Below are 144,179 nucleotides of genomic sequence, written 5' to 3' on the forward strand. Positions count from 1 at the left end.
ATCTCTCTTCTTGCGGTCTGTCACCCTGCACTGGTGCTCTCTTGTCTGGGTGAAGGCACCCCCCATCGGCTCTGAAGTCAACTCCACCACAATTTGTTCTGATGGGGTGAGACATTTGTTCAGTTATGGAAAAAAGGAAAAAAATCTCTTCACATGGATGTGTAACAGTCTGTAATGGCTAGCTCTCTCTTCTTTGTGATTGCATGCTCGGGGGGGGGGGGGGGGGGGGGTTACATTAATGCTGGGGACACAAGAAGCCTGAACAGGCTGGTCAGGAAAGCTGGCTCCATTGTGGGGACTACCCTGGAGGAGGTAATGAAGGTGCGTGCAGCGAGGAAGCTGGATGCTATTATGGACAATCACTTGGAGATTGTGGGAAGGCTCAGCACCACGGGGAATGTTAGGCCTATTCATTCTCCCCCCGGGGACTGAGACTGTCCTTAGTGACGTTAGCTATTAGCTATGAATATGTACTGTAGGTACTGTACGCTCAGGACTAATTGCTCGCTAACAAGCAGTCAATTTCAATAACTTGAATATGATGTCTCTGCATCAAGCTGTATCTATTGTACTTTTGTTTCTCCTTGTCCTGTAACCTGTTCTTAACTGCTGTACTGTCTTTGGCACCTGAATTTCCCCCGCGGGATCTATAAAGGTCTTTGTCTTTCTCTCTTATCAACAGAAATGGGACATGTCTGTGGTATCATGAAGATCCTACCAGATAAAATTACTAGACAGTTATCTGGCCCGACTTCCGGTGACACAAGCATGCCTCATTTCTGTGGTCTGTGTTTCTCCTAAAGTGTTGCTACACTTTAAGGACCACATAAAACTATAAGCGCGATTTGTCCTGATGGTGAACCCAGATACGGTCTCCCTGTACACAGACAAGCCCTTAATGAGGTTACTTGAATCACTGTTCAATACATTTGTCACACTGAAAATGATTAGTATTATAGAGCAAACTGAGTCAGGGGCAAGGCTTTACAACTTTCTGAAATTAGATGTTATTAAAACGCTTAAAGAATACACCTTTGGAGCCACAATCAATCTCACTCCCACCGCAGGAAACCAAAGGATTAGGAAGCTAATATGTGACATCATTCCAGTGTAAAACCTGAAACTATTTCAATGACATGGGACAGCGACAGAGTAAACATTTCACACTTGACAACCCAGAACAGGGTCCTAATAACCAGAAAATTATACAAGGCGCGTTCCCCATCATCTTTTCTGTAAAACTGCATATCAGTGTGACATAACAGATTTGGGTCAGGACAAAATCCTCATGTCTGCCTATATATGACACAGTCTATAATGTTTGACATTATTACCCAAGGATTTAAAAAAGTAGAAGCTGAAATTCAATGCTTTTCTCCCTTTCAGGAAATACAAAACTTGCGCTAAATCCTTAAAGGTCATGATGAAAGTTGACATGAAGAGACCACATCCTTGTGGCTTTGTGTGTGTGTGTGTGTGTGTGTGTGTGTGTGTGTGTGTGTGTGTGTGTGTGTGTGTGTGTGTGTGTGTGTGTGTGTGTGTGTGTGTGTGTGTGTGTGTGTGTGTGTGTGTGTGTGTGTGTGTGTGTGTGTGTGTGTGTATGTGTGTGTGTGTGTGTGTGTGTGTGTGTGTGTGTGTGTGTGTGTGTGTGTGTGTGTGTGTGTGCCCATGCCTGCCTACCTTCTATGACACTCTCCACTATCATGTTGAGCAGGTCCTCATCTCTGAACTCAGTGCTGCAGGAGAACTCTGACTTGCTGGCCTTTAGCCTCTCCATGGCGACAACAAGGTTGACAACGCGCCTCATGGTCAGAGGATGCTGGGATATTTCCAAGTCCAGGCCCTGGGGCATCTTGGCACTCCACTGAGATTCAAATTCCATGTCTTCTGAGTGGGGAGATCTGTGAACAATAAAATAAGACAGTGATTCTCAACCTTTGTCATTTGAAGGACCCCCAGTTTGATATAGGCTACAGTAGTTTTTTTTTGTGACTCAATATACACTAAATCCTCAGAGTTAATTTAACTCTGAGAGTGAACAAATGAAACCAAATTGGACTGTAAGGGTTCATTTGGTTCCATTTGTCTGACTGAGACCGTTCACCCTCAATTTATGACTACTGCAGTTCTACACAGTTCTACTTCTACACTCAAGATTAGAGTGTAGAATACTACAAGTAAGTTTCAAAATGTAACCAGCACTGCATGAGAGAAAGACTATTTTTACCTGAGTTGTTAGATAGTAGTATGAAGACACTGATGTGCTGCTAGTAGTCCTTGTAACAATGTGTTTCTGGCTGCATGCTGTGACCTGTGGTGTTTATATACTGTTATGGGGAATTCCCGTACAGGAAGTGGGAGGGTGAAGTATACGATGCTTATTCTGATGACGAAATGCTGTGCCACAATTAAGACTATTTGAGTTTCGGGGGAAGAAGACAGGGTTAAGCAATTAAAAATGGGATCGGTTTTTAAGATGGTCAAAGGGGCATTGCCCTCAATGCCGTCAATACCCTCATATACCTGACTAACTACTTCTCCAAAGTGAGTGACACGCACAAAACTAAAGGGAGGGAAAACGATCTGGTACCACCCATCTATAGAACAAACATGGGAAAATTCTCATTCTACTACTTTGCCACCAAAATATGGAATGCCCTGACACCATCCCTTAAAAAATGTGGATCACTGGATTCTTTCAAAACAGACCTGAAAATCAGGAGACCTCAAGGGGAGGTTAAACTATTCTTTTCCCATAGAAAGGAGGTGACATTCACTGCCGAAATTCTTTCCCCTTTTCTCCTTTGTGCATAGAGTTATGTATTTGTTGATCATATGTATTTTTGTGTTATTTTATGCTATGTTGATGAACTGAATACATAGGACCACAATGGAAACGTCCACAGGACTTTTTTGTGTTATCCTTTTAGCGGCATTATGCCGACACATTTCAGAAAGCCATGCCATGGTGCCCTTGTCCTCCTGAGGTACCCCAACCTTACAGCATGGGATGGGGATCCCCCAAATGAATGCTGCTCACCCGTTTTAAACCCTGTGCCAATAAACCCACATAATTAAAACAAGGAGCACCTGGCTGTTAGGTCCACTTGGTTACATTTATCAGTATCTTATTTAGCCATATCATGGAGGTTACAGTTTAAGTATTATATTAATTAAAAAGTATTGTGTCCTCCCAGATGATGCTCCCTAAAGCCCACCCATGTTCTGAATATACTTTTAGTTATACATTCATCCTTACACTGTGAGATAATCTAGGTCTAAAAACAATTATAAAATTTGATGCAAATACAGGTCCTACAGGTCATGTAGAAAAAAGAAGCTAGAAGCAAATAGATGAGGAAACCACAGAAAATGAATTACTAACACATCATGGTGAAAAAAACTATATAATATTAATATTAATAATAATAATAATAATAATAATAATAATAATAATAATAATAATAATAATAATAATAATAATAATAATAATAATAATAATATATGAATATGAATAAAATTATCAGTAATAGAAACAAAATAAGTTAAAAAAAAAAAACAATTTCTGTTGGTGTGTAGGCCTACATATTACATAAAAACATACAAGCATCGTCATGAGACAAGATGTATGTCCTAATCTTGACATGTCTGTAATGTCTGACCCTATATTAGTTAACTTCTCAAAATTCCATCAGTTCAAGAAGCCAGTCTTAACTAACAATGGCTGAATCTTCTTTTCTTCACTTCCTGTTTAGTGGTGTGGAAGTTACAACATTCACTTGCTCACAAGATCACCCCCCACTCCGGCATATCCTACGGAAGGGGAATATGTGCTGTGATGTATGAACCCCCCCTCCCCCCACTTATATCTTTATGGGTGTTTTTTGGATGGTACACTGAACAGTAATTTCTCAAATAGTTTTCTGTTTACATAAATAAATAAAAAAATTGTAAACATATACACAGAATGGCATATAAACAACACCATATAGAGGCAGGCCTATAGCAGAAAGTTACAGACAGGACAAAAATACAAAAAATACAAAAAAAACATAACCCCCAAATGATTTTACATTGGATTAAACCATAGTGCAGGGGTCTTCAGGCCAAGGACCCCTTGACCCACTACATATTATATAAAATTGTGTTGCAGATTAAACTTTTTCATAGACTTCATAGATATAGCTTCATAGACTTGTTTGACAGCACCATCAGTGTAAATTAATGTTTGTTTATTTGTTTACGCATTATCTTTTCTATTAATATGTTTGATTCATGTTAATGTGTGTTTTCAGACATTTAACCACTTAAACCCGCAATAGTCAACTTTTGGCTCTGTACTTGGTCTGTTCTTTTTTCCTGTTACACCAAACCTCTTCTCCGCTGTGAGGCGTTGTGAGCTTGTAGATCTGCTATTTTCGGCTAATGTTCCCCATCACACAAGAGTTGGCGGACCTCTAATAGTTACTTTGGGGAGTTGGTGTCCTGGACAAAACTACAAACTATAGGCTACTAAGGTATACACAATTAGACCAGATGCAATCTGGCAACCTATTCTGTAAAGAAATATGTTTTTGCTGCTGTTTAGCAGAATCAATAGGCCTAATCATCATAACTATGAAATACCAAAACCATTAGTAAAACGTATGTTGTCTCATACATTGCAACTATTGCATTGCTCTCCCATACCCCTCCTCAAAAAACAAAAAAAAACAACTGCAACATATAAAAAAAGCACCTACCCGCATTCGCCAACCCACATGTGGGTTGGGGAGAATGCCCACCTTCCATGGTCTGTGAAAGCATCAGAACAAAGCACCTGTGCTTCCTACTTTGAGTCACAGTTGTCCAAATTGCATCAGAGGTATGTATCACTATGAGCATAAGGTGTAACACATGTGGTATTTATTTGCAGTACCGTACACCTGAACACTAATGACATGGATTTAGGTCACACTATGTGTGTCAGGTAGTGGCACGAGAACTCAAGAGCATGACGCACAAGCAGCAAACAGACATGCAGGTTGGGGAAAGGCCATGAGTAGGCTACATACAGGAAACACTGAGTAGATCTGGCAGACATGACTGGCACTGCCATCTTAGAGCTCCATGCTCTAGTGGGGCAAAAAAAAACTAAAGGACATTTCAGGATTATTATTAGTGCAACAACTGTGTGTGTCTGTGTGTTAGGGGTATCTTTTGTATTATTACTGATTAATACACATTGCAAACAATAGCAAAAGCTTTAAAGTAAAATAAAGTACATAATAATAATTTAAGAAAATACGTTATATCCTGTTTGGGAGTAAAAGGTGTGCACATGGTGGCACTAGACTAGAGGAAAGGCCATCCTCTGGGGTTCAAGAAGGTGCAGAACATTCTAGGCAATCCAGCTAGCAAGTGTTTTTTGAAATATGTTGCTTAGGACCAAAGTGGTAGATGGATAGACCGACTGACATCGCCGACTTAGCCCTGCTGCTAGCGGGGCTAAATAGTAAAGGTTATAGATGTGAAGGGTCAAACATATAAACAAGATCTCAGTGATCACATTGCAGCAACTCTGCTGGCCGAATCTGTGTAACCATGTGATTATTAGTTAGCATCATAACAGAATGCCAATATAATGGTATTTTTATTCCCCCCCCCCCTTTTTTAAATGCAATAAAAATTATTACATTTTGGCATATTTGTGTAAGGTGTCAAAAAAACTTTTTGGAGACGGTTGAGATTCCAAAACTATGCTATTCATATATTTTTTTTATTTTGAAAGTAATCAAGAAACCAATTAAAATGAATCATAGCATATTATCACACCATTTGATATTCAGTTTGAGGACAACTTGATAAATGATATTGGACATATACAGGAACCCAACAAACTTAGACGAACCCCTAGTCTCTGCTGTGGTGGGCAGGAGGAACCCCTGTGCCAGCCGGATGCACAGAACTCCATTCTAACAAAAGATATCCCCTCTATTGGTGTTTGATGATAGTGGTGGGGATCGTTGTTCACATCGGTCCAACATTTCCCATAGGTGGGTTGAGATCTGCTGACTGCAAAAGCCAAAGCAAATGATTCACATCATTCATACTGCCCTGTGGATGGGGACATTGGAAGAGACCGCTGATAAGGGGAAAAAATTTTCTATAATGATGTCATAATGATGTTATGAAATAAGTGGCACAAACTGACCTGTGGTTTTCGTGAAATATGAGGTAATGTTTTGCGAGAACGGACTTATCGCAGGCCTGCTTTTGTTCTCCCTGTCATCGTGCACCCAGTGCCCCCCAGAGAGACGGGCCCTAACACTCCCTTCCTCTCCTGACCTTGTTTATGCATTTTTTAGATAACTGGTGTCTACTAAATCCTGTGTTCACCTTAGAGTTCCATGAGAATTAGATAAACGTGGACCCCACTTTGAGAACCACTGTGCTAGATCACTCCACTGAGTGTGTGAATCTTTGTATATATATATAGGGTCTATTTCTTTGTTTCTTCTCTTTTATAATAAATATCCTTTTACTATATACTCTCTATCATCTGTGTTATAAGAGTTTGTTTCTAGCAAGGATATTTAAGATTTCTACCACACCGCTTCCATCAGGATAGAAATGTTTCATTATAGGATAAACATGATCACTCCCAAGGGAGTGAGGCCATGTCTGTTTGGAGGTGGTCCAATTTTGTTGAACAAAAACACGTTGAACAAAATCATAACTTGCTTTCATCCTCTATGATATCAGTCCAACTTCTCATACAGAAAAATAAGGTGCACGAGTTGTGATTCAACTTGTTGTGAACTTATAGATCGGCTAGTTTCACTATTCATTGTATGAGAAGTGGTTAGCATAGAAACACAAGTAAGGAAGAGTTGCGCTTCTGTTTTTCCTAAAATTTCCTAAAAATGCCCAAGAATCACGGCAATGGCATGTGTGCTTTCACCCACTCTTTCCAAAGTTTGAAATACAGAAGTTACTTTAGTCACTGTTCCTGCTATGAGCTTGTAACAGAAGCTCCTGCAATCTGTGACAACTAATTGACTCTTTCATAGTCGTTTCTTTTCTCTTGTATCTTCATCCAAAATCTACATCAACTGGGCCTCCAACACATTTTTCATGCATGCCACAGAGGATTACACGTACAACAAAGTATATACCAGGCTTCACTTTTAAATTACTAACATTAATTACAGAACATGACCAACTTATGACTAACATGCATTAGCAATGTTTCTGTAAATTTGAAGCAATACAATTGGTCACTGGTAGTCATGCAATCACCTATTAGCTGATGAGAAAACTGATGACAAAATTTTCATGCATGCCACAGAGCACGAACATGTGTTAATTGCTTAATTCTGTCATGCACTACATCTCTAGTGAAGCTTCTGCATTCCATAGTTTCTTCACTAATCTTTCCTTTAATTTGTCACCCGTCTAATAGTACTGTCCTTTTTGGGATAAGAGTTTTTCCCCCCCCCCACATTTTAGAGACATACACATTGGACAGCGCTTTGTTGAAAGGTTTAGGGTATTCTGGAATCTCTAATATATTGTAATAGTTCATGATTAAAGAAACTTTAGTTTTTAAACAATAACCATCTACATCAAAATGCTGTGGCAAATTGAATGTCAATACTTCTTTGTAAATGTTCTTTCTTTAAAAAAAAAATGTTATTGCTTTTTTTGATAGCTGTTGTGTACTTCTAGTTTTATTACCTGCAAAGGCCCTGCTGACAAGATATTACTATATTAATTGTCTCCGCCAGGCCGAAGGCGTGGTCGAGACTATGTCTTTGCCCCTATCCGTACTTCCGTGTGTGTGTGTGTGTGTGTGTGTGTGTGTGTGTGTGTGTGTGTGTGTGTGTGTGTGTGTGTGTGTGTCTCCGCGCGGCCGTGCGTGCGTGTGTGTCCGTCTTTCCGTCTGCCTGTGAGCAGCTAATCTCCGGCACCATTGGACCGATCGCCGTGAAACTTTGCACGCACACTCCCTGCAGTCCAACTGTTATAGCGCCACCAGGAGGCCGATTTGTGCAAAACACATTCTTTTATATTACTCACGCCAATCGTTACACATCTATAGTCATATGATCAAGATGGATCTGTCCGATTTTTCATATTCCATCTTGATTGGCTAAGAATGGCTTCCAAAGTTTGCAGGAGTGGCCCTTTGAACAGAATTTGAGTGTACAGTAAATCATTTAGATAAGACAAACTGGGTTGGTGATTAATGTTGAGACTGGAGACAAAAGAAGGGCTGACTCAGGGGGAGCATACTTCGGTCTGGAGGCATCATTAAGATATACTGACTAATTTCCTATGAAGTTCATTTATAGGCTACCATGACTGAGTTGCTTGCTGAAAACAACTGATTGTCAAGCTAACACCATCGTATTGTGGCATATAAATTCGGCTGAACCACTTTCATCTTTGTGTCCCAAAAAGTTTAATTTGCTTCTCTACATTGTTCAGAAATAGCAGATCTCTGAGCTCACAACGTGTCACAACACATTGCGTTGTGAGCTTCTATTGGCTGTTTTTCAAATATCCCAAGTGTTTACATTGGCCCTTGCTATAGTGAAACACCACAATAGATAGTTAAATCAGATCTTGAGCAGAGGTTTATCTGTCTACTCAGTGTACTCTATGTGGAATGCTCCCGGGGCTCCCGGGGCCACCGTGGATGTCAGAAGGTGGGAAACCCATCTGCAGAGAACATATCGTTGCTGTACTTGAACATACAACAGCGTCACAAGTCAAAAGACATCAAAAGTAGCAGATCTACAAGCTCGAAACACGGTGTGAAGTGACACGTTTTGAGCTTGTCGATCTGCTACTTTCGCCGTTTTTGAATTTGAATCCTGAAAAGTAACAGGTTTTTTGGACATATGAGGTTTCCATCCGACTGAGACGATATGACATTTCTACAAAATTCTTTCAGTGACCTTTCTTTCCAGACCTTTGGCCTAGATCTAGATTCTCTATGAGTGTTTTATGCTTAACTTACACGTACAACAAAGTATATACCAGGCTTCACTTTTAAATTACTAACATTAATTACATAGAACATGACAAACTTATGACTAACATGCATTAGCAATGTTTCTGTAAATTTGAAGCAATACAATTGGTCACTGGTAGTCATGCAATCACCTATTAGCTGATGAGAAAACTGATGACAAAATTTTCATGCATGCCACAGAGCACGAACATGTGTTAATTGCTTAATTCTGTCATGCACTACATCTCTAGTGAAGCTTCTGCATTCCATAGTTTCTTCACTAATCTTTCCTTTAATTTGTCACCCGTCTAATAGTACTGTCCTTTTTGGGATAAGAGTTTTTCCCCCCCCCCACATTTTAGAGACATACACATTGGACAGCGCTTTGTTGAAAGGTTTAGGGTATGCTGGAATCTCTAATATATTGTAATAGTTCATGATTACAGAAACTTTAGTTTTTAAACAATAACCATCTACATCAAAATGCTGTGGCAAATTGAATGTCAATACTTCTTTGTAAATGTTCTTTCTTTAAAAAAAAAATGTTATTGCTTTTTTTGATAGCTGTTGTGTACTTCTAGTTTTATTACCTGCAAAGGCCCTGCTGACAAGATATTACTATATTAATTGTCTCCGCCAGGCCGAAGGCGTGGTCGAGACTATGTCTTTGCCCCTATCCGTACTTCCGTGTGTGTGTGTGTGTGTGTGTGTGTGTGTGTGTCTCCGCGCGGCCGTGCGTGTGTGTCCGTCTTTCCGTCTGCCTGTGAGCAGCTAATCTCCGGCACCATTGGACCGATCGCCGTGAAACTTTGCACGCACACTCCCTGCAGTCCAACTGTTATAGCGCCACCAGGAGGCCGATTTGTGCAAAACACATTCTTTTATATTACTCACGCCAATCGTTACACATCTATAGTCATATGATCAAGATGGATCTGTCCGATTTTTCATATTCCATCTTGATTGGCTAAGAATGGCTTCCAAAGTTTGCAGGAGTGGCCCTTTGAACAGAATTTGAGTGTACAGTAAATCATTTAGATAAGACAAACTGGGTTGGTGATTAATGTTGAGACTGGAGACAAAAGAAGGGCTGACTCAGGGGGAGCATACTTCGGTCTGGAGGCATCATTAAGATATACTGACTAATTTCCTATGAAGTTCATTTATAGGCTACCATGACTGAGTTGCTTGCTGAAAACAACTGATTGTCAAGCTAACACCATCGTATTGTGGCATATAAATTCGGCTGAACCACTTTCATCTTTGTGTCCCAAAAAGTTTAATTTGCTTCTCTACATTGTTCAGAAATAGCAGATCTCTGAGCTCACAACGTGTCACAACACATTGCGTTGTGAGCTTCTATTGGCTGTTTTTCAAATATCCCAAGTGTTTACATTGGCCCTTGCTATAGTGAAACACCACAATAGATAGTTAAATCAGATCTTGAGCAGAGGTTTATCTGTCTACTCAGTGTACTCTATGTGGAATGCTCCCGGGGCTCCCGGGGCCACCATGGATGTCAGAAGGTGGGAAACCCATCTGCAGAGAACATATCGTTGCTGTACTTGAACATACAACAGCGTCACAAGTCAAAAGACATCAAAAGTAGCAGATCTACAAGCTCGAAACACGGTGTGAAGTGACACGTTTTGAGCTTGTCGATCTGCTACTTTCGCCGTTTTTGAATTTGAATCCTGAAAAGTAACAGGTTTTTTGGACATATGAGGTTTCCATCCGACTGAGACGATATGACATTTCTACAAAATTCTTTCAGTGACCTTTCTTTCCAGACCTTTGGCCTAGATCTAGATTCTCTATGAGTGTTTTATGCTTAACTTACACGTACAACAAAGTATATACCAGGCTTCACTTTTAAATTACTAACATTAATTACATAGAACATGACAAACTTATGACTAACATGCATTAGCAATGTTTCTGTAATTTTGAAGCAATACAATTGGTCACTGGTAGTCATGCAATCACCTATTAGCTGATGAGAATTGGTTGTGCAAATGTGGCTATTATGTCTGCTACTGTATGTATGCAGTTTCAATGTCAGAAATCAGGACCACTGCACATTTCTTTAGAGAAATATATCTCAGGTTTATTAACAACTTTCTTCATCTTTAAAACAAGTAATTATAAAACAGTATTTACACCTTGGTTCTCTTTTAAGTTAAAGCATGCCAGACAAAACGGAGGACTATCAATTATTTTCACCCCGGTTAAAAGTCACCCCATTCGCCCTGCACTCAAAATAAAGTTAATAACAATTAAAAAAACCTAAACAAAACAAAAGATTGTTTACCACGATTACTGACACAGTGTTCTGAGGTACAAAAATAACCAGGGACTTGACATGTCACGCCCATACATATACATCGTACACAGTACACACACACGCACACACGCGCGCACACACCTCAAGTCCAGTACATCTTTGGGGGTTATGCTCAACTTTAGAACCCAACAAACGTCACACGCAACACACACTTTAACGGCAACCTCTTCCAGACCTGATAAAACATATAGTCTACAAAACCAAATTTCTCCTTTATGAAGAGAAATACAGTAAGTATGTGTGAGTCTGTGCTGTGTGTGTGTGTGTGTGTGTGTGTGTGTGTGTGTGTGTGTGTGTGTGTGTGTGTGTGTGTGTGTGTGTGTGTGTGTGTGTGTGTGTGTGTGTGTGTGTGTGTGTCATGACATGACTCATGCCTAATTTATGCTCCATCGTTTGACAAAGTATAAATCGGGCTTCAGGAATGAACGCAAAATCCAGCAACGTCACCAAATAGACTGAAGGCAACAGAACGGAGAGGTGCTGATGGGAGAGGGAAATGTTGTGGAAAAGTACAGTGCCACTTAAGCACAGGATATGAAACCCTGTGGTGAAGAACCATTATTGCGACAGAAAGTGTGAGCTGGCGACTTTGGCATATTTGTGACTTACTAAATCCTAACCGTCTCATATAACAGATTTTCAGTGAAACATGTGTTATTTTCCTCGAGTGCCGTGGTCATTCCATTAAGTATTAATAGCCTTAAAATAAAGCAGTCCATGCTAAAGTGCGTGTTTGTATCATAATGAGTCCCAAGTCTTTGGCTACTTTACAACAGAACATTTTGGACCCTTGGAATTGATTATATATATAAGGAAAAGATAATAGGAAATAAATCTACAGAGTTTTAAGTGAGTGGGACAACTCACTCAAACAGAAGTTGTGTTTTTTTAAGGCAGTGCGAGGCACACTGTGCTACAACAAAACCATAGCCTCAAGAATGGCCTTTGTGATGGACTACCCTGACCATGACAAGTAATACCAAAGAAAATGACTGTTTGGAGATAAATTATGGACACATTTCCTTTATGCTTCCTCATTGGTGATATACATGTTTTAAAGCTTTTCCAAGCATGGAATAACAGTGTTTGCATCCCATATCAAGTTTGATTTTAATTCCCCCATGAGGACAGCATAAATCTGGTTTTGGTATCATATGCAGCTGTTGAGGTGGATCGGAGGGGAGAGCCGGCAATCTCAGCAGTGAGACGAGCTAGGTCGGTAGTTTTACCACGATCGAAATAGCTTCAGTAGTTTAGTTTCACACAATCCCTCAGACCACGATCGGATTAAATAATGTATCAGCGCTGCTGATAGTACGCGTGATTCTTCAGATCAAACAAAAAGATACTTAGATCTGATAAGTGCACGCAATGTGCTGGAGTGTGTACAGGCTACAGGGGTCTGAAAGACAGGCATTATCATAATCACACAAAACACCATGGTTTCGCATGAAACTTAAAATGTGGCGCAGTTTAGAGCGCCAGTGTTAGCGTTTTACTGCACTAATGCTAAAATTATTTTTTTACCCACTAAGGTAGCCACTCACAGTAAGCCGCCCTCTCCCAATCCGCACTACAACACGACCCTCTCATCTGAACATGGATAACAAAACACAGCAGAATTTACAGAGATGCAAAAACACCATACCTCCAATGTGTTAAAAAAATAAAAATGAAATCACATTGCTATATTCAAAATAAATAATGTTTTGTACTGTGTACGTGAAAGCACGTAATCAGGAGTTGATTAACGCTTCCCTCCTTTGGTTACACACGCACGGATGTGTGCGCACTTCTCACACACACACACACACACACACACACACACACCTGGGACCCTAAAGTACCTCCCAACATTGACTTTTGTCCTCGTCTTCTGCTTCCTGCGACTTACCGGCGTAGCTTTCAACCATATTTACACAGTTCTCTACATTCTGATCAGTGTACTCGCAGTGGTTCTCAAACGTTCTCATTTCTAGGCGCCCCCCAAATGGACCCGTAAAATAAAACAAACAGCGCCCATGCTGGAGGAATCGGAATCAAAAGAAACTATCCAAGGCAACGATAGGAGACTATCAGAGAGTATCGGGGCAGGGCTACGGTAACGTACCCTACACGTTTAACACATTCATATTAGCAATGATTGTCTTAAGCCCAATTCATACTTCATCATGCCACTGCGGCATGCTTGATTCATTCAAAACTCTCTTATTTTAGGTGATTGCCAGCCAGGGTTGTATGACCAAGTACACATGGTTTAGACACAAAGTGAGCTGGCTGCCTGTCTGTGCTAATGAAGGCTTGGGGGACTGAAAAAAAGAAAGAACGAAAGAAAAACCTGAAAAACCACAAAGAATATACTGCACATGCCGACATGAATGAACTGATAGGACCCGTTCAAAATTCACTTAGTGTGTGTGTGTGTGTGAGAGAGAGATAGAGAGAGCATACATGCAGTTGGCAATGGCATTTTAGCATACACATGGAATAAATAGTAGTGTGGGGTGGTGGGTGATGGCCTGAGTCAAACTAACAAGTAGTTTCTGTCTGGCAACATATAGATGATTTCTTTTTGTACAGAACATAGTACTACTGTGGTCATGCAGGGATGGTGTTTTGTCTTCTAGCTGTATGGGTGAGGTTGATGTGAACGTGCATACAGAGCGCTACACGTGCACTTGGGTTGGTCAGGCTTTTTGTTGTGCATGATTATGTGTACGGGGGGGGGGGGGTCTCCCTGAGTCTCTTAACCGAGGACTTTACAGTGAGATGGAAAAGTGACATACAAATGCGCACATACACACCAAGGATGCACGCACACACACACACACACACACACACACACACACACACACACACACACACACGTGCACACCAAGCGATGAACTCTGTACTGCATTGGGAAAATGTAAAGGCTGTTTAAATGACACTAGCAGCTCCACCTGAGGAGAGGAAAACTTGCCGATTCATCCACGTGCGTCTTTAGTGTTCTTATTCACACAGAGGCTTCCTCAGTTTGCCAGTCTGTTGTGTTAGTAGTGAGACATACTGTATTAGGGAACTATTAAATGATGCAAACACTACCAACCGCAGATGTGTCTGGGTTGCAAGGGGGAAACAGAACATACAAGTTCCCTTAACACAGTTTGGCATATGGAAGGGTATGTGTACGCATGTCGGTGAGTGCACGTTTGTTTTGTTGCCGTTTTGTTTTGAATAAATCCTTGCATATGTACACAATATGCCTGAATGTGGACAGCCTCTTTGGGGCCTTGCCGTCCGCGTGAGGCCGTGTGTCAATGTCTGCATTCCTCAGTCCCTGTTGGTTTCCCTGTGCGAGGCGCAGTCCGCGCCCAGGCGGTGTGTCAGATGCTATTCTCCGATTGGCTGTGGTGATTGGCTGTGGCACGTGGCGGAGCGGCCAGGCAGTTCTGCTCGTTGAGGAGGAGAGTGGTCTCGTCCGACCCGTTCTCTGTGCCGGGGATGGGGATGGGGATGGAGTCAACACCAGGGCCCTCGGTCGTGGTCGTGGCGGTGGCGGGTGGAGTCTGGTCCACGTGGGCCATGTTGTGGCCGCTCTCAGGGGACTGGGGCATGCTGTCCAAACGAGATGCCACCAGGCCGTTCTGGTACTGGGCCCTTGTGATCTGCGAGCCAGGGAGAAGGATCGCCGTCATTGTTATGATAGTCACGGGTTATAAACGGATATAATAACAAGAGTGGCAGTTGGTTTACTATACTAAAAGATGACTAGTGGCGTTAATTTATTAGTCCTTTAATTTGGTATAGGATTACTTTCTACATTGAAATGAGAAAAAGGGATTTTTATGAAGAGCCTATTGATATAAATACAGTAAAATCAATACTTGACCGTTTCAATAATATACTGTACTGTTGGCCTCTAATATTTCCTATGCGAGACCATTTCCATCATACATCTAATGATCTATCGATAAATTCCACAAATCTCTGTGTGTATGTCTGTTCTTTGCGTATCCTGAGAACCGTCCAAGCAATCGCATTCATATCCGGCGTGTTTATTGATTAAGCCAGTGCGGAGTGCAGTGCATATCGTGTGAAGTCAGTCGGACCGGCGGTTCTTCAAAAACGGCGCGCACCACGATTACATGCAAAGTCAATGGAGGATGACTGATGAAGCAGTCACACTTGGACTCAGTTTCCGGACATGTGTTTACATGGGTGTACACAATGTAGCAGCCACGGCTAATCACTTGCCAGCCTATTGCTTAATTATAGTGGCAGTTATTACAATTCTAAAAGTAATATAGCATTATGGTTGTTTTTATGATCAAATCTGCACTGTCAGACATTTTCCTACCTTGACGAACTGCACGTCGGTGAGGGCTCGAACATAGAAGTCGGGGGTATACTGTGGTGAGGGGCCGCTGTTGTTGAGCTGGCTGTTGCTGCCGCTCACCGACAGCGACTCGCTCCGGTCGGCTCCGCTCAACGAAGCCGTGCGGTTCAGTCCACTAATGTTGGATGGCGAGCGGAACTCTGAAGAACACACACACACACAAATACATAGTGTCATGAATGGTTGAACAGACAGGAGTACACACGCAAACACACACACGCGCGCGCACACACACACGCTCACTTACAAACACACACCCAAATTAAGAGAAACAATATTCCTCATATTCGTTGGACTTACAATGATGTATAGATGCACGTACAAACTCAAATGTAACCACTCATAAGCACATGTCTATGGTAGGCACAAGATGCAGAGATACAGAGGGATAACAAACATCTAAACAAATGTTAAGCAGGCCTATGAGAGAGGGGGCAATGAGGGGTTTATGGTGAGTGATACATCGCAATCTTCCCATTCACACATGCACACGAAGACCACTCCATTCGTTTCACTTTCCCAACACCAGGTGGTGCCAATGCTCAAATGTCAAGGCACTGACAATCAACTTCAGTGTCAAAGTCACTTGTACTGATGAACTGCTACCTGTACATACATTTAAGCTTCCTCTTCACTTGTCAGGATAAAACCAAAACAGCCTGCTGGTAATAACCAAGTTTGTTTCACTTTTTTTCTTTCATCATGGAAAGAGCTAAGCTTCAGGCACTCATATACAGAATCTTTGTTAAAAAGCCTTTATTCTAATATGGCTGATTATGTGATTATGGTTTCAACCTTTTTAAGTCTTCATCGGGGTGATACAATTTGCCTGAAGTTTGTCTCCTTCCATGGGATGATCTCACCTGCCTTTTCCTTGAGTCTTACATGATAAAGATCAGTCCTCGAGCACAGCACTAGCATTTTTTCACAGACAAGTTATCATAGACATACAGTAATACCCCTTGTTTATTTGTAAGTAGCCACATATCACACAATGTTGAATTAAGATCTCGTGTTATTTGTGGACAGCACGCTCACATTTCTGCTTCTGTTACAATAAGTGGCTTATTAACAGAGGTGGAAATAGGTTTTAGTTTTTTAGTTTCCTACTTTTGTTCTTTTCTCCCCAAGTAGTAGACCTTGTATTGTGAATTTGTACTTCCATGTACTGTTGTTCTCATGTCTTACTAAATAAAGTACATCAATCAATCAGTTAGTCATTGCCACTTCTCCCTATCGCTGCCAACCCCCAATCCCTGTTGCCCTGGGGAGGCTGTAGACAACCACATGCCTCCTCTGATAGACATGGAGTCACAAGCTGCTTCTATTCCATCTACAGGAGGTTATATTGTTTTTTACAAGGAAGGCTGGAGAAGAGGAGCGTTTGTTTTTGTTAACTCATTCGACAGCGAGGTCTTGAGGCTTGTGAGGCGCGCCTAAGCGAGCTTTTAGGGCAAGCTTTTAGGGCGAGCGAGTGCCTTCTCCGAGCAGCTGATGGCCTCGTACGACGGCAAGCGACAGGCGGTTATTTTCCACCTCTGTTCATATAGTCATTATTATACAATGTAAACAAACAAAAGTAGAGTTTTTGTTGTCATGCATGTGTTCATTTACACCCAAGGCAAAGCCAAAGCATTGACTGCATCATATCAAAGTGTCACAGCACGCTCCATTACACAGGCATATATTACCAACCACAGTTGTATTACCAGGAGTGGGTGTGAATCTTCCAGCAGGGGGCCTCAGTGAGTGTAAGGAAACTGTTTTACCTGGACATGTTGACTTGGTTAGCTTTGAGGAGTTAGCATAGAGTTATATATAAGGGGAGTTAGGCTAGCTAAATGATTGGATTAGGTAGTCTAATATGGCAGTCAGCAGTTAGATTGGGACTGCTTCCTTCAGGTGTGAGACAATCTTCAACGTATCTTATGCAAGACAGGAAATCTAGAGATCCAGCAGAGGATTTCTGGAAGATTTATTCTTGTGGTCAGATTAAATCATCATTAATCACTAATTAATCACAGCTGGTGAAAGCTTTGTTGTTTAGGCAATGGCAACCTTAGTCATGTTGAAAGACAATTCCCAGTTTTAAAGTCCCATCCTTCAAACAAGATGACTGATGCATTTGTTGTAGTGCGCAATTTTCAGGGACCCATTGTTCACTCCAGGCTGCTGAGTGTCCACCTTGTGGTGACATTTGCAGGAAAATCCTCCACTGGATGTTAAAAGATAATGTCAATGATAAGGATAAAAGTTTGGTTGAAAAGCATGTGAATGTTTTTTTATAAGAGGAACTAACTTTCTGTGGCAACAGTGTTAAACAATGTTAAACTTGGTAGAACCTTGGGTTGTATTAGCTATCAAGGCATGAAATAAGTAATGTTGATCTTTATCCATTACTTCTGTGCTCTGTGATTGAGGACCCAGAAGTAGTGATTCTTTCACTCACATTGTATGGTGAAGCAGCTCTCGAAGTAACTCTTTTAGATTATAAACAAACGCGAACTAAGCAAATTCTGCCAATACATTCAAACATTTGTCCTGATACTTTTACTTCTGGGAAAGTGAAATGGCTGTATTCATGTTATATTACCCCTGAGATCAGTTCTCTAGCCCCATATACATTGAAAAGTCATCAATATTAGTGTAAACTAACCGAAATAGGCCCCATCTGCCCCATTTTTGTTTTTTAAAGATATTGACTTAATCCCCTTTTGTTCACGTTAATTTATGTGCTGAAAGTGAGATTTTGAGAACGGTTTCACCATACAATGACGGTGAATAGAATCACAAATTTCGGTTCCTCGATCACAGAAGCAGCAGATTAAGATGATAAACAATATTTTGACTTATTTCATACCCCAGGTAGCTATACGACCCAAGGTTCTACCGAAGCTCAACGTCACTCTAATGTCATTGAAGTGAGTAACATTTCTGAGCTTATGATGGATGGGTGACGGGACCAATTCCAAACAGAATGCTCCGTTCTATGGCTATCCCACGTGTACAAAGTCTCCAGTATTGTAAAAGATGAATATGTTGTGCAGAATGCCTAACCGCCCACGTTTTCCCTTCCCGGTCATGGTAAATGGGAATAGAGGTAGGTTTGAGTATTAAACTTGGAATTGGTCACTGGTGAAGTTAAGTAGAAATATAGATTGCAGGAGTTTAGTGCTCCTTTGAGCTCTGGCAGACTACAAACTATGTTGCTAGTTGTAGTACCCTCTGTCTTGAGAATCTACTGACCAACAAGGATCCAGAAAGAGAAGGACAGGACAACAATGATCCAACAAACTCTGTACACTCAGAAAACCCCAGGAAGGATCTCACTAGTTCAGTCTCCTTTCCTTGTCTCCTCTTTTTCATGCACGGTCAACAATGACAGACAACAGAATATACCGTAGTTAAATAAAAATACTACCAAGTTATGGGTAATAAGGAGGAACATAGGAAACTACAGAGAAGCTGCATAAGCATAAGCTTGGTTGAAGCTGCATAAGAGTGAAGGGGGCTTTTTAGGCTCTATGGTGTTGTCAAAGCCTTCTCCGTCTTCTTCTGTAGATGTTGTGTTAAATGCTTTTTTCTTTGTGTGCACTGACATTTTGGCAAATGAGCTCATTGATTTGCCAATCTGTTGTGCAAGGAGCGGATCTGCTCCTATGTTACCACTGTGCCTCTGTGCCTCTCCTTTATACTGCGACCAGTTACCCGACCAATGACAGAGTTTAGGTCCGATACCTATCCCAATTTTGTCCTAGAGCACCGATGATCTACATATTTTGTAAATAAATAACATTTATAATGAAAACTTCTTATTAAGTTAAACTTAAAAAAATTAAAAGAATATTTAACTGAAATTATACAATTAACAAGAAATCGTAAATATAAAACAAACAATTACAATGTTTTGAAAAAAGCAGATCGGCTACATGAAAATGTAAAAAATGTGTTTAAATACAGTCGGCTGCATAATTGCCAATTATTCAAAAAAGGCAAGGTCGGGCTCTAGTAACTAGGGGTAACAAACCCCCCACATTAAAAAAAATGCTGGAAGCACAGAGGAGATATTGGTACCAATCTTCTCCAGCACAAAAGGACTGTTCAAAGAACGAACCTGCCAAAAATGCCAGCTTATCCCTTCAGCTCTGAACCTTGCAATCCTCGCTACCAGTCCCAGCCCCACCTGCTCTAAAGAGTAAGCCCACCCTTCCACCCCATCCTCTGTGTTAAAAAGGACCCAGACATGCCGGAGGTTACCTGGCAACCGAGCGAACAGAGAAAACCTCTTTAGAGAGAGATGACGAGGACGGGATGTAGCCACTGAGAGGACAGGAAAAGGGTCTTGGGGGAGAACCGTGGGGAAGGACAGAGGAGCGACCGCCAGGACAGACAGAGGAGCGACCGCCAGGACAGACAGAGGAGAGGAGCGAAGGAAGAGGGAGGGAGAGTCAGTGACGGAATGACAGACAGGCAAAACTGAAAGAGGGCGAAGGGCATGCATGGGAAAAATTTTGGCTCAAAGCGCTTCTTGTAGACATTTCCCCTTGAGATGGGTGCAACATTAACACATTAACCGCCAAGAACGTAGTCCTACGGTCCGTTAAATCCAACTGTTAAGCGCCGAGACCGTAGCCCTACGGTCCACGGTCTTTTCGCGCTAAACATTTCCGGGTTCACTTTCGAATTTTTTTTGATCCACTTCCGTTTCCGGTTTGATGACCGGAAACGGAATTATTTGGGATCCGGTTTTGACGATCACGTCCGCTCCCATTCTACAGACGAAACTGAAACTCAATTCTCTTCCTGTAGTTTTTTCTCCTCGCATTTCACTGTTTAACGTAATCCGCTCTAACTACAACATGGATGCCCCGTTTGACACGTGATTTTCACTGGGAGATACGTTGAGATGTCGCGGATGTAAACAGACCGTCTACGGCTCAATCTTAAGGATTTTAACAAGATCTATGGCGACATGAAAAAAACAAAAAAACAACAAAAACACCTTGGCACTGGTGAGTACATTATGAGATTAACCTCTGGCGGTCGATGTGTTAACAGGACGGGACTGGCTTTCTCAGATGCCGGGAACCGTTGAAGTAACACTTACGTTACTGCGAGTATTGTAACCCGGGGGGGGCTGAGGTCCCCCAGGGCTCTATACTTGGTCCACTCCCTTTTCCCCGCCATCTACAAGCTCACAAAGCCTATTTTCACTCATTTTTAAAAAATCTTTAAAATTATAATTCTTTGACATTTTTGGAAATTTCACAAATGTCTCCTGCCCAACTACCTAAAATGTGGACGGCAGGTTCAAAGTGGTTAAAATGTGTCTCTCCCAACCCCTGCAGGAGTGATCTGCTCTTCTGAGAGTTGTATGGAGACAGTCAACAGATGGGGAGAGGGAGGGAGAGAGAGAGAGAGAAAATTGGCACAAGTAGGAAACAGAAGGGCAAGGTGACACCTGGAGGCGAACAAATAGAAGCACACATCACATATCACAGCAGAACTGGCTGGGGGGAGGAGGGAGGGGGGGGCAGGGTCAAAGGTCATCAAGCAAAGGAGGTTTCAGAGACCACCCCCCACCCCAGCCCACACACGGAGGCCTTTAGCGTCCCAGTGCCATCGCTGAACTAGCCTCCCACACTACACACACATTTCGCAACGCTTAATGCGTACATGAAACATCAGATGTCGTGTTTTGAATTTGACAAAGTTAATTTACAATGTAAAATGATCCCCTCCTCTACAGTGCACAGGAGGTAAGGTATGAGTGAGGGTTCTTTGGGTGAGTGTGTGAGAGAGCGCTCTCGTGCGTGCGAGAGAGAGAGAGCGTGTGTGCGTGCGTGCGTGCGAGAGAGAGACAGAGAGAGAGAGAGAGGGGGGGGAGGCAGGGAGGGAGGGCAGAGACAGACTCCAAGTGTGTATTTTCAAATAGCCAACCAGTGTCAACATAATACTAATAATTAACTATTAATCGGAACTTTCCGCCACCCATTTCATTGTCCCGACACTGATAATGTGTGTGTATGTGTTAAACGTCACAGGACTTCACCGGAAGCAATGACACTAAGGAGTCTGTGCTTTATTTATTTACAATACAGTGGCCATCATTGGAATGCATGCTGTAATGCATGCAGTACGGTGTCATATATCCTGGAAGGGAATACTCCTGAAATAGAAACTCTAAGTCATATCGTCTCTGTCGGGTGGAAACCTCATAGGTCTAAAACTGTTACTTTTCAGGATTCAAATAAAAAAGTAGCAAAAGTAGCAGATCGACAAGCTCAAAGCGCGGTGCTTTGTGCCGCGTTTCGAGCTTGTGGATCTGTTACTTTTGGTGTTTTTGTGTGACGCTATAGTATGATCAAGTAGGGCATTAATTTATGAAAAAACACAAAAAGTTTGAACATGAAGATAAGAGGTTTCTGCCCGACAGCAACGATATCATCACAGCTTACTGTAACCATAGGCCACTGACATCTCTTTGGCAGTAGGGGGCAGCAGAAGCACTGTGACTGTAGACAAGAATGGAGTGAGGAGAGGAGAGGAGAGGAGAGGAGAGGAGAGGACTTACCCAACGTGGGGGCGCTGAGTGCCATGACGCCGTAGAAAGAAAAGGGTCCCGTCTCAAACTTCATGTTCTCGTTGCCGGCCTCCACTTCCACTCGGCCCTGACAGACGAACAGAGCAAAGATGGAGCCCACGTTACAACAATGGCCAAACGCCAACCAACCTACTCAACAGAGTTGCCAATACCACTCATTAAGCACTCATTATTCACATGAATAATGAATAATCACATGGTGAGCAGTGGATACAGTATGCTCCTGAATCATGGTGGGCAAACAGTTCAAGCTGTGCCTGCAGAGTTGCAGTGGAGGGACGGACGGACGGACGGACGGACGGACGGAGAGAGCAAAATTTCATCTACCAAGCACATAAAGACGCATTGTAGATCTGCTATTTGAAAACGTTTCGCCTATAATGACAACAAGCCCAAAATACGGATGTCGGGTTGAAAGCTGAATGTGACATAATAATGGAAGCGTGGAAGAGAGCGCGATGGATGTTGGGATAGATAGGTGGACAGAGAGGGGACAAGGATGGGGGGTAAGGAGGCCTCTGTGTGTTGGTACAGAGAGTTGGCTGGCCCCGGGGCCACTGGAATGTGTGAACTGCAGCAACAACACGGAGGGCACAGTTAATCCACGCTATCCCCCCCCGCATCTGTCCATCCCTCCATTTGACCCATCCCCCACTCCGCGCCACACAGGAGACAGCGAGGAAACAATGATTCTGAGAATACGTAAAGAAAGGGATGAGTGAAGTTATCGAGCTTGAGGCATCAACCTGTGACCACCTGTAAAGTTCTGCGGATGGCATCAGACGCGGCCAAAATTAGTTTTGCAGGATGGAAGACCAAGGGCGTAGAATAGATCATGTATGGCGAAACTGAAGCCTGATTTCCCGTATACTTTGTCGTACTCACTGAAAATAGCCGATCATCTACAAGCTCACAGTGTGTTGCAATGTGAGGCATTGTGAGCTGGCATATACTGTATGCTTTTTTTCAGTGAGCAACATTCAGTATTAAGCATAACCCAGGGGGGCCATTGTTCTTATAAAAGTGTCAAAGGTTATTAAAACATTATAATCCATTAATGCAGGCAATAATGGAAGATGATCTTTGGCGAGCACATATACGTACATAGAAGATGCATAAAAGATGAACATGAAAGTAAAAAGAAAAAAAGGGTAAACAGCTTATTGTGTGTCAAAGCAAATTTACAAATTTTCAGTCTGAACTGAGCTGTGAGGCAAAGACCACGTCACACTTCACCGCTGTGGGGCGGAAACTTTGTATGTTAGAAATCATTACTTTTCAGGAAATGGATAAAAGGATACAAAACAAAGTCTTCCGCACACCTCATCGGCTCAGTGACGGGTGAGTAGGCGGGGATCAACGTATGAGAATAAAATAAAATGACCCGCACACCGTATTTGTGTTTATTTATCTAAGCAACGTTTCAGTCACATAGACCTTCTTCAGGCATCTGAAGAAGACCTTCTTTATCTGAAGATAGACCTTCTTCATCTGAAGATATACCTTCTTCACCTGAAGAAGCCTGAGTGTTAATTTTACTTTTTGGACATTCAGGATTTTACGGCGTACATAGAACTGGTAATAGACTATGGATGAGAATGTTCTGCTATCTTACGATTCGATTCCGATTATTGGGGTCACGATAAAAAATCTATTTTTCCGATTCAAAACGAAAAAATTATTCCCAATCAGTTTTATCTATTTAATTCACTACAGTCATATTGTTGTCATCTGGACTTTAACAACCAAGTGTAGCCTAGTTATTTCCAACAGCTCAAACTAAACATTATATAATACCAGAGAGGGTGGCTTGTCAAAATTCTTGGCTTTGATGGTATCTTAGATTAGGTGTAGTTCTATTTGATGCAGACACACAACATAATTGCCTTGAATCAAGTAATAAATCGATTTTTGGAAATTGTGAATCGATTCTGAATTAGTGATGATAAGAATCAAGATTTTTACGTTAATCGATTTTTTTTCCAACATCCCTACAATAGATGCAAGATACCTGAAGCTTTAGAATCTGTCCTCAACTTTAACTTATATTGTCACATCACAGGTTTAAAAGTATAAAAGAGGTGGGTGAAATGCCTCCATAAATTCCTCCATAATTATCACAGAGAACTTTGTACAGTACATGACACTATCACCATCAGCTGCTCACTGACCTCCTGGGGTCAGTGTTGCTCTTCTCTATCTCTCTTACAAGGTCTGGTCTGGAGGGATGCAATGTTTATGTTGTTTATTTTATAAAAGGCAGCAGGGACTCACCAAACTGACTCCCTGTCAGCACCTAAAGGCTGTGAGTACTTTGAGTGGACACTAGTGTACAAGGCTCGCGTTGATGACACAGTCAACAATCATCACCAATCTTGGTGAAGGTCAGGTTGCTGGCTTCATACACCACATGGCCCAGTGTTTAACCCTTTAAGACCCGAGGTCTTCTTTAAAATGTTTTCCAAATCCTAAGTTTTTTGGAAAGATTTTTTTTTCTTTTTTTTTTAAAGATTTTTCAAAAATAGCAGATCTACAAGCTCATTTATTTGGCACTCTGTGCCAAAGAAATCTAAAGTGACACAGATGCGTTCCAGGTATTTTTTTTTTTTTAAACGTTTTGTTTATTCGTTGTTGTTTTTTTGTTGCATACTCACAAGTAATACAGTAATTACTGAAGCAAATAAACAGAGTATCTCCAAAGGGTCAAAATAATTAAGTTACAGGATAGAATGCGTTCCAGGTCTTAATGGGTTAAAGTTAAACGGAAGGGAGGCTCAGGTGGGTGAGAGGTGAAGAGGAGTGAAACCTGCAGCGTTGTGTGTGCCGGAAATAGCCGATCTACAAGTCTGAGCTTGTAGATCGGCTATTTTTGGTGCGCCACACCGGAGCGCAATGAAGCATATAATTCAAGTTAGCGAGGAGGGTGTCTGGCCAGACCTGTTCTACCTGCCCTGCTCAGCCATCAGCTTTGCCAATACAGCCAGCCCACAGCACTGAGGTGGAAGGCCCATGTCATGTACCTACACAGTCATTACATAATGTACAGTACAGGCCTGCCCACTTACACACAAGTTTGTGTCACTAGCTTTGTGGGGACATTACAAATGTGATCTCTTTGTTTTAACCTGCTCAGCCAGCCTAACCCGAACCTTAAACCCAAAAACAAAGAAACACTATCTCTTACCCTAAGCAGTAGCTCCTAAATGTCTAATCCTAAACGTTGCATAATTGTAACCGTAACTCTAAAAACATTTCTTTAAGCATGAAAATGACTTTTCTTCCTCACTATCCCCACAAGGTCATTTTAGTACTGGTTTTACCATCATCCTCACGGCACATCAAGATCCTATTCACGACCGTGTGATAGATTAGAGTACCGGAACGGTCACCCCCCAATGGCCGTGACCACGACAATGGAGAACGGAAAACAGGCCAGACTCTCCTCCTCAACGAGGAGAACTGCCGGGCCACTCCGCCACGCGCCACAGCCAATAACAACAGCCAATCGGAAAACAGTATCTGAAACGTCAGACACGGGTGCAGGCCACGCCTCACACGGGGGAACCAACAGGGACAGAGAAATACAGACACTGACACATGGCCTCAGAAGGTTGGCAAGGCCCCAAAGAGGCTGTCCACATACAGGCATATTGTGTACATACGCAAGGATTTACTCAAAACAAACAAAACGGCAACAAAACAAACATGCACTCACCAACATGCTTCCATACGCCAAACTGTGTTAAGGGAACTTGTATTTTTTGTTTCCCCCTGTGCAAGCCAGACACATCTATGGTTGGTAGTGTTTGCATCATTTAATAGTTCCCTAATAGGTCTTATTACACCACAGACTGTGACAAAATAAGGAAGTCTTTGTCTCTGTGAGTGTGTGAATAAGAACACTAAAGACCCACGTGGATGAATCAGCAAGTTTTCCTCTCCTCCAGGTGGAGCTGCTATTGTCATATAAACAGCATTTCCCTAACCCTCCCTGTAGAAAGTTCATTGCTCAGTGTGTGTGTGTGTGTGTGTGTGTGTGTGTGTGTGTGTGTGTGTGTGTGTGTGTTTTTTCTGTTGCTAAGACATGTAATATTGTGCCTGGGTGGGTCTTGGCCAAAGTTCAACTGCGCATGAATCACCAACAATGCCGGGTTCACTGGTATTTAGTTGGGGAATGGGTGTCCCAAAGTCTCAATCCAGAACATCAGCCAGGGCATGTCACAGAGGTGTTGCAGTGCGATACAAGATACAAGAACTTTTATTGTCATACTGTACAGTATGTACAGTAAAACCAAGAATGTTTTCACTACACAATGACATTCTTACTTTGTATTCCACTATGCACAGCTACAAATCAGTTGATATCAACAAAAGCTAATTAACCAATACTGCCACTGACGTAAAAAACGTAATTGTATTTTAATTTTTAAATTTTTTTTTTATTTGACCCAAAGACCAAGGAGATATGATTTTTCGAAGATCTAGACTCTGATGAAGAGTCTAGATTTCAAAGATCTAGACTCCCATCCACTTCCTTGTTAAATTAAAACTTAAATATTCTGTATCTCGGCTCCTGAGTACTTTTTTTTTTTCAATGAAAAATCTCTGGCAGTGGGCAAACGCGGCCAGCAATAATTCTGGCAGTGAATGAGTTAAGCAGCCATTCTTAAGCACAGTCGGTAATAAAAGGTTCCCATGTATCTATGCGATGCGTTGTGAGCTTGTAGGTAAAGTATTTTCAAAATGATACATTTATTGTCGTTAATTATGGGACGACCAATGGTAAAGGTATTGAAACAGGGCCTTACGCTTTTCAAAGAAACAAGGACAGGTTGTGGAAGTCTTGGAGCAGGGTCATTAGGATTGAAAGGAACAAGGTTCCAGGTTGTGGAAGTATTGGAATGGGGCCGATTGAAAAGCACAATGGAAACCTGCTGCTTCTGAAACAAGGACCTTCCAGCACTGAGCTCTGGCTACAGGTAAAATCTAAGCTAAGGGCAACACTGAATTCTTTCCAGCCGATAGGAAAGATGAGCATAGCCTTGGGATAAGTTTGTGTGTGTGTCCTGGTGTGTGTCTGTGCATGCATGCATGCGTGCGTGCGTGCGCACGCGCATGCATGCACGCACGCACGCACGTGCATGCGTGTGTGTGAAGTCATGTGGAGCCATTGCAGGGGTTAATGTCAGGTTTTTAATAACTTATAAGCCAACTGCTGGGGGCCCGGCCTCATACCACACACTCTCCTGCAAGGACCAGGCATGTGTGTGACTGTGTGTGTGTGTGTGTGTGTGTGTGTGTGTGTGTGTGTGTGTGTGTGTGTGTTTGAGGGTCTTTCCACTTCTTCCAACCATCTTAGTTATGCATTAGTTATCCTGGTTATCCTCCACAAAGACCTGACTATGTGCACGACACGTGACCACAATGGAAATAAGTCACACAACTTTATTGTGTTTATATGTCCTTGACGTTTCCCTGAGAAGCATGCAACATCGTTTAACCAAGATGTTGAATAAATCAAATCATATCAAAATCATAAAATGAAAAGGATAAACTGGCTGATAAACAGCAGTTTCCTATGACATGCTTGTCAGTTTTCACTGTGACACTTTTGTGCATGTGCGCACACACATACAAATAGTTTCTGAGTCAGTGTGTGAGGTGTCAGTATCAACATCCGCCTGCCACGTTTTGGGGCTTAAACAGAGAGAGAGTGTGTGAGTGTGTGTGAGAGTGTGTGAGAGTGTGTGAGAGTGTGTGTGAGTGAGTGAGTGAGTGAGTGAGTGAGTGAGTGAGTGAGTGAGTGAGTGTGTGTGTGTGTGTGAAGAGTCACGTAAGGGCAGGCCTGACTCTCACATGCTACTGCAGCTATGACGTCACATTACTCACTATCTCTCCCTCTCTCTCTCTCTCTCCCCCCAAGCAGAAACATCATGCTACAGTAAAAACATGATTAGGCCATTAAGACCTGAGGTCGATTCTACAAATACCTTCTCAGTAGTTCTCACACTTTCAAGATTTTTCCAAAATGTAAAAAAATAGCAGATGTACAAGCTTGCAGTGCGGCACAAAGTGACATGCTGTGAGCTAGTAGATCTGCTATTTTTGAATAGCCCGACGCTAAAATCTAAAATGACATGCTTTCTTCATTTTAACGGGCTAAGCAAACCTAGTTAAGCCAGACACGGATATGTATGCCAGTGGGGATATGTGTTCTGTTTTCATTTGAAATTATGGATACAGGATAGTGTGAGTGGTGGCCACGATTGTCGAATGTGACAGGGTAGCACTAGCAACTATGTAGAAATCCTTTCCTTGAAAGAAACTCCCAAATAAACTTTGAAACTAGCCATTTTAAATGTGAAGTTATGTCAAATCATTTAAATGTATACATTGTAGACTGTTTCCAAACAAGCCGACATTGTTCTCACACGCTTTTTAGATCCCATGGCCTAGAGGGGGCTAGTTTGTAGGCCAACCGAGGAGAGAATACATCCCATACCATGGAGGGACGATTGCTCTGCGATGGGCTAGTATAACAGTTGGTAGGCCAACCAGCCAACCAACCAATGCTGTAACTTCATCACTCAGTCAGTCTATATTTTCATAGTGCACTACGCTTATAGGGACGAGATAACTGAGTCACACACTCAATAATGGGGACTCATTCAGTCAGTCAGTCAGTCAGTCAGTCGGGGACATGGACTCGTATTGGATGGCCCCCGGGTCCGGCAACAAGCTGGTATGGTGCTCAAATTATCTGTTAAGGCCATTGTGTTGCACACATGGTAGAGTGAACTGTGAACTGTGGTTATCTAGGGCCTTTGGCTCCACAGTGTGTGTATGTGTGTGTGTGTGTGTGTGTGTGTGTGTGTGTGTGTGTGTGTGTGTGTGTGTGTGTGTGTGTGTGTGTGTGTGTGTGTGTGTGTGTGTGTGTCTCTCTGCTCTGGGAGAATAACACAGCATCTTTATAGGCCAATGAATCACACCGCTCGTAAACAAACACACTCTGTCTGCCCGACTGTGGGGGTCACTGCCAGGAAACGCGCACGCACACACAAACATGTGCACACACATGCACACATTCAGAGCTATAATAGGAGTGGAATAAAGTTTAGGATGGACAGTGAATTATCTGTAATGAAGTTCCTGGTTCTCATGAGTCTCTCGTCTCTTGCAGCCTCCCACGCAATCATCTGATGCGCACATTTGTATGCAAGTACACACGCATGATGAAGAGCAGTAGAAATATACCCAATAGGCCCAAATCTTATTACGTTCAAAATAGGCTCTAGAAATGACATTAAGTTCAAAATAGGCCCTAGAAATGACCACACACAAACTGGACCTTCTATCAAAAGACTGTCTCTAGCCAGGGGTTTAGTAAACCAGAAAAATTCTCTCTTCCATCTAAATACATCTTCCGCTCTACCCTTAGCCCCCCCACCCCACCACCCTTTCCTTTGTTTTCCAAAAAACAATCCTGCAGTACTGGGTAAGCATAACAGTGTTTACAGGACAAATTGAAGAAAATAAAATATGAAAAAAATAATACCCTGATGAGTCAAACTGTACCTGTACTGTTAAAAACGCTCTTACAAGCTGAGTCCCATCCAGGGAGAGCATCATCATGTTATGGTACAGATATTGTATGTGAAAATGGAAGATGTGTAATCCTCCCTCATTCCATATGGCATTTGTTTACACTAAATGCACCCTCACTCTCCCACTCAATGGATTATTTGTAATGTACAATATCCTGCCTCCCATGGGGAAGATTCCACAAAGATGGGGGGGTGTCTGAAGCTCTGGATTAGCTAATGACTATTTAGGGACAATGACATCACTGCTTCGTGGGAAAACAAGAATGTGTGTGTGTGTGTGCGCGCGCATGTACGTGTGTGTGTTAATAAGCAGGGTAGGATAAAAGCATATTTCTTTCTGTTTATATGTCCACAACAGGTATATGGATTCATTCAGGCTATCAATGGTTTGCTCAATGGTGCGTATGAAGTGTCTGTGTGTGCGCGTGCACGTGTGGCATTAGTGTATTGACAGCTGACTGATAATGCCCCTCCGCTTCTCCCGGCCCTCTTACATAATGGAGATCAATTAACAAAGAGCAGGGGGCCTTTTGGGCCCCGGTAACCCGCGCCACACCAAGGTCACAGCTGTCTTAAACCCCCACCCCCCCCCCCATCCCCTCACTTCCACTGTTCAACCATTTTTACTCTTCCCAGGGGAGGCTGGCTGAGCTGTCTTTTTTGACTGATTGAATACTTTATTAGACAGAAATGTAAGCACGTGGTGCAGTCTGACATTAAGACTAAAAGGATAACACAAAAAAGTCCTGAGGACTTGTTTCCATCGTGGTCCTATGTATCCAATTCATCAACATAGCATAACAAATTAACACAATAATACATGTCATCAACAAATATAAAACCCTATATGTACCAAAAAAAAAATCAGTTAATGGTGTGAATGTGTTATGATGTGAGCATGCTCAGTCAGTACCAGTACAAAAGAGGAGCAAGGGTCTTAACTTCGCACAGAGACCAAATCTGTCTCTCTAAGACCGTTAATCTCCTTGTGGAGCTGATTGGCTTTGCTGCAGACTTGACTTACCAACCTGGTGATGTTGTGTGACGTATATGCTCAGGTGAGTGCACCACACACAACACACACAGGCACACCCGCATGCAGGTGCCATGCAAGTATGAGTCGACCGAGAAGTTGTAAGACAACTCTGTAGGTCTGGCTATTGCAGAGGCGGGACAAGCCTGTTGCCGCTTCTGCTGCTTCTTTCCTGAAACTATCAAAAAAGTGTCCCACTGTACAGTAACTGAAATGCTGTGCCCCAAATGGACCGTTTTGCAATAATACACTGCAATTTAGAACTTCCTGGCTGTGTGTCAGTCCTGCCTGCATGCCCTGCACATACACTGTAGGTTTTCCACATTGTTGTTTGCATTGTAAACTGTATAATTTGTCCAATGTTTCACAAGACGCACCTTGACTAAACCCAATTCCTTTATGTTCCACATACTGGCAATAAAGTGTTCTCTGAGTTCTGATGCAAAGCAGTGACATCTGTTTAAGGCGAGTGCTTGGAGTTGCATTCAACACTGACGCAAACAAAAAGGGAGGGGGGATTCTACAGTATATGTGTGTAGCTTAGACCTACTAATAGCCGAGTGGGTAGAGAGGCCGTCTGGGAAATTTAGAGGCACCGGGGACTCCTAACACTCAATCCTCCTGCTCATTAATGTCAGTAGCCCTGTATAGATGTATCAGCTAAATTAGTACATGGGTAGCGTAAGCCGTAGCCCCCCAGCCCCCTCCCCACACCCAAACATGCTGTACCTGCAGGATGAGGACAAAGTAGTCCACGGCCTTGCCCCGCTGGTAGACGTAGTGCTGCGGTGAGCGCTTGTCGCTGTCATTGAACTTGATCTCCTGGATCACATCAGGGTGGCGAAGAATCCGCAGTAGCACCTTGTCTGAAACCTGAGATGGGCTGAACAAGGTCACCTCTGGGAGAGGAAGAGAGAGAGAGCAAGAGTCAAGGTCAAAGAAGACGGCAAGAAATCTATTCCAAACCTAAGTTTCAACAGGGAGTTGTTCTGGCAATTCAAAGTGCTGTGATTGGGGCTTGAGTGAGGGCTTGTATGGCCCATTGCCCCACCTGTATCGGGGACAAAGACACGTTCCGCCCCACACGGGGGTTCACAGTATACTGAGTCAGAGTGTAGAGTGAAAGGTGGGGCAATCTACGGAGCAAACATCGTTCTGCTTTCATTCTGTCAAGTCATGCTTTGTCTTTACGAAGGCACAGTGACTGGGTGTGCAGGGGTTCAAAAAGTTCAAAGTTCAAGTTGATGGTTAAAAGAACTAAAAGAACATAGGTGTTTAGGGTGAGGTCAACAGGAACAGGAAAAAAAGGCAGCACAAAAAGAGATGGAAAGAAGAGAAAGAGAAAAGAACAGAGAGAGAGAAAGAGAGAGCGTACAGTATACTTTAAACTCGCTGAAGACACACATGCTCATGCGTGCTCATGTGCTCCTGTTTTGTTTTGAGAAGCGCTACGTCATGCTAGCTGCGGCTAGTGCTAACTTCCACTGGGAGGCCTCCTGTCAGCCGCCGCTTTCTGACCCGACAGATGGCAACAGTCCACACGCTCAATTGATTTGTAGTGCAGGGAAGACTTTACATCCCGTTGGCCTGATGCCAATGTCGCATTTTGCTAGTAAGCACGTACAGGCATACTTGGTGCTTAGACCTTAAATATGGCTCCTGAGGAAACACGCAAGGAGAAATCTGAGCTTAGAATGGCAAGTAGGGACGTGTGACTGTTTTTGCCGGATGTGCAGCTTGCGTCAATCACTTTCTGGCACACCGAGCTTCAGTGTTGATGTAATTAAATGCGTAGAAGATGGGTAGTCAAAAACTACAATGAAATACTGGTTGGAGCACTTTAAATGTGGTACAGGCCCGGTGAGTCAGTAACATTATGATTGTGTGTGACATGTTGTATCAGTTTGTGTATGACTTTTACTCACCTGTGGCTAAGAAACGATGAGCGGCCAACAGTAGCTGAGGAGAGATCTTAACTTTGGATTCGGTCTCATGCTGCTTGAAGACCGAGAAATCTCTCTTATTCTTGTTGGCCGGCACCTTTTTCCTGTGGCGGGTGTTATCAGCTGGACACACGCACACAAACAATTTATCATTTGACAAGAGTCTAAATTCAACATGTTACCAGAATAACATAACTATCTGTTATTCCTAATCAAAAGATAAAGCAGTGGTCCTTTTTGTTATAGTGACATTAAGGGGGAAATACTGTTATACAGAGTCTCCACTGAGAGCTGAGCAATCAAGCAGCCTATCACATTTTCTCACCACACTGGCTGTAATCTCTCAAGAACAGATTCTGCTCTGCGTTGGAATCTGTCGTGAAGGTTCGTCATAACGTGTACACACTGGGCTACAAGTGGGCGTGCCTTCAGATCAGGAAGCAGGCCGCGCTTTACCCAATCAAATGTAGTGGGTGGGATTTACGTGTCCGCCGATCATTCCCCACTCGAAACCAACCGAAACTAATTTAACAATAGCGTCCGCGGAGCAGACAAAACCACGAAAAGATATTCACATTTTAACTTGCTCTTTTATCATAGAAACAAGTGGGCTTATAACCAAAACGATCCATGTTCTCTGGGAGAAGTGGTGTTAGTGTTCCGTGTAGACATATTGTTAGTGGGAATGAAAACATAGTCGCACCACCGGAAGTGAAACGCTGAAGGCAGACCAAAACCCCGGTTTCCTTGCGCACGGGTGCCACGTCGTCATTGTCCCAGAGCCAAGTGAGATAGTACAAACAGCAGAGGGCGCTGTTTTTCCTTCTCATTTGGTTCTGGGTTCCCATATTGCACTGGCTGTGACAAACGCGTAATAATAATAATAATAATAATACCTCTAATTTATATAGCGCTTTTCTAAGTACGCAAAGGCGCTTTACATGGTTGGCATGAGAAAACAACAAAGAAAAAAACACTTAATAAAAGGCTAATACTAAGGAATAAACTCAATAAATACAGTGGAATGAAGATGATGATAAGCCAAAGCCACTCACTGTAAAGATCAGATTCATCCAGAATCTCTGATTTGATTATCTCCTCGATGACATCTTCTAGCGTGACCAATCCCAGCACCTCGTAGAACGGATCTCCCTCCCCCTCGTTGTTCACCTTCTGCACAATGGCCAGATGGGATTTTCCTAAATGGGAGCAAGATAGAGAGAGGCATTAGTTGGATTATCAGTCAATCAATCAATCAATCCACCAAGCAAAGGCCTGGATCAATGTCAACTCAATCGGCTAAATAGCAAGCTTGTCTAAAAACAGTGAGTGTAGGAGCGCATCTCAAAGCCTATCATAGTATACATTGGGAGTGCAACGGTTAATAGAACTAATTGATTATTAAAATAATTAATTATAATAAAACAGTCAATTTTCAAAAACGTGAGCTTGAGGATCAGCAATTTTTGCAAATTTTTAATGCAAGCCCATCGGGTTCAATGATCCTAAGAAAGAGTAGTGTATAATTTCCAAAGTGAAGTTAGAATGCATGATTTGGCTCCCTGGTAATCGCTGAAAAAGTCAAGTCAGGGCAAGCCAGATCCGATCAAAGTTTATTTGTCAAATAGCTGGCACTGACGGACATGCTTGGTTTATGATTCAAGATTCCAGATTTTATTGTTATATATCTCATAATGATACGAGAAGCAACAAGACACAAAGAAAAAAAATAATAAAAAGGAAAAAGGATAACTATTGCACACTGTGAGGTGTCTTTAACCGACCTCTAAATATTATGTCATGTGCCTGTGATTGTGGGATATGTTGAAATAATATAATAATTAGGGGTGTGCCGATATATCGCGATACGTTTTCGTGAAGATATGTATCGTTTTGAAATATCGTTATGAAAAAAAAACTAAAAACAGAACATAAGCTTTTTTTCACCCCATATATTTTCATAATAAAAAAGTGCCATATATATCGTATCGTATCGATGTCGTGAGCCAAATATCGTATCGAATCATGAAATTAGTGTATCGGCACACCCCTAATAATAATGTGTGGTGTGTGTAAGGTGCTGCCTTATGCTTAATAAATGTGCATGCTATGTATATGTGGTTGTCCGCCTGGGTGTGTGTGTGTATGCACAGCTGGCCTCTGAGTTTGTATGTGTGTGTAACAGGCAGACAGGCAACAGGGCTGTTAGTGTCCATTGTTCATAAGGCTGGTTGCCCGGAGGAAAAAGCACTGTATCTACCCAGTACCGCAGCCTCAACCCAGTATGTGATCATAATGACTAAAACATGTGATTTGGACCAAGCCTGCGGATTGCAGTATGTCAACTCCCTCACGGCTAACATTTATATGTTTATGACTATATCTGATAACGGCTATTTCCCAACTCTCGCCTGCTTCCCCCCCACCCCCCAATTTGCTCTGCTTGCACCGCAAACAGCACGTTAATGGTTACAGGTCATTATAGGTAGGGCTGGGTGTGGACTTTGGCCATGTCTTTTACTGTACTACGTGCAAACAAAAGCACTCTCACACACAAACACACACACACACACACACTTGTATGTGCTCATACACACAATCCACATAAACAAACACACTTATTACACACAAAAATGAACTTTTCACCTGGCACTTTATCACTGATATCAATAGTGTATCAACAGTGCAAATGTTGATGCGAGACTTTCTGGCAGAATGGTTGTGTCCACATCAAGTGCAGCACTGGCAAACAGGCTGCCATGGCGCGCTGCGGATGCAGGCTGAATTATTAATGCCAGTGCCAGAACGGAACACTAGTCACAGCTGTCTTGGGGGTAGAGGCACCGTGTGGAGAAGGATAATGCCCTCACCCCCGCCCTGACTCACACATGCCATGCCAAGTACCTGTAGTGACTGTGCACTGCACGTATGTCCACACACAAAAGGTAATCAATGGAATAATCGATACCTAAATAATTGATAGTTGCAGGCAGCCCTAATTAGGACCTGCCTTCACTGCACGTCATAATGTTATACTACAGTACACACATTCACACGCACACACTCCTTGGCTTATTTTTGTTTCCATTCTGCTGAAGGCCCGTCATGATCAAGGATGAAATGACAGGGGTGACAGAAACAAAACAAAGTATTCCTGCCATCAATCAGCTATCCTTTTCCTCGCTTCCAAGAAGAGGCCTGTCAGATCGGGAACGGGACGTGTAGAGAGAGGGCTTACTGAACTTAACAGGATCTGAAGTGTTTTAGGAGTGCGTCCTTGATGCCAGCCTGCATAGCCGGGGGGGGGGGGGGGGGGTTTGAGTAGACGGCATTGGCAGAGTGCCACAGGGACATTCTAAACATTCCGTGCCCTGACCTTGGCTTGACCACAGGAATAGAGCATAGAGTAAACCTATTTGTCTCCCGAGTCCCGGCTTACTGGAGGAGTCCATGATGTCATGTTCGCAAGAGAGAGACAGACTGGTGGAGGGAGGGGGTTGTATATTTTAGTCTGGACTCTCTGAAGTCTCCAGAGAAGGCGGTCATGATTAATTTGTCGTACGGCGGAATGAGTCGCACGCCAAAAATAGCCCGTCTACAAGTTCACAACGTGTCAGGGATGATGCGACGCATTGTGAGTAGATCGGTGGTACACTCACCACCGTGTTCTGGCAAGCTGAGGCCGGTGGTCCTCAGCTTGTCCCCCCCTCCCCCCACGGCTTGATACATTTTGGATGGTCTGAAATCAAGACACTTCTCAATAAAATACTGTTGCCCAATTGAAACGGGGGGTCCATGACGGCATGGCCATGGCACTTGCCTGGAACGCCTTGTACGGGATGAGGAGAGTATGTAAATCTGAGGTGGGAGATGACGTCCAAGAGACGGCTGTACACCAGAATCAGCACTGCTGTATAGGGCAAGAGACATGGGACACTCACAACACAGCAGGAAACCCCGGATGGTGTCCACACAAGAATGCTACGAATAGCACTCGATGTCACATGGGTGGACCTCTACGGGGGGGGGGGGGCCTCCCGTGGGTCACGGACAAGGTTCAGGGAGAGAAGGATGACTGTGTCAGGCACCCGGAACTGATGGTGAGGGTACTGACTCTGTGGGAGCCAACCCAAGGCACAGCTAGGAGGGTGACGGAGGTGCACCACCTAAGTAGACACAGTGCGCGGCCTGACAGCGGAGCCAGAGACACTGCAGTGCTCTGGGACCTGATGCTGGATAGGAGGGTGACGGAGGGCGGCGATCCAGGGGTCCCGAGTTGGCGTCAGCTAGCGCGCACCGTCGCATCGCATGCAATTAAAAGAGTGGGTGTGTGGGGGTTGTGTCCTGTGTTGGCTTATGCTTATTTAATAAAGTGACTGTGAATATAGTGAGAAGATGCTATGCGTGTTTCTTTGGGGTGCATCTTAACACATACAGTGCCAAGATCCCGTCTACACGTTCTTTCAAATCCATCGCTTGAGTGCCAGGATTCATAAGAGCCTGTTTACACGTTCTTTTGAATTTTCATTGTTTAATCTGTGATCGCACGGCTGTGTTTATTTCTCATCAACACTTTCGTTTTCCACTTACGTCACACTCACCCGGAGCCGGATGTAAAAAAAAAAAATCATTTCCGGGTCACGTTGTTTTTTTCCGGTGATTTTCGGCCAGAATAAGGAAAAACACGGTTTTTCACACGGTAGAAAAGACAAACGGACAGCTCAACTTCTATTTTCTTTGGTCCGGGTGACTAACAGCCATCGTCGTAGTGTATCACGTCGTTTTCAGGCCGATCAGCGGGCCGGGAATTGTCGAAAACGTCACATCCTTTGAATGACCGGATATGACGTGGGCCTGTTTGGGAGGGGGTGAGCGAGGTGATCAATGTTTGGATGTGCTGCTCTCTACTGGTGGAACAATCGTAGGTGCTTGACAACACAATCAGAGAATGTATTTGAATGAAAAATTACAAAACAAAAAAATTAAAAAACACGCAAATTGCTGGCACAGGGGTGAGTACATTATGAATAAACTCTGGCAGTCAATGTGTTAACAATATGATTTATCTTGGGTCTTTGCGACAATGTCCCATATGTTATTTCAACCCAGTACTATAATCTATCTACAATGCTCAACAATTCATTAGTTAACATTCTTGTGCACTGCATGCCAAGTAATTAATGTGGCAATACAAGGAATGGAAAAATAATGCAATGGAAAAGTCTGTGTGTGTGTGTGTGTGTGTGTGTGTGTGTGTGTGTGTGTGTGTGTGTGTGTGTGTGTGTGTGTGTGTGTGTGTGTGTGTGTGTGTGTGTGTGTGTGTGTGTGTGTGTGTGTGTGTGAGACTGTGTGTGTGAGACTGTGTGTGTGTGTGTGACCTCTCTCTGAGCTCCCTACAGAGCTGAGTCAATATTTCAGAGGAAGCGGGGACCACAGGGGACATACTTACTGCTAGTCACAGGAGAGTCACTTTTAGAATCTATCGACTCCTTTGTACACACGAGCGCACGCACGAACACACACACACACACACACACGAACGCCCACACATGCACGCGCGAGCCTGACCGATGCAAGATTTTTTTTATCCCAATTTCGGAGAGTCCTAGACCACCAATTACCAACGTTTCAAATCAGTTTGAATTCTTTTTTTACATTTAACATTTAACTTCCAAAATAACCGATCTACAAGCTGCTGTGAACTAAATCGGCTATTATTGAAAATGTTCGGCTAAAACGATTTAGACACATCAGCAGCATAATTGCCGATACCGTCAAATAGTGGCCGATATATCGGCCAAACATATATTTATCAGTCAGGCTTGCACACACACACACACACACACACATATGAACTGCTCCATGCCAGCAGGATCTGACCTGTGTCAGCTGGGGTCTCCAGAGTTCAAACACTACCGAGTCAGCCCACTATGTGGTGCTGGGCTGTTGCTAGACCTTTTTCACAAACTGCGACAGACATACTTCCACTTTTTCTTAGCAGTGCACAGATCTTTTCTCACCATTTACCGCAATGGTAAGAAAACAACATTTGGGGATGCCTGGTGGCTCAGACTGTTAGTTTTTGAAAAACCTCTTTTGGACTCCAGGGTTGATGTGGTTAAGCTTAGAATAGAAAAGGTAAAAGGAAATAAAAGGTCACAGTCACGGGGGCAAGGTCACAATGACATAATTAGTTGTATGTCATATGGAAATGGCATATCATGACAAATGCATGGTGTTGGCAGAGTTATGCACTGTACTGAGTGCAATCCTTCATGTTCTGTTGCTGCTGGCAATGGAAAGTACAGATCTATACAATCTGCAACAAAGAGGAAGTTTGTCTGGAATGAGTGTTTTTGTCATGCAACATACATGACTCAAGGTGGATAAATCAACAAGTGTCAGTTTTCTCCCAGTGGAGGCCACGTGATGTTAAAGTGACCCATGGGAAAGGGGAAGAAACGAAATGAGAAACAGGAACGAAGACAAAACGTGAGCATTATCCAATCTGCTGTACACCTCTCAGCTATGTGCAATAAAACGTTAATAAATGAAATGTATTCATTGTGGTAACTGTGATGTTTCTTTTTAGGGCTGAAGTGCTTTTAAGGTGATCTACAAAAACAGAATACAACTGGACTGAGCTTACCACTAATTGATGTTAACAAGTCAAGGCAGACTCCAGCTAGGAAATCAGCTTATCAGCTAATGTTGTCTGCTGTCAACACAGCATGGCCCACACACTAAATACTGTAACTTTGCCTGACTGAACAGGGGCTCAGAAGGTGGTCGTCTGGGAACTGGAAGGACCCTGGTACGATCCCCAGCTCCTCCTGACTGCCTGTGTCAAATTGCCCTTGAGCAAGACACTGAACCCTTAACTGCTGACGACAAGCACGTTGGTGCCTTGCATGGTTGTCTCCACTGTTGGTGTGTGAATGGGTGATGTAATGCAGTGGTTCTCAAACCTTTAACACATTGACTGCCAGAATTATTTCAGATTTTTTGCAATTTCATGCCAGGGTTTTTACATTGAAAAAAAAAAGTACTCAGGAGCTGAGATACAGAATGTTTAAGTTTTAAGTTAACAAGGAAGTGGATAGGAGTCTAGATCTTCGAAAAACCATATCTCCTTGGTCTTTGGGTCAAATTTAAAATAAATAAATAAAAATGTTTTTTTTTTTTTTTTCTTCCTTAAAGGGATACTTCACTTTAGGGCCGGGGACACATTTAAAAAAAATATTAAAAATAAATGAAAAAAGTTATGGAAAATTCATGGCCCCCTCACGCATTAGAGTGTCCTACTAATGTGTGAGGGGGCCATGAATTTTCCATAACTTTTTTCATTTATTTTTAATATTTTTTTTAAATGTGTCCCCGGCCCGAAAGTGAAGTATCCCTTTAAAATGAGTTAACTCGATCTTGGCAATCAATGTGTTTGGCAAGGTCTACCCTTAACTCTGACAGTATACAAATGGAACCAAATGGACCGTTCCATTTGTATACTGTCAGAACCCCTTTGAGAACCACTGATGTAATGCACATTGAAAAGCACTTTTTAATAACCAGGCATTATGCTGTAGAAAAGCAGAGTGCATTTCCTTTTTACAATTAGGGCCTTTTCTCAGCCTCTCCCTCGGTTGCTACATCTGAAGTGGTTAGGCTTAGGCCATTACGCTTAGGTGCAGTATTTCACATCTGCTCCCATAGAGAAAAATTGCCTCATAACCAACAGTAATGGGAATATGTTTTTAACTGTACTTAACCAGGGGAGGTTTGCAGACCATTCAGACCAAAGTAAACCACCCTAATTCATGTTATTCATACAGTAGGTAGATATATTCACACCTGGGAGCTGCTCAGCGATACCACACTCTTCTACTGTTGGACACCGAGCAGACTAGAGCGTCTTTCTGGGGACTGACTGATTTGCTTATGGGCAGCCCAACATTATAGCAGCTGTTGTTGTGGGAAGATATGAGTAAAATAGATCACCTTATTAGTTTACCTGCCCTGATTCTCCCAGCCTGTATTGCAGATGCAATTGTGCTTCTCTGACCTTGTGGCATTCTGTCACCAGCATACCATTCAACTGGCTCTGCGTTTGTTGACATGAAACATCACAAAGACGAGGGGGGGAGAGCTATTAGTTTGTATGGGAAAGGAATGCCACGCGCATACCACCCACGCACACAAACAGATCGACGGCACTGACCACCGACACAAACTGACAAACATATGCACTCCTGGCGACGGAAAATGCACAAACATTGCACCCAAACATGCACACACAGGTATATTGTGTGGGTCAGGCCTGTTATTCCAGTGATACGGGCAAAAGCTGGAAGGAAGGAGGAAGAGCTACAATTTCAACAACAGTACAACTTCCTTGTTTTGGCAAATCTCTGTGTCACTCTCAAAGTCCATTGGAACAGAGCATCAGAATGAAATCCCTATACTCCGTTTTGAGTGAAGTGAGATAACGAGCGTAACAATGCACACAGGGCTGGGCAATGTATCAATTTTATAGCTATATCTTCTTGATATGAGATTAGTCTGGGAATATCTTAATGACGTGATATGGCATAACCGTCGTTTCCTGGTTTTAATTACTTATTTTATGCCTTCAAAATGCGTCACCCATTTCTGTTTTTACCTTTATATTATCATCACAATGTTGATATTGAGGTTTTGGTAAAAAACAAAAAAAATAATAATATTTTTGTCCGTATCACCCAACCCAAGATGCACATACCCAGGTTAAAATGAGGTCCAAACTCTACATCATAAACTTTGAAAATGGGAGCATATGCGCACACGCATGCATGTTTTACCGCACACATGTGACTTTAGGTCATTGTGCTGAGTGTGGAGCTTTCTTCTTGCTGACTGATATCATTAGGGGACCCGTAAACCCAAGTGTTGATGTGACACACTCGCACACACAAAGTTGAGTGGATTGCGACAGCATGGTCAGCACTCCCACAGTAGTTCCAGCGACAAGACAGGAAGAGGAATAGAGGAGCAGCAGGCCGCTGATAAGAGCCCTCAGAGAGCGAGAGACAGCGAGAGAGGTGGACAGAGATGCCGTGGTCCTGCTTTGACGTCATTTAATGTCGCAACGTGCCAAACATCCAAACACTGACATCCACCCTTGCCAGTTAGGAAGTGGTCCAAAATGCAGGGAAACGTTGGGCAGAACAAATAGCAACCATGCATTGGTCAGGTGTGGTCACACACACTTGGAAGTGCTGGCGCTAGCATTATTAGTAACGCAAATCTCAATCCCATCTACCACCAATGCTAAAGGTGTATGCGTGTTGGGAGTTGTCAATAAATTAAATTATTCATATGGTGTCAATATGCCCTGGTCTGCTGCTTCCCGATCCCTTGAACAAAATATTTAAAATAATAATTCAAATATGCTTGACAGAATGACTGGGATATATGCACTTGACTGGCATTATACTGGCAGACAGCAGTGATAATGATCTGTACGGTCTTGTATGGACTCGACCGGATATGAAACAGTGCTTTTTGAAAGATTTCAGGAGGGTAACTAAACATGACACATCACGCTAGTTTACGCCACTGACAGAAAGGTCAGTTGACGTGTGTGTGTGTATATCTACTCGCTGTTTCTTAGAGAAACACTTCCGGGTTTGTCTCAGAAAATTTGTATATAAAATATGCCCATACTCCACACACACACACACACACACACACACACACACACACACACACACACACACACACACACACACACACACACACACACACACACACACACACACACACACACACACACACACACACACACACACACACACACGAGAGAGATAGAGAGAGTGAGACAGAGATACAGAGCCATATGCACTCATTAGACAGACCGGGGTGGTACAGAGAGAGACGGGTTGTTGAGAGAAAGACGGACAAATTAGAGGCACGCCCATCACACAAAAGGAGACTCAGGTTGGATCTGTGACGGGCCTTATCAACCTCGATTGGGAAACCTTCAACACACATTGATCAAAGGGTGTGTGTGTGCTAGTACGTGTATGCATGCGTGCGCAGCGTGAGTGTGTGTCTAAAAGGGAGTGTCAGGAAAGTGAGCATACTAAACCCCAGTAAAGAGTGGGAGTGGAAGTGGGTAAATGAGTGTTTGGTACAAAGGTCAGGGAGGGCACACTGTAATGAATAGTAAAAGAATGCTGAAAGACAAGAGAGGGAGATATACTGTATGATGGCAAGATTGAGAGTGAGAAAACAAAGTGACTCAATGTGTAGGAGTGCATAGCAGGAACGGTACACTGACGGAGGGACAGTAAATCATTTTCCTTTTCTTTAAAGCAGAGAAAGTAGAAGGTGGCAGATATTGAACAGTTAAGTATCCATTATTGAACTGTAGCCCTCATAGCCAGGTCCTTAACAGCATATCAAAGGTAGGGTGGAGTGTCCAGTTGAGTGCCTAAGCACTGATAAAACACAGACGGGGGGCAATCTAGATACAAGCCTGGCAACACAAACCAAACAGAAGTTGGTCTATTTCCTGTATGTACAGTCAGAGTTCTCAACAAAAGAATCCCTATCTCAAAAGCTAATTAGTACATGCAGTCATAAGTTTCAGGGGAAGCATTTAATTTGACGTCACGTGTGCTGTACAGACAGACATGTCTTCCATTTGTAATGACATAAAAAAAATATTGGATGGGTTTTACAGGCCAGGTGCATGCATTTGAATTATTCATGGTGATTGGCTCTGAGAAACACATATGACACCTATGTGCTGTGCTGTGCTTCCGGTTCAAACCTGCTCCAGAGCCACTTTAACAAAGCTAAGGGGAAATGAAATGGAACAGGAAATGTTCCATGGCTTTGGGACTTTTCTGGTTTCTAATATCTTAATGCTGAATCATTTTACTTGAAACTAGCCTCATACATCTCATACATAATATGCTCAAACTAGGGTTACATGGACAGTTGACGAGACAACTGAATATTTTGCAAGAACAGACACACACAACACAATACTATGGGGTTTTCTGTGGTATGATATGAGAACAAAACGAGTCGAGGCACAAAATGCGGAATATTGCCGTGTTTCTCTTAAATCATATTTGGAGACCTCACCCTGTCAGGGTATGATGTAAGAACAAAATGACCACCAAGTGAATATGGTCCGTGTATCCTATGCAACGAGCAGGCCTAACACCAACTCTCCAAAATGTGATTAGATGCAACAGGTGGTGGTGAATCCTGACACCTGCCATTGCATCCAACACAACAAAAACTACACTACAAAAGGCTGAAATGGGGACGAGTGGTGACAGGTAGATTGCAAGAGAGAGCAAGACAATGTGACCTGTGGCACAGTTGGATACCATCGCCATGACGACCGATGCCAAGGTGCTAGAGAATGGAACTCTCAGAGTCTGTGGGGGGGTGGGGTCAGCGGAGAGGTGGAGGAACTGTGGGCCGGTCAATCATCGTACAGTATGTTCCCATGTAGTATGTTATTTGCAATTATGAGTCTGCAGACTGGACTGGAAGCTTCGAGCCTGAGTCAGTCAGTAAACTGTCAGTGTGTTGTGTGTGTGTGTGTGTGTGTGTGTCTGTGTGTGTAGGGCCACCTAGCTAAACATAATGCGATGTACTTAGGGCTCTCTCCAACAGGAGAGCACTCAACTCAAGTGTACAGTATGACCGACAGAGTGCACTCCTAGCTCAACCAACATCTTACCCCGCCATGCTCTCACTCATCTAACGCTCTCTCTCTGTATGCAGGTGTATGTGTATGTGTATGTGTGTGTGTGTGCGCTATTTTGCTCTGTGACTTGTTGCCAACGTCTTGCACCTCCTTGGCCAAGGTAACTAAGATGAACTGCAGAGCATTTCCACAGCCAAATCTCACACTGCACTGGTGCCACTGCAGTCAAATGTCAGTTTCCATTGAGCTAAAGCCAATATAAGCTGCAAGTATGATAGCTATGTTAATACACTTCAGGAGTGTGTGTGTGTGTGTGTGTGTGTGTGTGTGTGTGTGTGTGTGTGTGTGTGTGTGTGTGTGTGTGTGTGTGTGTGTAATATAATATGTACAGAGTAAATACAGTAGTACACACACACACACACACACACACACACACACACACACACACACACACACACACACACACACACACACACACACACACACACACACACACACACACACACACACACACACACACACACACACACACACACACACACACACGTATCCTAAATGAAGCAAATGGCTAATTTCATGTAGGCTTATTTATTGAATTGGGAACAGGCTCAATTAAATTGAGCCCAGGCTGTAATATTGCACAGTCAACTGATCTCACAGTACCGGTTACTGACAATGTTATGGAGGCAGAAAGGCAATAACTCAATACTCAGTGTGCTCTGTGTGTGGTGTGTGTGGTGTGTGTGTGTGTGTGTGTGTGTGTGTTTTGTCTACATGTCTGTGACCTTCAGACAAAATAACCAGAGGAAAAATACACCCCAGCGGGAGATGGTGTTGGTGTGCACGTGAATGTGTGTGTGTTTGTGGGTGTGTGTGTGTGTGTATGCATGTGGAGCTTTCTTCTGGATGACTGATATCATTAGGGTGAGGGTTGGGACTTGGGAATTGGATTTGATCAATTGAATCTGCATTGTAGATTTTTGGGCGAAGAGATTTGATGTAGGGGGGGGGGGGGGAAGAGGCCAAAATAGACCCCTGAGGGACCCGGGACAACACATTATATAGGGTTCAAGTGGATAAGTGCTATGAGTTATGAGGGATATCAGGAGGAAATAGGCTTTGATGACAGCCCGCTAGCAAAGGTGATATGCTCTAGGAGGTTGTGCTGCTAGGAGGTTGTGCTACAGCAAAGTAACTTCACCTCAGTTTCAGTTGGCATGAGGGTGAATAGATAATGAAATGATTTTCATTTCTGTGCAAACTATTCCTTTAAAGTCATCGTTTCATCACTTGCAATGTAACAGATGCAGACCCATGCAGTCGTTTATACTTCCACAGTATGCACTCAGGAACACACACACACACACACACACACACACACACACAAATCATCCTGCTACAGGCTCCACTGCTTATTCCAAGTACAAAAAAAATCATCACATGCTGTCTGACTCTGAATGAAAGGGCAAATTAACCCCATAACAAGCTCTGCTGAACTGCACTGTCTCAGCTCACTCAGTAAGCCCCCCCAAAAACAAACAAACCTTTCTTGAACTCCTCAAGCATGGAGTCCAGCTTAGTGTCGTGAAACACGAAGTGCACAGGGTGGTTGTAGAACTTGGTGATGGTCTTCAGGGTCGTGCAGTCGTCCGGGTCGACGAAAGCCAAGTCTTTCACGTACAGGATATCCACGATGTTGGAGCGCTCGTCCTCGAACACCGGGATCCTCGTGTAGCCGCTCTCCATGATCTCTGACATGGCGTTGAAGTCCAACACGCCGTCGCTGTGGATCATGAAGCAGTTGGCGATAGGCGTCATCACATCCTCCACCGTCTTGGTCCTGAGCTCCAGGGCTCCCTGGATCATGTTGATTTCCTCTTTCACCATGTCGTTGTAGGGCTCCGTGACTCGGAGCATCTCCACCAGCTTCTCCCGGTTGTACACCGTTCCGATCTCCTGTCCCAGGACGCAGTCGAGCAGCTTGCTGATGGGCCACGACAGGGGGAAAGTCAGGAGCATGAACAACTTGGTCACCGTGATGGTGTTGGCTCCCACCGCCAGGCCGTGGCGTGAACACAGCGCCTGGGGAACGATCTCGCCGAATATGACGATGCCGACGGTGGAGGCGACCACGGCGCCGATGCCGGAGCCGATCAGGTCGTCCAGGAGGATGGTGAGGGTGGTGTTCACCAGCACGTTGCCGAGGAGCAGGGAACACAGCAGGTAGTTGCCTTTCCTCCGGATGGGCTCGATCTTGCGGGCGTACTTCTTCTCCTTGTCCGTGCCACAACTCTGCACTATGCGGAGCTCCATGGGGTCCAGAGCCATGAGTCCCAGGTTGAGTCCACTGAACATGCCCGAGAGGACCAAGAGGCAACAGATGATGATGATCTGGAGCCACAGGGGCAACATGGACTTCTTCTCCTCCGCCACCAGCAGCCACCCATCGTCCTCCCCCAGCAGGTACCACTGGCCCTGGCCGTCTTTGATGCACAGGCTGTACAACTTCTCCACCTCGCTCTTGCGGAGCGCCTTGATCTTCAGACTCAGCACCCCCGAGGTGCCCTGGTTGCTGACGTTCATGCCGCCCCGGACCAGTATACCCTTGGTGTCCTCCACGGAGCAGGTCCTGTTGAAAGAAGGGACACTGTTGCCGCCCCCCGCGTGGCCCTCGTCCTCATCATCGTCGCTCGCGTCCTGCTCCGTGAACTTGATGAGAGTCGAGGTGTTGGGGAAGATCTGCAGCCCGTAGAACCTGAGGAGGATGTTGCTGTCCTCCGTCACCTGGATCACCCCGTCGTTGGTGGTCGTCGCCGCCTTGTCGCTTTTCTCCAGCCGCATGCCGAATATCCGGCTGCCGCCACACAGGTCCGTGGCGCCGGCGTTGAAGTGTCCTCTCGCGAAAAAACAGGAAAAAAGCAATAAAGTTAGCGTGAACCCCTGGCCACTCCAGCCTGTCGCCATGTTTGTTTCACTACTCTCTGGGACTTGGGAGCTGACGTCACGTACTCACTTGAAAGAGCCCCGCCCATTATTAGTATAATTCTAAAACTGACCCAACCAGCAGTCAGAACGTCACTGAAGAATACTGAACGAGCCCCTTTATTTTATTTTTTATTCAATTTCATTTTTTTTAACAATGACTGATATTATTTTCCAGTAGTACATTTGCAGAGCCAACACCATGGCATTCGTTTTGTTTTAACACATTGCATTCTCTTAAGCAATAAGCATTTGGTTTTGTACATTCAACTTTCCACTTTCCAGTGTTAAAATAAGACTGAATGGTATTGTGTACATCCGTGCCATTAAGTCAATTAAGGAAGCAGACGAAAAGACAAATTGAATGGCGACCTCTCCAGTGGTGTAAAGTAACTAAGTACATTTACTCAAGTACTGCACTTGAGTTTTTTTTTTTTTTTTTTTTTTTTACTTTACTGGAGTATTTCCAATTTTCAGTACTTTTACTTCTACTCCACTATCTCAGAAGCAAATATTGTACTTTTTACTCCACTACAATTATTTGAAAACTTTAGTAACTAGTTACTTTGTAGATTTTGATTATTATTACAAAACATACATTAACCACTTCAGCCCACTACATTTCGGCCATTTGAAAATAGCCGATCTACAAGCTCACAGTGTGCATTAATTTATGAGCTTGTAGATCTGCTATTTTGAAAACTTGTGAAATGGGACATTCTGCAGAATGAGTACTTTATACTTTTGGTACTGTAAGTATATTTTGATACCAATACTTTTGTAATTTTACTCAAGTAAATTTTGAATTGCAGTATTGATACTTTTACTTAAGTAAAATACTTGAATACTTTTTCCACCACTGCCTCTATCAACCATAGAGTTATAAATAAGCTATCAACGCATGGTGCCCACTGCCCAGCCTTCCGTGTCTACACATCACTCGTGGTGGGTTGTTGTTGCTCTTTTAAGATTTTTGGAAAGTGGTCTCTATGCCTGCCTAGTACATAGAGTTATAATATATCAGGCTATTTTATCTCATGTGGAACCGAGTCAAATATGATTATTTTTTGGGCGGTCGCGGTCTGAAAAGGTTTAGAAGTTAGAACCACTGTCATAGACATTGTGCAACGTGCATGTGATGTTCTCTAGACGACATGACAGACTCCTCGACATGTGGCACATTTGAGGAAATCATGACAATCGCGCTCGCAACACAGGAACGACTCAGTGAGTTGCAGTGATTTTCTTTTCTTTCTTTTTTTAAAATGCCGCTCCTATGCTCCTCCAAAGCAGAAGAGCCTTTTTTGATTGCAGTGCTCCCTCTTGTGGCCAAACTTGAAGCGCACTGTGGCTGTGGAGGTTCTGACCAGATGTGCCATTTATACAATTTGAAAACAATAATGCAAACAATATAGCCAATCTTGCCCACAGCTTAAAACAGTCACATGCCAGACGAAGTAGCTTGTTTTACAGATATATTACAGATAATTGATTACTCGTGCTTAATTGAAATAAAAAAGACATGATAACAGTTTTTATATGGAAATAAGTCTACTGTAGCTATTAGACATTTATATTTTATTTTAGATTAGTAAGGTTCAATGTTCAAGATTTCTTTATTGTTAGGCTACATCTTGTGTACATAAGGGTACAATTATTTAAAAATAAACACACACACACACACACACACACACACACACACACACACACACACACACACACACACACACACACACACACACACACACACACACACACACACACACACACACACACACAAGGAATAGTCAAAGATAGCAGTAAAGACTGTTTGTCTGTTGAAGTTATAAACATCTGTACCATTGTTGTTAAATATTCGTGAAACCTTTTGGATTTGTTGAAATAGACAGAAGTTCCATATAAGCTACACTACAGATAACATTGTTGTTTTTGTTTTCAAACTGTTTATATGATGTTTTTGCATAGTAGTGTTTTGTCTGTCATTAAATGTTTCGATGAATTGAGTAAGGACCCCAATGGAAACAAGCCATAGGCTTTCTTGGGTCCTCTTTGCAGACCGTGTATTGAACTGTACTTTCCTGTTCTTTTTTTTTGGCAAACTGTTCATAAAGTATTCAATGAATCAATCAATCACATCACACCACACTGGATCTGGAACTGGAAGGATAAATAAAACACGACTAGAGTATTTAGACGATATAGATAATTATTATGTATGTAGGCCTATGTGTTTCAAATTTAAGATTAATTTTAATAATAATCTCTCAAGACAGATTCAGCCAACAGCAACAAAACAAAGGAGAACAGTATACCGAATTATTTTTTAATGGGTTCCCCCAGATTGAAGACTGGTCAAACCCTGGACTAGAATAACATTTAAGATTACTTAAAGCCATGTTTCAGATTGGAAACATAGTTATGTTTTATGTATGTACTATTTATGAAAACTTAAATAGGGTATTTAACACCTAGCCTACTATTTAAAACCATGTTTCATATTTTGTGAAGCCTTTGCTTTCGTCAGCAGAGGTGGATTACGCCTAAGTGTTTTTATATTTCTGAAAAATACATTTTTTTTTGCCCCAACAAGACCAGGGCGCGGCTGTCATAACAGCTGTCATAGCCTACATCATGCACATCATGCACATACCAATCTGGGAACCCAAAGCCAACTGAAAATGAAAAACAGCGACCTCTGCTGTTTGTAACGCAGTGCAGAATCTGTTCTTGAGAGATTATGCACATACAAGAGGAACTTAAAGGAAGCAAGCAAAGCGAAATTGAAAGTAAGAAGTTATGTTTATTGAGCACAGCTGGACGCCATCACAGGGCGATAGAGCCTAGAATAATAATACGTGAGTTGAAGTTGAATGTGATTTAGTGAATCTTGTGTCAAATAATACTTTTCTCTAAGGGAAATCATGTCAGATATATCGTCTAGTATCATCTTCAACCGGTGTGGAGGAGGACCGGGGAACACAGCGCGTAAATGCCCAGCTCCGTTGCCGTTAAACTACCGGAGGACGGCACAGTGAGGGAACTGCCGTCCCAACTCCCCTTCCCTCTTCCGAATCCAGAAGAACATCGACTCGAGCAGATAGACCAGGACGAAGGAGGACTATATCTGGACTGTGAAATCAACGACATTCGCTGCCAAGCTCTCATTGACACGGGAGCCTCCCTGTCCTGCGTCCGCCTAGACACCTCGCCAGACGCATGGACAGTTTATTTTTTAGCTGAACCATACAATAAAAGCCTGGAGATCGAGGCTACACGGACAGTGACCACAGTGACCGGGGAGAGAGCGCAGATACAAGGACCACCTGGACAACTTGGGTCGCTCTGCTACATCACGGTAGGGAACAAAAGACTGTGCCATGACTTCTGTCTGGCAGAGATCCAGGAAGAGTGCATCATCGGGCTGGATCTGCTCGAGCGATGGGGAGCCAAGGTGGACATTCCGAGGGCCTGCCTGTACATGGACTCACAGACGATCGCCCTTCAACGTCGCAGTGTCAAGAAGAGAAAGAGTAATGATGGCAACATTCTTCCTCCTCTAGAACCGCCCGCTCCTTCACCTACGGCAGCCGTCAGACAAGGCAACGCGACGCAAGCTCAACCTGCTGCTGCTGCCCCCCCACCTGTCGCCCCCCAGCCCCCGGTACTGACCTCGGTACCTCCATCGGAGGATATCATTGAAGCCGTGGTGGCGCTTCATCAGAGGAGCAAGGAAGGCCTCTCTTCCAAACAGAGCCACCAGTTACAGGACATGCTCTTTTCGCTACAGATTCGCTACATCTTTGCGGATTGTACCCAGACCAAACTGGTCCAGCATGAGATGGACAGTGACACTGCAGATGCTCACCCCATCATCCCAGTGACAGACTGGGGCGAGGAAGTCCCCTTTTGCCATTCAGTGTCAGGAGGACTGCTATGACAGCTTTCAATATTGAAATCCAACAAATAGCCTATATATATTAGAAATGTCTTGGCCTATATCAGAAACTAAAATAGCCTATATCAGAAACTGTTTTATTGTAGCATTTTGGAGATTTTCACTCACTGAAAACATTCTCAACTTTGGCCGTTCATAAAGACTGGAGCAGTGGAGAATTTTGGAGATTTTCACTCACAATATTGCCTTGGATCAAGACTATCGTAGATGTATTTTATGGAGTATGACTTTTGCTTTCGTATCTATCTGGCTACACTCACAAGGCAGTTGACAAATGAAAAAATATTCCTATTCAGGGCACCCAAAACTGTTTTGATGTGATCAAACCATTTTAGCCTACACGTTTTCAGAAATGGCAGGTTAACAGTTTAACAAGGTCAGAATGTGCCGCAGTGCTTGTAGATCTGCTATTTTTGAAAATGTTTCCCATTTTCAAAGACAGATTTATATTATTTTCACAATACAATATTATTGACAAAATATCAATATTTAGGTATTTGGTAAAAAAAGATTGTGATATTTCATTTGTATTTGCATATCACTCATGCAGCCTTAATGACGTGCGCTCACTGATGCTGCATGGGGTCCACCAAAAATGGCTTATAACTCATGTATTGAGGGAGGACTTTGTATCAGGGGCCCAGGTGTGGGTGCTTGACCCTGGAAAAGCTTAAGGTCAAACGGACTGCACCATGTACTGTGCTGGCCAAGTTGTCCGACATGGTCTATAGGGTGCAGCTGGTAGAGGGTCACCAAGACTGGCTGGCACCTTACCAGCCCCTCACCAGCACAGAAGAGGACCGGGTGGAGGCAGAGACTGAGAGCCACTCCACACCAGATGTCCCACAAGAGCTTCAGAGCCCTGGAAAGAGAAGGAGGTGTACGCCTCGGCACCTTCGGGACTTTGTGCTGGGGTAATAAGGGGTAGGCTACTGGGACATGTAGCATTCCTCTCAGGGCACATATTGTATTGTTCTATTAATTGTGTTATTGTGTCATTATTTTCTACGGGGAATGTGTTTGGGGGTTTTGTGTGTTATTTGTGAGTAATGTTGTTGATTTATGTTCATTTAATAATTCATGTCCTAACCCTGAGCCAGGGAGGTGCCCCCTAAGTTTTTGTGTGCTGCGTGCCACAAATAAAATAGTGTTCCTATTGAAAAGAGTATTGAAATACTTCATTGAACCCATAGTAGCCTATGTTCTGATAATGTCCAGTGTTCAAGTGCTCAACTGAAACATTTTTAGATAAAATGTGGATTCCAGCGGAGAAGATGTAGCCTATTGGCCAAGGAGGTTCTAACAGGGAGATACTGGTAGCAATACAAATAAGAAAAGCAGAGGCAAAAGTTGTAATATGGAAGAAAGTGATACAGAAATGGCTGGAATGTTGGGATGGAGACTATGTACCATATTCAAGGAAAGGTGATGACATCATTTCCAACTGGTTGCATCTTTGTCTGGTCAGTTAACAACACTATCTGTTGGTAGTACTACTAGGTAGTAAGAGGAACTGACAGCTTGTTCTATCCAGAAGTGAGCTAAGAGAAAATGAAAGTGAATCTGATTATTGAAATATTTTATGTTGTCTGTTTTGTTGAGAACAAACCATAACCATCACATTTGTAAAACAAATTATCAAAAATATCTAGTTGTTAAATTTACACTGAATGAACTAGCTGACTCTTAAGTTAAGAGTCAGCTAGTTCATTCAGTGTAAATTTAACAACTAGATATTTTAGCTGGGAGACAGAAAGTTTAGCCGAGTTATCTGAGAAGGAAGTCAAGGTGTGAAGTAAAAACCCAGAGAAGCCTGTTCTGTGAGGAAGAGCAGAGAGCTTTGAGTCAAACTGTATGAGTGACTTCTTTCACCACTGTGATCACAAGCTGGTTCCTATAAACAGTGGTTCTCAACTTTTTTTCCTTGGAGCCCCACTTCTTACCTCAGACAAAAGCTGAGCCAAAAAAAAGTGTACTCATATGTACCTGTACACAAGATGTAACAATAAAGAACCACCTTGAAGTACATTCAGGGGCATATTTCTTTCTCAGACAACATCTCTGCTGTAGAATAAGAGTTTTGAAAATACTTTTATGAGTTATCTGGTTTTACACCAAAATAATAAAATAGCAGTTTTTTTGACAGTAGGTGGCAGTGCAGGACCTTGTTTGGTTACTCTGGGCCTAGGGCAGGGATTGTGGTCAGCGGCAGGGTTGCCATGTACGCGTATCATAAGCGACTTTGAGCTTGTTTTTCCTGTAAAGTTGCGGGTTGAGTTTTTTGGGCTTGTTTCTAAAGTGTAGTTGCTTATTTGGGCTCGTTTCCAAATGTCGTTTAAACCAGTGGTTCTAAAACATTTGTAGAACGGTTAATTTCAAATAGCCGTAGCCTAGTTGTTTCTTTTGCGCTTGTTTTCATAGACCTGGTTGCTTATTTCTCTCGCAGAATCTGGCAACACTGGTTAGGAGCGCATGCGCCATTGTTTCCCGTCTCACAACAACTGGAGAATTCATCACAGACAAAGGTACGCATCTCTCTCTCGCAGTTCTTTCATGCATTTCGAGTTGATAATGTGTGATAATCGCCTAGAAGATAGCTGTAGTGTTGGTAATGCTGAGGCGTAATTTTACTTAAAGTGCAAGAGTAAAAGGACTCAATGGTGAAAGAGTTGTTAAGCTTTTACGAAAAGTAACCTCGCATCACATTCCTCACTTTTTTAGAGCCTGCTTCCGTGTTCCGTTTTGACCTACATATTCACTCACCGTTTCCGTATCCGCAGTAGACCAAGGATGCTAAAGCCAACATGAAAAGCTTGATTGACTTGATTCCACTAAATCCAGTGTCACCAGTGGTGGAAAAATTACTCAAATGTTTTACTTAAGTAAAAGTATCAATAATGCAATGTAGAAATAATCTGTTACTACAAGTAAAAGTACGGAATTCTAAATGTACTTGAGTAAAAGTACAAAAGTATTGTTATCAAAATGTACTTAAACCCGTTTCACAAGTTTTCAAAGGTATGAAATGTATAACAATCTATTGATTACAAGCTCGGCTAGGGTTGAAGTGGTTAATGTGTGTTTTGTAATAATGATCAAAATCTACAAAGTAACTAGGAACTGAAAGTTTTCAAATAATTGTAGTGGAGTAAAAGTACAACATTTGCCTCTGAGATGTAGTGGAGTAGAAGTCAAAGTACAGAAAATTAAAAATACTCCTGTGAAGTAAAAAATACCTCTAAATTGTACTTAAGTACAGTACTTGAGTAAATGTACTTACATACTTTACACCACTGTGAATTATTTGACATGTATACGGTGTAAAATGTTTTTGCACACATTTTGTATGTCCATTTATCATGTGCAAGTGAAAATGACACTTATCAGGGTGCCAGTGCATTTAAGATGCAATTATACCCAAGACTTATTTGGAAAGATGTATAGATACATCATGACACAGAATTATGTGTTTATTCTGTGCCAGATATTTATTTTTTTTAAGTTTATGAACATGGACTGGTCTAGATAATAACTGTGCAGTAGCCTAGTGGTTAACTGAGAGAAAGAAAAGGACAATGCAAACAGTTTACAGTGAATAAAACGTGAATACATATAACTTTGGAGAATTATGTAAATGCAAGCCACATACTCAGTGTTTCAACATTATTTTCTGTATTTCAGCATAGCTGCTTGTGGGAGCTGCAGCCTGGTACCTGTGACATAAATCCACTCGAAGCAGCACCAGAGTCCAGTGTACACACTGTCACATACACAGCAGTAGGTCTCAGGAGCGTTGGTAGTTATGTCCATGAACAAACACCTGGAAAACCTGTCCTTCAGGGTCTGTGAGAAGTTGGGGGAGAGGGTCAGATTCATTCCTGTCGTTCTGGACCCAAACACAGCCAATGGCTGGCTCCGTGTGTCTGAAGACCTGACCAGTGTGAGACACACTGCCAAAAAGCAGCAGCTTCCTGACAACCCAGAGAGGTTCAGTAAGTGTCCAGTTGTTCTGGGTTATGAGGGCTTGGGTTCGGGAAAACACAGCTGGGAGGTGGAAGTTGGAGACCATCCCGACTGGACTATAGGTTTGGTTAAAGAGACTGTTGACAGGAAGAGGGAGCCATGTGTCACACCCGAGTATGGATTCTGGTGTTTAACACAGAAAAGTGGGAAGTACACTAACGGGTGTGGAGAAACCATCACATTGCAGAGGAATCCTCAGAGGATCACAGTCAAGCTGGACTATGACGGGGGGTTGGTGTCCTTCTATGATCCTGACAAATTGATAGCACTCGAAGCCGGTCATCCTGAAGACATGACTCACATATACACTCATGAATACACTTTCACTGAGAAACTCCACGCATTCTTCTTAATCGGAAAGCCTGGTGATGCCAAAACCACTGATATCAAACTAAGCTAAATTTAAATTAAATAATTCCAACTGATTTGGCTTGTAAATGGTAAATGGTGCATTTATATAGCGCTTTTATCCAAAGTGCATTACATTCACCCATTCACACACACACATTCATTTCATACTGTACACTGATGACGGAGGAAACCATGCAAGGCACCAACCTGCTCATCGGGAGCAATTAGGCGTTCAGCGTCTTGCTCAAGGACACTTCGACACTAACTCTGGGGGAGCCCGGGATTGAACTGGGAACCTCATGGTTCCCATCCGGCCACTCTACCCCTGAGCCACTGCCGCCCTGTCCATAGGCTATACATAACAGCCTTTATTTGTTTTACTTCTTTAGAAACATTTTCTTTCATCAGGATATAATGATCATTAGACAGAGTTAGCGGTTTCGATGAATGAAGAATTATGTCCAGGATGTAATTTGTATATAGATGTGAGTGGACTTAATTTAATTGACTAAACTTAGTTTTAATATTTAATTTTAAAAGAAAAAACACACACATATGCCAGTGATCACCCTCCCCTGTGCCAATGTTGGCACCCCTGCCTAAGGTTGCCTACACCTGGTATACAGGGTTCCAAAAGGGGCTAGGGGTATTGAGAGTATTAACCCCATGAGAATCATACCCCTACACCAAAGAGCCCTATCTATGTTGTATTCTTTTGTCTGGCACGGCTTGTTTAATGCACACTATATCTGGGCATGATATTTTGCATGCTATATTGAAACCAACATTTGTCCAATCTACAAAGCTCACAGCAGGTCGCAAACCAACACATGAACTTGTAGATCACAATTTGCAGCGAAAAGATTGGGTGTAGAGGTAAAAAAAGAAGGAAAAAAAAGGATGTAACCAGGTACAGAACTCAAAGGTACCCCTATCAACAAAGTATTGGATGTTGTTTTTACTGCATGAGAGTGTCACAGCAATATGGGTTCTGTTACTGTTGTCATTTTCATGACAATACTGTACTGATAATGTATTCTTTTTTATTAATATATTTTTAAATGTACATATAGTCCATGTGTGGAAGGCCAGGCAAGTTATTTTCTTCTTCTGTTCTGTAATAACCTTGGGTCTGGTACTCCTTTCCTATAGTCCCATTATGTTTCTACATGCTGAACCATTTTTGTACCTTTTGCATCTATGTACTATTAGTATCTTGTTGCTACCCTTAACTTTCTTCTGTATTTGCCCTGTGATTCAAACTGCTGTACCACCTTTGGCACCTGAAAGTTTTGAGTCAGGCTAACTAAGTAACTGTCTATGTTTTTTTCAGTCAAAATTTGACTTGATACTGGACAACTAATGAACCTGATTTTGCTTTTATGTTTGCTTTCATATTCAAATATTTTTGGAACATTTCTTTATGGAAAACAACAAAACGGAGCTTAACGCAAAAACAAAGTTCACCCACTTTACACCTGTAAACCAGTGATGTGACAAAGTTGTTTTTGATACTTTAGCTTATGCGCTGTATGTTGGTGTACTGTATGTTGTACTGATATTATGTCTGTCATGATTAGGGGTGCAACAGTTAGTTGGTGACCTGATGAAGATGTATTAACCTCGAAACATTGTGACGTTATTTGCCTGCACCCTGTTATTAAAAATCCTTTAATTGTCAGAGTTTGCACCAGTGCCTTCCTTCTTCATACTTCCAGTTCCTGTCCTGAGATGCACCGGACCAGCCTGTATTTGGCTTGAGGTGAGTGCGGTGGAACCCCTTTATTCCTAGTTATAAAAAGTAAACAAATTCCAACTAATCAAACCAATTCGGAAATCAAACTAATTTGCGACATGCTGTGAGCTTGTAGATGGGATATTTTCACTATTTTTGAACAAAAACATTGTGCATCAAAGTATAAAATAGGCCTCAAGTGGTTAATTAATATGTTGATAAGAAATGTAAAAAAAGGCTTCTACATTATTCCAATAATCTATAGAATAATCGCTAAGAAAATTATCGATAGTTGCAGCCCTCGTCATGATCCTATATTTTTGACCAACTATTGAAAAAGTTTACCTTCAGTGTGACTTTTTTTTAAATAATGGTTTAAAATAATGCAAATTGCGATTATTTGTGTTTTATTGTACTTGTAGTATTTTGCAAGAATTTAAATCAAGCTTCCATGTACAAAGACAAGACAAAATATAATTTTGCCTTCATAATCAAGTTGGTCAGCTTTATTATATAACATCCCTAGATTGTCCTGGTGCTATATATTCCATTAGATTTTATCGCCACACTAGTATGGTGTTATATCTGTTATCGGGTTTGGATTGGATTTTGTGGGCCCTACGACTGTTGGCCATGGATACATAGTTTTTGCTTTTAAGAACACACGCACGCACACACACACGTGAAAAATGATAAGGCAGAATTATGGTATTTGTTTAATTTGGAACAATGCCTAAGAAATATAGATATTTATCTAGAACATACAAGCTATAGCTATACAGTACATTTTGCATATCCATATGTACTAATTATTTCAGTTTCAGTTATGTTCCCATACCCCAATCATTGGCCTACTGTACTTGACCTCTTATTTACCATTTGTTAAACATGGGGTCTGGGCTGTTGGAGAGATGTTGGATGTATTGGGTTGCGGCAAAGTGTACAGTAAAGTTTGAATGGCAATGCAATGCAACGGTTCAAACAGAATTTAGTAATAATCCTGTCAATTTGTATGTTGTTTACGGGTATGTAGGAGCAGGCTTTGGTGTGCCTCGAAAAACACTAGTTTGCCTGAAGGCCACTTTGCATTGCTTGTTTGCACTGAAACCAAAAGCTATGCTTTGACTCATCACTTTGACTTTTTTGAGAGTACAAATCATTACCTACATTGTACAACTGTCAGGTAAGGATTATGTAATAATTAACAAAAAATGTGTTTTAATATACTGTATAATATAATACTGGACATTCTTTTGAAGGCATTAATGTTTAACCTGAACATTAATCTTATTTCTTCCCACTACCAACCTCTGTTGGGTTAAACAAGCAGGCTGATAGGATAAGCAGAAAGAGTTGAGCAGTTGAGTGATAAGCACAAATTCCAGATAACATTAAATATTCACAACTATACTGTATTTCCTGCTCCAACTGTAGGAGGTATGTACAGTATTAGATACATCTCAAGTAATGCGAGTCCTGCATCTTGAATGCAGACTGTTCCTCCATTTCTGTATCAGTGCATGGGCGACATGGTCATTGTCCATGGCTGCAGAATGTTTTCAGATCAAGTATCTCAGGACGTGTGTACCAGTGGTGACTAATCAGTGCAGCTGCAGTTCCTCAGACTACCTTGTGTTAAAACAATTCTTGGTAACACTTCCAATGAAGCCCCTAACTAACTATAATGCATTAACCTGCTTATAAAACTGTATAAGCTGTTATAAGCGCTGATAAGTAAGTACCCATAATGCAATCATAACACATAAAGTAAAGTATCATAATACTTCATAATTACTGGTCACTCAAAGAAATTTTCATTTGACCATGACCATAGTTTATTCTAATAATAATAATTCTAATAGAAGTACATCCATTATAATCACTGTTATAATGCATCATGGTGCGGTATAAGTCACTATAAGTGATCATTTAGTGCTTTAAAAGAAAATAGCAATAAATCTTTTCTGTCTACGCCTCCTGGAATGTCATTACTTAAAGCACCAAATGAACATTTACAGTGACTTATAATCATTCACACTATAATACATTGTATTAGTGATTATAATACATTGTTAAGTTATCATAAAGTATTACAATTATGAGGATTCATATTAACACATCGGGTGCCAAACACGGTCTGAACCGTGTTTGCGCAGAGTAGCGGTCCGGTGCCGAACACGGTCCAGACCGTGAAATATGTCTTTTTGTTTTTTTCGTTTTTCTCCACACGGGCGGGGCTAGAGCAGCTCTGGGAGTACCCATTGTGATCTTGAGAAGGATAGGCCAGATAGATCACCGGAAAAACAAAAACATGGCTGCCATCCACTTCCTGTCTATTTCCTTCTTTAAAACACCTATATCTCCGAATCTGTTTCCGGTGGGGAAAACCGGTCATGCGCGATGCGCGATCCCCCCCCATTGTAACTCGCGAGTGAAATGTTATCGTTCCAGGCTGTAGCCAGGGTCATCGCGCAACATGAATGGATGTTTTTTTTTACATGGATTTGCTCCTCGTGGAGTCTAGAGCTTTAAACAGCAAAGCGCAGTCAATGGGGAGAATGCTGGCACCCAACGTAAGTTGTTATGAAAAAATGCTGGCACCTGATGTGTTAAAACAATGTTATGTGTTTTGAGGTATTATAAGGTACTTATAACTATAATCATAATCATACAGTGTTCAAAATCAGAATCAGATTTATTGTTATAGGCAGATTGTAATGCATTAAATAGACACAGGCTTGATAGGAAGTATTACCGAATTTGTCTTCAATCATGACTGGCTGGGGCTCCCCTCTTCTAATTGGCTGCTAGACCCACCGTTGGCCTTTGGGGTCTGTAAGTGGGTTGACAGTAGCACCTCTGACTGGCTGGGGCTCCCCTCTTCTAATTGGCTGCTAGAACCACCGTTGGCCTTTGGGGACTGTAAGTGGGTTGACAGTAGAACCTCTGACAGGCGGGGGCTCCCCTCTTCTGATGGGCTGCTAGACCCACCGTTGGCCTTTGGGGACTGTAAGTGGGTTGGCAGTAGGACCTCAACAGCGAAGCTGACCCTCTTGGACTGGAAGATGCTGTAAGTGTTGTCGAATCGTAGCACATCTGGAAGGACACAGAAAAACATGTCAATCAACCACAGTTTTTCAGTTGTAATCATGAAAATTGTTTAAGGCGTTCAGACTGCAGCCAAATCTGATCTGAGAGACAAATCTGATCTTCAGCGCTGACGGTCCACACTGTTTATTAGCAAGTGATCAGATCGGATTTTGAAGTATTCACACAATGTCGACCTATCTGCATTGCTTGCTGTGGTAACGACGTAATGACATAGGCGTGAGTAATGCTATGCTTAAGTTGTACGACAGTGTTGCTCGCCAAAAATAACAGATCTACAAGCTCACAACATGTCACATTGCCATGCTTTTTGGTCCTACACACCGAAAATAAATGATCTACAAGCTCACAATGTGTTGCACTGAAACGCACTGTGCGCTTGTGGATTGTGCTATTTTCAGCAAACGACACTATCGTCAAATCTAATTTCAAACCACCTATGAATGTGGTTCAAATCTGATTCACCATAATCAGTTTGCATGTGTTTTTTTGCTCTTCCAACTTGATTAAACCAATTTGATTCCAATCCGGATAGGCAAAAAATCTGATTTGGGCTGCCAGTCTGAACATAGCCTGAGCCTATGTCAGTATAGTACATGCGTATTTCTTCCAGTAAGGAATGGTAATTCAGCTCACAGACTCCAGGTTGTTCACATGTAAGTGAGCCATCCTCGGGCACCAGGTGGGAGTTGTAGCGCTGGCTGCACACCACCTCCTGCATTTGACCTTTCTTCTGCCATTCGCCCTTCTTGGACTTCAGAAACACTCCAAAGCCGATGTCTGACCCCTCACTAGCAAACTGCCACCTGAGAATGGTTACATTGGACTTACAAACGAAGATATTGCTTGAAACTACATCAGCTTACAGTCTACAGTATTGGGAGCTTGAGTTTTAAAAAGTAAAGGCAGGAATAGTAGGACTTGTGTGTGCACAGCCTAATAACAGTAGTTAAGATACAATGGAGCTGAAACAAACAGGAAGCCTTGTTCCTGAACTTCAGTAGGTTAGAATTTGTAAATAGACAGGGTCTGATATAACCATTATTCTGTTAACCTAGGCTTGAGCGCTTACATAAACCCTGGTTTAGATATTACAGACAAAGTAGAGGTGCATGAGAGCAGTTATGTCACTGGTTATCAATTGGACACCTCACATAATAAATAGATTCATTTATAGTGGTGATACTGATCACTCATACATTTTTGTCTCCGCCAGGCTGAAGGTGTCCGTCCGTGTGTCAGTGTGTCAGTGTGTGTGTGTGTGTGTGTGTGTCTGTGAGCAGCTAATCTCCGGCACAGTTGGACCGTTGGCCCCCTGGATAGTCAGATCCAAAATTCACTACGGCGTCCCCTAGCAACTTTCAAACTGATCTCCGTTTGCTAACTTTCGACTGTGGCTTGCAAGCATTTCAACACTTAGCATTCAACCCAATTATATAATACATGTGTTAACCTGAGAACGCAGCCGGGGAACAGGATCTCATATTCCATCTGCTTGGAGGAACCTCGACCGACTGTGAGACACTGGTCATAGTTCACCTTCACATGGTCCCGAACATAGTAGGAGGTGGGCACAGGACCTACATATTGGATCTGGAAAACACACACACACACACACACACACACACACACACACACACACACACACACACACACACACACACACACACACACACACACACACACACACACACACACACACACACACACACACACACACACACACACACACACACACACACACACACACAGTTAGAATATTGGTGATAAACAGTTAATGTTGAAATGTAGACAGGAGATGTAAGAGCTTGAGGGAGATGAGGGTAAATAGAAGGCGTAACTTACTGTGACACCAGGGCCTTTTAAATAACGGCCAGGAATAGCATGAATAGCATGAATATTCAGTAAAAGACAGATTCAGATCTAAAAAAAGTATAGATTTTCAGAATCTGTTTTCTGTCATACAAATTCAAGTCTTCCTAGACATACAAGAAGGAGCACAGACAGCTACTGTAAAGGAGCACATATCTATTTATTCAAGTAAAACCAAAGACATGGTGTGAAATCGTGTACAGTACTGGAACCGAGCAATAGAGGGCAGTGTGAAATCAGATGTGGGGCCATGAGCCATGAGCCCAGGAGAAATAAAGAGTTTCCTTAGTTTCACCACACCAGGCTATGGTTGAGATCCATCCCTTATATGATAGTTAAGCCAATACCAACATTCATGCACACACCACTGTGCTATCTTGTCAATTACACACTGCATCCTTACTTAAAGGGAATATTCAGAGAAGCCTAGCCTCTGCAAAGACAAAATATGAAATTAGTTTGAAAAACTCTTCTACATTTTTTTAAATGACTATTATTATATTATTGTTCTATTAATGGTATACCTTCATCTACCAGAAAATACACTGTGGCAGGAGGTAGAAAAACCCAGTATAAACTTCCTCCAATAAAGAGACATATTGGGGCACTTTCCTCATGACATTATGCATTAGCATTTCTAACAAATACTAACAGGACAGGAGGTTAGACACTTTTTGAACATACTAATGTACTAAGAATAGGCATGATTAAAACTCAGTAAAACAGGTCACCCAAAAGCATATTCCTTTCCTTTGAACGGACACATTTATCAGCTTCATCCACCTATCAGCCTCTTATCATGGTCCAACTGCACATTGATAAGAACAACCGTTCAGAACGACCCTTGGAGAATGTAAAGGCCTGATATCACACAAGTTCATTTAAAAGCTAGCAAGCTCCATGCAGTTAATACCAATGACATACAAACAGCTAACACTCTCCCTAATTGCAATAATAACTACAAAAAAAACAGGTTGTGTAAAAATAGGGATTGAGGTTGAGCCTCTGTCCATTGAATCTTGCAGGTCATTCCAATGTTCTGATATTCTTTCCTCTTCCTCATCTGCCTTGGGCCCAATTATGTATCTACAGAAACAATGATAAATCCGGGTTCAGTTTGCATATCTAGAAAAATTATCTAATGCACACTCAAGCTAGAGTTCAGTCAGCCTAACTGCTTCTATGCCAACTTTATGCTGTGAGGCAGGATTGCACTGGGAAGAAAGCACAAGCTGTCATTTAAGCAAAGGATTATGTTATTAATTGTGCATTGTCGTCCGGGAGAGTTTTCTCACCAGATAGGCCTTTTGGTTGAAAGTCTGTTGTGGTCTTGGTGATCAGTTTTAATTCCATATGCAGATCCAGTGTTGTAGATCCAGGCTTCTCTCCAAAATAAGAGCGATCCATGTGGTGAATATCCATAACACTTCTAGTGGGTTGGAGGATCCCATGTACTGATCAGCTTCTATTGGCCAAGCAGTTTAATTTGCTGGCAGTGGCATGGTCTTGTTGTGTAACCGATTTAATTGATTATAAAACAAATGCATTTTATTAAAATAATGGTTTTGGGGGGGATTTTCTTTTCTTTTTTAACGAAAATAACCAATCTTCAAGCTCACAATGCTAAAAATTGTTTTGTGCAACACTGTTATACGACGTATAGTAGTATAAAATATAAAATATAATTAATTGGTTAATCAGGCTAATCGATTTAGTTGATTGTGAAAATTGTATTTGAGTTGATTCATTGACATAAAAAATTACTTAAACGTGCTTCTCAATTATTCGATTAATCAAAAAAGTTATAGACAGTTGCAGTCAAATAGGACAGGTGATACAGCTGACAGCGAAAAGTTCCAAAATGCAGCCCGGACATTTTGAGGTGGGGTTGCTTTTGAAAACTCCAGTCCAAGCACATTGAGCCACCAGGACATCTCTCAGAAAAGCTTTGTAACTACAGGAGCAGACTGTAGAATCTCCAACGATAACTACAAACATAAACATCAATGTCAAGCCAGGATTTGCAACAGCACCATGTAATCTGGGCAGACTACACTACCAGAGCCAACATCTTGCATACATTTTCAGCAATGGGTTGCAAGTCTATGGCGCAGGTTTACTGTAACAGCACTAGAGAACAGCAGCCTAGATGTTTGCAGAGAGGGTCTGCTTCAGGCCTTGTGACAGGGATTGGACTCACCCTGGTCTTACAGCGAGGGTCTCCATCAGGATCAGTCATTTTACCTCCATAGACCACAGGCAGCTGCTCTGGGTCGATGTATTTAACTAACACCTCCTGCCAGTTGTCTGCAGATCCAGAGATGTTGAAAGGACAAAGAAATCAGACATCAGAAATAAAAAATATTGGTGACAATTATAGGCGACAAGACACCATATTCACATGGTGCCCATTTTGCTAGGGGTTCCCACATTTTTTTCATCTCGAGACCCAAAAGAGAAAGTTGGTGTCTTCCAGGGACCCAGACTTACAAAAATACCGTATGAATTCATCACTTAAGCCCTAGCTTAAGATAAACTTGTAGATAAGCCATTTCCACTATTTCTGAATGTTTCCATTTCTATAAAATCTCAGAATATTTTTTTCACCCTGAAAAAGTTCTAGATTTAGTTTTTGTAGGAAATGTTAAAAAGTGGATATTTACTTACAACCCATAAAAACGGGTCTGCGATCGACCCTCTGTTTGGGAATCACTGCTCTAACTTCGTGTTAGTCTTGGGGGATGGGGTTTCACATCCCATGAAGTTAGAACAAAATGGCCACCATGCGGTCAATTAACCAGCTTGGCAATGAAACAATGTGACATAATTGCATGAGATGCAGTTACAAAAAAAAGGGTGTCTTGTCTCACCCCCCAGCACTTGGATCTTTTGTCGCGTGCCCTCGCTCAGGAAGTGCTTGACAAGGTTGTAGGCCACAGGGAAGAGTTTAGGGGCTGTAGAGATACGAAGAGTCAAGTTAGTCAACTGATGTGAGTAGTGGTGTTTAGTAACTAAGTACATTTACTCAAGTACTGTACTCAAGTAGAGTTTTGAGGTATTTTTACTTTACTGAAGTATTTCCAATTTTCAGTACTTTTATTGTCCTTTTACTCCACTGCAATTATTTGAAAACTTTAGATACTAGTGACTTTGTAGATTCTGATTCTGATTACAAAACACACAGTAACCACTTTAGCCCTATATTTCGGCCATTTGAAAATAGCCGATCTACAAGCTCACAATGTGTCGCGATGCAAGGCATTGTGAGCTTGTAGATCTGCTATTTTCAAAGGAAATGGGACATTCTGCATAACAAGTACTTTTACTTTTGGTACTTTAAGTACATTTTGATGGCAATACATTTGTACTTTTACTCAAGTAAATTTAGAATTCCACTTAAGATGATCATAATGATATATTAACCCCTTATGAGGTCCTGAGGCAGGAACCTGCCTGTTGTTCCTGAATTGAAGATAAAGTGTGACAGTGCCTTTGCTTGTCAGGGCTCCTCGACTGGAACAACCTGCCCAAGGAGCTCAGCCTTAAGTACACTGTATCTTTGTAAGTTCTTTATAAATAAAGTGTATTATTATTATTAATACTATCATTATAACTAAAAAGGCCAGACAAAAATAACTCAGTCACTCTTTAATGTATTTGCTTTAACATGTACCGCAGGGACAGGGAAAAGACAAACGCACCTTTAATGACAAATAGTCTTTTCAACCCCTCTGGATAGTTGTCTTCAAACATCTGGAGGATCTGAACATGCAAAACAAAACACATTGAGTCAATGCTCATTTTGATTCAAGAATACTTTACTTTCAGGACACATTTGTGTATGTGTGAGTGTGTGTGTTCTGAGTGAGATATGTTTGTGTACGTGTATACTGTACCTCTCCATATGTTTCAATAGCAGGCTTCCATAAGTGCTTCAGACCCAGACCCTCAACATCATAGATCATGGTTATGGCCTCCACATGCTTCCCCAGCTAGAGGACAACAGACATACACCAAAAAAGGGAGCTATTATTAGGCGTGCCCTGTTGCCTTCACTGGGAAAACATACTTTTAACCCCGCTAGTGATGGGGCTCTAAGGATGGCGGTGTTGGTCAGTCGGGCTGTCCACCCACAACTTCAGTCCCAAACAACATATCATGAAAGCTAATACTGGCTGTGGCTAAATTGCCACTGAATTTGCAGTGCACCTTCATGATCCCTAGAGAGAATGCCTCCTACTGATGTTGGTGACCCAATGGCCTTTCCTTTAGCTCCACCATTAGGCCAAACATTCCACTTGCACACAGATTATCTCAAAATCTAATGGGCAGATTTCCATAACACTTGCTGGATTGCCTTTTTCTGAAATCTCTGAAATGATTAGATATCTGTAGTGCCAACAACAAAACAGTAAATAACATAAATATGCCATTCGCACAAAGAACCACAACTATCCCATAGCCAGACATTCACTCAAGTTCATGACAGCAATGATGCTCTCCTGAAGATCATACGCATAGAACACCAGCGGTTCTCAAACTATGAAGCTGGAATCAAACCCCCTTCTCCAGTTCAGTAGACCTGACCAGGCAGTAACGGGCTGCACCACGAAAACTCTCACATGAGGAGCGAGTCGCAAGTCTTTTTCTGCGGCACTACAATATTATTCATTCATTTCATAGATAAGATAGGCCTACAAATCAGCAAGAATCACTGCTTTAACTTCATGTTCTAATAAATATTCATAATATTCATATATAAGGCCAACAATGTATGCTTTTATTTTAAGATATTCTTTATTTCCACTCTTTAAAAGTGTGGGGTCGCCAGAAGATTTTCCCCATAAAATGGTTTTATGGCATAAAAAAAGATTGAGAACCCCTGCATTAAACCATTGCCAAGGGGAGGTGATCGCATCAGGAGATTGAACCAGAGGGAAACCTTCTGGATTAATTCTCTTGATGCTCTCACCCCTCCTGGCCATCGATATTATGTGTTTTCTTTAATTCCATTATATTTGTGTTGCTTTTCTTCTGTTATGATATGACAAGCTTTATTGTGATTTTGATGTATTCAAATTAAAGTATAGTATTATTATTCGTTGTGGTTTGGTATAAAGGGATTTCATGTTCTAAATTATGTTAATTTACCTGGGAGTCATGCACTCACATGCAGCCTCCTAGTTGTTGATTGAGTGATTATTCTTGTGTAATTATGCTCTAGTAACTGCTATGCACCCAGGTGCATATAGCAGCTCGTTAAGTTTAGTTTAATTACTAGATATGTTTTCAACACTACTTAATGAGAGTGTGTTTGTCCTGCATTCATTCCTGCAATGATGAAGACCTGATGGTCGAAACATGTTGGCAATGGCATTTAATTAATAAAGCCATTTTTTTTCATGTTTTGTATCCCACTGGATTCACGAGCACCACCGACACTTTTACATAAACCTTTTTTCTCCTTGAGCACCTGGTCATTCTGCTTATATCGTGACAAAACAGCATAATTTCAGAATATGTAAACAACTCATGTAAACCTTGAACAACGCATGTTAATGCTCAGGGAATTTTACATACATGTAAAGTGACCAAGCAGAGCACACAAACACAGTCTCCCATGCTCATTCTTGAAAACAAGACCAGGAGACCTGGTTCTGCCAGACCCAGAATGAAGTCCTAGTATGTAACACACCTACAAACCACTTTATAATACTTGTGACATAATAATGATGTCATGAATAGTTCGTGACGAAAGGGGGACAGACTTTTTTGGCTGGGGCCGGGGGACAAAGTGACCATGCCCATGTATGGACGAAACAGGTACAAAGCCTCATGTAAGCCCGACCCCTTGGGTCTGGCAAAAAGCACCCATGGTCTTTGGCCCCTTCCTACATGAAAACACCCCCATACTGCCCACACGCACCCCCATTGTCCAAGCAGTTACTCCCTGAAAGCCCCCATACCCCCCTATATCCCTCCCGCACCAGAAGTGCTGCTTTCTGCCCTGGAAACGGCATGGGAGAGAGATAACTCCCTCTTTATTGATCTCAAAATCCCAAAATGTACTGTTGAAAGGTAGTCTATCTATGTTATACATTTTGTACCTTACTGGCCTGTTTGTGACCATGCCCAAAATAAAAACATTCTTCCTGCTCATCTTACCCTCTGGCACTGCAGGTCACATTCCTTCTGCAGCAACTCACAGTCTCTGATCTTGGATTTAATAAAATCCTGCTTGGAGGCGGACATGAAGAGGCCTTTGGGATCCACTGGTCCGATGACATCATACCAGATAGGACTGCCGTCACGGTCATAGCCGCACATCCCTCCAGACAGATACTTCTCTATCACCTGAATGAAAACAACCACAGCTTATTCAGACCTGCTGAGGTTATTTGTTAATGACAGTATTCTGACACGGTTACTTTCAGGGTCGGATTTGCAAAACATGGTAAGACATGGTTTTCCCCCCTAGCAAATTGAACCCTGGGTACTTTGATCAAATCTCGCTAAGAAGAGCAACATACGATAAACTAAATCTATCCAAAATATGCTGCTATTCAATGACACATTTTATATAACACTTACTTCAGGAAGTCGCCATTCAGTGGCTATTATGTCTACTTTCATTCGGGTCCTGAACTCCAAATGCTGGAATGAAACAGAAATGTTACAGGCGTTAACCAGTTATACCCTATACTTCAAGTGGTTAATGGCTTTGGTTAGCAGATCGAGTATAATGTGTTCATATCAGACCTTTCTAAACATATTATCTACTTAAGATCTAAATATTTATATATTGTCGTATGACTGTTTCAAGTGAAAATAGCTACAGTGAAATGGATGATTTACAAGATAACAATGGATCACAATGTTAACATTTACACCTAGAACAACATGCCCAAAATTGAGATGCTAGGTTAGAAGAGGTTAACAGTGTATAATGTATATACTGTAAGTAGAGCAGCTACAGCTCCTAAAGCAGTGTGGACTGAGTTAAGTGGCTCAGGAGGTTTTAGATATGCAACTAAGACCTGCCCCCTCAGCAAGAAGCGGATTGTCGGTTGCAACAGTATACAGTATGCACGCACGCACGCACACACACACACACACACACACACACACACACACACACACACACACACACACACACACACACACACACACACACACACACACACACACACACACACACACACACACACACACACACACACACACACACACACACACACACACAAACATTCTCGCTCTCATTCTCTCACACTTTGGAATGTCCATTACATATTGTTGCTGTTGGAATGTCCATTACATATTGTTGCTGTCAGGCAGAAACCTTCTAGTTCCACATTTCAACCTCTTACGTTTAGAGGATAAATAAATTAAATAAATTATTAAATGAATGCTGTCCTTAATCGTAGAAGAGTGTCATGCAAAGTTAGCGGGTTGTGAGCTTGTAGATCGGCAAGTTTTGCAATTCTACTTTTATTTTTAACGTTTGGGAGTGAAACCGTTTTTTTCCTCACACACACACGACCCAAAGGTCAGTCAGGAGACTTTCTGACATGAACAACTTGTTGAACCACTTTCAAACTGGTGTCCATATTTTGGGCATGTCATTATAGGTGACAATCTTGTGCATACACATTTAACCAATGGAATGGATGTATTAATTGGAGCTCGTTTGACTAAATAAATACATTGGATCCATTGGAACACAGGTTTTGGACATACAGGTACAAGGATTCCCCACGACAGCGATGATATTATCTCCGGCAGGCTAATCTAGAGAATCTGTCAGCAATCTGTCAGCATCATAAACATGTAATGGTGTTGATAGGGATACAAGAAGAGAGGGCAATAAGGAAAAGTGGGCATCTTGATAAATTTGCTATTCTGTCCAAAATGTAAAAAAATAAAAGTACATCATGCACGGTACATCATTATCAGATACAATTTTACGTTTTATTTGTGTGTGTGTGTGTGTGTGTGTGTGTGTGTGTGTGTGTGTGTGTGTGTGTGTGTGTGTGTGTGTGTGTGTGTGTGTGTGTGTGTGTGTGTGTGTGTGTGTGTGTGTGTGTGTGTGCGTGTGCGTGTGTGTCCGCCCGCACCAAATATTGCAAAAACACTACACTGATTTGCACAGATTTTTCACTGTTCTGTCGTAAACTAAATGTGTTGCAAATGTCTTTAGCAAGTCTCATCTGGATAATATGGTGTTGATCGCAAAGCAACTTAGGAGGATAACTAGGGGTTAAAATGAAACAGAACACAAAAAAACACACTGCATATACAGTAGTACACAAAAACACACACAAACATGTATGTTCGCTCGCGCGCACACGCACGTGAGCACGCACGCACAGACAGTTGAGTTGACATAATAGGTACAGGATTAATTTGACTTTCGTAAGTAGCGTGTTTATGCAACAGAAGCAAGTCACCATTGTATGTCCAACCCTCATATTAAGTTAACGTGGAAGCATGCACAATTAACCATTTGCAAAGGCCTCATCGAGACCTTCAAGACCTTCACATACACTGCAGGTATACTGTAAGAGGAAAACAGCTCTAGAAATGGCCTCTCCAATTGAATAGAAGACCTGCAGGGTTACCTTTCGCAGCATGGCTTCAGACTTCGTGACATTGAAGTTTCTGGCTGTAAAAAGACAAGGAGAAAGAAGAGTTAAGTGTTGGTTGGTTAAGTGTCTTGCTCAGGGACACTGTGACTGACACATGTCGTCTACAGACTGACTATCCTGGGCAGGCTGGGGGGGGGCGAACAGGTGACCTTCTGATTACTAGGCGGCCAAATAAGTGTCCGTTTGGATACATTTGTACACTCTCAAAGTTACAAACGGACTAATGAACACTGAGGATTTGACCGTGTAATGGTATAGATTCTATATGGAAACATGACCAACACAATAATTGTTGACACAGCAGCTGAACAGGAACCCAATCAGTGTTAGTATTAAAGGGATATTTCACTTTCAAAAAAACTTTGGGTAATTTTATCATCTACTCAGGCTTTTGTGAGCCCCCCAGACCATTTTAAAGTTGCTTGATTCAGTATTTAGATATATGATATTCATTTTATCAGACATGCCCCCTTCCTATACAAACCCATTATAACTTCAAACTCCATTTTAACCATGTTAGATTTATCAAAAACACCCGTCCTTGGTTCTGGTGACTCACCCCACCCTCCTAATACGCGAGGGGGCCGTGTTTTTTTAAAAACTTTTTTCACTTAATTTATTTAAATTTTTTATTGTATTAATTTTTTTTCATTTTCCAATTTTTTTTTCGAAAAAACACGGCCCCCTCGCGTATTAGGAGGGCGGGGTGAGTCACCAAAACCAAGGACGGGTGTTTTTGATGAATCTAACATGTTAAAAATGGAGTTTGAGGTTATAGTGGGTTTGTATAGGAAGGGGGCGTGTCTGATAAAATGAATATCAAATATCTAAATACTGAATCAAGCAACTTAAAAATGGTCTGGGGGGCTCACAAAAGCCTGAGTAGATGATAAAATGACCCAAAGTTTTTTTGAAAGTGAAATATCCCTTTAATGATTGATACATGCTACTGTTCTGCTTCTGGAAATTGAAGAATATCAACCTTCAGTCACTAGGATGGGTCTTCATCGATGTGCTACAGTAGTGCAGGATTTTACAAACCTGGGTATATGAAAATAAACACGGCTCAGAAAATGTAAGTCTAATTTATAGTTTTGTCAGTTATGTTCGGCGTGTGACATTATAAATTTGACTTTAGTGTCACTGCTAACTATAAGGGCCACCTCGGCTTATTCTGTCTATACCCGCGCGGCATGTTGGCTTTTGATTGATTGATTGAATACTTTAACATTTTGTAAAAAGTACAGAGGTACAGTTATACAATAATGCTAAAAGGATAACACAAAAAGCCCTGTGTATTCAATTCATCAAGGCCATGTCAACAGCATGTCTCTAGGCTCTGAAATTAGAACTCTTTGCAAGTGATTAATAAGAACAGTAATATTAGTTTAGAATTTTTCACTAGTTTTTATTTTTATACATTTTTTACATTTTGTTTGACTTTTAATTACAATTTAAAGCAGGTTTTCTAGTTTAGTAAAACCACATCAGAAACGTGGACCTCTACGGGGGCCTCCCACGGGTCACAGACAATGTCAGGGAGAGAAGGATGAGGCTGGCTGCGCACTGTGTCAGGCACCCGGAACTGGTGGCAAGCAAACCTGACAATGTGGGAACCAGCCCAAGGGACAGCTAGAAGCTCACTGCAGAGCTCTGGGCCCATAGGGCAGCGATTCAGGAGTCCTGAGTTGGTGTTGGTTAGACTGCTAGTTTATTAAAGATTCTTAGGTTAGTTTTTTGTGTGTTTAATTTAGTGTTTTACGTATTTTTTATTATAATATGGGTTATTTGTCGGTCAAGATTTAAAAAGGTCAGAAGAATGGAAGGGTTTAAAAAATTGGAAGCTAGATTTGATATCCTCCCAAAATACTTGAATGAAATAAATTGACAAAGACAAAAGCTAAGGACATTTTCTCTATGACTTTTAAGCTAGTTTTGTAAATAATAATAATAGTAAATACACAATACAGTTTCGGTTAGTTATCTTTTGTAAAGCCTCATTACAATTTTAGACCTGTTAAATAATTATTTCCCCTTCACATCAAATTTCTAGTTCGTTTTAGTTAAGTATAATACCGGTAACCTGCTAGTCAGCGCATCGGCCAGTTGGTGGATCTAGCATGGGGCTCCATTTTGACCACATATGACTCAGGGGCCCAGAGACAGACAGGGCAGAGATACCAGGCTACAGGCCATTGCAGGTAGATATGTTGACCATATATAACAATAAACTTTATTCATAAAGCGCTTTTCGAAACATGGCTACAAAGTGCTTTACAGTGGCAATATAAAATACAGGTACACCAAGAACGATTCAGCTTAATCGTTTTTCTTTTTATGTTTACACTGAAGCAATTCAGCATAAAACAGATGGTAAGATAAACAACAAAAAAATCATTACAGCAATAAACAAAACGACAAAAACATATATATATGTGTATATATATATATATATATATATATATATATATATATGCAGGCTTGTTATAGCATCATGGGAATTGTGGGAGTAGTATTTGTCACATGCAGGGCACTGTACACTATCAGAATCCAGAAATTGTTAAAGAAAAAGAACAAAGCAAGTTCTGGCAGGACACAAAGTCATGTGTTGTCTCAGGTCATGCTCTAGTCATCTCACCTAAACGCATTTAGTTATTGAAGGCCATTCTGACTTGCATGTGTCCTGTTGTCTACTAACGCTGTTGCATGACAGCTAATTTAATTATTTCTGCTACCACCCATCATCCCAATACAAACGGTCATGAACTCTTTTGTGCTTACTAACCACTGGAAGTTGACTGCAAGTACAGTGCTATGTCTGCCAAACAGAGTCTGTAATTTACAGTGGTCAACATGTACACTCACTGCGGTAGACAGTAAAGTAAACACACATGAAAGCTGGTTCAACAGCATGGACTTGATATGCCAAGGTGTGGCAGTTAGTTACCACACCTCAGGAGGGTAGGTATGCATCATTTGATGGGCCCCTTTACAATAAAGAAATCCAAAACAAAAATTAGGAAGTGCAGATGGCAACGATCACATGGATTTTCGCCACATCAACAGCTATTAATGCTTTTCAAATAAGTACTTAAGCTTAGCACACATCCTACTTAATTATACTATGCTTGAGCACGTCTGAATGAAACTGCAGTAGCAAGCTACTGTAGTATCACTGGTGAACACATATAAAAAGTATGAAGGTGCTGTTTTTGCTGGTGATTAAACTTCCTTCAACAGTGAAAATCAGGAAGTCATCAACAAAATATAAAAAAGGAAGCTGGTCAGACCACTATGCTACAAAACAGACCCCTTGCAACATAGACCTACTGTAAAGCTCCAGCATTGACCATAGAATGTTGTCCAAAATAAGCCTTAAAGGTGCTGTAAGTGACATATTTTGGTTAAAACATAATGTTTATTGTTATAGGTTAAAGCTTTATATTCTGATAATCATTGCTATTAGAGTGTTTGTTCAGTAACCATCGTGTTTTTAGCTAAAAGAAAATAAATGTTCAGGTGGGTTACAAATTTCATTCAATCAGGAGAGAGAAGCAGCTCGTGTTCCAGCAACATCAACAACAAATCACAGAAGCTCCTATAGTGATATAGTATATCTGCTATTTCTATTTTTTCTCTCTCAAAAATAGCAGATCTACAGGCTCACAAAGCGTCACATGACAATGCAGCGTTGTGAACTTGTACAGTACTGTAGATCGGTTATTTTTCCTATTCGTCGTACGATAAAGTACATATGGCTTGTGGTTAAGTACTTAAATATATCACATAGTATCCATGTCTGTTATTGTGTCCATAGGGAATATAACATCCTTGCAATGAAAGACCAGTACTGGAAATTTCAATTCCGCCCCCCTGCAACAACCTTTTTCCTAAAGACACATGCTGCATGGATTAATTTCATGTATTGCGCTATAGCATTTTTGCAGCCAGGAAACATGAAAGAACTATTCTGACTAGTCTAGCTAAACTTGAGAATATGATGTCTGACTGAACATGAACTGAGATAATGACACTTTTATTGGAGGCAATTCCCAGGGCAGGGAGTGAGAAGGCTATCTCACTAACCTCTGGTACAGTAGAGTAGAACAAGATCAAGATACTTGTCATGACCAGCGTGCCAGATTTTGCGGGAGAAATAAGCAACCTGGTATATGAAAACAAGTCCAAAAGAAAGAAGCGACTATGGGCCACATGAGCACTTTAAACCTATTTACATCGGCTATTTGAAAATAGCCCACAGCTCACAACGTGCTTTTAGGTGACTGGCACAAAATATTTTCAGATGGGAGTCTGTGGACAAATACATATTAATTTGGGTGTCCTTGACATTAAAAAGTTTGTTTAAACAACATTAGGAAAAAAGCCCAAAGATTAGCAACAACAGATTACAAACAAGCGCAAAAAAACGCAACCCTGAACCCGCAACTACCAATATTTAGTTCAAAGTCCAAAGTTGCATATACAGTAATAAGCAGACATGGCAACACTGGTCATGACCCATCACAATTTACACACTCATGAGAATACCATTATGGATCAAATGGTTGCCATAAATCTTCTCTTTTATCTCTCACAGTGAAATTCTCCACAGATAAATATATCTTTAAGCATATGTCTAGGCTGTTTGCGTCAGTGGTTTCAATCAGTAAGGGAAGGGCAGCCTACTGACCTCTAGAACACTGGTTCTCAACGTCAGGTCCGGGGACCACCAGGTGGTCCAAATGGATGGACCCTGGTCTGTAAATGAACACTGAGAATTTTACAGTGTAAATTGGCGTTCCCAAAGAAAGGAAAAAAAGGTTCCTTTTGTACCCTCTCAGAGATACAGACCCTTATGGGTCCATTTGGACCTCTGATGGTGGGATGTTTAGAAACAGTGCTCTAGATAGAACATCATCCATACTTTCTTTCACAAGGATAGTGTCCCTATACTGTAAAAGAGAGGCATATGGGCCGTCCATCAACTGCCTGAAATTCAAACTGTATACAATTCCAGGGCATAGAACAAATCCTGTAATTAAGATACATTTTGAATAGTTGGGTAACGTGGTAATTACAAATATTTAAATGTACAATTACAATATAATATACAGCATGGGTCTTCTTCTTCAACAGGGTGTCCATGACCTCATAGAGTTACTACAAGACTAATAATACATTTAATTTGCAAAACACTGATGATAGTCCTGCCATATGAATCTGTGAAGCCATCAAAGCTGCAGCATCACTTGAAGACAACTCATAGTTACTTAAAAGAAAAACCTGCGGAATACTTCCAAGGTAGTATCAAATCTCTCCAAAAACAATAAAGTCTGCACACTGGGTCATGCTCCAAAGCCTTAAAAGAAATCAGACGTCTGATGAAGAGCCGGTAAGCTCGAAACGTCACGTCCAATGGTGTAAAATGTAACCAAAATATTTTTTAAAGCTTTGGAGCATGAACCAGTGTGCGGACTTTATTCTTTTTGGATTCTGACCTCAGCCCAGCATCTGGTTTTTAGTGAGTGGATGTGCATGCTTTATTGTTTGTTTCAGTATCAAATCTCTCAACAGTCAACAGACATGATGAAACAATCAGCTAAATATGGTGAGGTAGTTTTGAAAGCCTCTTATCAACTTGCATGGATGGCTTTCTCAAAAAAGTTGAATATGCAACGTGAGTGACACAATGTTAGTGAGGGTCCCTGCTTCGTCTGACTCCCAGCTATGGGGTCCATGGCCTGAAAAACGAAGACCCCTGATTTATATAATTTCATATTGTTTGTTATCTCGCATGCCCTCTGCCATTGGAACAGATCAATGCCTTCATTTGCATGAGATGCAAATCTCTTTTCTCTCCGTTTCACTGACTCTGTTTACAACAGGTTCGGTGAAACATGAAATCATCCACAGGGCCACTCGTTCGCAGTGAGAGGGAAATCTGAATCCCTCAGCACCCATAATACCCTAACAAGCCCCTCTTTGTCTGAATTTGGACTCTCTATAAAGGGTTTATGCTCTGTGATTATTCAAGAGGGTCTAATTGACAGAATGATACACCAACTAGAAAATACATTGGGCTATCCCTACTGTAACCAATTACATACAGTAGGCCTAGTCCATGCATAATTGGAGTCCTCTGATCCCTGCTGAAAATGATTGCTGAGCCTATTTGCATGCTGTGCTCTAAGAAGGTTGTTGGCACTTCTTTACATCTGTTCTTCTGAGAATGCTCTCTAGATTCAGTCAGATGGTTGCTTCTAACTTCTTTGAGATGTTTGAGATGACAGCGCCTCGTTCGTCTGTTACTCTCATTCTAAAGGATCTGTCCAACCTGGGCTTGCCACTGATAAAAAGGCAAGCAATATTAGCTGGGTTTATAGCAGCGTAAAAGTGATTACTACGTGCTCTCCTTTTGATTGTGGGGGCAAACGTACATTACTTTTATATACTGTGTATGAATGAATTAATTAATTTTGATTTTCGTGTCTTGTCATAAGACCCATCCCTTATGGGATTATAAGACACCAAAAACATAAATAAACAAAAACACATTCTCTTCCTGGTACTTGGAGCAATAGATAGCCTGTGTACATAGGGCAATGGAGTCAACAATCGAAATGTGGAATTCAGTCTCTGTGAGCCTCAAAAGCCTTTTAGAATGTGAGTTTGGGGGCGGCAGGGATGGCAGAGGGTGGCCATTTCTTGTGATTATGTTTCTTTTCCTTAGGGTTACCTTTATTTTTCCTTATGGACACTGGTTGTGTGCACTTCTGTTAGTACATGGCTGAATGTGAGGAAAGGAACATCAGCAAAGGGAAAATATGTGATTAAATAAAGTCTACTGATATGCAACATAACGCTGGGATTAAGGATTTATGTATCGTTACGAAATATTATAGGAATTCTGGGCAGTACTTGGCAGAAAAGAAACTAGAGAGACCTACAGCAGACCACATTTACACTTCATCTTGTGTTCATGTAGTAAGTAGTACAGTGACTACTGGCAGATGCACCGTGACCCATCGTTGTCAAACTTTAATGCGATTATCTCTAGATAAGGATCAATCACAGAGCGCTCGCCCTCTTCTACAGAGCAGAGCCGGCCTGCTCAACAAGGCCTCCTTTATAATACCTTCCACTTTCCTCCTCACTATAACATAACGCGTGCTGGGGAAAATCAGTTTCTATGGGCTGGTCACTGCTCATGAATAAAAAAGACCATGACCAAGTGTTGATGTTTCAGTCATACATCCAGGGACACATTTTCCGCTTAAAAGAAGTTACCAGTGGTTGCTCTCTTTCTTAACTTCACTACTGTACATCAACACGTGGTGCAACGACCAACCACAGAGGATGTTTGCAAAAGCTTTATCTAACATGTCCACTTGTGTAGCAATGGCTTATACCCCACTGCTGCAACTTCTCTATATTGCAGGGGTATGGAGACATTGAACATTTGGAAGGAACTTCCTCTGTTCCCACCCTGACACATGTACACTAATTATAACCCACAGTGCAGCACTGAGTGCATCTCAGTACACACTGTATAATAAAGATGTATCATACCTCTTAGCCAGCGTAACAGGAAGTGATCATTCTGGGCCGGAAGTTGAGGAAGAATGTCTTGTATCCTCTCTCGAAACTTGGGGGGAGAGAAGTAGAGGGAGAGAGAGATAGAGAGAGGGAGAGAGAATGATAGACACAGGGAGGGAGACACAGGGAGGGAGAGAGGGGGAGAGGCGGGTTGGCTGGGCATCTCTGATCATAACCATGCATTATGATGACCATTGAGGATTTTAATACAATGAGCTCAAATCTAAGGGAATCTTCAGTTTTATCTGAGAAAGCAAATGCATCATGTGAGTTTAACAGTGTAGTGGTCCTACATGTTTAGATCAGGTTCTAGTTCCTAATTTTACTAAATCATGTGATATGAATGATGACTGACATATGCCTGCATCCTGCATAAATGATACAACACAATACAATGATGGTACAATATTAACTGTAAGCACAGTATGAAAAATAAACAGTGTTATTTCGACATTCCAGTGGGAACAGTGAATTGAATCAAAAAAAGATAATAATAATCAAAATAAAAAGAATAAGTGCCAGACAATAACGAACACTCAAGAAAGGCCATTATCAAAGTCTGCGCTGCATCGATAGCGACATTATGTTCGCAAAGATAACAACTGACTGATAGCAATAATGTGTCAAACAAACTGCAGGTCTTTACCACCGACTCCAATGTTACTTACGAAAGCATTTCATAAGATTGAAACGTATATATTTACCTGTACCAACGCATTGGCCTGTTTGGGACTGAGATCTCCAACCCTTCCACTCATCTTCTCTGTGGAGGATAATATGAAGTTATTAATCCTAAAGAGCTCTGTGAGTATTATTATCTTCTCCGCTGTGCTGCCTGTGGCTCAGTGGCTGTCTGTGTATAAAACGTGTGTGATGATGTTCAGGGGGCGCTGTCCATGTAAACACGCCATATGGCACGCCCACTGCGCTCTCGCTCAAAAAATAGAACAGATCTATAGGCTAATAACGCGTCACGAGGCGACGCGTCAATAGCTTGTAGATTTGTTCTGTTTTTTGGGGGGCGAGCGACAGTCTCGTGCTATGGATGTATCATCCCTACCTTCCATTGTTGCCACGTCGGCTTATTATAAGCGGCTTTGGGCTTCTTTTTCTGTAAAGTCGCTTGGGATTTTTGGTAGTTGCAGGTTGCGTTTTTTTGGACTTGTTGCTTATTTTGGGCTTACTTCCTAATATTGTTTAAATCAGTGGATATGTAATAATAATTATCCAAGAACCCCCCCACCTGATTTTTTTTTGTGCCAGGGACCCCCATACAAGATTTGTGTTGTTAAAATGTTTTTAAAATATTCTAAAATTTCCCAAGATTGTTTGGAGAATAGCAGATCTACAAGCTTCTTTGGGCTTGTTTTTATAGGCCTAGTTGCTTATTTCTCTCACACAATCTGGCAACACTGCTCCTGACGCACCAATCAGTCGCAGTACATTCCAAAGTGCCCAGTCAGTTTCCAGCTGGTGTTACATCAGAATTGGTTATCAATGAATGAATGAATGAATGAATGAATGGCTTCATTTAGAACATGTTAACATAAAAAACAATGGCCTCACAGGTAACAACAAAATACTATAATGCTACATGTTCAAAAAGGAGTAGGATGTGATATTACATACATTTCATGTGTATTCCAAATGTGTATTTGGAATACATGAAATATCACAGCCATTCTAGCTACGTCATCGCTTGACGTCCGTATTTTCACCTATTATACCAACATGGTATAAAGTCTAATACACCAAATCTTTCACCACAGAGTAATTAAACAGACAATTAAATAATGTAATAAAGTAATTAATATATATATATACTTACACGTATTCTACATTATATATAATATGCATCAATGAGTAATAGAGGACCATCGTGTTCACTGTTTAAACCGTTTGGTTGGTGTTGGGGGGGGGGGGGGGTCCTCCATCATGGCACGTTAGATAGATCACCATGCGTGTTTTACAAGTAAAATGACAACATTGACCGACAGAGGATTGAGCGCTGAGTCACAAAACTCGACGGGTCACTAAGTTCGGTGAGACTCTGAGTCTGCGCACCTGTCGGCTTGTAATGAGAGATTATGAGACTGATTGAATTCGTTCTCCTGCTATGACACAAAAATGTATGTATTTAATTGGAGTAAAAGTACAATATTTGCCTCTGAGATGTAGTGGAGTAAAAGTAAAAGTACTGAAATTTGGAAATACTCCAGTAAAGTAAACAATACCTCAAAATTGTACTAAAGTACAGTATTTGAGTAAATGTACTTCGCCGCAATTACAAAACCCATCTAACCCCTGTTCATTTTACTAGGATTGGATGGCTTAGGGTTGAGGACAGAGTAGCCTACAGCAACTTGCTATGGGCCTGGTCTTCAAGATACACCACAACATTGGGATCCCCCTGTATTTGTCTAAATACTTCCTAAATGTTAATGAAGTCCACGATCATAACACCAGAGGCAGCTCCACAAATCATGTGCAACCCAGATTTGGCTCAACAAAGGGAATGAACTCGTTCTCATGCTATTCATAAAAAAATGTGGAATGCCCTACCATAAGGAGTAAAGGAGTGTAAAACCCTACTCACCTTCAAAACTGCCCTAAAGATACACCTTCAGGAGGCTGCAATTCGAAAATGGCCCCTGTCTAAGTCTTAACCCCCTACCCCCCCTTTTTCTTTTTTTTCTTTTGTACATTTTTTTCACTCTTCATACCAGTAACCTGTAAGCTGATTGTATGACATTCTGTATAGTAGTGTGTATATCTGTCTGTCTCTTATATGTCATCATGATTTGTGTGCATGGGGATCTTATCTTAAACAAGCTTAGTGCTTAATGAGTCTCCCAGTTTAGTAGGCCTTGTATTGTGAATTTGTACTTCCATGTACTGATGTTCTCATGTCTTACTAAATAAAGTGCATCAATCAATCAGTTACTTCTCTCGTGTATTGTTTATGTAAAGATTAGCCTCGATCTCCAGGCTTTTATTGCTTAGTTTTGCTAAAAAATAAAAGCCTGGCCCAACTATAGCCTGTACTGGGTATGAGGAAGTGTTTCATTTCCCAACCAACCAGAGTGCAGTGGGCGTCGCTCGTAATGTTGTGTTAACGGGGCGGGGGTTGACGGACAGATCGGTGAACCAATGGGATCAGGCGCCGTCTCTCGCCGGCTCTATACACACGCCCCTTTATACACGAAATCAGGAGGGTTGCAGCAGGCTATGTAAAGATAGAAAGAAGGAAAGGGTAGAAGATTGTCTTTCTTCCTAGAATAACATGTCCATGGTTTCCTAATCCTCCACCAGATGGCAGTCTCATTTGAAAGATATAACACGCCTCTTCCTGTGCAGCCAGGAAGCTGCCTTCGCATGTTTACATTTTGTCCCGAAGCAGAAACCAGATAATCAAAATCACACTTCCGCTAGCAGGCTTCAAAGTAAAATTACTAAAATATGTACCAAAAGGACCATCATCAACCAAATTAACCTTTGGGTTGAAAAGGTCAGGTCAAGGTCATAATCAGTGGCTCCGATGTGGATCTCAGACTTCAGACTTCTTGTGGCGTCTGTGACATCATTCGTCCATGATGATAAATGACTAAAATGTAAATTAAATAGGCCTATTTCAATAAGTATACAAAATAATGTGTATTATTATTATTATTTATCAATAATCAAGAAGTGTTTTATTTGTTATTTACTTATAATACAAGTACAAGCAGCGGAATGATGGTGGGACTTGTTCTGTAGAAGTGTGCTAACATAAGAAAATGTCAGGGCGCGCGCGCGCGCACACACACACACACACACACACACACACACACACACACACACACACACACACACACACACACACACACACACACACACACACACACACACACACACACACACACACTTTATCAACCCGCAGACCCACGAGGTGAAAATCTCATATTAAAGGGATAGTTAACCCTAAAAAAAAAAAAAATCTATCAATTAGGTAACTAATCGACTAGAAAAAAAGTCATTTTGAGGGTGAACTATCCCTTTAAAGCTTTTATTTTGATGGCAGGATCAATCCATTCTAGTCGGTAGCTGTGGTCAGCTGTGGCTGAGCTGACGCATCAGTTCCAGGCAGACAGATACTGGGACCATCATCATAACATGAGGGGTGACAGCTATCGGGGTTATTTATTTGTGGAAATTTCACATCTGCTCGATTTTTAGGCAATGGCTTCAAGTTCCCGCTGGTACTACTGGTGCACGTCGCTTATCCTGTGTGCTCCCTCTTTCCTGTCAGGGCTGCTGGTTACGGGTGAACAGGCAGCGCTGGTGGAGGTGTTCCTGGAGGAGCGGAGAGACGTAAACACTGTGCTGCAAGGAGAGGTGGTGGAGGCCACCTGGGGCAGCATCACCCACCATGATGACAAGATCCATGATCTGATTCTGGTCAGAGCTGTTTTAACATCTTTCTTATTAAAGAAAGACATTTCGACATTTCTTATTGAATGTCGAAATTAATATGGAAATACTCTTGTTACAAGTAAAAGGCCTGTGTTCAAAATCTTACTTGAGTAAAAGTACAAGTATTGGCGTCAAAATATACTTAAAGTACCAAAAGTAAAAGTACTAAAATGTTTGAAAATAGCAGTATCAAGTTTTCAAATAATTGTAGTGGAGTAAAAAGTACAATATTTACCTCTGAGATGTAGTGGAGTAAAAGTATTGGAAATACTCTAGTAAAGTAAAAAATCACACCCTGTGTGAAGTGGGCGGTGTCTTGCTAGCTAATCACAATACTGAATGGAGTCAACCAATCATGTACAAAAGATAAATACATTTATTGAAACACTCTTTATGATGGACGAAACCATAACTTGAAAAAAACCAATTTATGTTTTTTTTCAAGTTATGGTTTCTTATATAGGGCTATGCACATGTGTCATGTGACACTGGCCAATCACAGTCCTGAATAGATTGTGATTGGCCAATCACGGTGCAGGATAATTGTACAAATTTCCAAACCTCACTTATAGGGGCGGTTTCACAGCGCAGGATATTTGTACATTTTTCCAAACCTCACTTATAGGGGCGGTTTCACCGCCCAAAAATACCAAAACATTGTACTTAAGTACAGTACTTGAGTAAATGTACTTAGTTACTTTACACCATTGCCTTTATGAATGTATTTGAATACATTTGAAGCCGTCTTATTTAGCTTGATTATAAAATAAGTCAGGAATTACATCCTGGCACCAGTCCAAGAGCACTGTCAAAGTAAAAAAAAAGACCAATTCCTGCTATGATCAGGTGCAGGACGAGGAGACCCAGGTGAGAAGAGGGAAGGGTGAAGATGAACCCAAAGAGCAGGAGCCGTGGATTGGTGTGGTGCCTGTTAAGATGGAGGAAAGTAAAGTTTCTACAAGGAACCAGGAGTCCTTTGCTGATACTGTGGTAAATAAAGTGAGTGTTTATTTTTGAATCAGAAATGTTCTCTGCAAAGCCCCTGACTGTTCATAGGAAGGCCCTTAACTCAGTAAGACCTGAGGCCGATTTTACAAATGCCTTCTAAATCAGTAGTTCTCACACTTTCAAGATTGTTTAAAAAATGTTCAAAAATAGCAGATGTACAAGCTTGTATATCTGCTATTTTTGAATAGCCAATGCAAAAATCTAAAATGACAATCACTGCTCAGCCTGTTTCGTTTCTCTTTGCCAGATGCAGCGAGCTTTGGTCCTGGGGGCCTCTGCATTGATCATCCTGGCCCTCAACCAAAACACTGTCAGTGAGGTAAGTAACACATACCTAAGTAATTACACCAATCCGAGTTGTTGAATACAACTTGCCAAAACTACATCATGTCACTGTTACATTAGCCGTCTTCAGCCAGTTGAATGATCTTCTTGACTATTTCAGATGGATCTGTCCCAAGTTCTGTCCAAGCCAATCATTGTCATCCAGACATCCGAGAATGTCACCAAGCTCCTTGGTGCCCTCCTCAGGTACAACATGTGTAGCAGCACACACAATCTATCTAAATACCATTTACTGGCATTGTTAAAACGAGCATGGACCTTGAGTGGCACTGAGTGACTTCGATTTTTGCACAGAGGTCTTCATGCAACAGCCAAAGTCACATACAAGACCATTCTACAGGACAACTTGGTGAGAAATTATGTTATTGCTATAAGATGGATACTGTTACCGATTATTGACCAAAGGATGCTACAACGCGTGAGTCGTTTCCGTGTTCTCTTTTAGGGGGCCACCCTGACATTGTGGTCCACTTGCGGTCGCTCCAGAGGTGGTCTGTATGGTGAATGGCAGGGGGTCATCTGTACAGGAGAGACCAACTCTCAGGTCCAGGTGAGGTTGTCGCAGATATAGAATATTATGTGCACTCAACGATGTTGACAAGCTTACCATGGATTAGCACTGTTGGACCATATGAGACTTAAACATTATCCTTCTTAAGAATTTAGAAATGATAATCAACAGATCATCATATTCTTACTTTTAAACAAATATTGTAAAAGCCCTCGACTCTGGTGCATTTTCAGAAGTATCTGCAGCAACTTTGGAACACAGTTCTGCTGGTGGCCCTGATCCTCAGTACTGGGGTCATCGTTCAAGCCCGCTGGCAGTATCAAGATAATCAGCTTAATGATGATTTGGAGGTACGTGTATGTGTTTGCTATTGTCAAAATTATTAGCTTAGCATTGCTCTTGATTAGTTCTCTTTTAGGTTTGAATAGATTTCAGCTTCTGTTTTTACATGAATACATTCACTTTGAACATGATACGATCTCAACACCCACCTGGGGCCGAATCAAAATGTGGATTAACACTCACTCATTTTGTCCTTTGTTCCACTATTCAGTTACTACCTAAACAGGACATACTGCAGAGGATGTCTTCTCTCAAGACCAAGACATACCGCCAGCCCAAGCTGTGGTGTGACCCATCCCAGCCCATAGAGACTGATGACTGTGCCGTCTGCCTGGAGCCTTTCAACAACAACCAGGTTTGAATCAGTTGCATCAGTCCCAGTAATGGCTGCATGAACCTGCATCCCTATTAGAATAAAACCAAGTCCTATAGAAAGGTCTCTGTGATGCTAGATGCTTTATAGGCCATCGCTTCTACATTCTGCCACATCTGTAAAAGAGTTCTTTGTAGTTGATCACATTCGTACAAATAACCGATACTCAATCCATTTGTGTTACTGCAGTGTCTGCGTGTGCTGCCATGCCACCACGAGTACCACAGGGACTGCGTGGACCCCTGGCTCCTCCGGCAGCACACCTGTCCCCTCTGCAAACGTAACATATTCAGTAAGTCTGCGATAACAGTGGGAAAAATACCACATTTATATTGTTTAATGCTTTTACGCCAAACACATACACCTTGTGCAGTAAGTGCTGTATGGACAAAGGTCTGAAACTCACCATACCCTTCTCTCTTCAATAATCCTCACAAGGCAACCTCTGCAGAGACAGTTAACGGTTGCCACCATTTAGGTAACCTCCTGCAGCAACGGTAGAACGACAATGGGATCAAGTCTTGCGTTGTGTTTGGGGACACTTCAGTAGCTCTTCTCGGACCTCGCCGCCACCACCAGCACTGGATTTGTGGGAGCACTTGTCTTCTCATAGCTGACGGCCAGCCTTTGGGACCGTGTATCTGTGGGCCAACCGATCCTATAGCAGAACTCATCAACACGGTGGCAGTGTAAAAACAATACTATGTACTGTACCAGTACTATTGTTTAAATGGTACTTTTTCTTGGGATTACAATGTTACTGTACAATTGTGGATCACGTTTGGCAGGTATGTAATGTGTGTGTGTGACTTAGACCAGCGATGTGGTGGTGCCTCAATGGCATGTCCGTTTACATACAGTATACAGGAGAGACGAGGGCAAAACACATTCTAGCACATGGGTGGCCAATTATGCTCTTTTCAAAAAGGTATGGGGGTTCTTGTTCAGCTCTATGGCTTTCAAGAACCAAGTTTGGCCACCCTCGTTCAAGAATGTGTGCTTTGTAACTTAAAAAAATCTCTGTACTGTTTTTCTGAATTAGATTCAGAATGGCTTTTAACATGATCCTAGTCAGAAGCCCCTTGTTGAGTGAATTGTTTGTGCATGATGTTCAATGCTTTATGACATCCTTAATAACATAGTCTTTTTGCACATCGGTATTTCCTACTGTAGGACAGGTGCGTCGGACAGGAGTAGATGAGCAAAGTAACTTTTAAAAGTAATGTCACGCAATGTTTTTTGATTAATTCCACGTTCATCAGGTATACTTTACTCTTCTCCATGTTGACAAACATAGTGGGACAAGGTCATTCCGGGTCCCCTCTTGTGTCCAAATAATATCAATAACTAACTATTGAGGTTTGGACTAACTGATAATTGAAATATATTTTTGTCAATGAGTAAGCTAAATAACATTTGTCATAACTGCCACAGTTGACAGACAAGCAGTGATGCCTTATTGATGAATTTAAGTGGGCAGTGATGAAACTGCATGCCAAAACCAGTTTATTTAATTTGGTTCATAACTCGAGTTCTGTACAGTAGAGTAGACTACCATATTTAGTTTAGACATTTAGTTCAAAGTAGTCGCTTATCCTTGTTTAGAAATGCTAGTGGTTGACAACCGAAGGTCTTAACACACCGGGGGCATGACGAATAAATCAGAAAATTGCTGGCGAGTATTTCACATTTAAACTATATTATAGTTGAATGTCTCATTGATGCATGTTGATGCCTTTATTCGCTTTAATGAAAATTTTACCTTCTGAATATCGCTTTATAGCTGCATAATATTCCATGTTTAGGACGTAATCATGACAAATATATATTTTCAGGCAAACTGCATGAGAAATTTTAATAAAAAAATGCCCCCGGTGTGCAAGAGTGGGGGTCGACAGAAAAAATTATATGAACATTCAACAGTTGTTGCTCAGTTTGATGTCAACCCTTTGTTTGAGAATCTTGAATAGGAAATCATGAATACCTACACCACACTTAGCAGAATCAAATGGCATATTGTGAAAAATGTTGAATATGCATCACTACTTAAAATACTGTTTCAGATAATCCAAAAAAAGCTACTATCCAGTTGGCTTTGACGCAACATAACCTTGATGTCCATCACTTTAGCCAATATATCACAAAGCTTTGACCAAAATAATCTTCAAAACAGTCAGTATTATTACTGTATTTATTTTGTTTTTGTAATAACAAAAAAATCACAAATATGCTTTTATTTGTTACAAAATGCTCTTATAGATCTATTCTCTCCCTAGAAAATAGCTGCTGTGCATGGCAAAATGTAGAAGCTTTTTTTCCTCATTTGTTTGAGATAGGAGGGACCTCTCTGTATGTGCTTCCAAACATGGGAACACACACGACTATGCTAGTGAGATGTTGATATAGCAACTTTTGCCTGATTTATACCTTGTTGTGCGTAATGTCACACATCAACAATAGCCAATGTACAAGCTCACAGTGCGAGTTTGTGGATTGGTTATTGTTGGTGCACAACACCAGCGTGCAATCAAGTATAAATCACCCATGACTTTTTATAGGATTTTACTGAGGCTGGTGGAGACCAGGTGGGTAGGATCAGATATTCACAAAATTCACACACGCACTTGAAAAACTTTTGCAAACAACTTCCACACATGGTACTCTGAAGAGTAGGGGGATATCACACTCCAAAAGCTTCTTTTTTTTTTTTAAACACACAATTCCCACCCAGCCTCTGATGTTCGGAATAGCATTACCAGGACATGGCGTTTCAAAGCGGTACCCTATGTCTCTTCCTTTTATTCCTATGTTGTTCATTTAATGATAATGTCACAGAAACTGTCAGCTTCCTCAAAACGGACCTTAATAATAAACTGATTTGTTACTTGGCAATAATAAAGGTCTTGTCATGTCTTTCTCCTAGTCACCTGCTCACACTCGCTGATTTGGTGGGAATTTTCTTTCTTAAAGCTACAATCCGTATCTTTTATGTCCTGGTGGAGAGAGGAAATTGCAACTGTAACACCCCAGGACTCAACTCCGGGTCTCCCACATGGGAAACAAAAATCTATAGCTCAGTCAAGAGGGAATCCCCACTTGGGCAAGGGAGATACTGGGCTCATGAGCTTCAGGCAGGGCTACTTGTCAACCTGTAGGTGTCCTGACCCCTACCCAGGGTCTACATTTCTCAATGGAAGAAAAGGGAGATCACCTACAACCACTGCAGACGTGCCAGTTCTATTGTGTTAACATACTCTACCATACAGATTGGTCAAAATAAAGATTTATTAATTTAAAAAGTTCTGGATTGCAGCTGTGAAGGACAATGAAAGAAAAATCTAACTTGTGCGCAGATATCGACTATTATCAGGACTATAGCACGATGTCGGGGAGACTTGAAGAGGGTCATGCGTTGACTGAAAGCCAACCATAAAACGTAGCTCAATAGGATACCTCAGCCTTGACCTCTTGCCTCAGTGTTTGGGCCACGGCCTCTCTGCGTTTCCTGTACCGGACGTGCGGTTTTGTCGTGCTCCAGGCTGCATGTCATACGAGTGGAGGTCATGAGGGGATCATGCCCTTGTTCCTTTTGCGGTCGGCCATGGAACGGCGGTTGTGGTTGCCACCTCGGCCCTTATTGGCCTCCTTCTTCCGTCTGTCCTGTAAGGTCTCCTGGGTCTGGCCCTGGCCCTTGGGCTTGCCCGCCACGTCTCTGACAGGCGCTGGCCGGTATCTGGAAGGACGGAGGGGAAAATAAAGATGGATGGATTTCTCCAACAGTGCACAGGTTTTGGCCCTTAGCATGAAAAGTAACAAGTGAGTCAAGACAGTGCATTGCAGAAGTGTGTGTGTGCCGTCTTTACCCTCTCCTCTGCTGCATGGCAGCTCTTCTAGCTTCAGCCCTTTCCCTTAGCAGGGCTGGGTCCTGTATAAACTGGTCCTTATTCACTGCATTGCCCTGGAATGCAATGGGTTCAAGTTACATCATATAGGGGTATGTTGGACAAAGGACAGCATATGAAATAAGAACACAAAACATAGATCTGCATATAGGCTACAGGGCGGTATGGACTGAAAATCAGGAGAGACAAACACTGGCATGGCTTCATGTAAGAAAAGCGTTACGTATCATAACGCACCTTCAAACTATCGATATTGCTATATTGTTTCACCCTTTATCCCGTTTGAAAATAAACTACATCGATATAACTTAAAAAGTCGATATACCGCCCAGCCCTATCTGCATGTGGAGACCACATGCCTCTGCATCTCTGACCATTACCTCCTCAGCCTCTTCCTCATCATCTTCATCCTCCTCATCCTCCAGGGCTGCTCTGCCTCCTTGTCGTAGTATCTGTGGGACAGTGAATGGCCTGCAGGGAGACAGAAAGGCACATATTAGACAGAATTGCATAGTGGGTTAACAATCCATGACTTCTCACAATACACCTGAAACCAGCAGAAGGGAGGCAGAATCGCTAAGATCTTCTGCTATAATGATGAACTTCAAGTATACTTTGTGCATATACTGTCAAATTGCAGTGGCAACTTATGGTATAAATCTAAAACATTTCAATGTATATGTATACACTGATAACAAGTGCCCAACAGATAATAAAAAGATCCAAGATTCATATTTCTTGAGTCAGAATGAGGAACGCAATACATTGCATCCCAAAAACCAGTAAAAACCACATCTACACAACCTTCGGTTCAGCAGGCTGTCTCCATCCAGGTCGTTGGCCCCCACTTGGTTGATGTCGTAGGTGTCGTCATAGTCGTCATCATAATCGTCCAGGCCGTAATCTGCAGGTGTACGCCCTGGTTCGATGACGATCTCGTCCACTACCGTCTCGTAGGCCTGGTAGCGGGCCCTCTGCTCCTCTATGTGCTGCTTGTCATTCAATAGGTCTCGAGCACTTTCCCCTTTCCTGTGGGATCAAACATGTAGTGCAAAGATCACACTTCCACTAACACAAAACACCTACTGATGTTCAGACTTACAGCGCCATACTGGTGATCTGGCATGTTTCATAGAGTTGGAGCAATTTCCTGTTTAACTGGTTTAGTTCAGTGTACAAGCTTAAAGTGGTTTCATTTTATGTGAACTGACACATCATTATATGACATGTTGGCAAGTTAAAAGTAGCATACTACAACAGCAACCTACAGTATGCCGTTGGCGTCATGTTTACTTACGATGCTAAATCCATTTTGTATTGTAAGCAATATGACAACATGATTAACATGATATTATGTAAATAAACAGAGCTGTGCACCAGGCTTGGGAATCAACACTGTGGAGGGTTCGGTAAGCCATTGCTTCTCAACCTTTTTTGAGCCCTGGACCACTACCATACTTTTTGACATTCTTAAGGGCCACCCCACTAAATATATTTTAGCATAAAAGAAGGCATAACACATTCATTTCTATATTATAAAATGATAATTCATATCTAACATTGATTGAATTTTCTGTATATGGGTGTGTTTTTGTTTCATTCAATGAATGTCAATAATTGTTTTAAAGATGATATACTATTTCACCTCATATGTAAACTAGACAGACATTTCCCCAGAAATGTAACTGTATGTTTGCCTAAGGCTCAGTTGCCGGGATGTTTTATCTGCCAGCATGAACAATTTGACTCCACCCTAGGGGAAACACTGGCATTGCATGGATGGTTTAATTTTCAAGGAAGCCACTGGATTCTATTCATTTCAGCGCGGTCTGAAAAATCAACTCACAAAGTTGAAACTTTAATCTGTTATCTCATCATTGCATAATGCATTTTAAATCGCAGATTGATAAGAATTCTAGCCAAAAATGGTCCCTGGGGAAAAGACTGTTTTACCGAACCCATTAACCATGGGTTAGGCATATAGTGTCCCTATTATAGGCATGTCATTCTAGGTGTAAATGTCAAAACATTTCAGATGCCAGTGCTGGGGCTATGATGGAAATCCAGGCCATTCTAAATGTTTTCCAATGAACAAGACCCACCCACTCACCTTCTGCCCTTCCAGATGCGGGACATGTCTACTTGGTCTCTGTGGAAGACATCAAACTCGTCGTCGTCAAACACATTGGACCTGTCACTAAGCACGGCTGGAGGCTCCTGCTTCACTGGCCTGGGGAGACAGGGAGGAAAATAAGTCAAATAGAGCTACAGCAGTGCCATTTTCCATTAAGTCAGAAATCAGTCCTTTCATCCTGAAAAGTCTACCTCGAATGGAATGGAAGAGATCAACGTTACTTCCACAGCTAACCCAAGAAAGAAAAGAGCAATGATGCTGGCTATTTTCACAATTTGTCACAAAAACAAAGTAGGGCTTAAGTGGTTAGGTTTTGGCTAGTGATACCTGGCCATGGTGCGGTCCAGTTTGTCCAGGCCGGGTGACAGGTTGCCTTCTAGGATGTTGTTGATGACCAGCTCAGTGTTATAGTCGTACTCCTGGAGACAGGCCAGCAGGAAACCCTCTCCCAGGTCAGGCAGCAAGTCCCTGATACACGTCAGCAGAGACTCCAGCTCCCCAGCACTCACTGAACCCGCAGCACCCTGGACCACACACAAACCAGTTCAAGTAGCAGGGTATAAGTAATTAAAGTCAAGGACCAAGCCACTCGCAAACCATGTAATTATATGAAAAGTAGAGCCCGATATATCCATTATTTGACCTTTTTGACGACAATTATCCAGCCCGATTTATTTACCACTTTCAACCTGGTTTTCCTTTGCATGTCATTATAAAAGAGCATTTAAAAAATTCTAAATCTTAAAAAAAACGCGTTGGGAAATAAGTAATTTTCTTTCCCACATTAATTTGAAATTTTTGGTCAAAACATCGGTAGTGGTCTACGACTCAGTCTACCATCAGACCCACAAATCTGGCATTGGTCGGGCTCTAACGAAAAGGAGTATATCAGGTATGCCACAATTCAACTAGTTAAAAGTCGGAATTACAATAACAGGAGGACTAACATTGTTTCCCTTGTAGGGCATGTCCAGCGTGGCCTCTGCTCCCCTGGGACTCTCCCCGCCCTCCCCTGCTTCTCTGACCCCTGGTGGTGACTCCCCACCACCCCAGGCCCCCCCCACTGCCCCTTGTGCAGCTGCAGAGGTCTTGGGCCGAGCTTGGCTTTGAGGTCTCCTCCGGCCCGTGCTGTCCCAGGCACTCTGCACTCCTTGCAGCAGGTACGACGTCCTGGTCTCATCACTAAAAGGAATCAGGGGAACCATTAGAGGGAATGCAGGCCCAAATTGTTGAGTCCACTAATGTCAACATTAACACTAATCACAGTAAGAATAACAAGGCAACCTAAAGGTGTGGAGAGCTGAACAGCACCCACTGGTGGACATATTTACAGACTGGGTGACATACAGTAGTAAGCCGCTTTTACACAGCCTGTTCGAGGAGGGCATGTTGAACCATCATTCATACCTCACTGTTCTGTATTAAAAGGTATGGACCTTTTAATAGAATGGGGGTCATTGTAGAATGGGGATCATTGTTGTGTCGCCTTTGAGCCGGCAGTATAATTAGTCAACACATCTATTTTCACAATTTTCATGACCCACTGTCATTAACTCTCTCAGTGCCAATGAAATAAAAAAATATGTTCATACTGTGCCAGCAATTTTTTTTTTTTCCAAAGTAAAAAAAAAGTGCTTAGGAAGCGAGATACAGCCTTTTTCAGTTATAAGTTAAACAAGGAGTGGATGGAGCTGCAAATCTTCAGATAATGATATCTTGGGTTCTGAACATTTTTTTCCAAAAATGGCACTGGGCAATTCAGAGAAAATGAGATAATCCTATGAGTCTGAAATTTGTTAAAGTAATAGTTCAACACCAAAATATATTTTTCTTTTATTTTCTATAAATTACTCACCCCATGAAGCCTTGACTTAATGAAGATTTTTTTTTGCCACATTCCTGATCCAATATTCCTCCTACATCTTGGATTACACCGAGTTGTTTTGGAGTTTATGAATTATTTTTATTTAGTTTGGTCTTGGCTCTCCCATTTACCGGTACTTCAATTCATCAAATATTGGATCAGGAATGCGCCAAAAAGAAAGAAATCCCCATGAATTCAAGGCTTCATGGGGTGAGTAATTGATAGAAAAAAGTCATCCCTTTAAATGCATAGGCTGTTGTTGTAAATGTAGGCTATCAAGTCAACTGACAGCTGTCATCTCTATGTATGTGCATGTGAGAGAGGGGAGGGAGAAAAAGATGTCAGTTCATTTTGTGTCTGTATTTTGTGCAATGAATGCATAGGCAGGCTATAGTTATAAATGTATAGAACCTACTGACAACAGCAGCTGTCATCTTAAATGGCATACTGTAACACTAGTCTCTGATGCTGTTGTATTACACATCGTGCCTCTGAGCAGTTGGTTAATCAAAAGATAAGTGACCAACATCGGCTCAATTAATTCGATTTTCTCGATTGAAACAGAAATATTGGATATCAGAATTATTTCTAATAACCAAACAGAAACACAGTACTAAAAGTGACTATAAAGCTATTAGTTACATGAGAGGTAAGGCCTGCTGTAGCAGGCTGATGTCGTCTGCGATGGGGAATTGGTCATCATAGTCTGACAAGAACCTGAGAGGAAAAACACAACATACACATGATTAATACAATCAATAAATCCCAGTATTTGTCACCTGTTCTACAGCAGACGGTCATGAAAATTATTGTTCGGTTCATTGGTCCACACTCCTTTGTGGCATCTGTCACTGTGTATTTGCATATTCAATGAAATGTGGTATGTATCTGCATTTAACCCATCCTAGGTATCAGGGGCAGTGGCCAGCTATGGGGCAGCAACTCATGGAGCAGTTAGGGTTTTTTTTTTTTACTGGATATTTGATTGAGCATTGAAATGCTACATTGCCAACTTGAATGAAATTAGACTATTCCTCATTAATAGGGATCAACTGTAAGTCCCTCAAGGACCCATGAGGGATCCAGCACCACACTTTGAAAACCACAGTCTCTTGGACCTCTTGAATGTACCTCTTCTCAGGTAGTAAAGATGTGAAATGTTGTAGGAGCTCCTCTGCAAATGTGTGGATGTTTTCTCCCCTGCAAGGCACCAAAATCAGTGTTAGGGTGTATCACAGTAGAGGAAAATGCAGCACGCTAAACCTCTCTTATAACAGTAGTGGAGTCTTACCCCTCCAGGATGGGCTGGAGACAAGTGTGTTGCAGCAGTAAGTGCGCCATCTCCACCATCTTGCGGCCAGAGTGGGACACCCGCTTCCACAAGTCCTCCTGAAGACTAGAGGAGGAGGGTCATTCATTAAGACTGCTAAACAACCTTTTAAATGTCCAGGTAATTACTTTGTTTTGCATGACTGGGCAAGTTCAGCCTGACAACAAAAGCAGGCAGAAAAAAAAGAAGAAAGAAAAAAAATCCCTATTAGTGGGTGAACAATCCAACGCTTGGTGAATGCTGCTTCACAATGATAGGAAGAGCCGACAACGAAGGATCAAAAGGCGACGTTGCTATGAACACTTGGCCGCCACAAGCCAGTTATCCCTGTGGTAACCTTTCTGACACCTCCCGCTTAAAACCCCAAAAGCCAGAACACTAACACTGGCTATGCGCTAGTTCTATTTGAATATAGAGAATGCACAAGGACATTTTGTTTTGTTGTCTAACTGTCAACTTTATAGCTCCTATTCCAGTGCAGCCGTTTTCAAATTCAAAGCAAAAATTACCCATTGTGTGGTAGATGCATTCTGTGAAAGATCCAAATATGACTTAAGTGTTCCCCCTGTTACCTAAGTAAGTCACAGGTTGATTTACCCACCTTTTATCGTCAAAGTTCCTCTTTCGCAGTGCCTTCTCAAGTTCAGGTATGGCGGTCTCATAAAACGAGGCCAGTCTGCCATTCAAAGAAACAATGTGGAATATTCATTATTAGTGTGGTTGCCCCGAAGGGCAACACCCTATAGTACGTGTTGTTCATTAATCTATGAGAGATTCACATTAAGGAGGTCTGGGTACCTGCTGAGGAAGCCGTGGGAGTGGAAGGTGGCACAGGCAGCAGGGTAGATATCCAGGAAGCCGTGTATGGTGCTGGTGGAGTCACACAGGTACAACACCAGGTCCGACAGGTCCTGAGACCGACACACAAGCACGTTTCAACTGCCCTGTCCCAATCACCCTGAAAACATCTCTCCTTCAAGCTTTTGAATGCGTTATTGACAAGACATGGATATAAGACCATGACATGTTTCAACATTAGCAAAAATTACATGTGGCAATGAATCAGTGAGCACACAGGCAGGTGTGCATGTGTGTGTGAGTGAGTGAGTGAGTGAGTGAGTGCCAGACCTGCTGACTCATGGTCATTGCAGTGGGGCGGCTGTGTGCGTTCAGCTTCAGCGGTTCCATGGCTATGGCTCCTTCACACTGGAGACCACACTTATCTAAGATGGTATCAAATATCTACAGAGAACAGAGGAAAAGGCAAGAGAGTGATAGAGATCGTGTGAGGTCAGGAAAATTAATGAGTATAGAGACAGTCTGATGCATTCATTCAAGAAACTCTTGTGTCGTGCAAGATATTTTCTCCTTTATGGACTGAAGGGCTCCGTTTGGAAAATAGCCATTGTGTATTTCTGTCCCTTACCTGTAAGACGGAGGGCACCGTCTCATCCAAGTCGACATAGTAACTGGGCTGCTGGGTAAAGATGTTCTCTAAAAAGGATAAAACAAGGATGACCCCATCATTATCATCAGTGAAATAAACAAACCTTTCATCCAGTTTCTTATGTTTTCAGCAACGCAATTGTGAAATTGTAGTGAGGCTCTGTATGTCACTCTGTTCACAAATTACTCATTGTTCACAAATTACTCATTGCATTGTATCATTATCAAACCACAGTATCTCCAACTCTAGTTTCTCCATCTTCCAGTATTTGACATACTGTATGGTGAAATGTAGTGGTCAAAGGTTGGCGAAGAGCCAAGCAGGTCCACCTTGTACATCTCTAATGTAGGTTGCCCTTGTTCTTTGGGATTTGTGTCATTAACAGCTTACCTATCATCTTATGCAGCAGCTGGGTGTTTCCCTTCCCAAAGAGGACACACAGGTCCAGGATCTTGGGAATGTCAAAGAGGTAGTTCTCGTAGATGATCTCTCCGAATACAGTCGGGGTTAGGAAGTTCTCCTGAAGGGAGGGGGAGTTATCGAAATCAAGATCACATCTCTGTCCAGTGACAAAACAAATACCTCAATAGAACATTCAAAAACATTTTTTTGTAATTGGGTTGACAATATATTTTGGAAATCTGGGCAGTGAAAAAGGCAGCGAAACACCTAATCTAGGGAGTCATGTGACAATTAGTGTCAAAACAGCTTTTTGATCTCCCATACTGTTTGTCTTTAATTAGTTTCCACTGTGGGAAGGGCCTATTTTCCTTATTAAAAAATGCCATGTCATGAACACAAAATCCAATCAACCCCAAATTGGGATCACAATGAGGGGCCTCTAGTGCACCTCCAAAAGCTTTGTAGAAACCATTTCCCCCGCAGCTACCGTGGTCCCTGGCAGCTGCAACCCACGACTTTCACATCCCATGACTTGCAAAGGCCACCTGCCCTGGTGAAGACATGTGCTCCGCAAGCACTCTTTTCTAATTTAAGATTGTTTTGTAAAAATCTAATTAAAATAGAGGCTGGTAATTTTTCATTCACACACATGCTCCTAGATACATTTTACCTTTTGCCCACATGCCACATCTATTTGTGCAAGTGAAATGGTCGCACTGTCAAGGCTGAAGGCTGCCGTTCTTCCTACCTTGGACTCCTTGTGTGTGGCCATCCTGAGGAAGGTCATGAAGACAGCTCGGTGGACGCAGCGCTGCGTGTCCGCCACGACCGGGGTGGAGGGCAGAGAGGCAGGGTCCAGGCCTCGGGGGGCATGATGTAGGTAAGAGTCCAGACATTTCTGCAGAGACTCATCGAACACCACCTGACAGGATACACAGATGGCTGATGGTTAAAAAAAACAGTGCATTAGAATGCTAACACTCTGCTGATGCCAATATCAAAGCAAACTTCTATATTCAGTAATACATGGTAAATGGTGCATTTATATAGCGACTTTCTCCGTGCTGAGGAAACCATGCCAACCTGCTTATCGGGAGCAGTTAGGTATGGGGTTATACAACATTATAATATAACTGATTAATTGCATGGTCAAAACAACCATAAGGTTTACCTTACACCTGTTACACAGTAACTGTGATTCTGGGTGAAGATGCAGACTTCTAAAAGAAAAAAAGAGTGCATTCTTCCTACCCGATTTATTAGCACCTCAGCACACGTACATGTTTTTACTCTCGGAACTAGCTTGTGCAAACTGTCCCACGTTGTTGGTCACTAAAACAGTGTAATTCATTCATTCATTCAGACTAGAGCGATTGGGAGCAGACTTGGCCTGAGGAATGTATACATAATTTGTCCCACTCGAGTGGCATAAACAAGGTGTGAAAGGCCTTTAACCCAGTGATAGCCCGAGCCACTGCTGCCCCCTCCATCATATCCAATACTCATTAAGCCAGCCAAGAGCCATGACTGAAGTATACAACAACAAAACACTAACTGTGAAGGATTTGAACCGTAAAGGCAGTATGTGACGGTCCCACACCTGACACCAGAACTTGTCATGGGGCAGTGCTAGCAGCCATTCCAGATCCTCGATGATAAACTTGGCATGTTCGAGAAACTCCTCCACCTGGGCGGGCGAGACGTTCTCTGGCAGGGGCTTGTAAGGCACAAAACACCTCTCCTCCTTCCTGTCTGGATGCTGACAAGACAAAGCTGTACATCAACGACAGTTTTCTTCAGTAACTCTCACAGTAAATGTAAATACCAATGAGAGGCAAGCAACAGACTTTTGTCTGTTGCTTGTGAGCAATCACAGTGCCAATGTGCAGTGTTTAGATAACAGCCTTTAGGGGCTGACTCACCAGAGCAGGCAAGGTCCTCTCCTTTCCCAGCGGTCCACCTGGCTCTGTCACCTGCTGCTCATCCAGCGGCACTCTGGCACACGCCATGGGTCCGTCGCCCTCTAGTGGTTTCTGATAAAGGATGGAACACAAGGTAGGTATGAGTCAGGAGATCTATTTGAATTACTAAAATCCTCAGCATTGATTTATCCGTTTGCAACTCTGAAAGTGTACAAATGGATCTTGGCTCCATTACACTCTCTGAGTTAAATGAACACTGCACAGCTGGATTAACAACGGGGTCTAGAGGGGCTTGAGCCCCAGGGCCGCAGCTGGCAGGGCCCTGGTTGATGGTTGGAAAAAATAATAATTTCAATGTTTTTTTTAAAAAGTAACTATATACATTGGTTCGGTAGCCTATACATTTGTTGTTCATTTATATGATATTATGCACATTTTAGAAGGACGATATCCAATGACATTCAATTATTGACTTTTAAAAATGTTGCTGTACTTCTGGTCTATGGTGACAGAAAATGTAGGTAGCAGAATGCAACAGACAACACTTCATAGGTTTAAAAATGAATCCAACAATTCTTCTGTATTTTTAAAAGCTAGTTGGTCGAGTTTATTGAATAGCATTAGTCATAGGTGGCCTTTGCTGTACATCACCAAATTTCAAGTGAACAAGGTGTCTTTTTATACTCTCTCAACTCTGACCTCCTTCACTGTCCATGGTGCTGAAGAGGGGCACCTTATGTGGGAAGACTACGTTTTTTAAAATGTGTTTTCGTCTTTTAGTAAAACTATGCCTAAAAATAACCTTAACCTCATTAAAACTATGACTAAACCTAACCTTAAAGGGATACTTCACTTTCGGGCCGGGGACACATTTAATTTTTTTTTAAATTATTTATGAAAAAAGTTATGGAAAATTCATGGCCCCCTCACACATTAGTAGGACACTCTAATGCGTGAGGGGGCCATGAATTTTCCATAACTTTTTTCATTTATTTTTAATATTTTTTTTAAATGTGTCCCCGGCCCTAAAGTGAAGTATCCCTTTAACCTCAGTAACACTATGCCTCAACTTAACCCTAACCTCAGTGAAACTATGCCAAAACCTAACATTAACCCAAACCTCAGTAAAACTATGCCTAAACCTAACCTTAACCTCACAGAACTATGCCTAGCCTTAGCCTCAAACTAATATAACATTTGTCGGAGAATGTTTTGGATGGGGGGGGGGGGGGGGGGGGGGGAATCAACTGAATGTAGTTGCATTCCAGTAGTACGCATGCCAGACAGGTGTAAAACTCGTTCTGTGGGCCCGGATTTCCCCTAGTGCCCACTCTTCCGAGGTCTGGTGCCCACTCTGTCTGTCCCACTGTTCCTAGATGCCCAGTTTTCCCTCGTGCCCAGAATGTTTTGGTGGCCACCTGTCCTTTTACCCATAGGCCTATATCAAAGGGAAGTTACAGACATGTTATACTTGTATTTCCATTTTGCACTATTAAAATAACTTGATTGTGCGTATCAGTTCTGTGTGCTCTTTATTTACATGATGTTAAGCAGTCTGAGCGATTTATCAATGTGGGCCTTTGAGCTTGAGAAGTGGTCTTTAGTTCATTTTGTTTATATAGGATATACCTGTGTAAATATATATTTTTTGTGACCCCCATGGATTGCACCTCTCTTTAATCTATTCTGGTGCTGGGCCTGATCTGTTAATTAACCATTTGTGAACACAGTCTGTACAATGTGTGTTGCGTGTGTTGTTATGTAGTAGTGTCACAGTGATATAGCCTCTTTATTATGTTATAAGTATGCTTTGGTGTCCTGTACATCTAACCTAGCTGTTGTCCTTGTATCAGGTGAGAAATAGCCTATATAAACTGTGTTCTAATTCTACTCTTGTCTTTATTAATATGGTCGTGTTTTCAACTCAGTCCTCGATTCTGGGAGGGGTTGTTTGTGTTGAACAGTCTGTCTCAGTCTGGAAGCTGAGCTACTTAGGTTTTCCACCTAAAAAAGGCGACTGAAAATATAGTTGTTAATGTTGAGGGGCCTCTTCAGGGTGTATAGCCCCACTGAGGACCCTTTGTGTTTATAATCCGGCCGTGGTGAGGATTCTAATGTGCCAGTAACGTCGCCACAAAGCTAGCTAGCCATGGTTGCACCAGACTGTGAAAATATGCCACACATACACCAAACAAGCCGGTACTTCCATTAGTTGTAGCTGCAAAATAGAAATAGGTTAAACAACCGATATAACGTTATCAGTAGACAATGGGCAACTATAGGCAGTTAGTTAGCTGTGTGTTATGTAGTGGTGACTCAGTGTCAGACAGTCAAGTGTTTAAATACCCATACAGTTTGAGAGGGGCCAACGTGCTAACATTGAAGGCAACAGTGCTGCTACATAACTTCAACACAAAGTGACAGCTACAGTGGCTAGCAGACCGGTCATTCTTATGTCGTTTAATTTTTTGTATTTTTTTTTTTTTTTGTATTAACGTTACAGAATAAAATGATATAGACTCAACTCACCTCTTATTGTGGTTATGTTTTAGCCATTCCATCGAGCCACAGGCTTTATTAGAGTTTAGCTACGTTTACAGTACCGTTTATCTGGAAGTGGCCAGGAAGTGGGACACGATCTTTTCTCTGGACTGGAGGACGCATGTGCGGCTACCAACGTCACCGGCCCGTTTCCCACGGCACCTGTTGAAAGCTTTTGTTTCTATTCCGAGTTAACCAGCGTGATCCGGTCTGAAGCCCGCCTACTGTATCCCCTGTGACTGTATCCGGTAAATTGCACTCACCACATCCATGTACGGTTTCCGTATCCGCTCCGGACCCGGACCGGATCAGCAACATGCAAAGCGAAAATGATCCTTGAACATGCTGTCTTTTTCCTCCCCCATGACTCGGAGGGACGTTAACACTGTTGAATCAATGGCTTGTTGGTTTGGTTGGTAAAGTGGGCACAGGTAAACTGTGCACTAAAGCAGAGTGCACTGAGGAATGGGCACGTGAATTCTTTATGCAATATCTGCCCTAAAATAAGCAAGATAGGGTCTAATAGAGACATTAAACCATCCGATTCCTTATGTCTCTCTGGAGTAATACTCTGACGTTCAGTTGAATACAGCTAAGCTGTTGATGCCGACTAGCGGCTACAAACGGTACTTCAGCTTCTTTCATCTGCATTTGTGAATGTATTCCACAATGAAATACAATTCCATATAAAATAAAGGTTAAAAGTAAACTGTATTTTTGCATCAGACCCCAAAATCTGGCCTTGGCTCTAATTATCAATCATCCACATCACTGACATTAAAAATTAAAGTGCATCACAAATTGCTATTGTTTACAGCATCCCTCTTTCAAAGGGCCAGCCATCTAGAACATGGTCTTTATGTGTCCATTATTATAGTTATATATAAATAATTGCAAGAGGTTAAAGTTTAAAGTGATATTGCCAGGAGCTTTTTTATCCATTTACCTTGAAAATGTACAGTACAATTTCATTAATTACACCTACCAAAGTATTTGCTAGTGATTAAAGGTGGTTAGAATGTGTGTTATCTCTATCTATATATATATATATATATATATATATATATATATATATATATATATATATATATATATATATGTATGTATGTTATTTTAAGCTGATTGGATGAAATTGGCCCATCTGAAAATGTATGCTGGAGACGAGGAGACCCTGTTACTGAACTAACACTATACGGAAATGATTACAGAATATAGAGCTTTTAACATTTTATCAAAGGACTTTGTTTGAACCCAAAAATATCGCTTATAGCACCTTCAACACAAATATATGGTTAACTTGCGAACAACACCTTGATAACTTGCCAACACAACACACTGTATTGTACAATAATGATACTTAAAGCATTTGGTGTTGGAAAAGGATGTTTATACAAAAAAGACATTCCCTCAACACACAGAGAGAAGGCCAAGGATGTTTCCCATAAATTACATTAGATACAATACTTTTCAAGATACCGCTGTGCACGTCTGAAACAGGATAAATAAATAATGTCTTTTAAAATATCCAACATTGGTCATTGCTTTGCATCAGAGCAACCACATTAGGAATCTAGATAGGAGTATTATCTTTAACTGGACAATATGTGCGCCAGTGCCGTAGCTTTAGTTGTGTGTGTGGCATTTCTTATTGCTTTATTAGATAGAGTACTGTTGAGACAGGAAACAAGGGCAGAGAGGGGAGACACGCAAGACAAGATGCTGGAAGTCGGATTGGATCCCAGGTCCTTGCAACTCACAAGGACGTGCCTGATATATTATAATAAGTTGTGCATGGATCAGGATGTCACACACTGAAAATGTCAGATCTACAAGTTGTGATGTACATTTTCAATGAGCTACACCTGCGCACAACTAAGTAAAACTCAGGCTTAACTGGCTGAGCCACCAGGCACTGCAGCAGCTTTTGTTTTGTTTTGTTCAAAACTGTACGTTACAATGAGCGCTTACAGTATGTGTATTATGAATTGTCCAGCTGTTCCACTACTTTGACAGAAACAGTTTATATCAATATATCTGCATGACAAACAAAAAAACTAAAACAAATAAACAATGCATCTTTCTGGCGCCATGGCTTTAAGATAAAGAAATTAAACTTACAGGTTCATATAAAACAAAGACAAGAAATATCACATGGCTTAAAATCTCAATATCATCCAGAGATTAGAACAGCTTCCACTATCAGATGGTACATCACTTTATATCTTGGTTTACACTCTTCAGCTGGGAATAACTTAGAAATGGTATGCTAATAAATGATGGTGTAATTATAAAACAGGCCTAAGTTTAGATCACTGTACATTTTTATTTTGTACAGCTTTTTTTAAATTACTAACATTTAATCTAATAAAGAATGCGCAGCTTTTGACAAGTGACCACCTTCACATTGTATAAATGACAGTCCAGGTATGTCTCCAAGGCTTTAACTCAATGTAGCATTAGCATATGAAGGAAAACTGTACAGAGAATGATCCATACAACATCCTACCACCCAGATATCACCTCCTCTGTGTAACCGTTTGACTGAAAATGTGCATCACTAGAGACACCTGCCATCCTTATGCTTATGAGTTCTATGCTTATTATGGTTCTACAGACAGTGTAATGTAATTTTATCTTGTTAATAATACCACATGGTCCCTTGATAATGATAATGAACCTCACTGCATCCTCTTTACTCAATGGTTCAATCAAATATTAACAGTACAGATAGTAAACAGCTTGGTTGTCCTTGGAGATAATGAGCCAAGAGATCTGGCTAGCTACAGAAAAGGTGATTCCTATTAAATCAAATATGACTCAATATTAGTACAGACAAGGATGCAAACAAGCACAGTGTGTACTTACGATTCAGCATATACTGTAGTACGTTTAAACCTTTAAAACAGTCTAAAATAATACATATTTTGGGATTTCAAAACTATAATATGGAAATATAATTGTGATGCTTGAGCGATGGAAAAATTCATTTCTAGAGGCTAAGGGGGTGATCACACTGAGACACATCATTAGAAACCCGTCACCAGAAAAATTGTTGTTCTCCTATGGCGTGCCTGGCACTCGACTTGCGCCATGAATTGCACCGCTCGTCAGTGTCACATTTTGCCCAGGCAGCCAATCAAATAAAGCAAAAGGTGGGCTTTTCAAATTCATCACTATCTTCCTGTTTTGATGCTGGAGGAACAGGGATGGAACAATGGCGAATACAGATGAAATGTTGTATTCAGTAGTATTTAATGGCAATTAACTGTAGAATTCAAGGTCACCCCATTATTCAAATACTAATCCAATAGCACAGCAACGGCAAGAGCTCAGTGTCTGCTTAAGTTAAGTTCCTCCCCGCTCCATAGGAGCACCATACTGTTTTGCCTGACACGCTTTTCCAAGGCATTTTTGAAGCAGCCATGTCTGTAGCGATAGGTCTTGGTGTGATCACATGGAATTAAAAAGGTGGATTGATGCTGGATTTATGCAAGGCATACACAGGTGGCCAAGTATTGGAAATTGATCAGTGAAAAATTACCTCAGAGGGAAAAACAAACAATTGGATTAAGCCACCCAGTAACAGACGTGAGACCATAATTGCTCTCATTTTGCAGAACTGAACCAGGCTTTACTGGCATTCTAAGCACTTCGCAATGCTAAACACAAGTGAATGTATGCCATTCCAGAGTCTACGTCACAATGTAGCCCTTCACCATTTTCAATGGCCTCCCTGTATTTGGTCTTCTAAAAAGTCACAAAAAAAACAATACACAAAAACAGGAAGTTAGTTTGCTTGATCATAATTCATTGGAGACACCGGAGCTATTTTTGGTATGGAATAAAAATGGAAAGGGAGGTGACAGTATGGAATAAAAATGGAAAGGGAGGTGACAATAAGTTCAAAGGTGTCTACAATGCAATTGCATTTACCTGATTGTGCTTATCCCACTTCCTGGGGGAGGTGTATGGGCAAGGAGGATTTATTCATATAATGTGTCCAATAACTCTAAATAGGATCTGTTTGAGACTTCCCCGGATCCAATGAGAGGAGTTTGAGAAGAGAGAGCGAGAGAAAAAAAGACCAGAGTGGCTGATCAGTAGCCTGGGAAGAGAGGCCAGTTTGAGCAACCAGGCAAGTATTGCACGTCAGTTCGCGGTCAACAAAGATTTCACACAGTGCTTCTCATGTACTGTACTGTACTAGACTCATCTCTCCGGGTCCTTCTGAGCACTGAAGCTATGGGTGTCTCCCACACTGGCAGAGGGAGAGGGGGATGGAGGTCAGTCATGAGAAGGCCAACGAGAGTTCAAAGGATGAACATCTGGAACGTCTTCCAGCAATCTACTGCATATGGGAACTGCAAATGAACTGGGTTTCTAATAGTCCTATAGATGTGCGTGCCTGCCGCACCAGAGACTAGGTCCTGATAATTGGGAGTTGAGGGTAGGGTTGGACCTGAGAGGGAGAGGAGATGGAAGGGGGGTGGGATGGGCTACCTTTCGTCCCAACTCACGGTTGTTCCCATTTAGGACCAGTTTGCACCTGCACAAACCGGCTCAGGTCAGTCCCTGTTCACACAGATCTAGATCTGCTTTGGTCTGCTTGTTTATAGTGCCGCTACCCCATCTGTATCTGTCCAGAGTAGGTGGTGAGAATGAGCATGATAGCAAAGCCTGTCAGCAGGCCGGCGTTTTGGATAGCGAATGTCACGAGGAATCGCTTGCCACCCGCCTCCTCTTCCTCCCGGCTGACCTCATTCATCTCTGGGAACTGGAAGAGACAAAGGAAGGAAGGAAGGAAGGAGGAGGCATAGGTGTTTCATTATAGATCATCATGTAAAGAGAACGCACACATATCGATTTATAAGTTTATACACCTCCCTAATATTCCCCATCCACACAAGCTTTCTGCCACTAACCATGTCTGCCAATGCAATGTAGAGGAACATGCCCCCTGCCAGGGCGAAGATCCAGTTGGGCGAGAAGCTGTTGCCGGCCAGGATGCCAAACCCCATGCCCAGGTAGCAGCAGCAGGCAGAAAGGAAGTTGAAGAACAGCGCCTGCTGGATGCTCATGCCAGCATTCAGCAAGATAACAAAATCACCTGTTGAGAGGGAAGGGCGGAGATAGATATTGAGTATTGTTTTAGTTTTTTTGTAAAAGACAAACAAAGACATCCCGGTAACTGCAGGATAAAAACAAACTTCTTATAATGATTAGCTAAGTATGGCCAGCAGCAGGAAATAGTATGAATACTAACTAACTGACTGAATAAGAGCAACTGGATTCAGAGTATGCCGGTCATGGCTGAAAAAAGTGTGTCAAATAATAGGGTCCTCTCGCAGGACTCACCCAGCTCGTGGGGGAACTCCTCGCACAGGATGGCGACAGAGGTGCTGACTCCCTGGAAGACAGACGCGGTGAAGGAGGCGCCGATGGCCAGGCCATCGATGAAGTTGTGCAGGCCATCACTCAGCGTGATCATCCAGGCCAGCGTGCCGATGTCAGAGTAGGCAATACCCTTCAGCCAGTAGCAGCCACCGCCGGACCGGCGCGTCGCCTCCGTGCTCTGGGACTCCTGAGACATATACAGCCTGTTTTATACTTTGTCAAACAAGGGTGTCCCTCACCGAAAATAGCACATCTACAAAGCCACGTGTTGTGAGCTTGTAGATCTGTCATTTTCGGCAAGTGACAGTCATACAACAGAGTATAAATTAAGGGTCGAAGCAGATTCTGTTTAATAATACGAATCTGTGATGATATGATAACGTTTTTGTTATCATATCATCAAGCATTTCATATTTTGGTGAAGATGTAAATAGCACATAAGAAATATTTATGATACTTCTAGTTTCTGTCGATCGGTTAATTGATTATTTGATTCATCGTTTCTCCTCTACTGACTCTACTCTACTCTGTTTTTTCCATGTTTTATTTATTTACACCTTAATTTGGGAGGGACAGCACATATCAATGAACACCACACATACAATGCAATGTAAATACACCGGATTTAGCAAGAATGCTAATTTCCATCCGTAGTCCCCATACAGAAAACAAGCAACATTACAAAAAGAGCACATATAAACATTACTAAAGCTGGCTCCAGACCAATCCAAATCGGCCCGACTTTGGGCCGATTTGGCTTCGGGAAGCGTCGGCCAGTCGGTTAGGGGTCCGTCGGCCAGTCGGTTAGGGGTCCGTCGGGACCTTTTCGGCCGACCCAGAGCCGACCGAACATGTTCAGCTTTTTAGCCGACTGGCAGAGCAGTGGCAGTGACAACAAAGGGCTGTCGGTGTTGCCAGATTATGTGAGAGAAACAAGCGACCATGTCTATGAAAACCTACATTCACTGTTTCTCGTTGTTGCTCCCAGAGAGAGAGAGAGAGATTGATTGATTTGACCTAGTTTTGCGCAGTTTTGGTGCGCAACACAACCCTCGTTTAAGTGAATTGCTTTCACCTGCTGCTGCTGTGTGGAGCGCAGTGGTGGAAAAAGTACTCAAATGTTTTACTTAAGTAAAAGTATCAATACTGCAATGTAGAAGTACTCCGTTACAAGTAAAAGTCCCGAATTAAAAATGTACTTGAGTGAAAGTACAAAAGTATTGGTATCAAAATGTACTTAAAGTACCAAAAGTAAAAGTACTCAAATGTTTGAAAATAGCAGATCTACAAGCTCACAACGCGTCGCTTCGCGACGTGTTGTGAGCTTGTAGATCGGCTATTTTCAAATAGCCTAGGTATAAAATAGAGCTAAAGTGGTTACTGTATGTTTTATAATGTAATAATTTATATCTGCAAAGTAACTAATAACTAAAGTTTTCAAATAATTGTAGTGGAGTAAAAGTAGAATATTTTCCTCAGAGATGTATGGAGTAGAAGTAAAAGTACTGAAAATTAGAAATACTCCAGTAAAGTAAAAAATCCTCAAAAGTGTACTTAAGTACAGTACTTGAGTAAATGTACTTAGTTACTTTACACCACTGGCGGAGTGTGCGCTACAGGGCATATCTCCGCCAAGCCAGGGTGACCTACCCAGGCTCATGAAATTCATATGCAGGCATAGTAGCCAATTAGAATGAAATCCGCAAAAACGGACTCATATACTGATACAGAACCATATATTGGCTATTATATTATGGCTGTGGGTGGAAATCTTGTATGTTCCTTTTTTATTATTATTTAAAAACAATTTAAAATCGTGAAAATAGCCAATCTACAAGCTGTAATTATTAATAATTAAGAAATACTATATTTTAAAGAGTGAAAAATCAACTAAAGTCATTATTAGTGCAAGTTCATTCACATTTCATTTGAATGAAAATAACTTGTGGGTAAAATACATTCTGTGAATCTAATGTGATTAATGTGACCCCTACTTCAGTCAGTGAAGTCCAGGGCTGAATGTGACATATTGAGACCTATATAACTAAATATTGGTCATTTGCCAACACATTATTTTGTGAAATAAATGGGTTATATTTCACAGATAGTTATACTATTCTTATAATATATTAAAATACAATGATCCTTAACCTTCAAGTTAAATGCATTATTTCCGTGGACTTAAAAATCATTTTTGGACTTAAAAATCATTATTATTTTTTTGGATGGCCTTCCTGCCCTGGCAGGAAGACCGGGCAGGGCCTTTGTGCCCTCCAAAAAATTACAACACCAAAGGCCAAGTGGCCCCTAAAATGACGAAATTCCAGGCTTGAATGCAATAGATGTACTCTGAGTCTGTTACAAGTAAAAGTCCAGAATTCAACATTTACTTGAGTAAAAGTACTAAAGTATTGGTATAAAAATGTACTTAAAGTACCAAAAGTAAAAGTACAAAAATGTTTGAAAATAGCAGATCTACAAGCTCAGAACGCGTGCATCGCAACACGTTGTGAGCTTGTAGATCTGCTATTTTCAAATAGCTTATAGGTATAAAATAGGGCTAAAGTGGTTAATGTATGTTTCATAATGATTTATATCTGCAAAGTAACTAGTAACTAAACATTTCAAATAATTGTTGTGGAGTACAAGTATAGACAATTGGAAATACTCCAGTAAAGTAAAAGTACCTCAAAATTGTACTTAAGTACAGTACTTGAGTAAATGTACTAGTTACTTACACCACTGCACGTCAGTGAAGAAAAAACGCTGGGAACATCCCTAAGTGGCTTTGCAGGGAAACAAGCCCAAAGTCGCTTGTAATAAGCAGACCTGGCAACGCTGGCACGCTAAAAGTCAAATTAGCACATGAATGGCCAGTCGGCTGACAGACTTAAATGGTAACTTTTGCCAACCGAATACCAGTCTGTTGCAGTCTGGAGTAGTCTGCAATAGTCTGGACGAGTCTGTTTGGTGCGGAGTTACCTTAAAAGGTTACAACGGAAGAGAAAAAAGCTAAGTAAGTAAGAGCTAAACACTAATGTTTATTTCAAGTGAGTTAGAGGTCGTCACGGATCCACTTGAACCCAAAAATCTGAGAAAGAATCCGAGAAGGTTCTGGTGCACAGATTGGACTCACGGTAGGATCATGGTAATTGCAACTGATTTACCAATACGGACTAGACCTGTTTTTATTAATACACCTAGGTTTTTTTATATTGTGTCGATTAAAATATCTTTCACATCAAATCTGTATCATGAGACAATCAGTCAATCACAACTCAAACCAATTCATGAGGGAGGAATTGCCAAAATGAAATTGGACGTTCATGATGGATGTTTTTTTTTCCCCTTTTCTTTTTTTGCGATATTAAACACAAATTGCAAGAGCTTGTCAGCTGGTAAATATATAACTCTAGGTTTTCATAATCAAGGCTGTGGCTACTGTTTCTTTCCCCCCAATTTAATCGTTATGTCGATTCCCAATTCTACCCCATGTAGTCCGTCACTGCCGACCAGTAACGTTTGCCCTTACTGTCTGGATTTGGAAGGTGTAGAAAACCCTGTCTCCTCCGATACACGCGACATCGCCAGCTGCATTTTTTCACATGACAGTGAGTAGTTTCACCAGGAAGAAGTACTCTTATTCCCTAAGATCCATTTCCCGCTTAACAGGCACACCGTCCATCCTGTAAGACTGTCTAGTGCGGCGTATCACATATCGGCCTCTGTAACAGGCTTCCCACCCACAAACACGGCCAATCGTGTTCGTTAGAGCACCCGGTCAAACCAGATGCACCATAAAGGTTATCGAACCCAAAGTTCCCCACGTGGTGGGCAGGAACTTTACCCCTGCACCATTCGGATGCCCTAGGAAAGTGGCTATTGATGCCGTTGGTTCACATCCAGCTGTACGTATTGCCACACAGAAACTACAGCACCAGCTTGTACCTGTTCCAACTAGTAACACACTTCCCACGGTGCTGTGATACCCCGGTGCGCACAGGTATACACATACATGTATATACCCACATGTTGAACCCTGTGTGTTTCCTGTACCTGTGGTGTCTGTGCAGGGGTGAGCATGAGCTCGCCCTCTCCTGCGTCTCCCGCCTTAGCCAGGCCCAGGCCACCGGCCTCCCCGTTGTGCTTATGTTTCTCCCTCACCCCTTCCTCCGTGTCGCCATTGGCTGTCGAATAGTGCTCCGCACCGGTGTAGTGGCTGTGGTCGTGGCCCTGGTAGAGATTAAAAAAACGAGAGAGAATGACACATGGACATTAGTCATGATGATCATGATAATAATAACTGTACCATTCACTGTTTTTCACCAAATCTGTTACAATTCAATATAGTTATTTTGAAATCAAGTTTAAATTGACTGACCATTGACATTTGGTCATTAATAGGTTTTGGTTAAGGTAATGGATAGAAGCTGACGTATGTTGGTGCCTACAGTATGTAGGTCAACGAGTTTCTATAATGGGATCAACAGGTGACCTACTGTAGGTGTTAACATGAGGCTGGGTGGACCATATGGCTCTCAGGTGAGTGCTCACTAGGGGGAGCTACTTCCCCAGATTCACCACTTGATTGTGCTCAAAACTACTGATTTCTATGAATGAATGGATAGCACTCTGTGACTATATTGGCCTTGTATCCATTCACAATATAACATTTTGCAGACCTGGTTGGTTACATATTCCAATTTTGGAGTTATATCCAATAAAAAGGTATATGCTACAGCTGAAGCTTAAAAGATCCTGTCAACTCATATTTGTTTATATAGCACATTTAAAACAACAGTTGAACCAAAATGCTTTCCAACCGAGGATGACAACATAGAAACACATGATATACAATAGTCCACATAAGCAAGATTAATGTCAAACTAATTACAAAAGAATTATAATAAAACAAAACATGGTTTAACCTCAGACTGAGCTAAAAGCAATAGAGAAAAGGTGGGTCTTTGGGGTTGATTTAAAATCAGTGTCAGGACAAGACTTAAATGTGGTATGGGAGATTGTTCCAGAGTTTAGGGGCAACAACAGAGACGTATGTGAACAAGTAACCAACATACATCTGGATAGTATAGTTAACATCTATTGAAAATAGGCAAAACATAGTGAACAAGGAATGAGGAGCACTAGGGGTGAGTCTAAAGAGGTGAGACTGCGGTGGAAAATGGGGAGTGAGTCTACAGTCCTGAGCGAGGGGAGGAGGTCATTCCACAGCTTAGGAACCAGGAGGGAGGGTCTAGGACAGTGGTTCTCCAACATTTTCATGTCAAGGACACATCTATTTATTTTATATTTATTTAGCTGACCACCATTCGAAAAACCAGAAGAATAAAATAGGGCTCAACTGTTTACTTTAAACAGTTCCTCATTTTGCTGGAGACCCCCTTGAACCCCCTCACTCCCCACGACTCCCCAGACCCCACATTGAGCATTGGCCAGGGTGTCGTAGGACAGGAAGGATAGGCATCCTGTGTCAGGTGATCCAAGTGTGCGGGAAGGGGTGTAGGTGTGGATCATGTCCTGAAGTTAAGGGGATGCCATGCCCCTTGTAGGTCAGCGGCAGTGTTTTAAAATCGGAAGTGAGTAGCAGCAACCAACCGGAAGCCAGAGAAGGAAACGCAGAAGGGGGAGACGCGAACCTTTAGGGAGGTTTAAGACCACGTGTGCGCCATTGTTGAAGGGGGATTTAGTGAGCATGCCAGCAGACCGGCAATGAAGGAGTTGTAATAGTTAAGCCTGGAGATGACAGAGGCATGGTTAAGGAGCTGGACAGACTCCTTGGTGAAGGGTCTGATCCTCTGGATGCTGCAATGTGTGCCTTGAAGGACAGCTCACTGTCAAGGACCACTCCCAGGATCTTGGCAGTTGGAACAGGAGGGTGTTGTAAACGGAAATGGAAAGATCATGTGCATTATGTAAGACAGACATTGGTCTCTCTCTCTTTTTTGTTTTTACACTTTTCCCCAGGCCAACAGGTAGACCAGCCGCACCCCTAGCATTGCCTTGTAAGTTACGTATGGTCATATCCTGAGGACATACGTGTCAACTTGATCTATAAGTGTCTCCTCTACGCAATTCAAGTACACGTGTGAAGACTCCAGGCGTTGAGTCAATAAATGTGGTTATGAATGTGTGAGTAGTACAAAGCTAAAGTACTTATGACACATCATGACACCATGTTATAATCACTCATCAGCAGCCGTTATGCCAGCCTCCTGCAGAACTGGTCAAACCTGCCTTAGATTGAATAGAAAGGTAAAAATGCCGACCTTGGGAGAGACACACAAACCATTAAGATGTGGCTTCTGCTTCTGTTACAATAAGAACACCTGGGAGTAGAACCTTTTACCTACCTTTAAGGCTTTATTTTAATTCAAACCAATAAAAAGGTTCTGGTGTGCACATTCAACTGTGATTGGATGAAAGATAAATTGGTAATAAAAAAAATATATATATATACAGTATATCCGTACCATTATATATTCTAAAAACAACCCGTTTTTGCTCACCTTGTTTTTCTGTTTCAGCAGCACCTTAAGGACCTTCTCGACAAATTGGTAATTTAAAAATATATAATTTATATATATCTGTACCATTATATACTCTAAGAACAACCAGTTTTTGCTCACCTTGTTTTTCTGTTTCAGCAGCACCTTAAGGACCTTCTCGACGAAGAAGAACAGGTAGAATCCTCCGAACACAACGGTGGACTTGCTCACATAGAAGTCCACCATCGGGTCAAAACCAAAGGCCTAGTGTACAGGGAGGACAGCATGGTAAGCTTGAATGCAATTGCCCATATTCCCACAGTGGCCATTTTGCTCTTATGTCATTGCCTCTCCACTCCATCCCCAGATAATGACATGGAGCCAAAATTGCTGCCGTGAGATTATGGTCAGTTCTCATGACAGAAAGAATAATACACCGTCATTGCCTAAAAACAGCAAGTTGTGAAACCCAGTAAATGATGTAGGATCAGGGGGTTTTCAGAGGGAGACTGTCTGGGCCTACAGTCAATGTGTGACTAAACAGGCACAATGGAGTTGAGGAGTTATTCTAACTAAGGCTTCAAGGCTTCAAGGCTTAGGGGGTCGTGACTCTGCAGTTTCTGCGGGCCAGTAATTATAGAATGGTGAATTACTAGGTTCTAACTCACTCAGTCTAACGTTTTATTATTTTGGTTTTCGTCTAGTACATGGATGGTTCATCTCTGGAAGAAAGTGAAAGATTTCACATTTGAGACATGCTTTCACTTCTCTGTCATGTCCTGTTGCACAAACAAAATACTTATTGTATGCAAGCCACATTTCAGACTGCCAAACTGTGTACTGTAGCTTTCCCATGTCTTAGTTGACACTACATAATCAAAACCAGATAGTTGTTTGGGAGCCTGGTGCTGATTTGCCTTGCATAGTATTCAGGCCCGGCGCCAGGATGAAATGACTGCGGTTAATTGTGCGGATTGTGGACGTTTTTTTTTTGGGGCGTTTTTTTGTCACTTTATTTCGGGTTTAGGGTTAGGGTTAGGGTTAGGTTAGGCTTATGTAATTTAATTCATATTTTTGCCTGATTTTACCGATTTTTTTATCAAAAAAAATATATAAAAAAATAAAATTTCATTTTCTTTTCCAAACTAAACTGAGGGGGCACAATTTGAAACCCCCCCGTGCCGCCGGGCCTGACAGTATTCCCTGATTTGAAGGACATGTTGGGATGTGTGTCAGTCTTTCACTAGTATTTTAGCTTACAGTTTAAGCATTACTTGGTCCCTCAGCAAATTTTCAGGTTAAAAAGCGCTTTTCTAAATACTAAAGGTGCCTTCGTCTGAGTGACCAGAGCGGTAGCTTTCTGTGAGTGGTTGAAACGGGCTCAAGCCAGCGAAAACTCTACCTCTGGGATGAGCTGAAAGAGGGCGTTGGAATACAGCGTGCCAATGGCCAGGGCTATGAAGTACAGCAGCAGCCGCTTGTAAAAGGTTTTCCTCATGAACGGCACCACGCAGGCACCCACCAGCGAACACAAAGAGATGAGCGTCACGCACAGGAACCCATAACCCCACACTGACCACCAGCACAACAGAGAAGGCATGGGGAAAGGAGGAGAGTGCAGAGAAAGAGGAGTAAGACAGACAAAGAGGAGATAATTAGAATTGATCATTTTTTAAGCCAAAAAATAAACAAAAACATGAGCACACCATGTAGTCCCCACACCTCCCCTAAAAAAGGAAGTAAGAATCAAATGTGATCAATCACCAAACTGCTTAAAATGGAGAGATGCCAGATAAGGATGCATCCATCTTCCGGTGAGATAATTGGCCCACTGTCCATTCAAAGGACCGATTGTTAGATCATTGAAAGACCACCGTTCCCGTGCATGTGGAGATAATAGGCCAATTGGCTAGGTTTACACCCCCTCCACGGACATACACATGTCCTTTGATCAAGAGGAGTGTTAATTACCACAATGAAATTACGGTATTGTGAAAATCCACAAGTGCACACAAACACACTCATTGTCTTTGTTTCAGTCAGGCCAGGTGTGTCTGCACCACCCCATTATCTCTTGACAGTAGCCCCAGGTTACACACCAAACAGCTCTTTGAAGACACAAAAAGGGGGCAAATGGACTCGAAAATAGCTTAATAAGAGCAAGGGGAGCCCTGCAACCAAGTGTTCCTTTCCCACTTAGAAAAAAAGAGGACTTTTTAAGGGCATCGCAGTCCGTTGCTCTATTACTGTCTTTTGGCCAAATTACAGTCCTGCTGCACACCACGCAGCGCCTTTAGCCTAGCTTTATCTGGTGTTTAGAACACAGAGTGCAATGAATTCTGATAGGTAAAAAAAACAAATGGACACTGAGGCTTTTACTGTGCCGTGCGCAGCACAACTGAACAGCAAGCTGGCCAACAACTCTCCAATGTTAGCAACACAGCATGTTTGGCCTAGATCTCAATGCCATGGGATGGGTCAGACACACAAACAGCCTTGGAAACTGACACACACACACACACACGCACACGCACACACACACACACACACCTTCTTCCTCTGATCAGCAATGCGGTGAAGTTGATTAACCACAGCCACAACAACCTGCCCGTTGAAAAAAGTACCGTAAGCCCGAGAAAAAAACAACAACAAAAGGAAGCCAAGGAAAAGAGGAAGGAAGGAGGAAAGGGGAGGTAAAGGAAATGCCCCAGGGTAGCCAAACGCAGGATTAGTTTGGTAGATGAAAAAGCCATGTGACGTCATGTGTGAAATAAGGGAGGACTTGCCTGCTATGTGTGTGTGTGTGTGTGTGTGTGTGTGTGTGTGTGTGTGTGTGTGTGTGTGTGTGTGTGTGTGTGTGTGTGTGTGTGTGTGTGCGTGGGTGCGTGTGTAGTTTGAAAAAGATAGTGTCAGCTGTCAGGGATGGATGGGTGGGTGGATGAAGGGAGGGGTGGGTTGGATAGCACACCTCAGGCAGGAGCTGGAAGACAGCGGTGGAGTAGAGGGTTCCGATGGACAGGGCGATGAAATAGGTGAGCACGCGGTTCATGTAGCCCGCCGTCATGAGGGGAACCAGGAAGGCTCCGGTCAGGGAGAAAAGACTGACCACACTCACACTCAGGACAGAGAAGCCCCACACTGGGGGAGGGGAGGGAAGGGAAGGGAACGGTGAGGTAGTTGAAAAGTCAAACACAACCTAGGCCTGTACATGCAGAGCAGAGTTAATGACCTAATGAAGCACTATTAAAAAAAGGGAAATAACGTCTCATGTGTTAAACAGGTAATCACTCTGGGGGGCGTTCATACCTGTGGAAGGCAGAAAATAAAATAATCTTGCAGACATTAAGCAGGGCCTTGAGGTGGCTCAGCCCTGCAGCATCTGCAGTGTTTACTGCAAAAGAAGGTTTAAATTGTTGAAAAGAATAGTTAAATCTGGTTTCCATTTTGTCCTGAGATGAATTTCACCCCCTGCTGAAACTAAACAAGAGATTATGAGATCAGGTTTAGGAAGCGATACACAAACAGTTCTACAAACGGTTCTATCTGCAGACTCTGATAGAAACAAGGTAGGTGGTGGAAATTTAAGTAAAATGTTCTGTCTGACGACCAATCGACTTCAAACTCGCCATGCGATCGCTGTTTCGGTCCTTGATACCTTCATAACCTTCAATAAAGAATTCCTGATTTCTTGCATTTGAAGACAATGTGCGGGAGTTCGATAAAAGAAGAAATCGTATATCCTCCCATCACTAATGGCTTGCTTATTAATAATAACTCCAACAAGATTCATTGCATATGTGTGACGCACCACCAACTTAACGACTGCATTGTGAGCACGCTTGGCAAGGCCCTGCTGCGCCCTCAAGGGAGGAACGCTGCACGTATTCTCCAAATTCTCCAAGTCTTTCATTACTCGACTTTTTATATCCTCCTCCCCTCTGGACAATTTAGGTTCCACTTGACGGGAAACACAAAAGGCAAACAACGGCCTACGCTGCAGTCCACTTCTCCAAGCCCAGTAGATTGGTAGCAGATGCCAGAGTGGCTTAAAGAGCTCCCAGGGACATCCGGTGGGTTTTTTACAGTCAGCAAACTATACCGTGTTAAAGAGGGCAGCTTGATATAGAGGAAATAAGAGAGGTTTGATAGCAATATGCCTTCCTTTATATATTGGCTTTACCTTCTCTTTTACCAGAGTTCTCTGTTCGCCAGTATCTGCTGACCGCAGTGAGATTGTGGGGCTAATAGATGTTTTGGTTTAAAAGTCAGGTCTAGAAATGACATCGGACCCCGGTTCTAACTTTGCTTCTGACCTCCCTGAAGGCAAGCAGATAAAGCTTTAGAGCTGAGATTCATTCTTTTAAGAGTCTTCGATGAATCAGGTGTTTTCTCAGAGACAATTTAAGGCAAAGTCATTAAGAGCATTGAGCAATACTTTACCAGTGTTTTTATGTAACAAAGTTACTCATTAACAGAAAAGAGAATGCAATAAGAAGTCATAAAACTTCAATAGTGTGTGAATAGTAAAATACTCCTAATCCTCAGGGCCCTTTTGGGTACATTTTTACACTCTCAGACTTATAATAACACCAAGGATCTTATTGTGTGAAAGCAGAGTTTCAAAAGGCAATTACACGCAAACAGTCATGAAAACCAAACTTTTCACCACAACATCTCATTTCAGATTTTCACCATTTCATAAAATAACATCCCAGAATGTTTGTCATTACGCAATAAATGTAGAATCATCGTAAAAAAAAATATATGTATATAGATTGAGAAGCCGTGCTTCTACACTGGATGCTCACCTTCACCAGGCGTGGGCCTGGGAGGCGCGACAGAGCTGGGCTCCTCCTGTTTCTGTTCCTCACAGGCCCTGGCGTCCAGTTGCTGCAGCATGGTGGGGCAGAGCTCCTGTAGGCCTCGTCCATCCAGACGCGACTGCTCACTGATGCTGTAAACAGCCAGCGTGTCTGCAGGCAGGCACTGTGGATGGAGAAAATAAATACAAAATCAGTGTATACAGAACGGGTACAAATGGGGCCTTTTATATATCTCGAAATGTGAAAGTTTGCAGTTTCACCCTAAAAGCCAGCTGAATGGCAGATATCACAATTAAATACTGTAGGTGAGTTAGTAGTAACTTATGTATAAACTGCACAGTAGTATATACTGTATACTTGTAGATTCAAATGTTCTAATTAACAATACAGTAATATTTCCTTCCTGATTCAATATCAAATTTAATTGTTCCGTACACCTGCCTTGTACAAATGAGTGAAACAACATTTTAATGATTTCTGGCGGCTAACATATAGGAATGTCAAAGGTCTTTGGCAAATGCAATCACAATTTCTATTAATGTGTCTAAAAATATACGGATGATGTACTGGCTGTCATTGGAGAGACGTGAGTTACATTAGAAGTAAGAACAAAGGCGGTCATTGCCCTGAAGCCTCTTTTGTACTGTTGTTTCCCGGTTACTGGGAATGGGTAACACCGCAAACACATTTTGTACACTTCTATCTCATGACATGCATACAATGAAGTCAGCAACACTGTAGCTAAAGGCCTCTACAATGAAATTCTCAAACATTTGTTGTCTTGACTACTACAGAAGAAACATCGGGAGAACAGTCGGGTCAGAAGGCGTTAACAAGTAAATGTGTTCACACCTAGTACACACCACACATACGGTCGGCTTATGGCGCTGTTGTGATCGTGCGTGAGAAGGAAATAACTCCATGCCACGAGGTGGCAGTAGTCTGCAAAGCAGACTGCAAAGTCTGCCTGGGTCTCTGATTGTAGTAAATCCGCTCAAAGCAGATCAAGGAGTTAAGCGAGTCGATCGTATGTGGCAGTAAGCCTGGGAAACATTTTAGTTATCTGGCACCGGTGGCTCCTGGCCCTTCCAGACAGACTTAAGTTGTCCCTTCTACTCTCATGACAGCACCCCGAGGGAGATTTCTAGATTAAGAGGACAATGAGGACGCAATAAACCTCTAGGCCCCATTTGTGGGTTGCCATGGATTTTAGAGTTGTCTTAACTTTTAAGACAACACTGGTGTCTGTACATTTACATAATCTATTCTCTAAAATAAATATTGGGTATATGTCAGATATACACGTTCAAACGTTGGTTCACTTGCAGTATTTTAAAACTTTTTTTTTAAACAGAATAGTACAACTGAATAATGTCACTCTGCTAATGCAGCTCTACTTATCGGTCAAAGTTCAAATGTACCAGCATTTGGCTGGTGGCTAATTCAATTACATTTTTGGTTAGGTTAATTTCATAATGCATGTAACATCAGGTGGTCAGAGTCTTCTCACCTTGGAGCTGTTGGCCTTGGGCCATGTGGCTGGAGGTCTCTCGGTAGCGGTGGTCCCATTGCTGCTGCCGTCGCCTTGGCCCAGGCTGAGACGGGCCAGCAGAGAGCGGAGCTGGGGCACTGTGATGGTGGCGTTGTCACCGTAGCGGGCCAGCAGGTCCTGGAGGACCTGGGCAGGGGATTGGGCCTCCGCCTGGCCCTGCACCCCACCCAGGGGATGCAGTAACAGCAGAACGGCGAGAGCCAGGGTGAGGGTCAGCTTGCACTGGTGGAGAGCGGTGGCGGTCGCACGGCCATGACCGAACCGATAAATCATGGCTCCTCCGCTAGCTGTAGAAGGGGGCCTGGGATTGATGGCAGAGTGCGAGTTGTAACAGTTTGTAACGGCAAAACAAATCTAAAACGAAATTGTGACAGCCAACCCCTCTTAACATTGTGTCCAATCCTTTGTTGCATAGGTGTCTGTGTTTGGAGTGGGAGGAGTGAGTGGGAGGGGATGGGGTTAATTACATATTGGACCGAATCTTGCAGCCACACAAGCACACATGTGCTACACAAATGGCCCTCTGTGACCGACCTGAAGCATAATGCACAGAGGGGACAGGAAATTGTAAGGCAAACACGTTCACACACAACAGCTATCTGGAGCCCAGCTGTAACGGATCCGGATTGGAGGAGTGGGGATGAATGGCTTCAGGAAGTAAATTCCTAGCCTCGATCTCCAGGCTTTTAGTTTTTAGTTTTGCTAAAAAATAAAAGCTTGGAAATTCCTGTCCCAGCTGTTGGTACGCAAAAGCGCCTCGCGTCGTCTGATGTGCCGCGCATTATTTATTTTGGGTGCGCATGGGCACCTGCGCACTAGTTATGTGCACCCCTGGCTATAACCCTCACAGACTGCATGCTCGTACTGTACCCATAGTGTACTCCACAAATAGTCCGACTGAATCATTTGGTTTGGACAAGGAGCCCATTCATTCCTATAAGACACTCACCTTTGCCTGGCGAGGCCCTGGTGATGGTCCTTGTGCAGAGCTCTCCGAGTCAGTCAGTTCGTCTGGCTGTCTGTCTGTCAGATGCAGAGTTCCGTCTATGATGCCCGTTGCTTGGCAGCGGTTACAGATACGCAGGAACAGTGAGTGCTGATGGAAGAGAGGTCTGGAGAGAACTGCAGGGTCCTCAGAGTGCAGTCAACTGTACAGGAGAGAGGAAGAGAGAGAGAAACAGACACAAGGATGAGCATTGCTACCGCTCAGCAGTGAGGAAGAAAGGAGCACGCGAGGACGAAATACAAGGAGCAGTGGCGGCAACCAGCCTTCTTGACATTCCAAGCCTGCACTGGCGAACCACAGACTCGAGTGCTATGCCAGAAGAACCCACAGATCAGCGCTCATTTCCAAGCTGCCGCTGCAGAGAGAGCATTTTCGTGTTGATTCCTGCTCCACACTGTACAGCGAAGGCCATTTAGCGAGTGGTGGAATTTGCCCAGTTCATACCGCAGGATTAAACATTTGATCCAGTTCCCCGTTGAGCTGCACAGCACACTGTGTCCCGATATGCCCATAAGGCTTCGGCCCCGTGCAAGGTCAGGCAGGTCTCCGACTCTGGCTCTGCTGCCACTCCTCTATCCTGTTCCGTCACTGAAGAACACAGCACCCTTTTATTTACCACCCCTCCACCCCCTCTCTCTCTTCAATACAGAAGCAGGAGGTGAGCTGTGCCGTTGGTTTGCTGACACACCCTCCCTGTAGATAGAGGCCAGAGGTAAAGTGAGCCCTCACCTTCCTCATCATCAATGTTTCATGAGAGAAACAGAGAAGGCAGTCGCGTGTGTGTGAGTGTTTGTGTGTACGATGGAATGTCTGGGAGTGGCAGGAGGCTGCAGCATCAATGTAAAAGATAATAGAGTGCTTTAGACAATGGTTAACAAGTGCTGCTGCCTCATATGGTTACATTTTGAGATCCTGCTAGTAAATCTAACCCCCATACATATCCACACAACTAGTTCTGCCATTATTGGCAGTACAACATAATGTTGGCAACAGACATATAGTTGTCCAGGAAGGAGAATGCGTATAATTGTTGTTAGTTACCTTTGACATGGTTACCTTGGTTATGACAGGGTCTTGGCTAGAATGGCTACTAGGGCAAAACAAGCACCAAGGCCCCAAAATAAGAACTCTGATCACTACTCTCTACCTGCTGGGGGTTTATTGTAATAAACCCTGCAAAGGAGCAGAACACTTTGGGTGTCAAATAAATGACTTTTTACCTCTGTAGATACTTCTTGGTGTGGCGAGGGTCAAATCAAGTCAGTGCAAACATTTGCTTGGTGACATTTTCATATCAGAGCAGCCTCGGGTCACCACACACTCTGTGTGTGTGTGTGTGTGTGTGTGTGTGTGTGTGTGTGTGTGTGTGTACACACACACACAAGTCCAAGGCCTTGTGGTTTGGAGATAAGGGGCAGGCTGACCATCAACACAGCACCAGTCTTGCTTGTAGAAGAAACATCAGGCTATCTTCGCCTCGCCTGTAGTAAGTCTGTACAGTTCTGACATATAATTCAGTTGGAGCTTTACAAGAGGCAGAGAAAATGCAGGGAAGTGCAGGATGTGAAAATGTTTCGACACAGTCTGCTGGTCTCCGATCCCACAGGAATGCGACCGATCCCGTCTCTGTATCGTCCTCTCTCCCAACGTTCATCCTCAGAGAAGATCACACCCTCCCTCAATCTTTCAATTCTTTCTGGTCAGTGCTTTTCAGTAGAGCTGGGTGATGTGACTTAAAAGAGTGTTCATTGTTTATAATCTTCAAGTCCACATGCAGTATTGAGATATCATGGTTTCTCTAGTCTAAAGTTACTAAATTACACACAATAGTCAGTGTAACACCCTGATTTATGTCTTTTCAGCTTTCAGGTTCCTTAAACAATATTAAGATACATGCAGTTGGAGGTGTACCCCACATACATTAAATAGCCTACATGTAATGTGTGAGAGTAAGTAAGAAACAATACGAGCTCATTATTTCAAATTATTTTCACCGAAATAACCATCAGCTACTGTACAATGAAATGTAAAAGTGCAAAATGCATAAACTCTCAAAACATGAAACAAGCCTAAATTTGACCTGTATCTGCATATAATAAGTACTTTTTTTTTACATGATTTGCACTTACAGTAATTACAAGTGTCACTGTCTAATACAAATGTCAAAAGTAGCCTACATACGGAATCATAGTTTTCTCATTAAAAAACATGCTACATAATGAAAGCATGTCGATAATCAGAAGCCGTATGACAACAAATATGTCTAAATGGGTAAAGCCACAGACACATAAATCTCCTGTTAGCATATAATACTGGCCAACACAAGCACAATTGACCAACTTGTCAAATCTGTTAACTTAATATAGCATCACAATCATTTTAACTACTTTATCCATTTATGTTAGCAATTAAAAAATAGCAAATCTACAAGCTCACAGCTTGTACATCTACTATTTTTTAACATTTCGGGAAAATTTTGAAAATGTTTGGAAAAGTTCGAATAATTTATTTTTTTATTTTTTTACATAAACTTTCTTTCCTGGGGGTTCCTGGCACATACAATTTTCAGATGGGGGGTCCATGGCCTAAGCACTAACACTCTTCACACTTATGTTGCATTGGACAGTCCAGTCCAATTCCGTCCGATGACTGAATATCCACTTCCTGTGAAATCTGACTTCACATAATACTCAACACTGCATTACGTATTTCAGGTGGATGAAGTACTCGACCCCAGTACTTGAGTAAGAGTACAGATACTCATGGTCAAATTTACTCCACTACAAGTAAAAGTAGCTCAGTCAAAATGTTACTCAAGTAAGAGTAAAAAGATTTTTGCTTTTAAATATACTTAAGTATTCAAAAGTACATCCTTTGAAAAACACTTAAAAGTACAAGTAAACGTAAAAGTACATGCTTTTAAAAATACTTAAAGTACAAGTAAAAGTACATGTAACAGTAATGTTTTCACAAAGAATTTAAAGGACCTTGTAACTCTTGTTTCAAGTAACTCTCTGAAACCACCTGCACCGCATGCACTGATGTGCTTGCTTGTAGAACCGCTACGATCAAAGCCGGCAGAAACACCTATAAAAACAGAGATGACTGAGGAACCAGAACTAAATACTTTTACTCCTATACACCCATACAAGATGAAACAAAGAGGCGAGCGGAGGGGGAAGCCAGAAACACGGCTAGTGTGAGAGCAGAAGTGTGGCCAATTGCATTTTAGGGAAGAAAAAAAAAAACAGCCAACCAAAAAGGCCAAACCGCACCAATGCAACTAGTCGCAACTCCTTGCAACTGCCATTGGGGATAGTGGTTGCAAGTAGTTGCATGTTGAAAGGAGTTGCATGGCAACTCATTGGTGTGAAGTGGAAGCTTAATGTACTCGAGTAAGAGTTAAATATTTGTCTTGGAAATGTACTCAAGTAAGAGTAATAAGTATCAAAACAATCTAACACTCAAGTAAAGTACAGATCCTCAGAATCTGTACTTAAGTACAGTGCTAAAGTACGTTTACTCCGTTACCACTGCGTATTTGTTGGTTAAAATAAATCCATCTCATATAGGGGCACTGCCACTGACTATATCCCTCCTTCTTTGACAGAGCAGCAGCATAACTGGGCAACTGGAAAGGAGCGGATGCAAACCAAAACAGTCACATACAAAAATAAGTAATACATGATACAGCTGGGGGCAATATATTATATATCGATATTGTGATATGAGACTAGATATCCTCTGGGATTTTGGATATCGTAATATCATGATATGGCATACAGAAGTGTTGTCTTTTCCTGGTTTTCATCCAATTTATAGTGATGATGCAGATCTTATCTACTAGCAGCTGATTGCATCTAGATCTGCTGTATGAGCAGCACCACTAGTGATTACATGAGGTAGGCAAACTTCAGTGAGTTCACTTATGAGCCCTCACACACACCCAATAAAAACACAGCCAGTGAAAGTTTCCCTGATCATCATCACCTTTTATCAGCTGACTGAGCAGAACATGTTCCAGGACCATGTGACACCTTATCAGGTGGAGACGGCAGCCCAGCAGCTTATCCATCACGATGTGAAACGATAATAACCCTAAAAAAGTAGCTAGTTTTCTCATATTGTACTCTTTCTTCAGACTATTATTATTGTTGGGGAGGTATGCTGCTAAACCAAATCTTACACAGTACAGTGCTGGCACACTGGAAAAGGATGACTTAAAGCCTAATTTAGACCTATATAAAGTTACTTAAGCAAGGGCCATGGAAACTTCTAGGCATTGAGAACATATTTGTAATATTAGAAAAGATGTCAACCAGACAAACCGTCCACAAGTTTACCTTTGTGTCGTCAGCATGCTCAACTAATCATCTGTAAAGGTCTGTGAAGGAAAGTAGTTGAGGTATGAGGAAAAGTACATTTATTCATCTACTGTCGGTCAATGAGGATCTAAACTAAATATTTGTGTATTATTTAAAATAACTTGCAGTAACCAGACTCTGTGACGTTAAGCATTTATATATTCTTCTGCAGTTGCTATTCATAATATTTCAGTATCTGTTCTGAGCATAAAAGACCAGATACAAAAATATAAATTACTTAAATATAAATTACTTTTTGTTTATTTACGTGACAGTAAATGAAATGAAATCAAGTATCATCATTCTTAGTAACCTGACACCGTATTTTAGAACCAAGGGTATCAGTGCAATAATAAGCAATAGCAATCCAACCGTACAAACAAATAAATATATAAATAAATAAAACATTGACACAAACAACAAAGTAAAATCTAATAGTGTTGATCTTTCAGAGTGTGAAAATAATTACAGTACACCCCAAGTTAAATACTCAAACTCAAGAGTAAAACGTGACCCAAAAGGTCAATTTTGGTCATGTTTTACACTGTGAAGAGATAAATTAACACTGAGGATAGTACTGAGTGCCAACCTACACATCATGCACATAGCAAAGCAACATACTTGCCACCAGGAAGATCTCTTACAATGGTCTTGTAGTTCCTTCACATTCCCATCCTCGAACCAAACTGAAGGGGAGCTGCCTTATCAAGGAACACTTTATAGTGTTGGAGGGTTGGGGGAGATAAGCGCCACATTAACAGTCCAACCATTCTCTAAGTCCCATAATAATAGTGTTCGCTTAAGGGAACAGTGACATCAGCCACCAACACTATCATTAGTTGCTAAAGTAACGGCCACAGGCACAATGTATCCAAAACCAACCAAATGGACAGAATATTCAGATGGATCATTGTCATTACCTAGTAATAGTCACCATGAGTATGCAAAAGTATACCCAGCATTAACTGTAAGGCTTAGCCTTAAGGCTTGGTTTTCACTGCATAGTAGAATTGCTCAGGGTTTCATCCATTTGTGTAACTCTGAGTGTTCACATGTACTTTGTACTCTTGTCAAGCAGACAGGTTAGTGATCTATAGATCAAACGGAGCTGGTCGTTGTCATATCTGATTGATTGATTGATGTACTTTATTTAGTAAGACATGAGAACATCAGTACATGGAAGTACAAATTCACAATACAAGGTCTACTAAACTGGGAGACTCATTAAGCACTGAGCTTGTTTAAGATGAGATCCCCATGCAGGCATGCACACAAATCACGATGACATATAAGAGACAGACAGATATACACACTACTATACAGAATGTCATACAATCAGCTTACAGGTTACTGTACCCATATCTGTGGTGTATTATATTATTATTAACATATGGAATTAAGCAATATGCCCTCTAGTACAGCGGTTCTCAAGGTGGGATCCAGGGACCCCCAGGGGTCCTTGAGGGGGTGCCAAATGGACCCTTTGCAGCTCTGTAACTCAACGGGTCACTCCATTTGGTTCCATTTGTACACTCTCAGTTATGGGGGTCTTTGAGATTAAACCACTGCTCTAGTACACTGGACCTGAGTTGGCTCTGTACTTGGACCGCTTTTCCCCCCGTCTACACACCAAATATCTTCGCCAACGTGACGATCTACTATTGGCTAATGTTCCCCCAGCCCAGGAATATGGAAGTGGTTCATGTCACGTATGTCACGTATTTATGTCATGTAAATGACTGGCCTGAACCTGAAGTATTCTCAGATATGTCAGAAATTGAGAATGTAACGGTAGAAACACCCCCCCCCCCCCCCACACACACACACTCTGTGTTCACAAAGCAAGCTATAGCAAAGCTCCTTTATAAACAACATGCACTGCAGCTACCTGAGAAATATAACGCTAGTCAGTCGTGGACCTGGTGAGTTCATTACCGACAGTAATAGTAATAACAACATAAATGCTCAAACTAAAACTGCTAGCTTTAGCCGCTATATGTAGCCCTGAATTAGCTTACCTAGTGATGCTGCCGCACTGTTCTGTTCTGTTCTGTTCTATGGAGAATAAATGCTTCAACGCGTTGTCCTCGTTCCGTCATTTATTTACACATTCATATATAAAATGTCGAACAATGCGAAACGGGGGAGGAGGGGGGGGGCGACCTGCTCGCTGTCCCCTCAAAGTCACTTGCCGACGGGTTTTCTAAATGCTCCATTCAATGAATCACAGCGTCCAGGTCGGTCCAGGTTCATGTCCAGCGTGTGGAACGTATGGATGGAGGACATGTTTCTGGTGACGTCGCCCAATACGGTGTTGCCAGATTTTGCTACAGAAACAAGCAACCAGGTCTATGAAAACAAGCCCAAAAGAAGCTATTGGAAAATAGCAGATCTACAAACTCTTGTAGAGCTTGTAGATCTGCTATTTTAAACATTTTCAAATCTTGAAAAAGCAACAACATTTTAACAACACATATCTGGTACAGGGGGCACAAAATATTTTCAGATGGGGCCGGGGTCTTCAGACAAATGCATATTAATGTGGGGGTCCTTGACAAGAAAATGTTTTAGAACCCCTGGTTTAAACAACAACATTTAAGAAACAAGCCCAAATAAGCAACTATACTTTAGAAAAAGGCCTGCAACTAGCAATATTTACAAGCAACTTTTCAGAAAGTCGCTTGTAATAAAGCAGACATGGCAACACTACCACAAGAGCCTTGCCTCCCCCAACAAGGCTATGTAAAGAAGGACAGGACATAGAGGGAATTTTTCGCAACCGTTTTTCATTTCAAGGACCACCCGAGTTTGATATGTGGCCATTATGGCACGGACCCCCATTTGATACCATGTTTTGTTTTAAATCTCTGGGGCCCCAATCTACACTGTAAAATCCTTTGTGTTTATTTAATTAAAGGAGTAGTTCACCCCAAAAAATAGTTATTTTCTTTCTATCAATTACACACCCCATTTTTGGGTTTTTGTCTCATCAAAATTATTGGCTTAAGAATGCGACAAAAACTATTTTGCTTCTAATTAACTTAGAAAGGCAATCGAAGAGTCAAAGACTATGTATGTGATGATCAGACATTAATCTATGGTGAAGTCGTGCAACCTCTCCTCATTAGCATAATTTGCATAAATGATGCAAACATACGATACAAATCATGAAATCACTGTATTTTTCACCTTTTCCAACAGAGAGATGATCTCAGACTCTCATAGACTCTAAGTCTATGTTTACATGTCCAGACATTATTACCTTGCCATAACTAAATCAGGCAACCCTTTGTCATTAGCATAATTGGCATAAATGATGTAATAAATAAGCTGAAACCAGGAAATAGCTACGGTATATAGCCGGCACAAACTGGCTGACCAGGTGTGAATTGAAGGATGGTCAGAGATCAACCTGAAAGAAGCTATTGGCCAAGTTCACCGCCAACGTACATGCCCTCTTTAAAGTGAGTGGTGACCTGCTATGCACAGGCAAGATCAGCTCATGACCATACTCAAGAAACTGCCCAACCAGGAGAGGAGAGGACTACTGATGACTTTGACAATGCTGATCAGCAACCACAAAATTACCATCAGTGATGGTTATCCCCTGTAAACTAAGAAGGTAACTCTCATGGATGGAATGGCAGTGGTACAGGGAATTGGAAAGCCATCATGGATCATGTGCCCAGTAGGCTGACCACTTCACAGCCACACTGGACAGCAAGTCCAAAGAGTATAGGGAGAGCAATGGAGTGTTCTTAAATCTCCCATCTTTACTGAACGAAGCCACACAGAAGAGATTCCAGTGTGGCAAGCCTCCAACTACTTACAGTACCATGTGGAAGACGAAACCCCATTGGGGAAAGTATCAGCAAAACAGTTCCCGTCAAACAGGATAACAAATTAAACAACAAGATGAGCTAACTGTCTATCTCGCCAGGAGGCCACACGGAAGAGATTCCAGGGTGGCAAGCCTCCAACAACTTGCCATGTGGAAGAACCTCGCATTACGGGAAAGTTTGAGCAAAACAGCTCCCGTGAAACAGGATAAAAAATATGCTGACTGTCTTATCTCGCCAAAGGAGGCCAAACGGAAGAGATTCTAGGGTGGCAAGCCTCCAACAACTTGCCATGTGGAAGAACCTCGCATTACGGGAAAGTTTGAGCAAAACAGTTCCCGTCAAACAGGATAAAAAATAAGCTGACTGTCTATCTCGCCAAGGAGGCCACACGGAAGAGATTCCAGAGTGGCAAGCCTTCAACTGCCTCCCCTGGGTTGTTGCTACCTTACCATGGTGGGGAGGCTTGTGTGCCTCTGTGACCCTGGGGGCTATACCGGTAGGGGTCATACCCCTGGCAGGTTCAACCAAGCCGGGCAGGTTTCAGGGTAGAGGTCTGACGAAAGGCAACACCTGGTCCTCCAGGTTGCGGGTTGGGCTAACGACCCCACCTCGTAAAACAACACATGTTACAGATACTGTACGTCAAAAAGAGTAAACCAAGATATCCCGGCCCTGGGAGAAGATGGTCCTCCGTCAGAAGGATTTATGACGCAGGGTGCATCTGGAAGCCACTCTGCCGAAAACCATCCTTTCAACCAGGGCTACCACCACCATCGGAATGTAAGGACCATGTTCGAAGCTGGAAAGACCGCAGAAATTGCCGCCGAGATGAAGAAGTACAATCTTGCCATACTCGGAATCAGCGAATCAAGATGGACGGGTTCCGGACAGAAGAGGCTTGCCACAGGAGAGCTGCTGCAGTACTCAGGCCATGAGGAGGACAACGCACACCATACCCAGGGAGTCGCTTTGATGCTGTCCAAGGCTGCACAGAGAGCACTCATGGGATGGGAGGCTCATGTCATGGTCCTAGAACAATAGCAGTCCTTCAGAACAAAGAAAGAAAGGATAAACATGAACATCATTCAGTGCTATACCCCAACCAATGACATTGACAAAGAAAGTAAGGACGAATTCTAACCACAAGGCCACTGAGCTGGTAGCTCGCACAAAGAGGCTGGATAATCCTGACCTGCACGGCCTGGATGCTGTCTGAAGAGGGGCAACCAATTGGATTGAGTTCACTGACGCTGATGTCTTTTTGCTTGCAATCCTCAAACTTTCTGCTAAACCAGCTAAATCCACCAAAGGGGGGGTGAAGTTAGTTGGTTTTGCTGACTCCAGGCTCCACACCCTTTTGACCTCCAACCTCATTGTGAGCTTGGAGGTTCATTCAGCTGTTCTTATCAAGGATGAACAAAACCTCCTAACTCCACTTTTTGTTTTGTTTTTTCAGTTCCTGATAAATGAACATTTTGGAGTTAGCTGGTTTCTGCCCGACAGCAGATTATATATAGAGTATATTTATGCTTGGTCATCATTTCTTGTTTTCATACATTTTATGTGTGCTATGCAGTTTATTGCTAATACAATTAACTTAATCTGGGAAGTCTGTGACTATTGTATTCTTTATTTTAGATGATAATTATGCAAATGATACTAATAAGTAAAAGTTATATAATTTAGTTATTGGAAGAGATTAATTTATGAACATCCAATATATCTATTTCCTAGTTTCAGCCAACTTGTTACATTGTTTATGCTAGGATAAGGATAATTCCTTTTAACAGGTCGTTCATGAAAGTCCTTGCGGTCTTGTTTCCAATGAGAACCTGTGAGCAATTAGGGGTTAAGAGTCTTGCTCAGGGACAAATTTCATTTCATTGACACATATGCTGGCTTGGCCTGGAATCGAACCTGGGGCAACCAGGGCCTCTGGCTCCCTAGGCGGGCTCACTAACCACTCAGCTATGGCCGCCCCTTACGGCCTATGGCCTATGGCCTATGGCCGCCCCTGCTATTATTACAAATGGATGCATGATTTAACAATTATGTCAAGATAATAATTTCTGGATATGGAAACAATAAACATAGACTTAGTCTATGAGAGTATGAGATCATCTCTCTAAGTTGAAAAAGCCAAAAAATGCAGCACTTTCTTGATTTCTTAATCTTATTTTTGCATAATGTATGTATATTATGCTAATGAGGAAAGGTTGCATGACTGCACCATAGTAATAGATTGATTGCTGGACAACACAAACATGGACTTAGACTCTTGAATTACCTTTCTAAGTTAATTAGAATCTAAATGATAGCGATTTCCAGTTTTTGGCCAATATTTAGCTAATTGTGCAAATTACGCAAACTAAACGCAACAGAAGAAAATGCAGACATCTTTATTTGACTTTCTAAGAACCCCAAAAATCTAAATATACCACTCAACAAAGTAAAAATAAGTGACAATTACGGCCACCACAAATTGATGGATAGGCCCCCTGAAAAGTAGCCATGGACGATTGTACGGCCAGGAGTAATTTTTCACTAAAAACTAATGGTTGGAATGGATTCAGCACACCAGAAAACACATAATTAAACATCCCACAAGTTCATATTGGCCAAATGAAAAACTTCCAGTTGTTTGCCCAGGCCCTACGGGTACCCCAACTTTGATTGGCTCCCACGAAGTTTCCCAAGGCCAAGGGAGTTGGGTTGGAACAAATTCAGAGGTGTTAGTAGACACCTTTCCTTTATGAACACATTTAACCCGCCCCCCCGTCTCTCTCTCTCTCTCTCTCTCTCTCTCTCTCTCTCCCTCTCTCTCTCCCCCCATGCCCTTTTGTTTCTGACAAAAAATATCAGTGAGATTGGGAATGATACATTTGTACAGTCACTTTTTATGTATATATTAATTATGACTGAATAAACTGAATTCCCACATACAGTGCACACAACTCATGTAAGTTATAAATTGTAATTGCATCATTATCCAATGCTAGTAAAGCATGATAAAAGTAGGCTATCAATTTGTATCCGACTCCCAAAATTCACCAAAACACAGGAAATTACATACCTTGTTGAAAGTTTCTGGGGGAGGACCCCCTGACCCCCCCACTAGGGGCCAGTGGCAGGCAGCCCCCACCCTTCACAATCACTTAAATATTGGCAGGCCTTAGGCCTAACAAAGGCATTGAATGCTTGTCCACCTGACTATCTACAAGAGGGGCGCCTACAAATTCACGCCCATTTTTTACACAGCGCCGCTACTCGAGGTCCTTTAGAACGATGAACTGCAGCTCTCAATGCAATCTCTATGAGAGGCATTGTAAAATACCGTAATTTCACTGGTTAACTACTGAGGCTGTAGCGATTTTTTTGGTGTTCTAATAAAGTGTCCCATTTGTTTGATTTGTCCTTTTTAATGTGACATACCTGCCATCTCAATATACAACCCACAATATACTATAATATTCTCCATCAGTGTCTCAAAAGTTCTAGCATCTGAAATCTAAGGTTTAAGACTTAAACCTTAGATTTCAGATGCCTAAACTTTAAGTGGTCGCATGGTATATACGTCACGGACGCATCCCTTGAGGTTTTCAATACCCAGATACGTTTGTGTCTCTCATGTATAATTTTTATAGGCTATTTATTTTGGATAATTATCCAAACAGCATCTTGCAAGACTATTTGTATATTAATACTAACCTGGAGTATTCACTAAGTAGTTGAAATGTCGGGATATGTCACTCCTCCATTTAGTTGGGTTATTTCCCCAACTTACATTCAGGCAAGTTAATACAACAACGGTAAACCCACACGTTTTAATTTGTCATGTACCGTCGGAGCTCCGTGGTGGGTAGAAAATTAATATAAGCCTATGAGATGTTCAAAATATAGAAATATGAACAAAGTCAGTCGGGATTGGGATGAGAATTCCCCACTTCAGACGTGGACGCTCCACGCTCGTATAATAGACAGTGATGTCACTGAAATGCGACTACTGTGTCTGTCTGCAGTCTACCCTGTGCGAACCATAGATATATATAAATCTATGCTGCGAACAGCCTTTTTGCATGTAGTTGAAGCGGTACATAACTCGGACGCCCCCCACTGTCTCAAAAGTGGGAGTGAAATTTGTAGTTCCCGTGTTGGTCTATGCTTAAGCTCAGTTTCAAGCCAGTGACGTTTAAGTCCTTTCCTTGTTTACATAGCCTTGCAACAACAGGGAAGTGTTTATTTTTCTAACGACCATGGCGCCCCCATGTGATTCAAACTACATACTGCAGTCAACACAATCTGGATGGAGACAGACAGACACTACCAATACCTAAGACTACAAATGCTCTTAACTATGCCAATAACACTGCAAAAAACCTCACTCCCAACATAACAACTATACCAGCTGCAGTGAGCTCACAATGTTTCTTCACTCTACAGGACTATATTCTAGAATCTAGTTTGATGACTGTTGGTGCTCCTGGCTGGCAGGTGAAGCTATTGTCATTGCAGGTAAGATTGCAACGTGGTCTGAAAAGATGATAATTATGCAAATGATACTAATAAGTAAAAGTTATATAATTTAGTTATTGGAAGAGATTAATTTATGAACATCCAATATATCTATTTCCTAGTTTCAGCCAACTTGTTACATTGTTTATGCTAGGATAAGGATAATTCCTTTTAACAGGTCGTTCATGAAAGTCCTTGCGGTCTTGTTTCCAATGAGAACCTGTGAGCAATTAGGGGTTAAGAGTCTTGCTCAGGGACAAATTTCATTTCATTGACACATATGCTGGCTTGGCCTGGAATCGAACCTGGGGCAACCAGGGCCTCTGGCTCCCTAGGCGGGCTCACTAACCACTCAGCTATGGCCGCCCCTTACGGCCTATGGCCTATGGCCGCCCCTGCTATTATTACAAATGGATGCATGATTTAACAATTATGTCAAGATAATAATTTCTGGATATGGAAACAATAAACATAGACTTAGTCTATGAGAGTATGAGATCATCTCTCTAAGTTGAAAAAGCCAAAAAATGCAGCACTTTCTTGATTTCTTAATCTTATTTTTGCATAATGTATGTATATTATGCTAATGAGGAAAGGTTGCATGACTGCACCATAGTAATAGATTGATTGCTGGACAACACGAACATGGACTTAGACTCTTGAATTACCTTTCTAAGTTAATTAGAATCTAAATGATAGCGATTTCCAGTTTTTGGCCAATATTTAGCTAATTGTGCAAAAAATGATGCACTTCAGACGTGGACGCTCCACGCTCGTATAATAAATAGACAGTGATGTCACTGAAATGCGACTACTGTGTCTGTCTGCAGTCTACCCTGTGCGAACCATAGATATATATAAATCTATGCTGCGAACAGCCTTTTTGCATGTAGTTGAAGCGGTACATAACTCGGACGCCCCCCACTGTCTCAAAAGTAGGAGTGAAATTTGTAGTTCCCGTGTTGGTCTATGCTTAAGCTCAGTTTCAAGCCAGTGACGTTTAAGTCCTTTCCTTGTTTACATAGCCTTGCAACAACAGGGAAGTGTTTATTTTTCTAACGACCATGGCGCCCCCATGTGATTCAAACTACATACTGCAGTCAACACAATCTGGATGGAGACAGACAGACACTACCAATACCTAAGACTACAAATGCTCTTAACTATGCCAATAACACTGCAAAAAACCTCACTCCCAACATAACAACTATACCAGCTGCAGTGAGCTCACAATGTTTCTTCACTCTACAGGACTATATTCTAGAATCTAGTTTGATGACTGTTGGTGCTCCTGGCTGGCAGGTGAAGCTATTGTCATTGCAGGTAAGATTGCAACGTGGTCTGAAAAATGCAACAGCAAAAAAATCACATTTCCTTTATTGGCAAAGAACATGCATGGCATTTGCCTTATTGGCTACTCGAATAGACATAGACATAAAACATAATATAGGCTAAATGCAGTCATTGTTCCTTTACAGCCTAGGAGGCTATACAATTTAACTCAGAGAGTGTACAAATGTAAGGGTGGCATATACCCTAAAAATAATATTGTATGTTCTCTGCTCATTAGTTTCAAACAAGCAGCCAACCAGAAACACTCTCTTCCTCTGTCATTTGCATGCAGTCAACAGATGAATACTGAATCCCAAAAGGATTTGTGAACAGCCAGGTGTTACAATCTCATTATATCTCATATAGAGTATTTTGAGGCAGACAGGATTATAGTTTTTTGTGTTTTTGTCTACCGGCTTAATATTATTGCCCTGCTAAATAAGTGACCATATTTCTCATGCTAATGGTTTTAAGTGCGTTCTCTACAAAAACTCATCTCATACAACCAGCACGTAGTTACAGTCCATTTCAGTTCCTCTTTCATATCTTTTTGTGAGTGCAGATGTTGTCTTGGGTTCTGTCCTGAAGTTCTCTACTTCAGCTCTTCATCACACATTGAACTATGTAAAAATGCTCTGTAAAAATGTTGTTTGAAAAGTGTTATTTTTGTCATAATGTTCTGGCAGCACATGTTTGAGAGACAAATGTGATACAGTGTGCATTTAGTTCATGGCTCGCTCACACACACATGTTTATCCTTTCTTTTTTTTAACATTAAAACGGTGAACAGATTTTTTCTCAGTGTGACCTGCTCTTCTCATGAATTATTGTATTGTATGAAATGTACATTCCAGCCTGTTGCTAGTGGCTGGGGGCACCGTGCTGAAGATCTGTGACTTTGGGACGGCTTGTGATGTGACATCCAGACCCACGTGACCAACAATAAAGGCAGTGCGGCCTGGTGCTCCAGAGGTATTTGAAGGTGAGAGGACGCCTTATGGCCACTTAATTCCTCGGGCATTAACGTGGGTCTACTGTGCAGATTTTGTCCAAATATTAGGGCAAGACCACTTTGGTAGAGGTGTAACTCCAAAGGTGGACAAGCAATCAAAAATAACTCAACTTTCTGCTGATTTTACTATTTGAAGATTCGCATCCGCGGATCCAGTCCGGGTTTTCCTCTTAATAAAAAGAGCAAAATGAACAGGAAGTTAACATTTTTATAAAGAAAACAAACAGTACTGGGTTCAAGTGATGTTCTATATAGTCTGAATCAATTTTTTATTTGCGTTCGATTATGTGCTAAAAGTGTGAGCTGTGTCAGCGTAAAATGTAAGTCAATGAGGAGCATATTTTGAATTATCAATTTCTAATCAATGGAGCAATTATTTTTGATTTCTTGTCCACCTTTGGAGTTACATCATGGCAAGGTATACGTATACACAAACCAAACCTCTACCAAAGTGGTCTTGCCCTTTAATATGGGTTACGTTTCATGACTGGCTTTAATGACATGAACCCTATTTTCCCTATTCTGATGATAACATTTGGCGAAAGCAGCAGATCTGCATAGCGACATGTTGTGAGCTTATAGATCGGCAATTTTCGATCAAGACATTTGGTGGGGAGGGAAAAATTACAGACCCTGGGGGGCTCCGGTCATTGAAATCAGACCACCCCGTATCTGCAAAATGCTGATTGCTGCATCTAGTAGATGTTCCATACATGCTGTCATCGGACTCATTTTGTGTTAAGCTTAAAGTGTTAATTTCTAGATAATTTTTGTATCTTTGTTGTGTGTCACCTTTACTTCTAGTTGCCTCTGCATGCATGTTTATTAGTGTGGTTGCCCAAAGGGGCACTTGGGCAACTAATATTTATTTATTTATCTATTATAGATAAACTAAAAGTTTGTCCCTCTACTCCTCCAAAGTTTTGGCGGCATGCACTAGAGCCATATGTCAAATTAACCGGCTCCACCGGGAATTGTGTGCTTCCATTTTGCTAAGCAATATGTTGTATAGTTTAATTTATATTAATTGGCTTCCAAGTTAGTGGGAGGGGCCTATTTTACAAAAAATGCAACAAATCATGAACGAAACATCCAATCCATCCCAAATCAACGCAGCGCCAGAAGCAATTCCATTTTTACCCATAGCAAAAACAAGATTTTTGGGGATCAATCCCCATCTCAGCACCACATTTGAATCACATGTTGCTCGGCCTCAAACAGAATGTCTCCTGGCGGATTCCTCGGGTCCCGATGGGCATCGGTATGATCAAGGCAACCACACTTGCAATTTCCCAGAATTGCACCTTTCTAGTTCTCATTGTTTTCAGAAAAAGTGAATAACTCAAATTCTGACTGTAAGAGCTTTTAAGAGATCAAACCTCTTAACAATTTAATACATAGGCGTTACTATCATAATCATCATCATAACAATAATATATATATTAGTTTAGTTGTTTGTTGCTGTTAAACCCATAGCAAGAATACCCACACTGTTAACTCAAACCTACTGTACCACCACTTAATTGGACAAAATATTTCCATAATATATTCCATAATTATTCTAAGTTACTGTACTTCGAGAGAGGCTTATCGAGAGACAGATACACACATGCAGATATCATCTCCATATTTGGGCATATTGAGAGACCATACATCATCATCGTAAATACCATAAAATAACATCGTCACCCACAGTGTTGAATTGGACTCAATGTGGGGGTAGATCACAAGGGCTCAGTGGCACCACAATGTCACTGTAACACAGAGACTATTCCCCTATTTTATTCGTATGAGAAGCCACTGTGCTCAGTGTCGGTCTGAGGTGTTTGTGCCATTGAAGTATGACCACTGAGTACAGGATACATTTTGAGAATAGAAACAAAAAGGTTCAAGACACACTGAAGCCCAAGATCAAGATCCTCAAGTCTAAGAAAGCCTCCGGCTTCTATGAGTTTGTCCACAGCACGAATGATGCTTGGGACATAGATGATGAGGACGAGGACTTCCTTAATGCCCCTGACCGCCCTTCCTCACAGCCACCAGGCCTACACTCAACACACCACCAGTCCTCTCAGCAGCAGCTGGGCGTACCAGACACATGCACAGCAGACAGACTGGAGGACCCTATCAGGGCAGACGGCCCAAACCTCCAGGAGGTACCGGAAGAGGAGACGACGGAGTGCGGACAGGTAAACCACGTCAACACATTCTCGGTCTGCAACACACTGCAGAAGCAACATTCTCCCATCATCCCGCTGGTCGCCCGCATCTCCGACCGGAATGCCTCGGGAGCACCGAACATGGCTGTGCGAGAAAAGAGCCGGCTGGACAAATTCAAACAGCTGCTGGCCAGTCCCACCACTGACCTGGAGGAACTCCGGAAGCACAGCTGGTCAGGCATACCAAGAGAAGTCCGGCCGATTATATGGAGACTCCTCTCTGGCTACCTGCCTGCTAATATGGAGCACCGAGAGCTGGTACTGAAGAGGAAAAGAGATGAGTACTTTGGCTTCATTGAGCAGTATTACCACTCCAGAACAGATGAATGCTACAGGGACACATACAAACAAATCCATATTGACACTCCTAGGACCAACCCTCTGATTCCACAGTTCCAGCAGCCTGCAGTACAAGAGCTGTTTGAGAGAATCCTGTTCATCTGGGCGATCCAACACCCAGCCAGCGGTTATGTCCAGGGGATTAATGACCTGGTCACGCCCTTCTTTGTCGTCTTCCTCTCAGAGTTTGTTGAGGAGGACATGGAGAACTTTGAGGTGGCATCCCTTCCTCTGGGTACACAGGGAAACATCGAGGCAGACAGCTTCTGGTGTATGAGCAAGCTACTGGATGGAATCCAGGACCATTACACGTCTGCTCAGCCAGGGATTCTCAACAAAGTGAAAGCTTTGGAGGAGCTGGTTAGCAGAATAGACGAGGACATCCACGGTAAGTTCCTGAAGTGTGAAGTGGAGTATCTGCAGTTCGCCTTCCGTTGGATGAACAACCTGTTGATGAGGGAGCTGCCGCTCCGCTGCACCATCCGACTGTGGGACACATACCAGGCTGAGGCAGAGGGCTTCTCACATTTTCACCTGTACGTCTGCGCTGCTTTCCTCATTGAGTGGCGGAAAGAGATCCTTTCCATGGTCGACTTTCAGGGCCTACTCATACTACTTCAGAACCTTCCCACAATCCACTGGGGTAACGAGGAAGTGGGTGTCCTGCTGGCTGAAGCCTACAGACTGAAATACATGTTCGCTGATGCACCTAATCATTACAAGAGATAGGCCTGGGGCCTACAGGTGACGGCAAACACACTGCAGTTTGACCTCCTTCAAAAATCTGATTTAAAGGTGCACCAAGTGATGTATGGGTTACAACAAAACATTTTTTGTTAAAAAGGTGAAGCTCTATACAGACATTCCACCTCTCCCGCAAGTTCCGGGAGTCTCCCGGGTATTATCGTCCGCTCCCGGACACCCGCAAGTGATCATAAATCTCTTCTATTTACTGCTCATTGCTCAGATCCGGTCTAGAGCCCGCCTACATTAACCACACAGACCGTATCTGCAACCTGCAACGCCCCTTTTACCTCCTCTTGTTTTGTTCTCATTTGTCACTGAACTGTCAATCTGGCAAAATGTCATTAATGTAATTAATGCTCACACTAATTCTGCTCTCGTGAGCCCAAGGTGGTCTAATGACTTGTAAAAGTCACGTCGAGGTGAGTAAAATGCAAGCCGTGTCAAGCTAGAATTGTGAAGTTCAGCTTAACCACTTATTTAGCCAATTTGATTTATTGATTGATTGAATACTTTATTAACAGTTTGCAAAAAAGGTACAGTGGTACAGATTTATACAAAAGAATGCTAAAAGGATAACCCAAATAAGCCCAGGACTTGTTTCCATTGGGGTCTTGTGTATTCAATTCATCGAGCCATTTAAAGACAAACAATAATGTACAATAATATGCAAAACATCATATATGAGTAGTAATACAAAATAAATATATATATGTATTCTATCTATCTATCTATATATCTATCTATCAATCTATATATGAGCTTGTTGATCTATCTATCTTCTTTCTATCTATCAATCTTTACATGAGCTTGTTGATCTATCTATCTTCTATCTATCTATCAATCTATATATGAGCTTGTTGATCCATCTATCTTCTATCTATCTATCAATCTATATGAGCTTGTTGATCTATCTATCTTCTATCTATCTATCAATCTATATGAGCTTGTTGATCTATCTATCTTCTATCTATCTATCAATCTATCCACCCACCCGGAAGCCACGCCATCATTAGACCCCTTCTTGTTCAGTTTGTTGTGTTTAGTTTCATCTTTTATCTTCACTAGTGCAGTCAGTCAGTACCTGTTGTCAGAGTACTTGAAGGGCAGTCTATGATGTCAGTACTATGACATCAGTATCTGTTGTCAGAGTACTTTTAGGCCAGTCTCTGACAGTCTTGACAAGTGACTTCATAAGAGCATTGTGTGTATATACAAGGCATGTCACTCCACTGTTTTAATTTCCAGCAATACACATACAGACTGAACTCCTCATTACAAAAGGCATGAACCATTCATTGGTATGAGAAGAATGATATGGGAGATCATCCCACCAGAATGAGTCAGCTGGGTTATGTTGCAACACCCCCTTACTCCCAGGCTCCGTCTGGGATGGGGCGCTATCAAGGCAACTTAGGATCGGGTCCTGCTCAGCCAATGTACAGTCACTATGGTGGACCACCACAGGCATTCTCTGTACCACCATCATCAGGTGTGATGGAGCCTCCTGTGTCTACTGCCACTGACATTCCTCCACCACCGGTGTCCATTTATTACAACTCAAATATCCAACAGAATGGAGCTCTCCCACAAAGGTACCCTGCCCCTCCAGCTGGCTCTGCCACCTATGGACAACCTTCCCAATGTAACAGTATGGCCTCGCAGGCACCACCTCCCATACAGCAGCTCACCAATCAGATACATGATATGAACTTGAGCAGCAGCTACGCGCTACAGCCCATGCAAAGTCCTCCCCCAATTAGCTCTGTGGCCCAACCACCTCTCCAGACAACCCCTGCTCCGGCCATGGCCCAGCCACCAATGTCCCCAGGCCTTCACACACCCCACATGTCACCCCAGATGACCCAGACACAGTTGGCCCCAACAGGCATGGGTATGGCAGGCCCTACAATGACAATAGGCATGGGCAGACCCTTCCAAGGACCACCTGGACCACCTTCTCCAGGCCCCGGGGCCTTCCAGCAGCTTGGCCCCGGGTACCCTCAACAACTAGGTCAGTTTGGGGGCCAGATGACGGGCCCCCAACCTGGCTTCCCTGGGGCATTTCCTGGGGCATTTCCTGGGGCATTTCCTGGGAAGAAACAGGGAACAGGGAAGAAACTGGACCTTGACAGTATCCCCAGCGCTACGCAGGTAATTGAGGAGAACCAAGCCAAGCGAGGGGGACATGTTTATGCCACAAACCTCAGAGGCCAGGTTCCTCCTTTGGTCACCACAGAGTTCACGGTACAGGACCAAGGCAATGCCAGTCCCAGGTTTATGCGCTGCACCACCTACTCCTTCCCTTGCAGCAGTGATTTAGCAAAACAATGCAAAGTGCCCTTGGCCTCCATCATCAAACCCTTTGCCACTTTGCCAAATAATGAGAGTCCTCTGTGTCTGGTGGACCATGGTGAAACAGGTCCCATACGCTGCAACCACTGCAAGGCATACATGTGCCCCTTCATGCAGTTCATCGATGGTGGCCGGCGCTACCAGTGTGGATTCTGTAACTACGAGAACGATGTTCCGGAGTCCTATATCCAATTTCTGGACCACATGGGCCGCAGGGTGGACCGCCAAGAGAGACCTGAGCTCTCTCTGGGGTCCTATGAGTTTACAACAACCCTGGAGTATTGCACGAACAACAAGCGTCCCAATCCTCCTGCATACATCTTCATGATTGACGTTTCTTCTAGCAACATCAAAAGTGGTCTTGTCAGACTTGTGTGTAACGAGCTGAAGGCACTGCTCAACAACCTGCCTAGAGAGGCTGGCAAAATGAGTTCAGCAGTCAATGTGGGCTTTGTCACCTACAACAAGATCCTGCACTTCTACAATGTGAAGAGCACCCTGACCCAGCCTCAGATGTTGGTAGTCTCGGACACAGCTGACATGTTTGTCCCCCTGCTTGATGGCTTCTTGGTCAACTATCAGGACTCAAAGGACGTCATCTGCAACCTTCTGGACCAGATCCCTGACATGTTTGAGGACAACCATGAGACTGATACGGTCTTTGCCCCTGTTATCCAGGCCGGCCTGGAGGCGCTTAAGGCAGCAGAATGTAGCGGTAAACTCTTACTTTTCCACTCCTCCATGCCTACAGCTGAAGCTCCTGGGAAGCTGAAGAACAGGGATGATAGAAATCTGGTCAACACTAAGACAGAGAAGACTCTGTTCCAGCCTCTGAAAGGTGTGTATGAACAACTCTCCAAGGAGTGTGTGAAACAAGGCTGCTGTGTGGACCTCTTCCTCTTTCCTAGCCAGTACACAGACCTGGCCACCATGGCTGATGTGCCCTCACACACTGGAGGCTCTGTTTACAAGTACAGCAACTTTCAGGTGGAGACAGATGGAAAGCATTTCTTAAGGGACCTGAGGAAAGATGTAGTGAAGAACATCGGTTTTGATGCCATCATGCGTGTTCGCACCAGCACAGGATTCAGAGCCAGTGACTTCTTTGGAGCCATCCATATGAACAACAGCACAGACGTGGAGATGGCAGCCGTGGACTGTGACAAGGCCCTGACTGTGGAGTTCAAGCATGATGACACTCTCTGCGAGGAGACTGGAGCTTTAATACAGTGTGCCATGCTGTACACTTCCATCAGTGGGCAGAGGCGGCTACGAATCCACAACCTCAGTCTGAACTGCATCTCGAACATTTCTGAACTGTACAAGAGCTGTGAAATAGACTCCCTCATTAACTACTTTGCTAAATCAGCCTACCGTGCCATCCTGAACCAGCCAATAAAGAATGTGAGTGAGACCCTGGTCAACCAGACTGCCCAAATACTTGCCTTTTACAGGAAGAACTGCACCACCCCCAGCGCTTCCGGCCAGCTGCTCCTGCCTGAAGCCATTAAGGTGTTGCCAGTCTACATGAACAGTCTGATGAAGACCGCTCCACTAGTGTGCAGCACAGAGCTGTCTACAGACAATAGGGCCCTGCAGAGGCTCGCAGTCATGGGCATGGGAGTAGAAGACACACAGCTGCTCCTCTATCCACGCCTTATCCCACTGCACAACATGGACGTTGGCAGTGAGGCGGTGCATGCTCCTCTGCGTTGCTCAGAAGAGAGGCTGGCTGACACTGGCATGTTTCTGCTGGAGAACGGCCATTCCATGTTCCTCTGGTTGGGCCAGGCATGCCCACCAGAACTCATCCAGAGCATCTTCAACCTGCCCTCTCTTGCCCACCTGAAAACACATATGAGTGCTCTGCCAGAGCTGGATAGCCCCCAGTCTAGGAAGCTCCGCTTCATCATTAGCAGTCTGCTTCAAAAGAGTCCTAGGTCCATGAAGCTCCAGCTAGTGAGGCAGAAGGACGATTCTGAGAGGTTGTTCCGTCAGTGCCTGGTGGAGGATATGGGCGTCTACGGAGGACACTCCTACGCAGATTTCCTTGTGCTCTTGCACAAGGAGATTCGTCAGCTCCTCTCTTAAATCCGTCTTGTCTACATGTTCCTGACAAATCACGGATGGACGGGTGGACGGACGGACAGACAGACGCGCACTCACACATGCACGCACGTACAAGCACACGCACGCACACATGCATGCACGCACGCACGCTAGACAGGGTTTATTCATAGCATCGTGTTGATGATAACATTTGATACTCTTGGCCAACTCTCAGCGTGCACAAGAAAGTTGGCGCTGATTGGTTCAGTGATTTGAACAGACAGACAGACAGACAGATACAGACAGACACAGACTAATCTCTCAAGAACAGATTCTGCTCTGCGTTGGAATCTGTTGGGGAGGTTCGTCTTAACATGTACTCAGTAGCCTACAAGTGGGCGTGCCTTCAGATCAGGAAGCAGGCCGCGCTTTACCCAATCAAATGTAGTGGGCGGGATCCACGTGTCCGTCGATCCTTCCCCACTCGAAACAAGCCAAAACTAATGTAACAATAGCGTCCGCGGAGCAGACAAAACCACGGAAAGATATTCAAATTTTAACTTGCTCTTTCATCATAGAAACAAGTGGGCTTATAACCAAAACGATCCATGTTCTCTGGGAGAAGTGGTGTTAGTGTTCCGTGTAGAAATATTGTTAGTGGGAATGAAAACATAGT

General features: G+C 42.3%; 9 protein-coding genes and 1 long non-coding RNA gene across 14 annotated transcripts in view; 5 read left to right on the forward strand and 5 right to left on the reverse strand.

Annotated features, from left to right (window-relative positions):
* Positions 1-2,284, reverse strand: part of LOC308088380 (interleukin-1 beta-like) — a 3,546-nt gene extending 1,262 nt beyond the window's left edge. For both annotated transcript variants that reach the window (XM_080432813.1, XM_080432812.1), the window contains exons 1-3: positions 2,228-2,284; positions 1,681-1,901; positions 1-98 (exon numbers count right to left, since the gene is read on the reverse strand). The exon at positions 1-98 is cut by the window's left edge and continues 70 nt beyond it. In XM_080432813.1, coding sequence (XP_080288939.1) covers positions 1-98; positions 1,681-1,882 — 300 coding nt within the window. In that variant the 5' untranslated portion in view covers positions 1,883-1,901; positions 2,228-2,284. The remainder of the gene's footprint in view (positions 99-1,680; positions 1,902-2,227) is intronic.
* Positions 2,285-11,584: 9,300 nt separating this feature from the next.
* On the reverse strand, positions 11,585-47,610 carry LOC308089366 (metal transporter CNNM4). Its single transcript, XM_080434048.1, has 7 exons — positions 46,159-47,610; positions 33,963-34,106; positions 32,890-33,030; positions 31,694-31,863; positions 22,298-22,394; positions 15,685-15,863; positions 11,585-14,992 (listed from the first exon to the last, which is right to left on the reverse strand). Exons 1-7 carry the CDS (start codon positions 47,576-47,578, stop codon positions 14,711-14,713), a joined length of 2,433 nt encoding a protein of 810 aa, XP_080290174.1. The 5' UTR covers positions 47,579-47,610; the 3' UTR covers positions 11,585-14,710.
* Positions 47,611-54,030: 6,420 nt separating this feature from the next.
* On the forward strand, positions 54,031-57,606 carry LOC308088605 (zinc-binding protein A33-like). Its single transcript, XM_080433140.1, has 2 exons — positions 54,031-54,076; positions 55,233-57,606. Exon 2 carries the CDS (start codon positions 55,354-55,356, stop codon positions 55,972-55,974), a length of 621 nt encoding a protein of 206 aa, XP_080289266.1. The 5' UTR covers positions 54,031-54,076; positions 55,233-55,353; the 3' UTR covers positions 55,975-57,606.
* A 757-nt stretch (positions 57,607-58,363) lies between these two features.
* sec14l8 (SEC14-like lipid binding 8) lies at positions 58,364-79,741 on the reverse strand. 2 transcript variants are annotated; one of them, XM_080434028.1, is made up of 12 exons: positions 79,586-79,741; positions 78,855-78,930; positions 71,259-71,302; positions 69,232-69,294; positions 68,806-68,994; positions 66,537-66,632; positions 66,342-66,402; positions 65,511-65,594; positions 64,841-64,947; positions 62,222-62,361; positions 61,405-61,574; positions 58,364-60,756 (listed from the first exon to the last, which is right to left on the reverse strand). In XM_080434028.1, the coding sequence occupies exons 1-12, from the start codon at positions 79,637-79,639 to the stop codon at positions 60,431-60,433; spliced, it is 1,410 nt and encodes a 469-aa protein (XP_080290154.1). In that variant the 5' UTR covers positions 79,640-79,741; the 3' UTR covers positions 58,364-60,430. The 2 variants fall into 2 exon arrangements, with proteins under 2 accessions (XP_080290154.1, XP_080290155.1); XM_080434029.1 differs by having other exon boundaries at positions 60,556-60,756; positions 61,365-61,574.
* A 3,269-nt stretch (positions 79,742-83,010) lies between these two features.
* Positions 83,011-87,936, forward strand: rnf215 (ring finger protein 215). Its single transcript, XM_080433328.1, has 10 exons — positions 83,011-83,318; positions 84,180-84,332; positions 84,589-84,660; positions 84,787-84,872; positions 84,981-85,035; positions 85,132-85,236; positions 85,431-85,547; positions 85,751-85,894; positions 86,102-86,204; positions 86,351-87,936. Exons 1-10 carry the CDS (start codon positions 83,100-83,102, stop codon positions 86,371-86,373), a joined length of 1,077 nt encoding a protein of 358 aa, XP_080289454.1. The 5' UTR covers positions 83,011-83,099; the 3' UTR covers positions 86,374-87,936.
* A 149-nt stretch (positions 87,937-88,085) lies between these two features.
* ascc2 (activating signal cointegrator 1 complex subunit 2) lies at positions 88,086-101,568 on the reverse strand. Its single transcript, XM_080433327.1, has 19 exons — positions 101,443-101,568; positions 98,914-99,024; positions 98,592-98,750; positions 97,740-97,913; positions 96,980-97,109; positions 96,569-96,636; positions 96,271-96,384; positions 95,941-96,053; positions 95,744-95,818; positions 95,104-95,208; positions 94,944-95,012; positions 94,455-94,529; positions 92,896-93,130; positions 92,276-92,472; positions 91,925-92,044; positions 90,619-90,843; positions 90,195-90,285; positions 89,776-89,870; positions 88,086-89,645 (listed from the first exon to the last, which is right to left on the reverse strand). The coding sequence occupies exons 2-19, from the start codon at positions 98,998-99,000 to the stop codon at positions 89,474-89,476; spliced, it is 2,304 nt and encodes a 767-aa protein (XP_080289453.1). The 5' UTR covers positions 99,001-99,024; positions 101,443-101,568; the 3' UTR covers positions 88,086-89,473.
* A 4,496-nt stretch (positions 101,569-106,064) lies between these two features.
* Positions 106,065-120,830, reverse strand: slc39a14 (solute carrier family 39 member 14). 3 transcript variants are annotated; one of them, XM_080434067.1, is made up of 9 exons: positions 120,679-120,830; positions 119,688-120,030; positions 118,163-118,340; positions 114,757-114,926; positions 113,496-113,618; positions 110,905-111,081; positions 106,810-107,035; positions 106,377-106,561; positions 106,065-106,228 (listed from the first exon to the last, which is right to left on the reverse strand). In XM_080434067.1, the coding sequence occupies exons 2-9, from the start codon at positions 120,000-120,002 to the stop codon at positions 106,076-106,078; spliced, it is 1,527 nt and encodes a 508-aa protein (XP_080290193.1). In that variant the 5' UTR covers positions 120,003-120,030; positions 120,679-120,830; the 3' UTR covers positions 106,065-106,075. The 3 variants fall into 3 exon arrangements, with proteins under 3 accessions (XP_080290193.1, XP_080290192.1, XP_080290194.1); XM_080434066.1 differs by lacking the exon at positions 114,757-114,926 and adding an exon at positions 116,323-116,492; XM_080434068.1 differs by lacking the exon at positions 114,757-114,926 and adding an exon at positions 116,323-116,492 and having other exon boundaries at positions 119,688-120,016; positions 120,679-120,792.
* LOC308089380 lies at positions 119,901-127,251 on the forward strand. Its single transcript, XR_013933496.1, has 3 exons — positions 119,901-120,018; positions 120,693-120,879; positions 127,122-127,251. It is a non-coding gene; the product is annotated as an uncharacterized lncRNA (long non-coding RNA).
* Positions 127,252-137,638: 10,387 nt separating this feature from the next.
* On the forward strand, positions 137,639-139,084 carry LOC308088922 (TBC1 domain family member 22B-like; the record flags this gene model as incomplete). Its single annotated transcript, XM_080433505.1, has 1 exon — positions 137,639-139,084. One exon carries the CDS (start codon positions 137,639-137,641, stop codon positions 139,082-139,084), a length of 1,446 nt encoding a protein of 481 aa, XP_080289631.1.
* Positions 139,085-140,437: 1,353 nt separating this feature from the next.
* Positions 140,438-143,545, forward strand: LOC308088923 (protein transport protein Sec24D-like; the record flags this gene model as incomplete). Its single annotated transcript, XM_080433506.1, has 1 exon — positions 140,438-143,545. One exon carries the CDS (start codon positions 140,438-140,440, stop codon positions 143,543-143,545), a length of 3,108 nt encoding a protein of 1,035 aa, XP_080289632.1.
* Positions 143,546-144,179: the final 634 nt, after the last annotated feature.

Source organism: Gymnoscopelus braueri (assembly GCF_963280865.1).
Source record: "Gymnoscopelus braueri genome assembly, chromosome: 7".
In the NCBI taxonomy this organism is placed as follows: Eukaryota; Metazoa; Chordata; class Actinopteri; order Myctophiformes; family Myctophidae; genus Gymnoscopelus; species Gymnoscopelus braueri.

Coding starts and splice junctions, on each gene's coding strand:
- LOC308089366 (XM_080434048.1), bottom strand. CDS start 47,578: ATGGCGACAGGCTGGAGTGGCCAGGGGTTCACGCTAACTTTATTGCTT. Junction 34,107..46,158: donor GCTTGAGGAGTTCAAGAAAG/GTTTGTTTGTTT, acceptor GCTCCCATTTAG/GAAAATCCCATCTGGCCATT. Junction 22,395..31,693: donor ACTTTGTCCTCATCCTGCAG/GTACAGCATGTT, acceptor TTCGTCTGTCAG/GGCCGAGTGGAAGTGGAGGC.
- LOC308088605 (XM_080433140.1), top strand. CDS start 55,354: ATGTCCATGAACAAACACCTGGAAAACCTGTCCTTCAGGGTCTGTGAG.
- sec14l8 (XM_080434028.1), bottom strand. CDS start 79,639: ATGAGTGGAAGGGTTGGAGATCTCAGTCCCAAACAGGCCAATGCGTTG. Junction 66,403..66,536: donor CTATTGAAACATATGGAGAG/GTACAGTATACA, acceptor TTGCATGTTCAG/ATCCTCCAGATGTTTGAAGA. Junction 61,575..62,221: donor TTCCCCGGCTGCGTTCTCAG/GTTAACACATGT, acceptor AACCATTCTCAG/GTGGCAGTTTGCTAGTGAGG.
- rnf215 (XM_080433328.1), top strand. CDS start 83,100: ATGGCTTCAAGTTCCCGCTGGTACTACTGGTGCACGTCGCTTATCCTG. Junction 84,333..84,588: donor CTGATACTGTGGTAAATAAA/GTGAGTGTTTAT, acceptor TCTCTTTGCCAG/ATGCAGCGAGCTTTGGTCCT. Junction 85,036..85,131: donor CCATTCTACAGGACAACTTG/GTGAGAAATTAT, acceptor GTTCTCTTTTAG/GGGGCCACCCTGACATTGTG.
- ascc2 (XM_080433327.1), bottom strand. CDS start 99,000: ATGGCGTGTGCCAGAGTGCCGCTGGATGAGCAGCAGGTGACAGAGCCA. Junction 96,054..96,270: donor CAATGACCATGAGTCAGCAG/GTCTGGCACTCA, acceptor TGTCGGTCTCAG/GACCTGTCGGACCTGGTGTT. Junction 90,286..90,618: donor GACAGCCTGCTGAACCGAAG/GTTGTGTAGATG, acceptor GTCTCCCTGCAG/GCCATTCACTGTCCCACAGA.
- slc39a14 (XM_080434067.1), bottom strand. CDS start 120,002: ATGATTTATCGGTTCGGTCATGGCCGTGCGACCGCCACCGCTCTCCAC. Junction 118,341..119,687: donor CCAAGGCCAACAGCTCCAAG/GTGAGAAGACTC, acceptor CTCCATCCACAG/TGCCTGCCTGCAGACACGCT. Junction 111,082..113,495: donor TGCTGAAACAGAAAAACAAG/GTGAGCAAAAAC, acceptor AATCTCTACCAG/GGCCACGACCACAGCCACTA.